The sequence below is a fragment of the Mya arenaria genome, chromosome 7, assembly GCF_026914265.1.
Source record: "Mya arenaria isolate MELC-2E11 chromosome 7, ASM2691426v1".
NCBI classification, from domain to species: domain Eukaryota; kingdom Metazoa; phylum Mollusca; class Bivalvia; order Myida; family Myidae; genus Mya; species Mya arenaria.
In genome coordinates this window covers 55370473-55514651 of record NC_069128.1, presented here as the reverse complement: position 1 = coordinate 55514651, position 144179 = coordinate 55370473, and the positions used below count along the sequence as shown (strand labels likewise).

The window sequence follows — 144179 nt, the reverse complement described above, 5'->3', positions numbered from 1 at the left end:
TGCAGTTCTTGGGTTGACCTCATTGGAACAATAAACTGCATAATAATTCTATAAAAAAGACACTTTCGGGGAATGAATTCAGATATAAAATACATAATTAATTCAGTGCGGTTTTCGCCCTTCTGCATACACTGCTCCAACAGTGATAATAGCTAAATGGTCTTAATATACCCAATAGCATTGTATGGTAGATGGAAAGAACACATATCCTTTATCATTTTCCATTAATATATACCTCAGATTTTGCAAACATGTATTGGCTTTCATACTCTAACTTCTTGGTAAGCTGGGTCACTTTCCTCTGTATTGCTATGTATTTGTTTGAAAAAAGTTCTTCCATGCGTATGTAAGTCAAATGCTTATGAGCATTCTTATGATTCTTATTTCCATAAAGTACTGTTACGGAAAATTGTTCTTTAGTAAATAAAGTGTTATACTCTCTTCGTTCAATCTATTATCGGAATGATATACTGCAATTGTAATCACATTCTTTTCAAATCGAAGTAGATAGACATAATAGAATAACAGTTGAAGTTGAATCTGAATACCACCTTTTCGTATGATGTACGTTTTATTCTGCTGCTCAATACACCGAATCAATATGAGTTATGAAATTGGGTGGTGAGTGAGTGAGTGGGCGGGTGGATGTGTTGGCAGGTTGAGTATGTGGATGGGCAGATGTGAGAGCGAGCGGTCGAGAGCCATCATTTATAAGATCATTTTTTATATCACATGGAAGGAATCATCGCTAAAGACGTTCAGCACTATCAGTGCTTTGATTGTAACATCTTATCAAGATTCATTGTGATATATAAGGCATCCAGCCCATACACATATAACAGAAACATGAATTTACACTATACAATCATATACATAGGATCAACTTTGACAAATCATATAATAGATGGCACTAATTTGTCTAAATTGACAAATTTGTACCGTTGAACAATAAAGTGTTTAGTCGAAAAATGGTATAATGGTAAAGAGAGATATTTCCAATAGTAATCACTAATATAATCAGATCGTAGAGGACATATAAAAACAAAATGAAATTCAGTTTTAACACACACTCCCAGTAAGGACAATATCTAACCTCTCTTTCCAAATTATCATCAAACTATGAGATGACGAGCGAAAGTTCGCTAAAATACTTCTCTATATCTTAACATCAATACAAAATAAATATTATCCAGCTGTATTATGTATTTTAAAGTCTGTATAATCTATTAGTTTTGCATTTAATGAACATTGTGAGATCCAATCCTATTTATACTGATCCCTTAGACGTTCAAAATATTCATATAAACAACATTTTGTCTGTTAACACATTGCAATTCCCAAACATATTCAATATATTCTGATATAAATGGGTTCTAACTTAAGTGATCCAATTTTTATGGCCTACACTGTCAAAATCAATCAACCTATCATTAAATTCTTTAACATATCTGTTATTCGTCATTTTCAAAATACGAATTCAAATAATAATAATTATTTTATATGCAGATATCATCTAACATGCATAAAGTAACATAGGACAAACCTTAGAATCAAATATTTTCAAAAATGTCTTGTAAAATTTAATACAATTTAAATGGCCTAATGAGCTAAATAAATGATTTATGACTTTTTTACCACATATTTTTTAATTTTTAAGCACATAATCTTTCTGTAAAATATAGGCCGACATATGTAAACCCGTTAACAACTTCTAATCTATTATTTCTGTATTTCCATTACTCTTTTCCAGACAAACGGCATCCCTGTTTTACAATATCACTTTAGTCTTTGTAAAGTTAACAGTTATTTTATGGTCAACACAGAAATTGCCTTAAAATTTTAGTTGTTTTTGTAGACCCACTATTGTATCTGATATCAAAGCTCCATCGTCTGCGAACATAAGCATAAACATTTCAACAATATCTGGAAATAGCTGATTTCCTCTGATACCTTTAACACACATTAATGAATATATATCACTGACAAATAAACAAAATATAATTGGGCTTAAAGCACAACCTTGACGTTAACCAACAGGACAAGTAAATGTATCCGAGAAACCCTACTGTGCCTTAACACATGTTTTTACAGAGTTATTAAGCGACATATTGGCATTATATAGTATTCCTTGAATACTATGATTTCGTAGAATACTGTACAAAATATCGTGATTGACAGAATCAAATGCTTTCTGAAAATCAACAAAAACAACATAGACTTGCTTTTGTTTCATATTCAAATATTTATTTATGAAAGAGTGCAGTATAAATGCGTTATCTTTTGCTAAGTACCCAGATCGAAATCCGGCCTGAGACTCAGTAATAAGGTTATATGCCTCAACATTAAACGTTATTCTTTTTGTATTTTAAGGTGCCAACTACGAATTTATTCATGTCATGCTTCTTTACAGCAAATAGTATTTCAGGTGATTTTTTTTCTGAGTCAAACACAATGTGTTCAATATCATCCAGATGAATATCATGATGTTGGTGGATATGCTCTTCCTTCATAGGTACTGTGTCTGTCGTAGAGAATAATCTACTAAAATTTTCATACCAATCAGACAATGATATATCAGGTTCAATTGTACGACTACCAGTTCTCCTTTCAAATTCCACCAGAACATCTTTGAATTGTTTACAGGCTTCTTGGTAAGCTGAGTCACTTTCCTCTGTATTGCTATGTATTTGTTTGAAAAAAGTTCTTCCATGCGTATGTAAGTCAAATGCTTATGAGCATTCTTATGATTCTTATTTCCATAAAGTACTGTTACGGAAAATTGTTCTTTAGTAAATAAAGTGTTATACTCTCTTCGTTCAATCTATTATCGGAATGATATACTGCAATTGTAATCACATTCTTTTCAAATCGAAGTAGATAGACATAATAGAATAACAGTTGAAGTTGAATCTGAATACCACCTTTTCGTATGATGTACGTTTTATTCTGCTGCTCAATACACCGAATCAATATGAGTTATGAAATTGGGTGGTGAGTGAGTGAGTGGGCGGGTGGATGTGTTGGCAGGTTGAGTATGTGGATGGGCAGATGTGAGAGCGAGCGGTCGAGAGCCATCATTTATAAGATCATTTTTTATATCACATGGAAGGAATCATCGCTAAAGACGTTCAGCACTATCAGTGCTTTGATTGTAACATCTTATCAAGATTCATTGTGATATATAAGGCATCCAGCCCATACACATATAACAGAAACATGAATTTACACTATACAATCATATACATAGGATCAACTTTGACAAATCATATAATAGATTGCACTAATTTGTCTAAATTGACAAATTTGTACCGTTGAACAATAAAGTGTTTAGTCGAAAAATGGTATAATGGTAAAGAGAGATATTTCCAATAGTAATCACTAATATAATCAGATCGTAGAGGACATATAAAAACAAAATGAAATTCAGTTTTAACACACACTCCCAGTAAGGACAATATCTAACCTCTCTTTCCAAATTATCATCAAACTATGAGATGACGAGCGAAAGTTCGCTAAAATACTTCTCTATATCTTAACATCAATACAAAATAAATATTTTCCAGCTGTATTATGTATTTTAAAGTCTGTATAATCTATTAGTTTTGCATTTAATGAACATTGTGAGATCCAATCCTATTTATACTGATCCCTTAGACGTTCAAAATATTCATATAAACAACATTTTGTCTGTTAACACATTGCAATTCCCAAACATATTCAATATATTCTGATATAAATGGGTTCTAACTTAAGTGATCCAATTTTTATGGCCTACACTGTCAAAATCAATCAACCTATCATTAAATTCTTTAACATATCTGTTATTCGTCATTTTCAAAATACGAATTCAAATAATAATAATTATTTTATATGCAGATATCATCTAACATGCATAAAGTAACATAGGACAAACCTTAGAATCAAATATTTTCAAAAATGTCTTGTAAAATTTAATACAATTTAAATGGCCTAATGAGCTAAATAAATGATTTATGACTTTTTTACCACATATTTTTTAATTTTTAAGCACATAATCTTTCTGTAAAATATAGGCCGACATATGTAAACCCGTTAACAACTTCTAATCTATTATTTCTGTATTTCCATTACTCTTTTCCAGACAAACGGCATCCCTGTTTTACAATATCACTTTAGTCTTTGTAAAGTTAACAGTTATTTTATGGTCAACACAGAAATTGCCTTAAAATTTTAGTTGTTTTTGTAGACCCACTATTGTATCTGATATCAAAGCTCCATCGTCTGCGAACATAAGCATAAACATTTCAACAATATCTGGAAATAGCTGATTTCCTCTGATACCTTTAACACACATTAATGAATATATATCACTGACAAATAAACAAAATATAATTGGGCTTAAAGCACAACCTTGACGTTAACCAACAGGACAAGTAAATGTATCCGAGAAACCCTACTGTGCCTTAACACATGTTTTTACAGAGTTATTAAGCGACATATTGGCATTATATAGTATTCCTTGAATACTATGATTTCGTAGAATACTGTACAAAATATCGTGATTGACAGAATCAAATGCTTTCTGAAAATCAACAAAAACAACATAGACTTGCTTTTGTTTCATATTCAAATATTTATTTATGAAAGAGTGCAGTATAAATGCGTTATCTTTTGCTAAGTACCCAGATCGAAATCCGGCCTGAGACTCAGTAATAAGGTTATATGCCTCAACATTAAACGTTATTCTTTTTGTATTTTAAGGTGCCAACTACGAATTTATTCATGTCATGCTTCTTTACAGCAAATAGTATTTCAGGTGATTTTTTTTCTGAGTCAAACACAATGTGTTCAATATCATCCAGATGAATATCATGATGTTGGTGGATATGCTCTTCCTTCATAGGTACTGTGTCTGTCGTAGAGAATAATCTACTAAAATTTTCATACCAATCAGACAATGATATATCAGGTTCAATTGTACGACTACCAGTTCTCCTTTCAAATTCCACCAGAACATCTTTGAATTGTTTACAGGCTTCTTGGTAAGCTGAGTCACTTTCCTCTGTATTGCTATGTATTTGTTTGAAAAAAGTTCTTCCATGCGTATGTAAGTCAAATGCTTATGAGCATTCTTATGATTCTTATTTCCATAAAGTACTGTTACGGAAAATTGTTCTTTAGTAAATAAAGTGTTATACTCTCTTCGTTCAATCTATTATCGGAATGATATACTGCAATTGTAATCACATTCTTTTCAAATCGAAGTAGATAGACATAATAGAATAACAGTTGAAGTTGAATCTGAATACCACCTTTTCGTATGATGTACGTTTTATTCTGCTGCTCAATACACCGAATCAATATGAGTTATGAAATTGGGTGGTGAGTGAGTGAGTGGGCGGGTGGATGTGTTGGCAGGTTGAGTATGTGGATGGGCAGATGTGAGAGCGAGCGGTCGAGAGCCATCATTTATAAGATCATTTTTTATATCACATGGAAGGAATCATCGCTAAAGACGTTCAGCACTATCAGTGCTTTGATTGTAACATCTTATCAAGATTCATTGTGATATATAAGGCATCCAGCCCATACACATATAACAGAAACATGAATTTACACTATACAATCATATACATAGGATCAACTTTGACAAATCATATAATAGATTGCACTAATTTGTCTAAATTGACAAATTTGTACCGTTGAACAATAAAGTGTTTAGTCGAAAAATGGTATAATGGTAAAGAGAGATATTTCCAATAGTAATCACTAATATAATCAGATCGTAGAGGACATATAAAAACAAAATGAAATTCAGTTTTAACACACACTCCCAGTAAGGACAATATCTAACCTCTCTTTCCAAATTATCATCAAACTATGAGATGACGAGCGAAAGTTCGCTAAAATACTTCTCTATATCTTAACATCAATACAAAATAAATATTATCCAGCTGTATTATGTATTTTAAAGTCTGTATAATCTATTAGTTTTGCATTTAATGAACATTGTGAGATCCAATCCTATTTATACTGATCCCTTAGACGTTCAAAATATTCATATAAACAACATTTTGTCTGTTAACACATTGCAATTCCCAAACATATTCAATATATTCTGATATAAATGGGTTCTAACTTAAGTGATCCAATTTTTATGGCCTACACTGTCAAAATCAATCAACCTATCATTAAATTCTTTAACATATCTGTTATTCGTCATTTTCAAAATACGAATTCAAATAATAATAATTATTTTATATGCAGATATCATCTAACATGCATAAAGTAACATAGGACAAACCTTAGAATCAAATATTTTCAAAAATGTCTTGTAAAATTTAATACAATTTAAATGGCCTAATGAGCTAAATAAATGATTTATGACTTTTTTACCACATATTTTTTAATTTTTAAGCACATAATCTTTCTGTAAAATATAGGCCGACATATGTAAACCCGTTAACAACTTCTAATCTATTATTTCTGTATTTCCATTACTCTTTTCCAGACAAACGGCATCCCTGTTTTACAATATCACTTTAGTCTTTGTAAAGTTAACAGTTATTTTATGGTCAACACAGAAATTGCCTTAAAATTTTAGTTGTTTTTGTAGACCCACTATTGTATCTGATATCAAAGCTCCATCGTCTGCGAACATAAGCATAAACATTTCAACAATATCTGGAAATAGCTGATTTCCTCTGATACCTTTAACACACATTAATGAATATATATCACTGACAAATAAACAAAATATAATTGGGCTTAAAGCACAACCTTGACGTTAACCAACAGGACAAGTAAATGTATCCGAGAAACCCTACTGTGCCTTAACACATGTTTTTACAGAGTTATTAAGCGACATATTGGCATTATATAGTATTCCTTGAATACTATGATTTCGTAGAATACTGTACAAAATATCGTGATTGACAGAATCAAATGCTTTCTGAAAATCAACAAAAACAACATAGACTTGCTTTTGTTTCATATTCAAATATTTATTTATGAAAGAGTGCAGTATAAATGCGTTATCTTTTGCTAAGTACCCAGATCGAAATCCGGCCTGAGACTCAGTAATAAGGTTATATGCCTCAACATTAAACGTTATTCTTTTTGTATTTTAAGGTGCCAACTACGAATTTATTCATGTCATGCTTCTTTACAGCAAATAGTATTTCAGGTGATTTTTTTTCTGAGTCAAACACAATGTGTTCAATATCATCCAGATGAATATCATGATGTTGGTGGATATGCTCTTCCTTCATAGGTACTGTGTCTGTCGTAGAGAATAATCTACTAAAATTTTCATACCAATCAGACAATGATATATCAGGTTCAATTGTACGACTACCAGTTCTCCTTTCAAATTCCACCAGAACATCTTTGAATTGTTTACAGGCTTTTCAAGCTTTGCTAAATAGTAATATTAATTTATTATAATTAAGTCGCTTGGTTTTATATACATTTTTATAATTCGACTTCGCAGCAATATACGTCCTTAATTTATGATCAGAGCGATCATTCCGAAACTGCTTCAATGTCATTCGTGTATTTCGTTTTGCAATTCTACAACAACCATCAAACTATAGTTATTTGTATTGCGCCTATGATGAGATTAAATTAACTTAAAGGAGCTACTGCTTTCAACAATCGCTTCCTCGAATTTATTGATAACTATATATATGTCTGTAGTATTATCACCTAAATCTTCATTAAATAAATCAAATTTAACTCTGATAATATCCTCAGACATTTGCTTTAGAAAATCCGCATGATTATCTCCATTTAGAAAGTTCAGGTACATTTTTATCACCTATTAAAAGGTCTGGTTCGCTTCTGGTTCGAGCGCTTAAATGAACAGATAGCAAAAAACGGCAATTTCTGTTATGATATTTTCTAAGAGTTGGAGCACGGGGTACGATTTATCTTCATATACTGGGGACTATACAAAGAAATATACAGAACATTCTATATCCAAACTTTCCTTTAGGCCAATTATGTCGGAGTAAGATATAAATTCATATATATTATAGAGACTGAGCTTAGTTTTCAATCTTTCAATAAACTTTAATGAAGACGAGCTTTGGCCTGTTTCCTATAGTACAGGGTAAGATTCATCACCTACATCACTGACTTCGCGTTTCCATATGTGCTATACCGTCGGTTTGAGATCGACTTGATGGTCGCTAAACTCTACCGTTTATCTCATCAATTCTAGCACGCCTTATTATTTTTTTTTCCATTTTTGGAATAACAAGACCAGCCTTTCACGTAAAGTTTTTTCAATTGTTGCCTTTGGAAATAGCTTAATTCGTTTGATATTCTAATGTTCCGTTTACGAAGATCATCGCGGAAGTTAAACAATTGGGTCTTATCATCCGGGTCCTAATTTGCGCAGTGACCATCCTTGGTTGGTTACCGTTTATTCTTCCCTGTATGCCCTGTATCCATCTTTCGATATCATATAACATCAGCTGTTTATACTAAGTGAAGTTAATGTTGCATAACAAGTTCCACGACACAACGCCGGCTGATCAAATTTCAGCATAGTTCCAAGTGAAATAAGAGTAATTTTATCGTAATAATTGTGCGGTGAAATGTATGTACGCACTTTGTGACTATGAAAGTTGGCTTATAATATTCTGTTAAATGTTGATTAAGCAATAAAAACGCTATTAAAACGTTCCTGCTCTTGATCTGCATGTGGTTCTTAATCATATGTGTATCTGTTGTTTTCGGAGACATGTGCAGGGTGATGGAAGAACCAACGGCTTTTCCTGAAAATCAGGGGAAACAGTTAATTAACCACGTCTTCAACTCATCCGTGATAAAATCATTGCAAGTTTGTGGCAGGAAATGTCTTTTACGGCGGAGATGTAAGTCAGTTAACTTCGATGTTGACCTCAAAGTGTGTGAACTCAACAAAGAGTCTCATTTAACAGCGCCTGCGAGTGATTTCATTGATGCTGCGACGTCAAAATATTACACAAATGATCAGTTTTCACAGGTACAATTTTGATAACCATTAAAATATATCTCAATTCGAAAAATCGACTGTAAGATAAGTTATATGATGATATGAACCCAAAATTTTAACAAACATGCTAACTTTGCCCTTCTATTTTAATGAACGGAAAGACTGTAGGAATAATCCATTTCATACACAATTCTGTAACGCTGCGAAATGCTGAGAGACAGATTTTAGTACGGTTCACGCTTTGATAAGATTACGAAAGAGATTTTAACAGCATTGATAACTTAGCCCATCTATTTAAAAAAAAAATGTAGGAATATCCATTGGTTAAACAATAACGCATTGAATGGGTTTGACAGACCGTTTTTTATTTGTGTTAACAACAAGACATTTTTATGCCACACCATATTGCTATTTCGTTCGTCGGATTCACCGCAACTGTTTTCCAGAGGACGCAATAAACAATTGACAGTTGATACTGGAATAGAAGACATTATTGTAAAAAGCGATTTTAATCTAAATGCTCGCACGCAATCAATCGTCTGCGTCAAAAATATAAATATTTGCGAACAGTTCTCTTAAGATGTCACAAGTAATCGATTCCCCTACTAATTTCCCCGAATCAAATGAGTCTATTTTTTCCCTTATATTTACTTCTAAAGAAACTATGATTCATATAAGTGAAGTTGCCGATCCATGTTTCGATCAAATTGTGAGGTATCAGTATCATCTATGGTGCCCTCGGTTTCCAAAAACTAAAACATGCCTCATTCTATCGTCACATATGACTTTTCGATAAGGGAGATTTTAATAAACTTTTAATATGCATACCTAACAGACGTGTCCTTATCAAATTTGCAAAGCACAAATATAGTTTTCCCTTAGCCAACAAACTTAAAACTCAAAATAATTCTTCAAAAAACTGGTGGTCCTGTAGGAAGAGTTTATCAAGTCCAGTGCATCCCAACAACTATTTTCGAGACCAAACACTAATCGACTAATCTTCTGCTTCAGTATTAAATGATGTTATGCCCGCTGAATATCCAGGTTTCAGTTCTTTAATTGTTTCACCCCTCGAAGTCTCCTCTATACTTAAGTGTCTACCGCTAGGCAAAGCTTGTGATCCAGATGGCATTAACAATCGAATTCTACGGGAACTTTCAAATAAAATATCTGAACCATCATCATTATTTAATTTATCCATATCAAAGGGTATATTTCCGTCGATTTGGAAAGAGGCTCAAGTAACACCAATCTTCAAATCAGGTGACCTGTCTCTTGTGACCCATCCCACTACTGTCTTCCTATTTCACTCATTAGTATCGTCAGCAACGTGTTTGAAGTAGTTATTTTCAAACATACTTATTACAACAGTCATGGTTATAATATTCTGAGTTCTCTTCAATCAGATTTTACCCGAGGCGACTCGACGATTAACCAACTAACTTTTCTTCTCGTTACGTTCTCTGAAGCATTCCACCTGGAGAAAGAAATTAGGGCAATATTCTGTGATATAAGCAAGGCGTTTGACCGAGTATGGCATGCTGGACATATTCATAAACTAGAATCGATCCGTGTATCCGGAAATCTGCTAACTTGGTTCGAGTCTTACCTTTCCGATCGAAATCAAAGCATTGTTCTCTCAGGTACACAATCGCAGTGTAATCGTATTAGTGCCGGTGTTCCCTACGGTTCTATTCTCGGCCCCTTGTTATTCTTGATATATCTTAATGATATTGTCTCTGATATCAATGTACACATTCGGCTTTTTGCTGATGATACAGGCCTTTTATAATTGTTGATGATCCAGCTGAGGCAGCAACAATACTCAATAATGACTTGAATAAGATAACTATCTGTGCATCCCATTGACTTGTGAAGTTCAATCCGAACAAAACAGAAACATAAACAAGTTTCATAAGTTGTTTATTTTCTTCCAGCCCAATCCTTATATTGATTTTTTGTATACTATTACTATCTGACAAATTCTTGAATATAGAAACAGTAGAAAGTTAATACTTCGTATTTGGTAATTGTTTAAACCCGTAAAATTATAATTGTTCAGAATTATCATTCTTTTGTGTTCTCATTTATCGTTCGCATAGACTATTTATATCAACACATACATAGTCATTTATAAATAAGGCATAGCAAATATTATCATCCTCAATATCAAAAATATAAGAAGAAATGGTATTGCATTCGCCAACTTCTGCTTTTAAACGGATTTGAAAAATGGTATTATTATTTCTGTTTGCCCCATTTGTTTCAAATTCTCTTTGCCAAAATCAAAATACTTCAAAGCAAAATCGATGTTTGTTTTTCGTCTTGGTAATCAAATGTTTATAATAGAACTCATATTTTCTACTAGTTCATGACCTTCTCGATACCAAAATGGCTGGAGAAGGCCAAGAATTAAAACGTTTCACAATTTCACTATAGTGTACTTTTGAGGTACAATTATCTTCAAGCGTAAAAATAAGTAGTACTGCAATATGGTGAACAATTGTGCAAAAAATGGGAAAAGCATAAAACTTTGCAGATTGGTTCTATTTACCATATATAAATCAGAAAGTATGAGACCCCGAAAGTACCGGACAATATGGCCGCCGTGGCCGTGTGATAAAGTCGTACGACGTCTTTGATTTTTTTGGTCTGTATAGTATTTTATTTCTTTTTTTGCAATTGTTTTGTACAGAAGATTACGAGTTTCTTATATGTACGCGTAGAAATTGTTTGCTTTTGTATTTTTTGCTATAAATATGAGCCTACAGTTCAAATGGCCACCAGAAACACGTGTACTATGTAATATACATATTACCTTTGATTTTACTCTAAAGTCGAAGTCAAATACTTCGATTATAATTCATAAACTCTTTTATCTTATAAGCACAAATGTTGACATATAAATGATTAATGCTTAGAATTACACTAAAAATATTAATTCTATTTGCTGGATAACGAAGAAAAGAGGGGCTGGTCCTTCGTTTACATTCATCAAATTAATGGGAAATATTGTAACAAGGGAACGTAAGCCAATACAAATGCTTATTTATCCATAAGCATCAAAGTGACCTTACAAATTACCTTTTAGCACCAAAGTTACCTTACAATGTGAAAAATTGAAGATCCAATAAAAAAAATGAATAAGAAAATGTTTTGTATTGTATTAAAGTAAAACTAGTAAAAAGTTTTGTATTTAGTAAAATATCCCTCTTGTTTTACATATTTCTATCCGATTGAAATAAACTGACCGCTTGAAATGGTCAAATAACTTGAAGATCATAGAGAACAAAGTATTCATGTTCTAACTAAACAAAATATATTTGAAAACGAGTTAAAATGAAACCTATACACGATGATGTCTATAACAGTTGAGTACTTGAGAAAACAAATCTGAACAAGTCTTCACTTCATTCAATGTCCAGCATAAAGGTCAAGCGGGTCATTTTTGTCCGGGGTCTCGTAATTTTCAAATACCTTATAGTATATAGATCATCTCTGCCAAATTTCATGTTTTTCTCATTTTTGCACAATTCTAGTTATATTTGCACCAAAGTGCAGGACTAAAGGTGTTGATCAAATATAACGCCGGTATACTTTTTCATATAATAGTTGAAGATATGTTTGCACTTTTTAGGAAAAGTCTTCCGGTAGTATGAATATGTTTATGTGTCAAAATGGTTCAAACTATCCAACCGACAAGGTCATGTGGCTTCTAGTAATATCTTTTAAATTAAGAAATATATTAAATCAGATATTGAAAAACTCTCAAAATGCAAATATCTTTCTTAAAGATGCACTCTTACTTCCAAATAAGATTTACCCCAATGAATACAATTGTATTGATATACCACATAAGAAAAAATAAATGTCGAACACAATAGTTTTTATGAAGGATACCGAGTTTAATTTGAAAGAAAGGTGCAGAAATCATGGTATTTCTGCCTTATGAGACAAAAGAAGAGTCTAGTAGTAAACCTTTTAGCACTCCCCAATCATTTAATATTTTTGCGTTTTCAGCTGTTAAATACACGGTAACAATCTTGTTATCAGTTATTTATATATTCCATAAATGCATTATTTTGTAAGTAGTTAATGGTTTATCACTTAAAAGTTATGTTCGTTATACATGTGTCTGTATTGATTTGAATAAGAGTGTCACTTTAAACTTGATGCAATTTTACCACAAAGCCACAATGCATTGTTGACTGGAAAGGGTCAAACAGTTTTGCACCTGGAATCATCCTTATCTTTCAACGCCAAAATGGGATAAAAAATCGAAAAATGTGCAAAGCTCCGTTTAACACCTGGCTCCAGTATCACAAAAATACTTAAGTCAAACCTCAATCTCAACTCATTTTACCACATAAAAGCACCGTGTTGTTCCAAATTTCGCACGTAAAAAAACACATCTGAAGATATTTAGTGCCTTTGATATACAAAAAAGAAACAAGGTATGTAACTCAAACTTACTGGATTTCACGGTAGAGTTTAGTTTTATTCAAATTTCTCAACCAACATATAAACAATCCATTTTTAAATAAGTGAAATGAAAAGGGGAGTCAATTACCTTTAAAAGACAATATAGTTTTTTTAACGCATGCGCCAGAGTGTAGGCTGCATTGTTTGCGCTCTCACTGTTTTTTGGATTTTTTTATAAGTTCTAGATTGGAATATATAGTGAAAAGTGGACACGTTGGATTATATGTGAGTGTGGATGAGAATTCGGAAAAAATAATCAATTAGGAAAAGTTGTTTTCGAGAAAACTGAAATTTTATTTATCTATTGCACATATTTCATAATTTTATTTACTTGTTATTTGTGTGGTATTACTAAATCACCTAAACTTGCCCTAAGGAAATATGTGTCATGGTGAGCGAAATTCATCTAGGATTACCTATACTAGTGAAGTGTTGCGTTTCATAGAACAATCGATGGGTGCACTAACGGGACTTAATCCTTTTATAGGGAAACGATTAAAATACGTTGGGCTACGGAAATATAGAGGGAACAGAGGCGGGAAAAGCAGACCAAAAAGAGTTTGGGACTCTAACCATGGTATTAACTCCCGAAACATTCGATCCCTGCCCCAAGCTATAACAACCATTGTTCGATCGAGGGCGGTTGTGCCGATTAAAGCTGTTGTGAATCAGAGAAACTTAACACGTGTGAATATTGATAACTGTTCAAAAACGAAAGGTCAGAGAAATGTAAAAATTAGCGCTATTAATGCTCGTTCGGTGAAAAATAAAACATTATCGATATGTGATTTCATATTAACAAACAATCTTGATATGTGCGCCATTACTGAAACGTGGCTTGGAAGTTCTATTGACCGAGAATGTTCAAGCGAGCTCGTGCCAACGGGGTACGCAATGAAACATGTTCCTCGAAGCGGACGGCGCGGTGGTGGTGTGGCATTGGTATACAAAACTCCCATAAATGTACGCATTGAGTCATCAACCAAGGATAATATTTATTCTCAGTTCGAACACATGGATTGCAATGTTATGATTGGCTCACACTCATTATGTTTTGCTGTCATATACAGGCCGCCCGTTAGCAAAACAAACGGATTACAAAGCAACATCTTTCTTGAGCAAGAATGGCCTAAATTTCTCGCAAGGTATGCAACATCAGAAAAGCCAACTATTATTGTGGGCGATGTGAACTTTCACCTTGATGTAAAAGACAACACAAACACTACCAAATTCGTTAGCTCTTTGAATGCTTGTGGCATGAAACAACACGTAGAAAAACCTACACACACTGCTGGGCACACGTTAGACGTACTTATAACTCGAGATAATGAACGCTACGTCTCTAATATTGAAGTAATTGACCCCTGCTTGTCGGATTCGAATGGTAGAGTTTTGAACGACCTATACGTTTTATGCATCAGCGTCTAGACCACCCCCAATTCGCAAGACTGTGACTTACAGGAAGCTGCGTTCTATTAACATAGACAATCTCCGAGAAGACATTCGCAATACAGACTTTTTCGGAAATAAAATTATACCGTTAGATATTGACACAGCTGTTGAAGAGTACTCAAATATACTTAACGCTATCATAGATAAACATGCGCCATTGAAAACAAAAACGATCGTGCTCAGACCGTCATGTCCATGGTATACAGAAAGCCTCTACGATGCCAAGCATCAGAAGCGGAAGTTGGAACGTAAGTGGCATGACAGCAAACTGGCAGTTGACCATCAGATATACCGCCAACACTGCTCGGAGGTTAATAAACTGCTCAAGCAATCTCGTATTGACTATTATACAAGCCAAATCACGCAATGTGGCAATGATTATAAAAAATTATTCAAGGTAACAAATACTCTTCTTGGCAAATCCAATGAAGTAACCCTTCCATCACATTCATCGCCAGAGCAGATGGCACAGGATTTTAGCGATTTTTTTGTTAATAAAATTGAGAAAATACGGGATAGTATCACCTCACATCGACAATCTGTATCAAGTTCGGATTACCCAGAAGACGTTCACTCTGGTACTAAGTGCGAAGTGTTCTCTAGTGTCACGGAGGAAGAAGTTAAGTCAATTATTCAGAAGTTATCCAACAAGTCCTGCGAGTTGGACCCAATACCAACCTGGCTATTGAAAGACTGTCTCGGGGAACTCGCACCGATGATGACAATGATAATCAACGCATCTTTAGATAGTGCTTATGTACCAAAGGCGTTTAAACAGTCGCGAATCAGACCTCTCCTCAAGAAGCCGACTTTAGATGCAAATGATCTCAAGAACTACAGGCCGGTGTCCAATCTGTCTTTCTTCTCCAAAATTTTAGAGAAGGTTGTAGATGCGCGGATCGAAACCCACCTAGAAAAGAACGCTCTACATGAAATGAACCAATCTGCCTACAGAAAATACCACTCGACTGAAACTGCTCTTATAAAGGTACAAAATGACATTCTTAATTCCTTAGATAATAATGAGGTCACTATTTTTGTTATGCTAGACCTGTCTGCCGCCTTTGATACAATCGACCATGAAACATTATTTCAGCGGCTAGAAAAACATTTCGGCATTACAGACAAGTCTTTGGCCTGGATAAAGTCGTATTTCACTGACCGTCATCAGACGGTGTGTGTCAACGGAGAGCTTTCTGCGCCAGTGAACGTACAGTACAGTGTGCCCCAAGGGTTAAAGCTTAACTCTGATAAGACTGAATTAGTCGTTTTCTCATCCGATAGAAATTTGAAACAGGTTTCAGATGTTACATTGACAGTTGATTGCTCTGAGATCAAACAATCGGATTGCATCCGAAATCTTGGAGCGTACTTTGATTCAACACTTAAAATGGAAGATCATGTGAATAATTTGTGTAGAAATGCCTTCTCACAATTACGTAAAATCGGACACATCAGGAAATATATTACTACAAGTGCAACTAAAACTCTGGTCAACTCGTTGGTAACGTCGCGATTGGATTATTGTAATTCTCTTCTATACGGGGCTCCTAAGCATTTGATCAATAAACTCACAATTGTGCAAAATACAGCAGCGAGGATCATAACGAGAACATCGAAGTACGATCGTATAACCCCAGTACTGCGCGAATTGCATTGGCTACCGTTGAATCAAGGATTCAGTACAAACTGTTGACAATAACATTCAAGGCTCTAAACGGCCAAGGTCCTGGCTACTTAACGGACATGTTACAAACGTACATACCATCCAGGAATCTACGATCTAAAAATCAATCACTAACATTGGTCGTCCCATCAAGTCGAACAGTGAAATATGGCGAGAGGAGCTTCCAAGTTGCGGCCGCGAAACTGTGGAATGCCCTACCATCTGGAATAAGGGATTGTGACACTTTGTACTCTTTTAAACGGGCATTAAAAACACACTTATTCATTCAGTTCTATGAAACTTAACGTGTTAACCGCATTGTATCGGTACTTGACTTGACTGTGACATTAATCCGACGTACTCTCATCGAGTAATGTGTATTATCAGTAATTTCAACATTTTATTTCATTTTATCCTGTTTCCTTTTATATTGTGTGTACATGTACTAGGAAATATTGAATGATTTATCTTTATATTTTTATTTGTTTTTAAGTACAGGACAATTAATACAGGTTTTAGCGGGTCTGTTCATTTTATAATTTATTTCTATATGTCAATTTCCTGTTGTTTTACAGTCACCTGTGGATGGACATTTTATCTCATTTAATTCGTTTTTTATTTATAACGTATTAACTGTCTCTGTATTTATCTGTAACTTATTTTAAATTGTTTGTCATATACATGTATGTGATATATTTATTTCTTTGTAAAGCACTTTTGAACGTTCATGACGAATGAAAAGAGTGCTATATAAATACGGTATATAATAATAATAATAATAATAATAATAATAATAATAATAATAATAATAATAATAATTATACCAACATATCGCATACCATTTTAAAGGTAATTGACTTCCCTTTTCATTTCACTTATTTAAAAATGGATTGTAAGTTTGAGTTACACACCTTTTTTCATTTTTGTATATCAAAGGCACTAAATATCTTCAGATGTGTTGTTTATCTTATTATATGTACCTAGAATGGTTTTAACCAACATTTTAGTGACAAACAATGATTCAGAGGCCTGTGCTACTGGGCAACTGGGCTGGTCTCGTTAGTTTGCATTGCATTATTGAAAAAGATTGAACCTTATAACGACAAAACACTTTTAAATAGTTTATGGTTTTGTCCTTCAAACCCAATTGTGCATGGTGGTGATTCCTTAATTAAACTCAGAGTAACTGTCTGCTATTTTAAGGCACTTCTCGGAAAGTGTGCGAACCACGATTGTAACGAAAGCAGTATATGCACACCAAACCCTCCCGGCTCACAAACACGCTACAATTGCGTTAAAGGTAACTATGAATGTTTTTGTCGATTTAATTTGATCTATTATTAGATCAACTATCCTATACTGTTGTGTGAAAAAAATGAAGAAATGTCAAGCAGAAGTAATTCATTCTTTCAGTGATATTAATGAAATTGTAAACATCAATTCAGATATTAACCTAAACCAAGAGAAATTTCTAGAATGAGCTTTTCAATCTAACCATTTTCGTAGACGCTCTTCATACGGTAGCTCAGGGACTGTATTTATCGTAACATTTCCGATATGTCCAAATAAAAATAGCTTAGGGGCCGTGTAGAAACAACAGCTCATCGGCTTTATTCATTACTACGTGTCCGATGGGTCTAAATACGGCAACTCTACGGCCATATTCATTACTACGTGACCGATGCGTCTAGAAACGAAAGCTCATGGGCCATATTCATTACCACGTGTCCGATGTGTCTAGAAACGACAGCTCGTGGGCCATATTCGTTATAACGTGTCCGATGGGTCTAGAAACGATAGCTCATGGGCCATATTCATTACTACGTGTCCGATGGGTCTAGAAATGACAGCTCATGGGCCATATCCGTTATAACGTGTCCGATGGGTCTAGAAACGACAGCTCATGGGCCATATTCGTTATAACGTGTCCGATGGATCTAGAAACGATAGCTTATGGGCCATATTCATTACTACGTGTCCGATGGGTCTAGAAACGACAGCTCATGGGCCTTATTCATACTACGTGTCCGATGGGTCTAGAAACGACAGCTCATGGGCCATATTCATTACTACGTGTCCGATGGGTCTAGAAACGACAGCCCATTGGGCCATATTCATACTACGTGTCCGAGTGGTCTAGAAACGACAGCTCATTGGCCATATCCGTTATAACGTGTCCGATGGGTCTAGAAACGACAGCCCATTGGGCCATATTCATACTACGTGTCCGATGGGTCTAGAAACGACAGCTCATGGGCCTTATTCATACTACGTGTCCGATGGGTCTAGAAACGACAGCTCATGGGCAATATTCATACTACGTGTCCGAGTGGTCTAGAAACGACAGCTCATCGGCCATATTCATTACTACGTGTCCGATGGGTCTAGAAACGACAGCCCATTGGGCCATATTCATACTACGTGTCCGATGGGTCTAGAAACGACAGCTCATGGGCCTTATTCATACTACGTGTCCGATGGGTCTAGAAACGACAGCTCATGGGCCATATTCATACTACGTGTCCGATGGGTCTAGAAACGACAGCTCATGGGCCATATTCATACTTCGTGTCCGATGGGTCTAGAAACGGCAGCTCATGGGCCATATTCATTACTACGTGTCCGATGGGTCTAGAAACGACAGCTCATTGGGCCATATTCATACTACGTGTCCGATGGGTCTAGAAACGACAGCCCATTGGGCCATATTCATTACTACGTGTCCGATGGGTCTAGAAACGACAGCCCATTGGGCCATATTCATACTACGTGTCCGATGGGTCTAGAAACGGCAGCTCATGGGCCATATTCATTACTACGTGTCTGATGGGTCTGGAAACGACAGCTCATGGGCCATATTCATTACTACGTGTCCGATGGGTCTAGAAACGACAGCTCATGGGCCATATTCATACTACGTGTCCGATGGGTCTAGAAACGACAGCTCATGGGCCATATTCATACTTCGTGTCCGATGGGTCTAGAAACGGCAGCCCATTGGGCCATATTCATACTTCGTGTCCGATGGGTCTAGAAACGAAAGCTCATGTGCCATATTCATTACTACGTGTCCGATGGGCCTAGAAACGACAGCTCATTGGGCCATATTCATTACTACGTGTCCGATGGGTCTAGAAACGACAGCTCATTGGGCCATATTCATACTTCGTGTCCGATGGGTCTAGAAACGGCAGCCCATTGGGCCATATTCATACTACGTGTCCGATGGGTCTAGAAACGACAGCTCATGGGCCATATTCATTACTACGTGTCCGATGGGTCTAGAAACGACAGCTCATTGGGCCATATTCATTACTACGTGTCCGATGGGTCTAGAAACGACAGCTCATGGGCCATATTCATACTACGTGTCCGATGGGTCTAGAAACGACAGCCCATTGGGCCATATTCATTACTACGTGTCCGATGGGTCTAGAAACGACAGCCCATTGGGCCATATTCATTACTACGTGTCCGATGGGTCTAGAAACGACAGCCCATTGGTCCATATTCATTACTTCGTGTCCAATGGGTCTAGAAACGAAAGCTCATGGGCCATATTCATACTACGTGTCCGATGGGTCTAGAAACGACAGCTCATGGGCCATATTCATTACTACGTGTCCGATGGGTCTAGAAACGAATGCTCATGGGCCATATTCATACTACGTGTCCGATGGGTCTAGAAACGACAGCTCATGGGCCATATTCATACTTCGTGTCCGATGGGTCTAGAAACGGCAGCCCATTGGGCCATATTCATACTACGTGTCCGATGGGTCTAGAAACGAAAGCTCATGTGCCATATTCATTACTACGTGTCCGATGGGTCTAGAAACGACAGCTCATTGGGCCATATTCATTACTACGTGTCCGATGGGTCTAGAAACGACAGCTCATTGGGCCATATTCATACTTCGTGTCCGATGGGTCTAGAAACGGCAGCCCATTGGGCCATATTCATACTACGTGTCCGATGGGTCTAGAAACGACAGCTCATGGGCCATATTCATTACTACGTGTCCGATGGGTCTAGAAACGACAGCTCATTGGGCCATATTCATTACTACGTGTCCGATGGGTCTAGAAACGACAGCTCATGGGCCATATTCATACTACGTGTCCGATGGGTCTAGAAACGACATCCCATTGGGCCATATTCATTACTACGTGTCCGATGGGTCTAGAAACGACAGCCCATTGGGCCATATTCATTACTACGTGTCCGATGGGTCTAGAAACGACAGCCCATTGGTCCATATTCATTACTTCGTGTCCAATGGGTCTAGAAACGAAAGTTCATGGGCCATATTCATACTACGTGTCCGATGGGTCTAGAAACGACAGCTCATGGGCCATATTCATTACTACGTGTCCGATGGGTCTAGAAACGAATGCTCATGGGCCATATTCATACTACGTGTCCGATGGGTCTAGAAACGACAGCCCATTGGTCCATATTCATTACTTCGTGTCCAATGGGTCTAGAACCGAAAGCTCATGGGCCATATTCATACTTCGTGTCCGATGGGTCTAAAAACGACAGCTCATTGGGCCATATTCATACTACGTGTCCGATGGGTCTAGAAACGACAGCTCATGGGCCATATTCATACTACGTGTCCGATGGGTCTAGAAACGACAGCTCATGAACCATATTCATACTACGTGTCCGATGGGTCTAGAAACGACAGCTCATGGGCCATATTCATACTACGTGTCCGATGGGTCTAGAAACGACAGCTCATGGGCCATATTCATACTTCGTGTCCGATGGGACTAGAAACGGCAGCTCATGGGCCATATTCATTACTACGTGTCCGATGGGTCTAGAAACGACAGCTCATTGGGCCATATTCATTACTACGTGTCCGATGGGTCTAGAAACGACAGCTCATGGGCCATATTCATACTACGTGTCCGATGGGTCTAGAAACGACAGCCCATTGGGCCATATTCATTACTACGTGTCCGATGGGTCTAGAAACGACAGCCCATTGGGCCATATTCATACTTCGTGTCCGATGGGTCTAGAAACGACAGCCCATTGGGCCATATTCATACTACGTGTCCGATGGGTCTAGAAACGACAGCTCATGGGCCATATTCATACTACGTGTCCGATGGGTCTAGAAACGACAGCCCATTGGGCCATATTCATTACTACGTGTCCGATGGGTCTAGAAACGACAGCCCATTGGGCCATATTCATACTACGTGTCCGATGGGTCTAGAAACGACAGCTCATGGGCCATATTCATTACTACGTGTCCGATGGGTCTAGAAACGACAGCCCATTGGTCCATATTCATTACTTCGTGTCCAATGGGTCTAGAAACGAAAGCTCATGGGCCATATTCATTACTACGTGTCCGATGGGTCTAGAAACGGCAGCTCATGGGCCATATTCATACTACGTGTCCGATGGGTCTAGAAACGACAGCCCATTGGGCCATATTCATTACTACGTGTCCGATGGGTCTAGAAACGACAACTCATGGGCCATATTCATACTTCGTGTCCGATGGGTCTAAAAACGACAGCTCATGGGCCATATTCATACTACGTGTCCGATGGGTCTAGAAACGGCAGCTCATGGGCCATATTCATACTACGTGTCCGATGGGTCTAGAAACGAAAGCTTATGGGCCATATTCATACTACGTGTCCGATGGGTCTAGAAACAACAGCTGATGGGCCATATTCATACCTCGTGTCCGATGGGTCTAGAAACGACAGCTCATGGGCCATATTCATACTACGTGTCCGATGGGTCTAGAAACGGCAGCTCATGGGTAATATTCATACTTCGTGTCCGATGGGTCTAGAAACGACAGCTCATGGGCCATATTCATACTTCGTGTCCGATGGGTCTAGAAACGACAGCTCATGGGCCATATTCATTGCTACGTGTCCGATGGGTCTAGAAACGACAGCTCATGGGCCATATTCATACTACGTGTCCGATGGGTCTAGAAACGAAAGCTCATGTGCCATATTCATACTACTTGTCCGATGGGTCTAGAAACGACAGCCCATTGGGCCATATTCATTACTACGTGTCCGATGGGTCTAGAAACGACAGCTCATGGGCCATATTCATATTAAGTTTCCGATGGGTCTAGAAACGACAGCTCATTGGCCAATTTCATTACTACGTGTCCGGTGGGTCTATAAACGACAGCTTATAGGCCATATTCATTACTACGTGTCCGGTGGGTCTAGAAACGGTAGTTTATGTGCCATATTCATTACTACGTGTCCGATGGGACTATAAACGGCAGCTCATGGGCCATATTCATTACTACGTGTCCGATGGGTCTAGAAACGGAAGTTTATGTGCCATATTCATTACTACGTGTCCGATGGGTCTAGAAACGGCAGCTCATGGGTCATATTCATTACTACGTGTCCGATGGGTCTAGTAACGACAGCTCATGAACCATATTCATTACTATGTGCCCGGTGGGTTAAGAAACGACAGCTCATGAGTCATATACATACCTGCGTGTCCGATGGGTCTAGAAACGACAAATCATGGGCCATATTCATACTTCGTGTCCGATGGGTCTAGAAACGAAAGCTCATGGGCCATATTCATTTTTTTACGTGTCCGATGGGTCAAGTAACGACAGCTCATGGGCCATATTCATAACTACGTGTCCGATGGGTCAAGAAACGACAGCTCATGGGCCATATTCATTACTACGTGTCCGATGGGTCTAGAAAAGACAGCTCATGGGCCATATTCATTACTACGTATCCGATGGGTCTAGAAACGGCAGCTCATGGGCCTTATTCATACTACGTGTCCGATGGGTCTAGAAACGACAGCTCATGGGTCATATTCATACTACGTATCCGATGGGTCTAGAAACGACAGCCCATTGGGCCATATTCATACTACGTGTCCGATCGGTCTAGAAACGACAGCTCATGGGCCTTATTCATACTACGTGTCCGATGGGTCTAGAAACGACAGCTCATGGGCCATATTCATACTACGTGTCCGATGGGTCTAGAAACGACAGCTCATGGGCCATATTCATACTACGTGTCCGATGGGTCTAGAAACGACAGCTCGTGGGCCATATTCATTACTACGTGTCCGATGGGTCTAGAAACGACAGCTCATGGGCCATATTCATTACTACGTGTCCGATGGGTCTAAAAACGACAGCTCATGGGCCATATTCATTTCTACGTGTCCGATGGGTCTAGAAACGGCAGTTCATGGGCCATATTCATACTACGTGTCCGATGGGTCTAAAAACGACAGCTCATGGGCCATATTCATTTCTACGTGTCCGATGGGTCTAGAAACGGCAGTTCATGGGCCATATTCATTACTACGTGTCCGATGGGTCTAGTAATGGCAAATCATGGGCCATATTTATTATTACGTGTCCGATGGGTCTAGAAATAACAGTCCATGGGCCATATTCATTACTACGTGTCCGATGGGTCTAGAAATGAAAGCTCATGTGCCATTTTCATTACTTCGTGTCCGTTGGTCTAGAAACAACAGCTCATGGGCCATCTTCATTACTTCGTGTCCGGTGGGTCCAGACATGCCAGCACTTTGGTTACATTCATTACTAGGTGTCCGATGGGTCTAGAAACGACAGCTCATGGGCCATTTTCATTACTTTGTGTCCGGTGGGTCTAGACACGCCAGCACATTGGTTACATTCATTACTACGTGTCCGATGGGTCTAGAAACGACAGCTCATGTGCCATTTTCATTACTACGTGTCCGGTGGGTCTAAACACGCCAGCACATTGGTTACATTCATTACTAGGTGTCCGGTGGGTCTAGAAACGACAGCTCATGGGCCATATTCATTACTTCGTGTCCGATGGGTCTAGAAACGGTAGTTTATGGGCCATGGGCCATATTCATTACTACGTGTCCGATGGGTCTAGAAACGGCAGCTCATGGGTAATATTCATTATTATGTGTCCGATGGGACTAGAAACGGCAGCTCATGGGTAATATTCATTACTACGTGTCCGATGGGACTAGAAACGGCAGCTCATGGTTAATATTCATTACTACGTGTCCTATGGGTCTAGAAACGGCAGCTCATGGGTAATATTCATTACTACGTGTCCGATGGGACTAGAAACGGCAGCTCATGGGTAATTTTCATTACTACGTGTCCGAGGGTCTAGAAACGGCAGCTCATGGGTAATATTCATTACTACGTGTCCGATGGGACTAGAAACGGCAGCTCATGGGTAATATTCATTACTACGTGTCCGATGGGACTAGAAACGGCAGCTCATGGATATTATTCATTACTACGTGTCCGATGGGTCTAGAAACGGCCGCTCATGGGTAATATTCATTACTACGTGTCCGATGGGACTAGAAACGACAGCTCATTGATCATATTCATTACTACGTGTCCGATGGGTCTAGAAACGGCAGCTCATGGATCATATTCATTACTACGTGCCCGATGGGTCTAACACGACAGCTCATGAACCATATTCATTACTATGTGCCCGGTGGGTTAAGAAACGACAGCTCATGAGCCATATACATACCTGCGTGTCCGATGGGTCTAGAAACGGCAGCTCATGGGTAATATTCATTACTACGTGTTCGATGGGACTAGAAACGGCAGCTCATGGGTAATATTCATTACTACGTGTCCGATGGGTCTAGAAACGACAGCTCATGGGTAATATTCATTACTACGTGTCCGATGGGTCTAGAAACGGCAGCTCATGAACCATATTCATTACTATGTGCCCGGTGGGTTAAGAAACGACAGCTCATGAGCCATATACATACCTGCGTGTCCGATGGGTCTAGAAACGGCAGCTCATGGGTAATATTGATTACTACGTGTCCGATGGGACTAGAAACGGCAGCTCATGGGTAATATTCATTACTACGTGTCCGATGGGACTAGAAACGGCAGCTCATGGGTAATATTCATTACTACGTGTCCGATGGACTAGAAACGGCAGCTCATGGGTAATATTCATTACTACGTGTCCGATGGGTCTAGAAACGGCAGCTCATGAACCATATTCATTACTACGTGCCCGATGGGACTAGAAACGGCAGCTCATGGGTAATATTCGTTACTACGTGTCCGATGGGACTAGAAACGGCATGTCATGGGTAATATTCATTACTACGTGTCCGATGGGACTAGAAACGGCAGCTCATGGGTAATATTCATTACTACGTGTCCGATGGGACTAGAAACGACAGCTCATGGATCATATTCATTACTACGTGTCCGATGGGTCTAGAAACGGCAGCTCATGGATCATATTCATTACTACGTGCCCGATGGGTCTAAAACGACAGCTCATGGATCATATTCATTACTACGTGTCCGATGGGTCTAGAAACGGCAGCTCATGGATCATATTCATTACTACGTGCCCGATGGGTCTAAAACGACAGCTCATGAACCATATTCATTACTATGTGCCCGTAGGGTTAAGAAACGACAGCTCATGAGCCATATACATACCTGCGTGTCCGATGGGTCTAGAAACGGCAGCTCATGGGTAATATTCATTGCTACGTGTCCGATGGGTCTAGAAACGACAGCTCATGAACCATATTCATTACTATGTGCCCGGTGGGTTAAGAAACGACAGCTCATGAGTCATATACATACCTGCGTGTCCGATGGGTCTAGAAACGACAGCTCATGGGCCATATTCATTACTACGTGTCCGATGGGTCTAGAAACGAAAGCTCATGGGCCATATTCATTACTACGTGTCCGATGGGTCTAGAAACGACAGCTCATGGGCCATATTCATTACTCATGGGCCATATTCATTACTCTTGGGCCATATTCATTACTCATGGGCCATATTCATTACTAAGTGTCCAAGGGGTCGAAAAATAGCTCATGGGTCGTATCCAACGTGATTGTTCGGAGGGGTTGATTATACAATTCACTATAATATTCTTTTATAATGAATTTGCCACTTGATAAATTAAAAATGTTTTAAAATGATTTAATCCAAAGAAAAATCATCGTACAATCACGTCAAAAATGTAATTATAAAACATTGTATACTTCGTCAAGAAGTAACTCAATTTATATTTTGCTGGATCTCTTTTGCTGCGAAGTTCTAAATCTTGTTGTATTCAACAACGAGAAAATGTTGTTTATTCAGAAATTCATGTATGCATACTGTCCATGTGTATACATTTGAGAAAATAATATATATATATGCTAAAAGGGGTGAATAAAATCGGAAATGGTTCTTATAAAGGATATCGAGTCTAATTTGAAAAAAAATTGTTTACCATATGAGTCTTGTTATCATATACTCGAGTTTTAGTAAAGATTTTTGTATCATGTGTCTTGTAATCTTTTTAAAAAAAATCCCTTACTCCCAAATAAGATGTGCCCCATTTAATACAATTGTTTTAATTTACCGTTATGAAGGATACTGCGTTTCATTCGAAACAGAGGTGAAGCAAACACAGTATTTCTACATTATGAGACGATAGTTGATCACTGTATTTCTTTTAGGACCCACCATCATTTAATATTCTTACGTTTTCAGCCGTTAAATACACGATTACAATCTTGTTATCAATAATTAATATTTTCCATAAATGCATTATCTAATAAGTAGTTAAAGGGTTATCACTAGAAATTTATGTTTGTAATACATGCGTATGTATTGATTTTGAATAAGAGTGTCACTTTAATTATCGAAGTCAACCTGTATGCATATAAACAAAAAAGTAGTACAAAAGAATATATAAAAACACACATGAAACTGAATACGTTACAACAAGTTGGTAAATATTCGAATTCTTATTCATGACGGAAAAAAGCTCATTTAGCTAACCTTTCTTGTTATCATATACTCGATTTTAAATAAAGATTTTTGTATATTGTGTCTTGTAATCTTTTTTAAAAAAAATCTCTTACTCCCCAATTAATACAATTGTTTTGAATTACCGAAAATGATGACTAAATATCAAAAACGTTGGTTCTTATGAAAGATACTGTGTTTAATTTAAAAGAACGGTGAAGCAAGCATGGTATTTCTATCTTATGAGACGACAGTTGATCACTGCAAATATTTTAGGTCCCACCAATCATTTAAAATTTGTGCGTTTTCAGCTATTTAATACACGGTAACAAACATGTTATCAGAAATTAATATTTTCCATAAATGCATTATTTAGTAAGAAGTTAAAGGTTTATCACTCAAAATGTATGTTTGTTACACATGTGATTGTATTGATTTTGAATAAGAGTGTTTTTAGGAATCCAAATCCTGACACATTTTTTGTAAACGCTGTGAAGAAACTCTCCTTCATCTTTTTGGGGATTGTAATAAGATACAGCCTTTGCTACAACATATTTTACAAAAAGTGTATTCCATTGATCCAAATATTGTCATAGATAGTATGTTTGTTTTGCTAGGGTCTGGAAATAACAACTTTGACTTGTTGTTCGTAGAATTTAAAAAATTCACATTTTTGTGTAAAAGAAAAAAAAGGTTCCAACAGTGCCAGGGTTTATAAGTAGCTTAAGACTGTCTCTGGATATTTATAATAGCACAACATTATCAGATAAGGAAAAAGTGATTGGACAGTTGTAGAACGTTTTCTATTGTAACTACTTTTTCAATAACATTATACTAGAATAACACTTCAATATAAAGCATACGTTGACAATATGTGATATACTTGCATGTCTATTTTTTTATATTATTTTTTTTTTCTTTCATTTTTTTTCCTTACTTTGAAATCATGGATTTTTGTACAGGGTTTTTAAAATGATACAGTAGAATACGTATGTATGAATGTTACTTTGCATGTGTTGTGTATGTCGTTGTACCTACTGTTTGAATAAACGAAAATGTAAAAAAAAAAACAATCTTGTATGAAATTATATTTTAACATTTGTTTCACTAAACAATAAAAGCTCCCCTAACTCTTCGAAAATTTTGTGCCGTCTTTTTGACATCGAGAATACATCGAGAAGACGTTCACAGAATTGTAAATGAACCCGTTCAACTTGATTACCTTGAGCAAATCACCAGAATTATCCAGCATAATTTAAAATAGGCGCAAAAGTTTGTAAAAAAAGTCTATGGTTAACTGATATGCTAGTAAACATATACCGATGTGTATTCATTTGAAATACAGCTTTCAGTGCTTAACCAGCTAATGTAGTTTGAACATTAGAAAACGAGTCTTCAATGCTATAAAACACAATACCGAGGTAGGGAAACCTGTTCGTAATTTCTATTTCAACATTGTTGTAATAAAACTTCATATTCCTCTTTCATCGTCCATTTCTATTCGTATTTACTACCAGCTCTCGTCTACTACAATATTCAGTCAAAGCATCTAAACTTAATTGTATTTTATTTTAGAATTTGCAAATATAACTTCATCATCAGCATATAACATATTCTAAACATATCAACATATATGCCATAGAGGCCTTTGTATATAAAAACATATTCTTTATCAATTAAAAACATGGAACATCGGAAGGGCGTCAAACCTTCGCCTTGCCCTTTACCTAACATACGTACAGTTAAACACATTCTCCTTATTATTAACGTTCGACTTGACAGTATCAAACATTTGATTAATTATATTTAATATGTTCCCTCTCATTCCAAGTTTAATGAATTTGTACCAAATATTATCTCTAACAATATAATCAAAAGCCTTTGTGAAGTCTATAAAGGCACAAAATAAATGTTTTCCTTGGGTTACGATATGATTGATAATACCATGTAAAACAAAAATGTTGTCAACAGATCCCATATTTGACCTGAAACCCGCTTGTGTGCCTCGATATACAAATTGTACATTTATGTCCATTCAGTGAACTTATTGTTTGATATTTGAGTAAATGATTTAACAATGGTACTCAACAATGTTATTTCCATCATTAACATTTCCCTTTTTATATTAAAGTATAACAAACACCTCAGACTACGTCTTTGGGAAATACCCAATTTCAAACAACTTATTAAAAAGAGTAAAAAATGCGGTTACAACACAGACTTTCAATTAATGAACAATTTATATATATATGCATCTCGGGTCCACCACTCTTATTTTTGTTTAATTGTGGAATAGCCTATATCAAACAGTCAGACGTTATCGGTGTATTTAATTCAATGAATATGAGATTGTATTCATTTTTTCTCATTCAATGAACATAGCATTGTTTTCATTTTTCTCATATCTATCTATGAAATCAACCACATCCTCATCTCGGGTCGGGGTTATTTACAATTCAGGCGAAGGTATCTTATGATATATTGGTGGCTTTTATATCAGCATAGCCTTTTATCATATTCCTATAAAACTTTGTATTCTTAAACCGCGATTCAAATAACTTCTTTGTTTGCAACTTATCATAAGATAGCTTAATTCAATGAATGCAGAATTTATACCGAAATCTTGCATTCAACATATTTAATATGTTTTCTTCTGAGTTATCAACTCTGTAAGAATTGATAATATGCTTTAAAACAGTCTCCTATTCTCATAACAATCTTCATCGAACCAAGGTCTGTGTATCTTGGCATGAACGATTTTGCACGAAAACATCCTTTTTACTACCAAACCACACGTATTTACCTTGGACGCTGCTTCGACTACTCTCATTACATCACTGTGCTGTTAAGTTTGCATTGATTCAACAACAAAACTAGAAACATACTCAAATAAATTATGTGTTGTCAAAACATCATCTACAACACTTGACCCTCGACTGCGTGATATGCGTGAAATTGTCCACTTTATCTCTATCAAAACGACCATTTAAATACACACTAGTAATCCGGTTTGTTTACATAAATCGAATAACTTTAATCTGTAATTATTTATCCTGCCTTTATCCTTCGAACATTGCGCTATAGGTACATCGGATATACGTGTAACAAATCATATGTATGCATATAGTTGTCATCTGTGCCATAATCTGGATAATCCTACGTGTGTGCGTTCAAATCTCCACATATATCATTTCATTTTTTCCTTATATATTTAGGGTTACATCAGCCGGTCAATATTGAACTGATCGTAACAACACGGCCATCTCCGGCACGCTTGGAGATAGCTAGCCTACTGTTGGATACTGGCCGAGGTGTTTCGATTGGTATTTTATGTAAGCGGTCCGTAATAGCGGCAAATATACACCAGGCCCGGAGTCCTGTATATACATATCCTAACTTATTACAGTGTAAGGAATTTTCCAGACGCCAAAGGACTCGTATCTTGAGACTGATGACATTTCGTATAAACATCGTCCGGTAGGCATGAACAAGCTCGCAAATAAAAATGAGCTGAACTTTCAAAGCTGTACACAAACCATTGTTAAGGGCTACTCTTATAACGGCTCTTAGCCATGCTGGATTTGAGGTAGGGTATATAACGACTGTGTCGGGGCATAATAACTATGCTTCGGTAAAATGTTCTGTTAAAGGCACAACTATGTCTAAAAGAAACGTTTTCAACCATGAGTCTCCACATGAGCAAATTCTCTCCAGTGACAATATACAAAAATATGGTCTCAAATATTTTGAAAACGGCTCAACTACATGTACTAACCCTTCAACCTATACAGCAACAACACAGATCGTTGAAAACCAGCCCACAAGCTCGGCACTTCGTCCAGAACAGCAACAGCAGCCTAAATCTAGCTAAGTAACTTTCTCACAAAGTATTAAATCGTGGCCACAACTTAGTAACTTGAAGTCACAACTTAGTTTAGCCAATCAAAAAAGCCGTTTCATCTTTGCCGCTTTATTGTTTTTATTGGTGATAGTACGGTATTACGGATATCCCAAATACAAATCCCCTGTACAAACCGGCCTTATTTAGTCCTTATGGAAGCAATTGGAAGAAGAAAGAGGATAGGACGCTATCATGGCGGCCAGTCATGGTTTTGGAATGGACGATAATTGACGCATAATTCTGTAACCACGAACACGTCCAGAATGCGCGGTCGTGTTGACAAATACATCAACAACAGAACGACCGTCACTGTACACACTTAATTTTAACGTTAACGATCTCAGTACTCTGTGCAAATGACGTAAACTTATTTGAATTCCATGACTTTCCTTGAAAAAGGTTACAATATTAGCGTAAGAAAGGCCTTTCTGTATGTAATCTGATATAAGACTATCCCTGTCTTCGTTCAAATTATTCACTTTCGATGGGGTACAAATGGCGATATAGTACCAGGGGTGAAAACTGTGTAATTACCATAAAGCGGCAAAGATACGTTTGCTCAACTTAAAGTCGTGGCCACAATTAACTAAGTTGTGGCCACAAATTACTAGGTTGTGGCCACAATAAAATAAAGTGTTGCGGATGTCACCTCTGTGCCACCGTAGATTTCAATACTTACAGCATGCATATGTTGTCTAGTGTGTGTTTTTGGTTTCCCTTTCCTTTAGATTATAATTAATCACCGTTTTTGTTTTTTTTTCATTTTTCAACAATTGGTGAAAAAAATATAATGAATAATGCTGAGTCACTCTCGTTTGCACGATGTGGCACGGTGGTATTGTCTTTTTGTGGGAGAAACCGGAGTACTCGGAGAAACCCCATTTGTCTGGCTTTGTGACTACAAACCAAACTCATATGCGGGAGATCGAACCCGGGGTGTCTTAGTGTAAGACGAGAGTGCTTACTACTGCGTTAAAAGAAAAAAATAAATCGTATTGTGTTTAACCTTATTAATAATACGATTAGTTTGCCGTATTGGCAATTGTAATGCCGATTAAAAATCTGCTTCATTTGTAATGATCAAACAAAAATAATAAATAAACAAAACATTGGTAAACAATTTTAATATTACATTTAAAGGTAGCATAATCTAAATGAACTTTATAAGCGTGTGGTTTGCTGGAATACTTCACGGGACATCCGATTGTCATTTTATAATGTTTAAATTTGATATCTAGTGACTCCATATCATTTTGTTATTCTCTGAAAGGGATTTTGACTTTCCCAGGTAAAATCCCCGCCCTGCGAGGGCAAACTGCTGGTAAAATCCTCGCCAAATGACTCCGCACCCCAGGGACATCCCAGGTAAGGCCCAATACCCGCTATTTTCGGCGCGGAAACAAAACCGCCGCATTCACTCGGCACTGCGGGGCCACCTGGAAGGTAAAAACACGGCCCATTTCCCCCGCTATCCCCGGTATACCCCGGACCGGGGGGCGTGGTTACAATTGACTGGTGCATTACTAAATGATTACGTTTATGTTCAATGCATGCGAAAACTAAATTACAAATACAGTTACTGCAGTTTTTATTTCAATCTTTATTTCAACAATAATTGGACATTAGCAATGACCTTTTTTGCAAGCAAAAATAATGTGTTTGTGATATTATGTTTTTTATTTATTTTAAAAATATATAAACAGATAAAACATGTGAATGAACAGGATTATGCCGATTTGTTTCAGTGCGAAATGATAACTGGATCGAATTTGACCGATACCCACTTTGCGCAAAAGCATTGAGCGACCGTACGCATTGAAACGGGATTTATCTTTTTGTTTTGTAACGAGCGTTTCCAAAGTCCAAAGCGAGGCTGAAGCCGAAAATGGCAGCTGCTTTGCAGCATCAGTCCAGTTTGGACAGAAATGAGGCGAAAACAACGCTGGAAATAAAAACTAAATCAGTTGAACAGACTCTAATTCCCCTAGTGACACAGGTAATTTTCCTAGAGTAAATTCTTTTTGTATAAAAAACTCAATGTTTAGTAAAATATTAAAATAAACCTTGACTGGCTGAGCAAGCAGAATTTAATTTTGTGACTTGTCAAATTTACCAAAAAAAATAACAAGAAAAAGTATGGGGATGATATTCAAATGTACTGTAATATATGACATTTCTTTGTATCTTGTGTCACATGATATTTGCATTTGTTAAAGCAAGAGTATTTTGTCGTGTTTTGCAGATTATGCTTATCGCCTAGATTTTTCCATACCACAGACGTTATCTTATTATTTTAATTAACTATACTCCCTGATATAAGCATAACGCCCACCATGTTTATTTCTTTATTTTTCCTGCGTTCCAACACATTGAGTCTACACTACACGCGGCAATGCCTTGAGTGTTAATTAATGGTAATTGAAGTAATTAAGGTAGTTGTCAATTTTTCTGTAAGCTATTTCTTTGTTTGATCCCAAAAAATTATGCTTTGCATCTGTAAAAGTTTTTAGACACTATTGTCACTTTATTCGCATTTATCTAAAATTTAAATGCCCTCGTTAAACTTGTGTAAATGTGAAGAAATAATATATTGAATACAATCTAGCGTAAAATTATATGATATTAATCATTGGTGGTTAAAAATAGCAAGAAGCTAGGCCATCAGCAAAGTGCTGTGAACTTTGAACATGTGTTTGACCCCAGTCATTTCTATCAAGATTTTCTGAAAATCTTTAAATAGAAACATATATAACTGATCACATTTAAACAAACCCTGTTCACGATCAGAGTGAGGAATCACATGACTTCAAAGGCAGTGCTCGACATAAACGGTTGCCTGTCGGATTTTGGCAACCAAATTGCCGATCCTGGTAAGTGTAACCTTAATGTTGTTGTCCGAAGGGGCAAGTGCACATTTTGAAAATGGTAATATTTTGAAGGCCACCTGGGCTGAAACAACCAGGTGACTCAAGCGACTAAGTCCCGTAGACCGCAGCGACTTCGCTATTATCAAAGTAATTAACACCAAAATAACAAGTGATTATTGACCAGTAATTGTGTCGTTTAGCCGCAGTCAATTTCAATGACATAAAAAAACTCTGCCATTTATGTAAATAAACTGATACCTTAAGCAGTTTTTGCACAATCCTTATATCAAAATTGATTTTTTATTTATTTCATTTAAACATATTTTATTTATCAGCTAAAATTAATAGAATCGTTTAGTTTTTAATGCGGAACACTTATAAGCATTTTTCGCACATCGTCTTTAAAAAGCACGGGAAACAGGTGACCATTTATTTACTTGACCTGTCAATTATAATGAAAGTAAAAGGTGAACTGTTTGACATAATTAAGTTGTTGTCAGTGTATCATTCAGTTATGTTCTATTATAAACCATTTTGTAGCTTTGACAATATTTAAAAGAACAATTAAAGGAATTTTGGCAAGATGAATTTTTTGTTTACTTCCGGAACTAGGAAGTGAACTGAAAGCAAAAAGGAGAAAAATGTCATTGCACAATCGCTCATTCATATTGTATTTTGACAAGGATGCATTGGATAACAAAATGAATTTTACATACAGAATTGGTGTTTAAATCAACATTCATGAAATAAATTATTCGACTATCAGGTTCAGAAAATATTTAATATTTTTGTCCTTTTTTATACACCCATCTTACGATGGCCGTATTATGGGAACACCCATGGCGGCGGGCGGGCGGGCGGCTCCACAATGTTGTCCGCTCTCTAACTTGAACATTTCTCATCCAATTTCCACCAAACTTCATGAAAGTGTTTGTTGGTGAAATATCTAGGTCAAGTTCGATAACCAGCCAAATCGCTTTAGGCACTCCAGAGTTATGGCCCCCTGAATTTGTCAAAATGGGCCATTTTAGCTTTGTCCGCTCTCTAACTTGATCATTTCTCATCCAATTTCCACCAAACGTCATGAAAGTGTTTGTTGGTGAAATATCTCGGTCAAGTTCAATAACCAGCCAAATCGCTTTAGGCACTCCAGAGTTATGGCCCCTGAATTTGTCAAAATTGTCCATTTTAGCTTTGTCCGCTCTAAAACTTGAACATTTCTCATCCAATTTCCACCAAACTTCATGAAAGTGTTTGTTGGTGAAATATCTAGGTCAAGTTCGATAACCAGCCTAATCGCTTTAGGTACTCCAGAGTTATGGCCCCCTGAATTTATCAAAATTGGCCATTTTAGCTTTGTCTACTCTCAAACTTGAACAGTTTTTATCCGAATTTCACCAAACTTGCTACTATAAATGTTTGTTGGTATATATTCTTGGCAAAGTTCTATAACCAGCCAGGCTCTTCAGGATTATGGCCCTTGAATTGGTCAAAATTTGCCATTTTTGCTTTGTCCACTGTCTAATTTGAACAGTTATCATCTGATCTTCACCAAACTTGCTGAAAATATTTGTTGGTAAAATAAATCGGTCAAGTATGATAATCAGCCAAATGCCCCGAAGCACTTCAGGATTACTGCCCTTGCCATTTAAGCTTTGTCTACTCTCTAACTTGAACAATTCTCATCTGACCTTCACCAAACTTGCTGAAAATGTTTGTAGCTATAAAATCTTTACCAAGAATGTTTGCCGGTATAAATGCTTTGCCAAGTACATTTTAGCACCTTTTGACTCGAAACCCTCGAATTAAAATATTTTTTTTCTACTGTTAATGCCATATTGTGCCAAATCATTTGCTTCTTGAAAAGCTTGCTTCTCAAAGGGCCAATGTGACAGTAAGTTGTCTTAGAATCCAAGAAATTATTGATGGGCGTATTTTGTGAGTGTCACTCTTGTTAGCTATTGTGATTGGTCTTTGTCCATCGTCTGTCCGTCCGTCAACAATTGCTTAAAAAACATCTCCTCTGAAACTACCTGGCCAAATTCAATAAAACTTCACAGGAAGCTTCCTTGGGTGACCTTCTATGAAAATACAACAAGGGGTCATGATTAATCAAAAACAACAACAGCAACAACAACAAAATGGCTGACTTCCTGTTTTGCTTTAAAAAAACATCTCCTCTGAAACTCCCAGTCCAAATTCAATGAAACTTTACAGGGAGCTTCCTTGGGTGACCCTCTACAAAAATACAACAAGGGGTCACGATTGATCAACAACAACAACAACAACAAAATGGCCGACTTCCTGTTTTGCTTTAAAAAAAACATATCCTCTGAAACTCCCAGTCCAAATTCAATGAAACTTGTTTACTTTTGGGTTCAGACCCTGTTGAAAGCCCTGATCACTTTTCTAGACTTTGAATGACTTCACTATAATATGTATCAATACTTATAAATGTTTGAAAACTGCATCCAAATTTGTCTTCAATTTTTTTAGGGTGGGGGGTCTATATTGCCATGGTTGGACCAGATTCATCAGCTTCGGTATGACTATGAAAGTGATGTCATGCATTGTGAACCACGCAAAAAGTAACATCTTTTATTTAAACATCTTTTTTGCAAGAAACTTTCTACCAGATGATTTAGAAGTCACAGATTCTAATTATAGGGTATCATTTGTAAAACATATTTTCATTGTTATACAGACCAGTTGATTTTTTGATAAATGTTCTAAAACTGCAATTCTTATTGTTCTATCTTGGTATCTTATAAGGCAATTTGAAATTGGTCAGGGCTAGTAAAAAGCTGGGTAGGTCAAGCAGCTTTACAGGGCTTTCATTAAAGGAAGTTTGAAAGTATGTTACCTGGTAGCAGCTCATGAAGGCGGTGATATGCGCACCACCGCATTGGTTATTGCAAAATATATCCCCATGTTTCGGCGATAATGCAATCTCTCCCGGGAAGGCAACACATTTTTTTGCATTTGCTTTTTTTTTAACAGGTGACTGTTAGTGTACCTGTTTTTTTTTGACTGCAGTTTTGGCCAGTCCAGCTTTGAATCAAGCGATTTGGTCCTTAGGTTGATCTCTTGGTCTGAGAATTAAAATAAATGTGATCTTGTACTCTATGGCGCACAAAATAGACAAATAATCCATCTATATTCGTATATTTTTACATAATATTATGTAGCTCTGTGAGTTGGTAAAAAGACAGTATTCTTGCCATTGTTATTGAAGAAACTTGCAAGAAATGACTAGTTTTTGCTTTTCGAGCTTTTGCATCTTGGAGATACATTTGTTAGATGCACATACATGCTAGGTATGCAAGTGTCAAATCTGTACATGCTTGTCAGTCCAAAATATGCAAATCTTCATATTATTAGAGTTGTATGTAATTTCAAAAAATCTAACCTTGCCTCTCCCCCCGACTTAAGGTTAAAGTTTTTTGCTCTCAGTGACATTCTCAACCCTGATTATATGTCTATCTTCTTTTGGCTAGTCACCTTAAACTTGAGATGAATATGATCACTTTACAAAGCCCTGTTGTCTATGGACAATCCCTAATTTAACTTTATACAGTAGTTAACTTCATAGTTTTTAACTTAGTTTTAAGAGGCTGGGATGAATGCATTTAATTCATATTTAATTAAGCAATTTCTTCATGTTAAATGCAATATTAACCTCTAATTGAAGTGTAGATTACCATTCAATTATTTCCACATTACTTTCCTTAATTACATTCCCAGGTGCTCCGGTTTTCTCATTAAGAACAGTCTAAATAGAAATGGTCTCCCTCAATATGAAAAAATATAATCATTATTACTGATGTGATGCCATGGAATTGAATTGTAATACTACATGCATGATTAGTAAAACATACATGCTTAAGCTTTATATTAAACTGTTTCATTGAATTTAGCTCTTAAGGCCAAAAAAAAAATGGTTTGGTGAGGGTTAAAACCTTTTCAAAACCAGGTAGGGTGGGTAGGCTTTTTTATTACGGCTTTATACATGTATATAAATTTCATCATTGGAGAATGATGTTAAAGTAATCTTCTATATTTAAAGCTTTTAACATTTTATACTACATGTACATATTAAAACACACACAAAAACTGACTATAAAAATAGTAGAGTTGTCGCCTATTGCGTAAGTAGGGTTGGGTAACCTGAACAAAATGTATTATTTTCTAAGGCTTAGGTTTATGTGTATACTTCTGCATGTATTGAATTGAAGAATTGAAAAGCTTTTGAGAAGTAAAAATGATGAAATTCTACTTTCATTCCACTGGGGCCTGTTTCATTAAACGATCTTTGTCGTAAATTCAAAAAAACAAAATTTGTAAAAGTGTCACATGGCAACACCTTTATTGTTTCCTCAACTCTGTGTTTATTTTCAATACAGGTAGCGGGTTCACACAAATATGTAGCAGAATATTATGGAAATAAGATACTAAGATAATTTACGACTAAAATACAATGTACTAAAATTGATAAAGATTTTTACTGAAACCTGCCCCTGGCCTCCAATAAGTGAAACATGATGAGTTTGCCTTTCATCTGAACAGAAAATTTATATTCATTATTATTGAGACATAGGCCAGAATCAATAGGACCGTTTTCAATCTCCATACAGAGACAAATATCTGTGTTTCAGATCAGAATGCCCTGTTTATCAATGCTGCCAATTGGCCGGTCTCCTAGATGTCAAGCTTAAATAAAACAGAATTTGCAGTATAGATCCATGCATTTAAATATTAGATTGTCATTATTGGTAGGAATTAGTGTTGGGAATCGGACAGAAAAAATACTATCGATAATCGGTTAATGAAGCCGATCAATGATCGATTATTAATCGATTTAGTAATTATTTTAATACATTTGGTCATCATACTTTGTCACACAGTAACAGTTCATGCACCAGTTCAAAGCACCTGAATGTTCTCTTACAATATTGTTAGTACATTTCTTAAAAGTTGTATAAATTACCTTAGTTATTGAGAATCTTTAAGTGTTTACAAGTTACCATTACAGAACACGAGTCCACAGGCTCTAATTTTGGTCTTACATTTAGTATTGTATACATGTGTAAAATAAACACAAAGAAATATATCAATTTCTTTTTAATATTCAGTCATTAACAAGTACAACTAGCAGTTGAATATTCTATATATTTTACAAGAAATTTTTCTTTCAGAAAACTAAGAAAACTAAATCCTTATATGGTAAGAAGTAAACGGTAACATGTTTTCAAAATCACTTTAAACCACAATCATGAAAAGTTGAGAACCAATTCTTGAGCTGTTAAAACACAAAGAAAATTTGTAATATAGGATACTGTAGTGACTTACTGACCTGATAAGAATATGACTAGATACTTAACATAGTAACACCTTAACATTTCAACATTAACTAGCAATGACCAGAAAAAGAAAATAAGTTGGTAGCGGTTACGTCCCTTGTTTCTATTTCACTATCGATTGTCGCCGACGTAGGCCTTTCTGATCAATTGTCGATTATAATCGATCATCGGCACAACACTAGTAGGAATTATGAATAAAATCTATCAATTCGTTCAATGTGATGCTTAGACTAGATACACTTGTATTGTTCTTGTACTTATTGATATTACCTTAAGTCTGATTTGGCAGAGAAAAAATGGTGCTGTTGACTGGACTGACTGTAAAATCGAGGGGCCACCCAAATTAAAAAAAAATATGGTGCAATACATTAGATATAAATTCATTAAATATGGGTACGAAAGCTTGTTATGAAACTTGTACAAGACGTTTACAATTAAAAACAAAGCAAATGTACATACATGAAGTAAAGATACATAAATAAATTAATTTAACTGGTGTTCGACTTAAAAAAAGCCTCACTTACCAAACCTATTTTTATCAGTATTTTTTTTGCCTTATGACTGATAACTATGACTAGCTACTATGTTTAACAAGAGTCATGCGTCTAGTTATCATATCTCTACATAATTGGTTTTTAACATTAAGGACAATTTATATCAGGGTGATTCTGACCTTGTGTCAGTTGGAATTCCATGTCAAACTGTTTCTCATGGAAATCATCATTTGCGTTGTCAGAATGATACTTAATGCAGTGTTTTCCATCAGAACTAAATACCATTATCGCATAATTGATACATAACTGAATGAGAGTGCATAAACATATCTTAATTAGGAGGGATAGTTGTTTTTTTTTGCTTATTTTTGGTTCATAACTTCATAAGCAAGGAAAGGACAAGCAGCCCCTTATTCAGCCCTGAAATGTATATATTTCTCCAAGCCAAAATTTCCCTCCGTATTGTCATGTATAAGAAAAAAAAAGACAAAAAAATAAGACCTATAATAACCAAGAAAAGTTATTATGCTGTCACTTAAATTTAGATAATAAATAAATGTGATTTGCTATTTGTTCATGTGACAACAATTATACACTTTAAACTTCTAAAAATTATTTGTGTTAATTTGAAATTTCTTTCTTCTGGCAAAGATTCCTCTTTAAAAGGGCCTCTGCCCTGCATTTGCTTACATTGTGTATGTCAGAGAGATAAGATTGGACAGAATTTCTGTTCTTGTTGCTTTCTGTTTCGTAAATTGATGACCAATCTGGGATTCAACATGTTCCAAAATGTCGTTGTAGAAACTGCTAGATTGTGTATGTCTGTATTGATAGATTCTGGAGAGTCATTTTCACCGAGATCAATTCCATTACAGCATTGAGTGGCACAATAATGGATTGATTTTATCAACAAAGTCTCCAGGCCAGACATAGCATCATATGACTCAGGCAGTGGAAAAAAATATGTTGATATGTTGATATTTTAAACAAACCACTAGTGAACCCAGGCGGGGTTGCACCCGTCGTGCGCACCCCCTAAAATTGTCCAAGTTTACTTTTAATATCAATATAGGAGAAAACAGTAATGAAACACACCAAAGATATGATATTTTGGTCTAATAGTTGCTTTAATTTTCTTCCCATATCCCCATACCAACATTTTAAACCAAAGAAATTCAGGTTTCTGAGGGAGGGGTACAAGTCAAAAGGTTACGCCCGTAAGCTATGCCCCCTCTTACTTCAAATCCTGGAACTGCCCCTGCAAACATATTTTGTAGTGGTTTCAAAAAGTGTAATCATTGCCATATCCCTATAATGTATATTGGTGATCAATAAGATTATTTAAAACATGTTAGTATTATATTGGTAGTGTTTTCTGAAAGTGAAACAATTATTAGCATATGGTCAAGCGAAGCATTAGCATTTTATTGGTTTGGGTCAAACCATAAATATTATATTTTAGACACCAATATTAAAATGAGTTTAACCCGATTCTTTCAATTAATTTAATGCAAAAATACACATTTTTTTTATTATAGCACTTGCAGCACTTGCCAGGGAGAAAAAAATATGAAAGGAGAAAATAACAATTCTTCGCTACTTATTTAAGATGTCTGTGATATTTTATTTATCCTTTTTAAAAAAGGAGTTGACATCTTCTGTTGTGCTCCAATTCCATACATTGTAAAAATATCTGCCACCAGTATAAAGTTACTACTCATAAAGCAATTTTAGAGATGAAAGTTTGTGAGGACTTCTGGCTTCTTTAAGAGCTTGCTGTGTTAATAATGCTTTTATGATGCTTCATTGCATACAAAGTCATGCTAAATTAGGCACTCAGAACGTTTTTGAATTACAAAATGCTATGTCTAGGGGATTTTTTACTACAATTTTCCAAGTTACGTTCTGTAAATTTCCATTCTAGTTATAAATATAGGAAGACATATAATTATATAATCATACCGTCAAGATTTCTCAGCAATCTTTTTTACTGCAAACATCACAAACACACTGACATTAGATTCTGTACCATATTTGAATTGCCATTTGCCTTCCATATTATTTGTAAGTTTGAGAGAGGTCTAGTGGTATACGGTAGATATCCCCAAAACTTGTCATGGTCTCTCTGTGCAAAAATGGACCCTTTAGTGTTGTACTGATTTCTATGAACAGTCAGCTTTTATCACAATCAAGCTGAATCTTTTTCCCAAGCATTTCTTAAAATCAAATATAACTCACTGTATTTCCAGATCACGACTCTGGTTAACCATAAGGAGCGTGTGAAGATCAGTGAGCGAACGGCGCGGGCGCTGGGGAAGGTTGGAGAGGCTGTGTACCATGCGGTGGACCGGTTTGTCGTGGTGGGGTTGGCAATCGGAGATGAACACCCAGAGTTACGCTTGGAAATGTGTGAGACATGCCTTGAGGCTAGACAGGCTGGTAGGTTGATTACTAAACCTATTAGACGGCAAGGATGGGGGCCCTGAATGGCCTTAATATACCTCAGCTTCAAAGTGAAGTGGGGGCTAGGGTGGAATCACAGCGTGATCGTGTCAGTCTGTCTGTCCATCTGCTTTCGTGTCCCATCAATAATTTTGTCATTCATGGCGGTATTTTGAAAAATAATAAGAAGTGAACACTTTTTTAAGATGACAAAGTATTGTGCTCTAGACCTGGGTACCTAGCTTTAAGGTCAAGGTCACTTCGCATGACTGTCATTTTAGCTATATAAACGTTACTGATGATAGTGGTTGTGTCTGGTTCATAACTTTGTCTGTTTTGCTATATAAGCCTTTTTGATGATAGTGGTGAGTTTCCGGTGTAATGTATGGTTAAATAATTTGATATACGTGACAACCATATGAAGGCAACATCCAGGTCAAGGTCACTTGCATGACTTGGTCTGTGCACAAATTTAAGTTTGGTTCCCTTAAAAATCAGTTAAACCAGGATATATTGAATTTTCTGCTGCATATAGGAGTTGTTTTCCTTCAAAGTATCTATAAAGATATACTTGTGTTTTTTTTTCAATATTTGTCAAGAAATAGCATTCTGTGTCAAGGCGGCAATGTGGATGGTCATCATTTCGGTGATTCAACCCTTGAAACCCTTGAAAGTGTTTAAAAGTTAACATTTCCATAAGTCTTGAACCCATTTTGCTCATTTTAATAATCCTCTACTCCATGAACTTTATTTGTGCAGTTGTCAAAATAAACTCAAGCCCACCTATATAGGAATTTATATAGCAGCCTGAGGCCATCTGAATGGTAATTACGTCAAACAGTAGGGAAGGATTGGTGCGTGTTCCACCATCTGTCTTATATTGATGACTGTATATAATATGTGAAATGGTTTAAAATGATTAAGGTTTATCTAAGCAACATATGTTTTTAGGGAATGCAATACGTCAGCTGACCGCTTACAACAATGTTAGTTTGGACAGCGGGCCAAAACCATTCACCGAAAAACACCAGATGGTTCGGGCGGCCAGAAAACTGCTCTCTGCAATAACTAAAGTGCTGTTGATAGCTGACAAAGTCATTGTGAAACAGCTTATTGTGGCAAAGGATAAGGTAGGCTTGCAAATTCATTGTGAAACACCTTATTGTGCCCAGAGAAAAGGTAAGCTGACTTAGTCTTTGTGAAACACCTTATTGTGGCCAAGTATAACGTAGGCTGACAAAGTCATTGTGAAACAGCTTATATTTGTCAAGGATGTAAAGGTATATTGGTTTGAGTTCTAAAGATTTGTTCAAGTTCAAGGAAATTTATAAACTTAGAAAAACTTGAATTTTTTAAATGTTATATGCACTGTTATATGCACATTTTGTAACAACATGGTGTAGTTTAACCTACTTATATTTCAGGTATTATGTAGCCTTACAGAGATAGAGACAATGGAGAGTTTCACAGACTTTGTGAAGGCGTTCAGCACGTTTGGTAACAACATGGTGGAGCTGGCTCACATCACCGGGGACAGACAGAATGTATGTGTACAATTATGTGATATTTATAAGGTTTCATGCGAGTAATAGAGTTGGATAATCACAAATCCTACAAAATTATAAAATACACCCTAAGTACAGAAACAACAGTCTGGCTTAGATTGTGACTATGGCAGTGTTAGATCCAACGCTGTCAGGGCTTTTCCTGACTTAGGAAACCGAAGTTCCTGACATACTTTTCAAGCTAGAGACTCCCACTTGAACTAACTGGGGCCCCCAAAATAAGTTAAGTGTAAACCAATAATATAGGCACCAGAGACCACTTACTTGTCAACCATGAGGGTCACATGCCCTTCATTGTTTTCGCCCTGTTAAAGCACTGATTTTAAACTTAAACCAACCCTATTACAGGACTTGAAGAGTGACCGCCAGAAGGCCCAGATGGCCTCTGCCCGGGCTGTCCTGGAAAAATCTACCATGCTGCTGCTACCTTCATGCAAAGTGAGAGTTTAAGTAATTATACCTCTATAAGAATGGGCTACTCACAGGGGTGCAACCTGTGGAATTGCCAAATATGTAGATCCAAAATTCAATCTGTCGGTCGAAAGTGTAAAAGCTGTATTGTCATACGTACAGCAATTGAATAAATACTTCACGGCCAGAAGAGATTTTATCAGCCTTAGGCCTTTTTGTATTTTGTGCAGACTTTAATTTTTTATTATAGTAACAGGGCCCTCGATCGTCCAAAATTACCGCCGAAATTCGGCTGCCGTCCCCCCTCGAAAAAGTATCTTTTTTTCCCCCTTCAGAGCTGAAAATTCCCCCTAAAAAATTGGTTTAAAAAATGCAAAAAGATCGTCAATTTTTTTAAACTACGCGCCATTGTGCGCTAGGGGAAGTAACTCGAATAATAAGTAGCGTTGTATCAAACGGTGTTAGTTCCCTTGCCAATGCGCATGCGCACTAATTCATTCCGTTGTTTACTTCCGTTTGTGAAAAATGTCGCAGAATTCGAAATCATATCGAACAATTGAACGAAGCCATTGCCTACTTCGGTAGAAAAAAAGATAGAATGGTTAAATTCTAAGTTGACTGTTCAAGTGATTGAATTGATGTGAAGTTGTTTGCAATGTTACTCAGTGATTAAAGATTGTTTTAAATGTATAATGTTTGTTTGAAACCTTTGTTGTTAACTATTAATACAAATTCCCCTATAATACAAATTCCCCTATTCTGGGAAAACGACGCGAAAATTCCCCCTCAAAAAGGCTGTGGGCCCCTTCCCCCGAAATAGAGCGAGGGCCCTGAGTAAGTTTTATATCTTTTGGATTTCAGACATGTTTACGTCACCCTGAGTGTCACTCGTCCAGACAGAATCGTAATGGTCTGTTCATACAGATGAAGCAGGCTCTGCACCTCATACATAATGTGGCCACAGATACAGGTAAGGCAGTGTCTATCCCATGATATTCAAAAGAATACAAATCCAATTATAAAAATTCTTGAAACATGGCCTAATGATTTGTGGCTTTGTCTTAATAGAAAATACCTTGAAAAGTGTTTCCCAAATTTTAAAGCTACCTCAGGAAACTTATCTAACAGGATTTTAGCCCACTAGTTCCCAAAAATGGAAGGCTTAATATGAGCAGCACCGCGCCCCTTATCGCCTCAAAATCGTGTGTCGCTGCTCATATGTTAGTCCCTGTTTAAAGAATATCACTGGAGTTCTATCTTTTTCTATGCAGGTTACCTGGCAATCAGCAGCGGGAGTATCTCGCCGACCATGGTGAATGGAGACTCTGGTATTGTACTGGGAGGATGTGGAATCACTGCTCACAAGGCCATCAAGGATTATGAGGTGAATTGAGGGTTTTTTTATTGAATTTTTTTATATATGTTTTTTGACGATACAATAAAAGTCAATTTTCAAAAAATGTTTCCTAGCATGTAATACATGGGATGAGAGTGCACACATTGTCTGATGGATCACCCTGTATGAAATTACTTATTTTACTTATATCTAACATCAGACATTTCTGTTTGTGACGAATGGTGGAAATGATGCCAATGAATATCAATTAACATTCAATCAGTTGGTAATGTTGATAAAAGTTGTTTTACACCGTACAAATTACAAAGAGCCTAAAAAAAACAATTAATTGGGGTTACCCGACTCTACTTACGAAATGCGCCCAGACACTACTGTTCTTATAGTCAGTAAAAAAAAAAAATATGAAAAAATATGAAAATATGTGTGTTTTAATATGTAGTTATATTATATATTATAGTTTTAAACATTTAAAGCTTTATACAGAAGATTATTTTAAAACCATTTTCCAATGATGACAATAACGTTCTTACTTAAATCCTAATAACAAAAAGTATTAATATGTAAATGAAAAAAAGCCGAACTGTTATTGAAAATGATGTAACCCTAACCAAACCAATTTGTTTTTGCCTAGTCATTAACTTTATACTAAAAGGTGTCTCAATCGATGAATGATTTCCAATAAATCCCTATAAAATAATTGTTATAAAGGACCAAGTGGAGATGGTACGAGTGACGCACATCAACACTTACTTTGCTGTCAAGCTGACGAGTGCCTTGGAGAGCGTGGTGGAGACGACCCAGGACTTTACCGACTCAGCCTACACGTCACATGACCAGCGTGAACGTATCGTTGAGATTGTTGACTCACTACAGCAGGCCACGCATGTTCTAATAAAGACTGGATCGCTTCAGGTAAACTAGTACCAGAAACACAGTGGTCAAAATAAGCACAAGCCCGCCAGGCCTACTTCAGAGCTTGTTAAAAAATGTAATGCCAAGCAATAGTATATTGAAATAGTAGATATTTCTTTTCTCATTGAGGCTGTTTTTGTGTTTGGTCAGAATTGTCATAAAAAAATTTTTTCAAATATTCCTGTATACTTTTCTGCTTGAAAACACAGTTTTAGCTACCAGAAAGATATTAACATCCAGGGACAACTTTAAAAGATATAGATTTAAATGTTTATATTCAAATGTTTTAGCTTGGTAGCAAAATTGTCTAGATATGTGATATAAAAAAATCACTGCTTTAGGCTGTATGTGATAAATGGGAAATGGTTTGCTCCATGCATTATTGTAATGTTATCTGTCTCCCTGCTGTTCAAGCAATCAGAGAAATAAAAACTTATTTAAAAAGTCTTTCAAAGATCTATTTTCAAACATTTTAACTGGGTAACACAACTGTATACAATATGTGATATGAAAGTCGCTGGGCTGTTTGTGTATTTAAATGTTTATAAAGAACCATGTACTGCTCTAGTTAGCGTAGTGGTTAACACACTCATTTCTCACAAAGGCGTCTTGGGTTTGATTCCCAACACTGGGTTTTCTTCAAGTACTCTGGTTCCCTGAACAACACAAGCCCAACATTTTGCCAACAAGAGTGACTTAGCAGTGGTTAATAAAGCCTTTCTTACATTATTTGTTAAACAAATAAAGTTGAAATCAACAGTTCCCTAATGTGCAGTGGTTTTAAGTATGAATAATCGTAATGTTTTCTTTCTTGTTCTAGATGCACAAAGATGTGTTGGCCAGCCAGGAGATGGAGACTTGCATACTGAAAGCTTTGGAGGTGGCTAAAACCCTTAGAAAACAGGTTGGTGTTGACATCTTAGTTTATACTTAATTTTAATATAACCTTGATTTTGGCGAAAGCTGATAACTTATGAAATTACTCTTGGGTCTGTTTTCTGGGTATTTCCCCAGGCCCCAATATCAAGAAAATACTTAAGACTAATCTCAATGTCAACTCATCTTACCACATAACATCAAGACTTATTAAAAATCGTATGTATGTTTTGACACTTTGCATTAGAGAATTTTCTCATAGTTAAATGATTAACATAGCTTGATTAAAAACTTGAATGAAATCTCAAACAAAAGGTCAAGGTCACACTAAGTGTTTGTTTACTATGGAATGCAGCATGTAAGGACATAGAGTACAGTTGGTCGTGTCTGGGGTGTAACTCTCATGCGTATAGGTGGTTGTGTCCAGACTGTGACTTTCCCATGTATGGGCAAATCTTTAAATAACGCGTCACATGTGTTCGACATATCAATATGACAAGTCACTTGCAAGACTCTAAGGTCTGTGTGTCCTGCTCAATTCCGTTCTTTATCACACACTTCATTGCTATTTTTTTCCTTTCTAAATGACACATGAATCACACTTACAGTAACAGTTCATGTTTTGTATAAATGATTGATGGATTACCTTAAACCCAAATATTTCACCCCACAGTTACAAGAGTCAGCCATGGAGCAGGCGTCGGAGTTGTTCCGGTCCAGTGAAGACCATGTGTTGTTACGGAGTCTGCAGGCTGCAGGGATAGCAGGCGAGGTCGGCTCAGTAGATGAACTAACTGTCAAGTTTGAGGAACACACGGAGCAGCTGGAAGAGGTTTGAATATGGGCTGTTTTCTTTGTTAAATTCATTTTGATACACACATATTTATTACGAAATTTGGTAAAAATGTGTATGGGCATAATATCTCTGACAAGTTTCATACACAGCCATATACTAGTCACTCGAGAGTTGTTGCTCTTTAATTGTCAAAATTTCCTGAAATCAGTCTTGTCCAAGCAATAAATTAAGATCACCAAATTTGCTCAGGATGTGTAAGGGCATAATATCTCAGACATTTTGATATGCAGCTGTTTTTGCTCGAGTCACTCAAAGAGTTATCGCCCTTTAATTATAGAAATTACCTAAAATCAATCTTGTCCGATCAATAACTTTAGAAGCATTTGTCCAATCATCACCAAATTTGGTCAAAATGTTTATGGGCATAATATCTTGGACAGGTTTGATATACAGCCAAAGTGCTCAAGTCACTCGAGAGTTATTGCCCTTAAATTTTGGAAGTTATCTAAAATCAGTCTTGTCCGATTAATTGCTTAAAAAGCCTTTGTCCAATCATAACCAAATTTAGTCAGAATGTGTATGTGCATAATATCTTGGATGAGTTTGATAACCAGCCATTGCCCCCTCCAGTTACACGAGAGTTATCACACTTTTATTTTAGATATTACCTAAAATTGGTCTTGTCTTGTCTGATCAATGTCTTTAGTAGCCTTTGTCCAATCATCACCAAATTTGGTCAGAATGTGTAAGGGAGAATATCTTGGTCAGGTACAATAACCGGCCATATCAACTTTAATAGTCACTCCAGATTTATGACCCTTGAATTGGCAAAAAACTGTATTTACTGTATCTGCTCTTTAAATTTGGCAACTACCTATCACTAAACTTGGTGCCCTAAAAATGGGATGGGTATATTTTGCGACTGTTGCGCTTTTGTTTAAAGATAAATTTTAGTAATTTATTTGTCAGGTGTCTTTTAAATGATAAGGCTTAGAAGTTCAGTAAATAACAATTATATAATAACATGTAACTGCTTCCTGCAATAGCAAATAGTGTTTTCTTGGTTAAATAATGTACATGTATAAGTCTTTGACCATAAAGATTTACTCAATATATACCTAATGAGACAAATGAATGAAAAGATAGGCCTTATCTTTCACTTACAACATTTTCAGGTGTGTAAGTTATTCCGGCACATTGCCACCACAGAGCCACTCGTAATCACAGCTGAACACAATGAGATTATCCTACGATCCATGGGACCACTGGTACACATCATATACATCTTGTACATGTATACTTTAATGCTTGTTTCCTTTAATATTTTTATGGTTTGATGATATGACGGTACAATAAAACTGCGATTGGTCAAGTACGCCGTTGCCCGAGCTAAAACCTCGAGTGAGCCAATGTTTTGAATGACCCAAGTTTCCATTTTAGTCCGTTATGAAATGTCTTACAATATATTTTCAAAGTTTGAAGTCGCCATACTGCTTGTTTATTTCGCCATCAATTATATAGTGTTGTGGAAATCGCTCATATGTTCAAAGCCTGTCATATACCAAATGTGAAAATGTAAAAGAAAAACCAATAAATGAATAAATAGCAAAGTTTATCTTTACAAAAAAGCACATTTTCTAAACAAGCAACATTGGAATATGACATTGCATATCGTGGCATTAGTCAGATTTAAGTTCTGCAACATCAAGGATGGATAATTGGCGCATCTTGTCTGTCTCGCAGAAGTGTTGAATCATAAGAAGGAATTCTTTTCAGAGATTCTGATGTTGGATTGTAATTGAAGTGCTTTATTTTATTGCTTATTTACATTTCTCATAATAAAATTCTCATTATTTACTTCTCACAATTATCTTTTCAAATGCCCTTATCAAATTTTCTGTCATTGCACTTTTTACAACTTGCGAAAAGTTAAACACCTGGCATTTGTTTGTTTAATTTGAAACACGCTTTTGTGAAATGTGTGAAAATATGACCTCGAGGTAATCATTAGGTTTTGCACATGATTTGTGTATTTCGAATCAGCATTGGTGCTCGACTCCTGGAGGACATCATATGAAAATAGAAGAAATAATGGTCAGTACTAAGCCTCAACCTAGACTGGTCGCCAGATCGAATAATCCAAGTTTTACTGTTTTGTTTATATTTTTTTACCTGCCCACAAATCATTGAAGTCAAATGACTTAAATATAATAATGCATTAAAATTAAGATTACATGTATAAACTTTTGCATCAACCTTTATTGCGTCCATTTAAATATTCATGCTTCTACTATTTCAGATACTTCATGCTGCGAGAACCTTAGCCCAGTATCCCGGCAGTAAGATAGCCAAGGAGAACCTCGATCTGTTTGCGGACGGCTGGGAGGCTCAGATCAACGACCTGTCTGTCTTGGTGAAGGAAGTAAATGACTTCTGTCAAGGAAAGACAGACAGGCTGGTTTACCTATCCCTGCCGAGACCGGGGGTATGTTACACTGATTTATCTTATTGTTTACTTAAACGTGTATGATATTTGCTAAATAAATAACTAAGAATGGGTCATACAGACAGGCAGGTTTACCTATCGCTGCCGAGACCGGGGGTATGTTATAGTGGTTTAACCTGTTGCTTACTAATACTAAAACATGTATAATATTTACTTAATAATTAACTAAGAATTGGCTAAACAGATAGGTTGGTCGTCTAATCACTGCCGTGACCTGGGATATTTTCCTCAGTTCAACGCTACTTACCAGTTGAAACATTGTACAAACAGATTGCATCTCATAATTAAATGTTTCATACAGCTACAGTGTTTCGACTTGGTTCCTTTCATGATGTTACATAAAAAAATAAGTTTTAGCTTTAGTTTTATAAATGTGCTATTTGATAAAAAAAAGTATTGTCTGTAATGATAATGCTCAGCTGACTGAGCAGGAAGTTCATCGGTGCATTGAAAATGTTTGTCTTAAAAAATCAGAGAAACAATTATAAACAATACCTTTTTTTTAATACATGTTTTCTTCCAATTTAACTTTAAATTGTTCTGTGTAACATAAATATGTTTAAAAAGTTAATTAGATGAAACACAGTTTGATGTGAAATTTTGTTGACTTAAACAGTCATCGAAATTAGACTTATGAATGAACTAGTCGGAATTCTTACGCCAATGCATAGCATCAATTTTCTTAACAATCTCTGCTTTATAAGATCCCTTATTCTAGCAAGCTCAAAAAGCATTTGACCAGGGCAGGGTTTGCAGACTTGTGCTTATTTTCATCGCTGTTTTATATGAACTTTTATATAATTTTTACGGAAGGCTGCTAACAGTGGTTTGGGTGTAAGTTTTACAATGTATCTCCATCTGTGTAGTTCCTGTTCTCATTATCATTTAGGCCTACAAAAATAGTCATGTTTCTGGTTGCTGATCAGGGGGAGGGGGAGGCTTTTTAATAAAGATATTAGTCAATTTTAGTTGTAAATTGAAATTATCTAAGTTTCATTGTTTAATGATTTTGTTATATTTTAGTGAAATTAACTTTTAGCCAGTAGTTAAAATACCGTAATTATTGTATTCATCGACCATCCTCTAAAAATTGCCCACCCCCTAGTTTTTGGGCAAAATCATGCAAAAATATTGACTCCTTGACTATAAGAGGGGCGATTTAAATATAAAAGCCATTTAAAAGGTTTCTTTTGTTTCTTTGACAATAGAAATATATTGTTTTGATGGCATTTTTCGAAGAAGAAAACCAAAACACACACACACACACACATTCTTGGGTATACAACCAGAAACACAACTATTTTTTTGTGGCCTTGTTAAATATGTTCCTCATGAATGATTTAATTTCAGTGTTTAATTCAATCAACGGCAGGGTTTTTGTTTGATTTTTCTTAGAAGTGTTGAGATTTATTCTCAATTTGTAGCTCCATTTTTGTAGCTTTTGAACTGTGTTTTTTATGTTGGAGGATTCCTCGCTCTTGACCTTTCTGTGTAATTATTTAACTTTTTACTCCAGTTTAAGTTGATCCTATGATTAGTTTAAACATATTTTTATTCAATTAATAAAATGTGTTTAATATAAATGAATAATGTACAAGCCATGAGCTTGATAAATACAGAATATTATGTTTGGTCTGTTGATCTGTGGGATTTTATCACTTTGAGTTGCTAGTGTTGGAGTTCATATCGCACCAAAACAAAGGTTAAGTGTGATGATTTTTATGCCAGCAACAAGAAGATAATTTATACAAACCAATAAAACAAGCAACTAACATAGTTTTTCTTTTATTTCATATCTTTAAAGTATTTGAAAAAAATAGAAAAGTGTTGACGACAAACATTATATATCATTAGCCTAGTATTGCATTACGCCTAGGCTACGGAGTGATACAGATTCAGGAAACTGTGTTGTATTTAAAATAAATCCAGTTTCCATGTTTTATTTTTAATCATGCAATATTTTAGACAAAAATTTAAAGTATTAAATAAATGAAGATTCATTTAAGTGCATGATATTATTATAGTCAGTTTGAACAGAATAATATTGAACCAAATAATTATTCAGTTTTTAACTATTCACAAACAGTTCTTATTTCCTTGTAATATTTAAATGCACTATAATAAGCCTTAAGTGGATAGTGGAAAATCTTATTAACTATTTCGCATGCATGTCAAATTACATTGTATGTTACACAGGTTTCGTATACCGGTATGTTGATATATTTAGTTTTCAGTGTCAATTCATTTATTTTGCAGAAACATGGAACAACGTCAAAACTTGCGCGGCCAGGAAAATTAGATGCAGAGGTTTGCGTTTTATTTTGCTCATTTATTTTCGCTAAGTTATTTATTAGCTGTTCGTTATCAGATTTTAAAGTAATTCAGTTCCTTTTGGATATACATGTAGATAAAGTTCAGTTGCTCTGCTTAGCATTAAGAAAATATTAGCATGCAAAATGAAGATTGATTATTTTATAGGGGATTAAAAAGAATGTCAACAGCAAATAATGTTATAATTATTTTCACAATTACCGGGACAGTTTTTGAGTCCAACTGACTTTTTGTTCCATTTACTTCCCTTGGAAATTCTTGCATTGTGAAAAAAGATAGCTTTCTATTATGATGTCCTGGACAGGCCCCATTTTCTCGAAACATCTTAAGTTTGTGTTATTACAGGATCAAGCTCAGCACACTATTTTTGATTTGGTATAAATTATGTTATTTTCCCTTTTAGAGATTTGTGGCTTGTAAAGGATGTACTATTTGAATTAAATAAGATTTAAACTACTTCTTGTTTCATATAATTTTATTTAAGGAAGTAATTTTGCAAAATGAAATAAGATACTGAAGTGAGTTAAGCCTGCATATTTTTAGAAATTGGGGTCAGGTTGAGATCACAAAGTATTGCCCATTTTCCCACTTTATTACATGTTAGTTTAAGACCTTTGAAGGGAATAGGTATTCTGGGAAAAGACCCTGCAAATTCCATCAAATAAAAATGACTTAAACCAATGTTTGCTACCCCGTCTACAGGAGCAGGCAAAGATAGCAAAGCTAGGGCTTGAGATGAAGTTGATCACATCGGAGATGGACGCCGAGACCGACAAGTGGGAGGAGCCTGATAATGACATCGTCAAACGTGCCAAAAACATGTCAAGGTGGGTCGGTTGTATTAGAAAGGTAAATATCTCTAATGACTTAAAAGCTTGTTGATGATTATCAAACAAACTAAGATATGTCCAGCTTTTTATGGGTTGGAATCTTTTTTGAAATTTTACATGTACATATAAATATTATTGGAGATGTTTTAAAATCAGTCTGAATTTAAAAGAAAAATAATACAACTTATGCACTCAGGACCTTTTGTTTCTGGGGGTATTCATATCTCCTGTGATAGTTCTAACTGTTTCTGTATATTACAGTATGGCATTCTCAATGTACCTGTTCACACGAGGCGAGGGTCCCCTAAAGACCACTCAGGACCTGTTTGTCCAGGCTGAGTACTTTGCTGAGGAGGGGAAGAAACTTTATAGGACTGTCAGAGACTTTGCCAATAAGGTGAGAATCGTGAAGTTCAGCACGGATCTGGGGCATGAAATATTTCAAGGTTTATGACAATGATGTTAACAACGTCATTAACTCTAGCGAAGTTCTGAACAATCATCCCTTTTTTTAGTCCAAATAATCCTATATAGTGACAGTTGGAACAAGATTTTGAGTTGTTGCATGTTACAAATGAGGTTTAGGTTTCAATGACAGCAGTAAATATAAATTACTTTGTGACAATCTTACATTGCAGGTCCCAGCCTGTCCACATAAAGATGAACTGCTGGCTCACGTTGACAGGATTCCAGGCTGCTGTCACTCACTGCTGTCCACACTTAAAGCCTCCACATTTGGCAAGTCTGCTACATTCAACAAGGTGAGGCTGGCTCCGGCCATTAAACCAAGGGTTCAACACATTTAGGATTACTTCTGAAATCAGGCTTTGGGGCTTTCCATTTCAATGTATCATACATTTGTAAAGTATGTTTTATGCTGGACATTTGCATTAATTACAAATAGTAAGAAGACCCTCGAGTTGTGAAAGCTGTATTTAAGGCAGTTGTAAGCCTCTTATTCCTGCTTTGGACCCAAATCCCTCATCCTGGGATATGGATTTTTTCATGCCTGCAATGTCAGTCTGCAAAATATTCATTAGTCTGAGAGCCAAGAAAGTGCGAGAGTCGTAATGAATCCTAATAAGAAATAGGCTGTCTTCAGGTTAAACCAAATGAAATAACAAGTCTGGTTTATGTGACATGTCTGAAAAAAATAATAGGGTACTAGGTCAGATGATTTTTTTCAGTTAATTTTTCATTTGACACTTCTTATATTTATTTTTAAAAGAAATAATTTTTAATTAGGAATAGCTCCTAAATTTCAGGTTCTGGGTTTAGGAAACCAGACTTATTTTTGTTTTGGCCTGACTTGTGGGTAAATTATTGTGATGAGATTTCTGTCTTACCACTAAGTTCTACAACTTTTTGGTATTAATGTATTTTTCATTTCAATGATATACTCAAAGGTTTTAAAAGAATACATTTATACATAGTATGTTTATGTTGACACAATTTACCTAAATATTACAAACTGTGTTCCAGGTTGATGGAACCATACAAGAAACCAAGAACCTGATGAACGCCATCGCTAAAGTGGTCACCGTCTGCTTTGTGTGTGCAACCAAGGTTAGTGGGTGTTATTAAGAATTTTGCTTTTAATTTTTATTCCATGGCATAAATTCAATTTTATCCCGTTGTTATGAAACTTTGTCAGAAGACTTGTCTGTTTGTTGTCTTGAACAATTATGAATATGAGTCACCTCTTATGTTTGCTTTTCAGTTCAATATAGACTATAGAAGATCACCAAGTGGTACAATGTCATGGAGAGGTCAGAGGTCATTTGAAGGTCAGCCAAGGTCTTCCGAATCAAGGTCATATGATACACAGAGGTCATATGATACACAGAGGTCTTTTGAGCAACAGAGATCGTATGAAGGTCAAAGGGTGTACGAGGAGAAGACAAGGTCATTGGATGGACATACTAGACCATATGATACACAGAGATCATTTGAAGGACAGAATAGATCCTATGACTCCTCAAGATCGTTTGAAACATCAAGGTCGTATGAAGGTCAAAGTCCAAGAGTATTTGAAGGTCGAGGACATTTAAGTGATAGTGATTCCATGTATAGTTCCCAGTCTGACTACTACATGAGATCGTCCTCAGATAGAATGGTCAGCAGTGGTACCAGCTATGAGGCCTAAGCATTTCATTTTGTTGCCTTGATATTAATATAACTATGCTTAATATATAACACACTTGTTCGTTGTTTTTAATACTATTTGTAAAGGATGTTGTTCAGTAGATCTGGTTTTAAATAAGCTATCTGTACAATTGTGCATGTGCACCATGTTTTTTGTATGAATAAGTATTGAATGTTGTACATATCATACTTAGAAGATTTTTCTACATTTCCATGTGCAATATCAATGTTTTTAGTCTTTGACTTGAATTAATTGTCTTTGTAATAAGGAACTGTTTCCTTTGTATTTTGTTAGACTTAACTTTAGCTTGATATCTTTAGAATAAAAGATTAACTTCTCTGGTGTGAGAAATCAACTTTTACAATGCTGTAGCAAATTGGGCTACAGGCTTTACTGTAAACAACACTATCAGTAAATGAAACCTGTGTCAGTGTACCGGTAGATAATGAAATGTAGTTTAAATGATTGAGAAATACCAAAAGTTAATGATAGTTTTTTTGATAGCCGATAAGACTGTTGGAAATGATTGTTCAATAGCCTCATGCCCATTCTTGTCGTCATTGGTGATCAGGCTACTGTTAGTGTTGTACGCTGTTTTATTATTGGTTCCTATGTATCTTTCAATCCCCATTGAATAAGCTTGGTGTTTAAGACTTGATGTATCCTTGACATTATTAACAACAGAGACTGAGAATATAGAGAAGATGTCATCCATAGCTTGAGATAACTCACTGGATTTTTGATAACTTACTTTAAGGGCTTGGTTCACAAAAGGTCAAATTGGCTCAGTCTTTGTCCTATTCAACTCTTGTTTATTTTGGAAGAACAACCAATATTATTTACCAAATTAAATTTTATTTTTATATCATTATTCGGTTGCTATGGCAACAAGTTTTTCAACGGGTATTTTTTTTTGTTATCCCGAATAATTGACAAGAAATTAAACATTGATGACAATATATTTTTATTTATCTAGCATAACCGCAATACAAGCTGACTCATTTCTTGATAACTCTTGAAAAAAAATTATAACTCTATTGAAATTGTACTCAGTTTTTTTTACCTCAATTATTTTTCCGCACCATGTATTTTTATGTTCCACCCATAATTCCAATACACCATGGCTTTGTAAATAAACCACCTCATCTGTTATTTATCAGTTAGTGCAATATGAACATTATGTTTTAGATTCTGTTGTATTTGACTGTATTGTGCCAGTAATTCGTTGTTGAAGTCAGAAAGCCATTGTTTATTTATAAGTTCGCTAGAATTGTGATATTAGTTTCCATTTACATAGATAGTCTGTGCTGATATTTTATACTGCGGGTACTTTATGTTTTTTTGCGTCAGTTTTTGTTGAATTTTGGTCGATTTTTTTTTAGTTTTTGTTTGTAGTGTTTTCAAACTAATTTAGGAATGGTAAATGGCAGTGTTTAAATAATTTTCGTTATACAAAGTTAAATGTATTAAAAAATTGTTGTATATTTTGTACCAAGTTGACCAGTAATAATGAAAAATATTGGATTGTAAAATGGCATTTGTTTACCGTAGATGTCCTATTAGACGAGCCAGGTGCACGTCTTTTCTGAAAACCCTGCTCGCTAAATAAGAAACTGTTTTCTCCATTCAATCAACTGTTAAATATCCACTTATGTGATGAATAGTCTTGCATTGAGTTGTTTATATGAAATAACGACAGCACATGTCACAAACACCTAGACGGTAGTTGTAGTCCAAAGCTTGCAACTAAACAATCAGCCATCAGTATCCAGTCACTATCCACTACAGCATGGCTGCATACGCCCCCTTGTGTGTTAATCAATAAAATGGTCTGCTGAACATGTTGAATTAATATATGAATACAGAACTTTGGGAAGAACAGTTATGTTTTCCCCTGTTTTAAATGTAGGTTGTGTTTAACCTAAATTAAACAATTATAGGGTATGGGTTTATGCATGTTGTCAGCAGTTTAAGCAGGTTTCTTATGCGCTGTAAACAAATGTTGCCATTGTTATGCTTTTAGCGGTAAGGTAAGCCTTGTTCCAAGTTGCAGAGTAAGAAAATAGACCCATTAATAGATCCCTAACGCATCTTTTAAGGCATGTGCGTCTAATAGGACATTTACGGTTTGTATATTTTGACCCATTATGTCTTAATTAAGTTAGGGCTGTAATTTTTTGTTTTGTCCTGCTCTTGCCACTCGAGCTCAGTTTGTCCTTGTTTTTGTGTGCATTTAAATATTTATTTATTTATTGAGAGATAAAAGCGATGTAGAGTTCTAAATGACATTGTAATTACAAGCAGATAGAACTCATCACTTTCATCGTCAGGGTCTGTAATACAGAATTATTTTTTTTACGTATTCCTCATAAGCAACAAATTCTGAATTGTTTTGTACATGGAGATTACAACATCTGAAATATTACCTCAGTTAATGAAATATTAATACATATTATTCTTAGCTTGCTTCTGTAATACGGCCCCTGTATTCAAGTTTACCACATTCCCCCATAAATATATACGTAATACGTGGCTACTGTTATCATATCTGATTTGACTTATCTTAATCTGATTTACAGACGAAAGGTATTTTTAGTTTTATTCTCAGGCTCACAGTTTCAGACAAAAAAATATTTAGGGCAAAAAATTGTTTTAAAAATATTTCAGCTGTGAGTTTGATTATTTACCTCAAAGGTTTGTATTTAAAAACAATTGACAACAGATGTACTTAATGAGAAATATCTTGTCAAATGGAAAGCGAAAATATATTATTGTGGATGTTGTTTTTAACTTGAACAAAGTTCTGGACAATTGACCGTATATGTGAATTCATTGCTTTTCCCTGCCTTTCCATTTTCGGTGGGGTCAAGGTCAGTGTTACTTATATAGAAAAATAGTTTCTGTTTCAAATCAATGGAAAGCGAAATCATGCTATTGTAGGTGTTGTTTTTCAATTATAGGTTGTTATATTATTCAATGTAATAGTTCCATTTACATAAATTTGACTGATTTACATGTTAAATTCCTTCATTATAGTTTTGTTCATACCTTAAGCTTTTGTTTAATTTTCCGTTGAATTTGTTTTTTTCTATATTGTGCATTTACTTCAGTCAATGTGTTTGATATTCTCACATGTTCCATGTATTTAATCACCTGGCCCCGATTTCTCAAAATTTCTTAAAGCTGCACTCTCACAGATTGACCACTTTAACAACTTTTTTTATCTTGGAAAGAATAAATTTTTGCGTAAATATCTGCAAACCAACGATATAAGATTGTTGACAAAAAATCAGATTGTACATTGTCATATTTCCGTTCGAAAATTAATGGTTTATGGCTTAAACTGTTACTAACGGTTTAAGAAATGAAATATAAAAATCTGCTATCTGATTTTTTGTCAGCAGTCTTATATTACTGGTTTCCATGCATTTTCCCAAAAATTAGCTCGTTCCAAGACAAAAAATAAAAAAGTAAGAACGTTCAATCTGTGAGATGCAGCTTTAAGTCCCTTTTAACAGGATTAAGTTAAGCTCACTATTTATGGTTTACAATAAATTGCGTAATATTAAGTTCTTAAAGAGATTTTATACTTTGGATAGGATGTATCATTAGGAAAAGCACATTAAACCATTTTTTATTTATCAAGATTCAATTTAAGTATGTATTTTGGCAAATTGAAATAAGCTACTAAGTGATTGGGATTTTTTCCCTCGCCGGGTGATATGGCATGTATGCTACTTAAGCCTGTTAAACTTAAGAAGTTTCGAGAAATTGGGGCCAGCAGGTTAAAATAATTAGAATGTATACCAGTATATATACATGTAATAAACAGGGGTTCTCACTGCTGGTAAATGAATCCCCTCTTAACAAAGTGAAGTCTGAATATAAATCACACGTGACACAGCATTGTTAGGTATATAAAACAAAAATGAAAATTAAATCTGAAATTGCAGAATAAAAGCAATTGTCTGAAATGGCCAGACAAGAAATTGAGCAAAATGTTTTTTCAATATAATAATGTAGAAGGATTTGCCTTTCAGACTAATGAAGTGTTCCAGTCATATTATCTGTTTTAATGTATTGTACTTGTGTATTGTGATATATTTCTAAATAAATTCATGAAAACGCTGATAGAATGAATTGTTTGATTATTAACTCCATTGACAGATTTTTCAACAATGGACTGATTGTTCAGAACTCTGTTGAAATTGACAAGGGCACAGCTTCATAGTTAACTTTTAAAAGTTTAACTATTTTAAATTATGATATAATTAACATTGAAACAAAACAGGTTCAACTGAAACAAATGTCTTAAACCTTTTCAGAAATGCTTTAGATCACAAATGTACATGTACACTTAAAAGTTCTAGAGCAGTAGGATTCAACAGTAAATGTTACCAAAGTTCAGAACACATTGACCCAATGTGTGTTTTCATTGCTTTATTGCTTTTCCCTGCCTTTCCACTTTCGGTTGGGTCAAGGTCAGTGTTACTAAAATAGAAACATTGCTCCTGTTTTGATTAAATTAGTTTATAGTACCTTATGAATCCTGGTAAGTAACGTAACAAGTTCATGTCAAGATGTTCCCATCGGATTGCATCTATTTAGTTTGAGATTGGTAGGTCAATGTCATTGAAACGTTAAAAAGAAAGAGCTGTCACTGTATGTGATGAATGCCCCTGAGTGTGACATTGACCTATGAACAAGGTCAGTACATGAAAAGTTAAGATCAAACACTGACCTTTGATGTATGCATGTGGATCATGCATACGACACACAATCTCTATATGCCAAACACATGTGCCAAGTTTTTGTTGTAAATCTGTTCTATACATGACAAAATTACAGCCCGGTTACGACATCTATGTGCATATATGCAGCATTTCATAATAATATAAAGCAAGGAATGCTTATAAACAAGTGGAATAATTATAAAAACACTATTTACCTCTCATTGACGTTGTGAAACACCACATTACACCCATGCATGGTCACTGTAATATGTCAGTGTTGTTGTTGGTCTTTTGCTAACTAACCCAGAGATACAGATATGGTCAAGACAAGAACCTAATACATGGGTCGGTGTGTGAGAATACTGGCGGAATCCTTTTTCTATGAGCGTCTGGCATATTCGAGGCATTGGACGAGCTATCGCATTTTGGTTGAAATCACCAGTTATAACAATTGGCGGTTGACTTTCTTTGATCTGTATCTGGTTTATTTGATCTAGCAGGACAGTTTCCAGGTGCACATTTGTATTTCCTGATGTGGGCGAGTTGTACAGTCTACTATCACATAAATTGTGTCCTTTGATATCATTACAAGTTGACAGGCACGGGTTTGTAGTAAATGGTCTGAATAAGAAGCTGACTTGGTTGAGTAAATGCAGTTTTCTTAATAAGTACAGCAACTCCACCTCCTCTTCCTTCACTTACACTGAGCTTGTCAGATCCGCAAATGTATAAATGAGCTTCAAAGTCAGTGAAATCAATGTTGTTTTCACTGAGTCATGTTTCTGTTTAAACAATTATATCAGTGCCCAAAGCAACGGATAATTAATGAGGTCTTGTTTATGACATGGAAATGACCTGATGTTGAGAATGGACACAACAGAAGCATTCTCCCACATGCTGAAGAAATCATAGTACTGAGGCATATTTCTGTTGTTTCTGAGACGGTCCATTTCCTTCTGCACAAGTTTGTTTATCGTAAGTTTTGTAATGTCAAGGTTGGTGAAATACAATCCTGCGAGAGTCCTAGCTCTACAAAGTGCTACATAAGCTTGCTCATCACCGAAGTGACCATCAAAAGAGTCAACAATATTGTCCTTGGTAAGTCCTTGTACCTTATGGATTGAACGTGCCCATGCTAACTTTAAGGGGAACTGATACCTTTTTATACCCGCCTTGAAAAGGCGAGGCGATATAGTAATGGTAGGCGCGATTCCGTGCGTGTGTGCGTGCGTGCGTGCGTCCGTCCGTCCGTCCGTCCCACATTCATTTATTTACATCTCCTCTTACATTTCTCATGCGATTTCTACCAAACTTTCACAGATTGATGATCATAAAGTGAAGCAGCGCATATTGTCGGGCTTTCCTGATTTGACCATTTTTGAAAGAGTTATTGCCCTTTGCTTATTTTACATTTAAAATTGGTTTCTTTGCAACTACTCTTACGTTTTTCATGCAATTTCTACCAAACTTTCACAGATTGATGATCATAAAGTGAAGCAGCGCATATTGTCAGGCTTTTGCGATTCAACCATTTTTAAAAGAGTTATAGCCCTTTGTTTATTTTACATTTAAAATTGGTTTCTTAGCAACTGCTCTTACGTTTTTCATGCGATTTGTACCAAACTTTCACAGATTGATAATTATAATGTGAAGAAGCGCATTTTGTCGGGCTTTCCTGATTTGACCATTTTTGAAAGAGTTATTGCCCTTTGCTTATTTTACATTTAAAATTGGTTTCTTCGCAACTGCTCTTACGTTTTTCATGCGATTTCTACTAACTTTTCACAGATTGATGATCATTAAGTGAAGCAGCGCATATTGACGGGTTTTCCCGATTCGACCATTTTTGAAAGAGTTATTGCCCTTGGCTTTTTTACATTTAAAATTGGTTTCTTTGCAACTCCTCTTACGTTTTTAATGCAATTTCTACCAAACTTTCACAGATTGATGATCATAAAGTGAAGCAGCGCATATTGTCGGGCTTTCCTGATTTGACCATTTTTGAAAGAGTGATTGCCCTTTGCGTATTTTACATTTAAAATTGGTTTCTTCGCAACTCCTCTTACGTTTTTCATGCAATTTCTACCAAACTTTCACAGGTTGATAATCATAAAGTGAAGCAGCGCATATTGTCGGGCTTTCCTGATTTGACCATTTTTGAAAGAGTTATTGCCCTTTGTTTTTTTATATTTAAAATTGGTTTCTTGCAACTCCTCGTTCGTTTTTCATGCGATTTCTACCAAACTTTAACAGATTGAAGAACATAAAGTGAAGCAGCGCATATTGTCAGGCTTTCCTGATTTGACCATTTTTGAAAGAGTTATTGCCCTTTGCTTATTTTACATTTAAAATTGGTTTCTTCGCAACTCCTAGCTCTTACGTTTATCATGCAATTTCTACCAAACTTTCACAGATTGATGATCATAAAGTGAAGTAGCGCATATTGACAGGCTTTCCCGATTCGACCATTTTTGAAAGAGTTATTGCCCTTTGCTTATTTTACATTTAAAATTGTTTTCTTCGCAACTCCTCTTACGTTTATCATGCGATTTCTACCAAACATTCACAGATTGATGATCATAAAGTGAAGCAGCGCATATTGTCTGGCTTTTGCGATTTGACCATTTTTGAAAGAGTAATTGCCCTTTGCTTATTTTACGTTTAAAAAATTGGTTTGTTCGCAAATCCTCTTACGTTTTTCATTCGATTTCAACCAAACTTTCACAGATTGATAATCATAAAGTGACGCAGCGCATATTGTCGGGCTTTTGCGATTCGGTCATTTTTGAAAGAGTAATTGCCCTTTTTTTACATTTTAAATTGGTTTCACTCCTCTTACGTTTGTCATGCAATTTCTACCAAACTTTCACAGATTGATGACTATATAGTGACGCAGCGCATATTGTCAGGTTTTTGCAATTTGACCTTTTTTGAAAGAGTTATTGCCCTTTCTTCATTTTACGCATATCTTATGTTCCTGAGAAACTACCCTTACCATTGATTGGCTTTCGTTACAAAAAATGTCCCCATGAGGCGGGGGATATAGATGTCTGTGACCGCTCTTGTTACAGTTAGGTTTGCATTTTTTCATATGAAAGAAGTTTCTGATCTCAATTTAGGTGTTGAATTAGGGTGGGTTTAAAGCTGTAACATATATGGTGAATTTTGTCTTGCATCATGACTCACACTTGGATTATCAAATTTAACAGCAATAGCAACCATAACTTCTCTGCACGATGTAATGAGAGCAACAATTTGCCCTTGGGCTCCATTTACTAAACCATCTGCAACATCAAGGTATTTGATAAGCATTACTCTTGCTCCAAGAGCTAGCATGACTTCTGAAGGCAATCCTCCAGTAAATTTTGAATCATAGGCATTTAAATCTTCATTTTCAGGAAATTCTCTGGACTTCAGTACTTCTGTGTCATCTACATTGTGAGCACCAATGCGTACATGATTAAGTAACTCGGCCAAGTTGATGTCCTCCTTCTGTCTCATATTTCGAGGGCTCAACGCAATAGTGTCGTTACTCCATTTTTTTCACAAAATGATGTTTTTGCATTTTTCACATGCTTTAACAGTTTTCCATCTGTCATAAAAATAATTTTGAAAAATATTGATTTTTAAGTACTTTAAATAAAAAGTTGTCCAAAAGTCGTATCTTAATTTGACTATTTTCATTTATGCAACACTGTCGTAACTTGAGTTACATACAGTGTTGCACTGAAAACTATGCTAAGTTTGATTTAAAAAAATATATGCAACACTGTAGAAACTCAATGAATTTCAACAAAATGATGTCATACTTATGATGTTATAGTTCTTATCAAACTGATAGGATATTTATGGTAGCATTTTGATTAATAAATGAGTCTTACTAATACTTCTTTATCATTGTAGTTAAATTAGCTTGCATTTTTAATGTGGTATTGGAAATAATAATATTTGTAGAAAAAAAATACTTAAGGGAAAATATTGTGATTTGGATAAGAATTTTTGCTCCCTGAACTTGAAAAGTCAAAATGGTTGGGAATCAAATAATGCTAATTCAAATAAGTTATTGTCATGTTTTTGTTATCAATCTTTAGATTTCACATCATGTTCCAAGCAAAAGCTACTAGGCATCAAGGAAGCAAAGTGTTTTGTGGCAGAGGGAGACAATTTGGAGCAAATCTGGTGTGCGCATTAGTAACATCCTATACAATTCAACCAACAAACTGGAATGAGATAACAATGGATGAAATTTTATTTAGGTGTGACAAAATTTATAGCGATGTCAATTTGAAAAGGCAATACTGGTCAACAGATGACATTCCTGATGTTCTGGACTTGTTAACATTGTAAATGAACATCCACTGCATGGAACTTTAGGTAGAAAAAGTACCCGAAGTTCCATTTTGGACTCTTCAAGATGCCCTAGCAGAAACATCAGAATTACATTTTTCCAAATGAATATTCACCATGGGGTGTTCCAGTCCGGTATACACAGCGCAATCATAAAAAGCAGACAAAGCATCTTCTTTTTTGATCCCCAAAGTAGATCCAATAAAGGAATGACAGTACGTGATGGGTCAGCTGTCCTGATAGGCCAAGAAGATATTGAGAGCATGACATAGTTTATTGACCAGTTAGCCAAGTTTCTTGAGCCTGGGACAAGTAGAAATATACCGTTTGAAGTACTCAAAGTCAAAATGAAATGAATACTGAAGAAGATACTGATTCAGATTGGTCGGGGTTTAGTGTGATGAGGGAGGGAGAAATAACTTGCAAACCATATTTAGCAAATAAGCATGTTTGCTTAGGCATGACTCAGGATAGTCAGATGTATCTGACGTCAGCAGTGAAGAATGAGGTTTTATAGATGATGAGGACACAGACAGCTACATTTTAGATGATTTGTTTCTAAATGAGGTAATGACAGACTTAAATAACAGTTCAGAATTCTTTCAAACATTTGATTTGATTAGAGATGCTTGTGAAAATAATGTAAATGTTTGTGAGAGCTGGTACAATGATGATGTTACAGTTCACATTATGTATGACAGCATTGATGGGCATGATATTGAGGGAGCAGTTGATGGTTATGATGTTGATAGTTATGATGGTGATGTTGATTGGGGCAATGTTGAGAGTTGTTATGTTGAAGGAAGTGGTATGGATAGTAATGTTATTGATGAGAATAATGTTGGTGGGAATGCTGTTGATGGGGTTGATGGCAATGAAGATGATATGGGAGGTGGTAATGGTAATGCTGCTGATGTGGTTTATGGACCTGCTGTTGATGGGGTTGATGTTAGTGGTTATGATGATGATGTGGTTGATGGCAATAATGTTGATGGTGGAGATGTTAATCGTTATGATGATGATGTGGTTGATGGCAATAATGTTGATGGGGGAGATGTTAGTGGTTATGATGATGATGTGGTTGATGGCAATAATGTTGACGAGGGAGGTGTTAATGGTTATGAAGCTGATGTGGTTCATGGCAATGATGTTGACGAGGAAGGTGTTTATTGTTATGATGCTGATGTGGTTGATGGAAATGATGTTGATGGGGGAGATGTTAATAGTTATGATGCAGATGTGGTTGATGGAAATGATGTTGACGAGGGAGGTGTTAATGGTTATGATGCTGATGTGGTTGATGGAAATGATGTTGAAGGGGGAGATGTTAATGGTTACTAGTATGATGTTGATGTGGTTGATGGAAATGATGTTGACGAGGGAGGTGTTAATGGTTATGATGCTGATGTGGTTGATGGAAATGATGTTGACGAGGGAGGTGTTAATGGTTATGATGCTGATGTGGTTGATGGAAATAATGTTGATGGGGGAGGTGTTAATGGTTATGATGCTGATGTGGTTGATGGAAATGATGTTGACGAGGGAGGTGTTAATGGTTATGATGCTGATGTGGTTGATGTTAATGGTTATGATGCTGATGTGGTTGATGGTAATTATGTTGACGAGGGAGGTGTTAATGGTTATGATGCTGATGTGGTTGATGGAAATGATGTTGATGGGGGAGATGTTAATGGTTATGATGCTGATGTGGTTGATAGAAATGATGTTGACGAGGGAGGTGTTAATGGTTATGATGCTGATGTGGTTGATGGAAATGATGTTGATGGGGGAGGTGTTTATGGCTATGATGCTGATGTGGTTGATGGAAATGATGTTGATGGGGGAGGTGATAATGGTTATGATGCTGATGTGGTTGATGGAAAGGATGTTGATGGGGGAGGTGTTTATGGTTATGATGCTGATGTGGTTGATGGCAATGATGCTGATGGAGGAGATGTTCATGGTTATGATGCTGGTGTGGTTGGTGGGAATGCTGTTGATGTGGTTGATGGCATCGATGATGATGATGGGGGACGTGTTAATCGTTATGATGCTGATGTGGTTGATGGAAATGATGTTTATGGGAGAGATGTTAATGGTTATGATGCTGATATGGTTGATGGAAATGATGTTTATGGGAGAGATGTTAATGGTTATGATGCTGATGCGGTTGATGGAAATGATGTTTATGGGAGAGATGTTAATGGTTATGATGCTGATGTGGTTGATGGCAATGCTGTTGATGGGGTTGGTGTTAATGGTTATGATGTGGTTGATGGGGGAGATGTTAATGGTTATGACTCTGATGTTGTTGATGGCAATGATGTTGATGGGGTTGGTGTTAATGGTTATGATGTTGTTGATGGTTATGATGTTGATGGGGTTGGTGTTAATGGTTATGATGCTGATGTGGTTGAAGGCAATGATGTAAATGGTTATGACACTGATGTCGTTGATGGCAATGATGTTTATGGGGTTGGTGTTAATGGTTATCATGTGGTTGATGGGGGAGATGTTAATGGTAACATGATGCTGATTTGGTTGGAGGCAATGATGTTGATGGTGGAGATATTAATGGTTATGATGCTGATGTGGTTGGTGGCACTGCTGTTGATGTGGGTAATGTTACTGATTATGATGCTGATTGGGGTGATGGCAATGATGCTGAGTTGCTGATTATGATGGTGTTTTTAGGAAGATGATGATCTACCATTAATTCATCTTGTTGACAAAGGTGAAATTTCATTAGCTAATGAAAGTCAAATCCAAATTTAAAAACCGACCAATGTAATAAACAGATTTGTTAAGCTTGTGCATAAAGTAAATCATTCCAGATGTACACCTTTTTCCTCCGACTCCCGCATGACACTGCAGTGTCAAAGTCCAGGGTAGTCATCGCAAATAAGAAAACGTGATTGTTTCGTATTGATGCTTGAAACACATGCATTCCACATATTTTATAGCCTGAAAATAGTTTTTCAAAGTCATCTGTTAAAAAAATAGTTAATTTGTTCTTCTTGTTTTACTTGGTGTAATGCTGTTTTGGCTAAAACATATTTTCTGGTAATGACCTGAAGTGTTTTTGAACCAGTTGAGTAGAGCTATTAGGACAAGTGAACTTGTGTATATTAATAACAACTTCCCCTTTATGGTAACAAACCAAATATTCGAAAACATTGGTCAATATTGCCATTATTAGATTCCGTTGAAAGTCATTTTTTCTGATATTTTCAAAAATATTTTTGCTGATTTTTTTTTTAAATAAAATTTAATTGGGCAGTCAGATGGAATTATCAAGAAATTTGCCAATTTTTGTCAGTTATATGGGAATGACTGTTATAAAGTAAAGAATATTAAATGAATGTACATTATTTTAAAATTGAATGATAATATTGAATGTGTGCCTTAAAGTTTTGCAAAAATAATGTTAATTATAGCTGTTTTGAATTTATGCTTAAATCATGAATCTATGCTTTGTTAAAGCTTAAACCGTCTCCGTGGGCTAGTGGTTAAGGCGTCTGGTAAGTTACGTTTTTCATGCAATTTCTACCAAACTTTCACAGATTGATGACTATATAATATAGTGACGCAGCGTATATTGTCGGGTTTTCGCAATTCGACCATTTTTGAAAGAGTTATTGCCCTTCCTTTATTTTACATTTAAAATTGGTCTCTTCGCAACTGCTCTTACGTTTATGACTATATAGTGACACAGCGCATATTTTCAGGTTTTTGCAATTTGACCTTTTTTGAAAGAGTTATTGCCCTTAATTTTACGCATATCTTATGTTCCTGAGAAACTACCCTTACCATTGATTGGCTTTCGTTACAAAAAATGTCCCCATAAGGCTGTGGATATAGATATCTGTGACCGCTCTTGTTACAGTTAGGTTTGCATTTTTTCATATGAAAGAAGTTTCTGATCTTAATTTAGGTGTTGAATTAGGGTGGGTTTTTAGCTGTAACATATATGATGAATTTTGTCTTGCATCATGACTCACACTTGGATTATCAAATTTAACAGCAATAGCAACCATGACTTCTCTGCACGATGTAATGAGAGCAACATTTTGCCCTTGGGCTCCATTAACTAAACCATCTGCAACATCAAGGTATCTGATAAGCATTACTCTTGCTCAAAGAGCTAGCATGACTTCTGAAGGCAAAAAGTAAATTTTGAATCATTTTTTCAAGCTCTGGTTTTTTGTCAATAGCTGCAATTATTTCAATAGGTTGCTCAAGCCTTTCCAATTTCTAATTTGAAATCATTGACATCACAATTTCTTACATATACATGTAGATGGGCATTTAATTCTTCATTTTCAGGAAATTCTCTGGACTTCGGTACTTCTGTGGCATCTACAGTGTGAGCACCAATGCGTACATGATTAAGTAACTCGGCCAAGTTGAGGTACTCCTTCTGTCTCATATTTCTAGTTGGCTCTGTAGACATGAAGGTTACACACCACCATTGTCATTTCCTCTATAATTCAATGTGAAATGATTATTTTTAGACAACATTTAATGGCATTTCGAGCGAATGCAGACTGTGATAAAACATATATATTCTTAAAGTACAAGCTTTAAATTACCTTTTAAGCCAATAAAAAAGGGGGGTCAAATTATTCCTAAGAAAAATCTCTACACTTATGAAACAAACTAAAAATTGCACCGTCCGCCAAGACAGTTCTTCCAAAATGACCTTTCAACTGCAGGGCAGCAGTTTTTGCTTATATCTCTTTTCTAAATGATAATTCAAGCAATAATAGATACTCAAGGTATAAAAGTTTCAGGAATAATGATATTTTTTATTTGCAGTGTATTGAGCATGTGAAAACATGTCTATCAGTCATAAAAACATTATTTTATTGAGAATTTTCCATACAACGGAAGTACATATGTACGTACACAATGGTGACGTCATACCTGAAGCAGTTACAAAGAGATCCATGCAATCTTGCTAGTTGATCTGATACTGGCATGAACACAAACTGCTGTCTTACAGGCTGTAAAACCTATACTCTATGTCCTTATATGCAGCATTCCATTGTGAAGAAACACCTCAAGTGTGACCTTGACCTTAGAGGTAGGGACACGGATCTTACACGCGACACGTCGTCTTGGGGGGGGGGACATTAAAATAGCTTTGGAATGATAAATGGATGAAATTTGGTGTAAATATTATCAAGCTCATGGGGTAACCATGTCGGCTTTTTATTACTCAATAACAAACACCGCACAGCCACAACAAAACCACGGTTTCATTGAACGACAGAACTTCAGCCTTCGTGTTTCGGTTTCAACTTTTCTTCTATTTATAGTAACTGTCCTTGACCATAGGGGCCCTAAATTCAGTTTCATGAAAGTCCTCCACAAACTCTTCCTACATACCAAGTTTGATAACAACATGTCTACCCTAACTAAAGTTATTCATTTTCAACTGTTTTTCAATTTTTATTCAGTGATCTAGACCCTTTGGACGCCAAACGCAATCCAATTAAAGGTCTCCATAAACCAAAAGTGGTCACAATAAATTATCATGTCAACCCTAACTAAAGATATTCCTTTTTTTAGTAACTTTTTACCTTGACCCTAGGAGTCCCGAACAATTTTCCTGAAAAGTCTATTTAAACTCTTCTTTTATACCAACTTTGGTCACTTTATGTTAAACCAAACAAAGAATTCCATACCATAGGAGAGTTTGAAGCTGCCCTCTGCTGTTATCAACAGTCAGCATACTAGCACCTTGATGCAGCTGTTGGACATATGATAGTGCTATGCTTTATTACCTTGCTGCTGTTACCACAATTCAGAAGGTATTGAATATCCACTGTAGTTTCTGGTTTATATTTTTTATTCATTTTTCCATTAAGATAAAAATAAGGCATATTATCCTTTCATCTTTTACTATATAAGTTTTATTGTAACAATTCATTAGTCAGACTCTATCAACACTAATAAATCTTAACAGATGACTTCTAGAGTCATGTTTCAACTCACTGGGCTTGCGGTTTTTTCTATACAATAATACCAATGCAATTTTTGAACGAGAGGTTTCAGAATTAACATCTAATACCTCTCGAAATTATGTTTTTAACAGGTACAACTGTCAATTTTTTGCCAACTAAAATACAATGCAATTTCGAACAGAAAGACACATATCCAAAATATGAACAAAATGCACATGTATATCAATAAAAGCATATAAAATCATTGATAAAAGAATCCAAATTAAACATAAAATGGTTTTCTGAACACATTTAGACTGCTTGTGTACAAGCTACATTAGCTGTACCAGCGTATGAACAATAATAATGCCATCATTTACAACCATGAAAATGAAACAAGATGAAAAGGGGCCGTTCATCAAAGTTCTCGGAGTGATTTCGTGGTTATATAGATACCTGTAGGAAGAGATGTTTTACTGTAGTACTGCACTGTTAAATACACTCCAGGATCACTGGTGAAACAGCCCCATGGCCCGTATCAGTCCAGCATGTAATGTTTACATTTTCAGATACATGCACAGGAGCTGGGACATAAAAATCAACAATACATCGATTTTCAACACAATCTTTGGACCAAATTCACATGAATGAAGAATTTAATGATGGAAGATAGAGAACTGTTTAATCGTCCTCCTGCTTGATTTTCTTCTTTTTCTTTTTCTTCTTCTCAGATGAAGGAGCATCACCCGACGCCGTCACCTCCATGGAGACTGGAAAAGATTCAAGATGCAAGTTAGGATTGTACATGAGCGGGAAAATAATAGATATTTTTTTCAGACAGTGTACATGTAGACAACAATTTCTAAATGTGTAACAAAATTAACACCAATAAATAACAGTAATGATAGACCTATAAGGTGTTTTTTCCTCAACAATAATTTGGAAAGATCAAAAACATATTGTAAGACTTGAATAATTACTACACATTAATGAACAAGAGAACATGGCTTTTCAAGGCCAATAGCATCATAGGAAGTCAAGACCCCGTATTTACATACCATCTGTCTCCTGTGTGGTGTTGAGGCTTTCCCTCTTCTTCTTTTTCTTCTTTTTAGCTGAGGAGTGATCTCCATTTTCTACTAGAAAGAGAATGAGAATGATAACCATATATTATGCACGATTTTAGGGATGTAGCAAACCAGTTTTACTTTTTACAGTCATAAAATAAAAGTTGAATCAGGGGCACAAGTCAATATATACTCGAATCAGATGGGACGTGAATTAGTGACAACAAGTATTCAGTTTATATGAGCATAATCTTGAATGGTTTTGGTTCTTGGGTAAGGGCAAAGTTTATGTTTGTACTGCTGAGAACAGGTTACATTTCCAAAGATTTTTTCCGTTCTGAAAAACAGACATTCTATAAAAATGATCTCTTCCCAAGACTTTTTGACCTACCAGGAGACTGTTGTTCGGTGACGTCGGCATTCGCTTCAACCTTCATGACCTTGGGTTTAACATCCTCCTCATCATCATCGTCATCAAACTTTCGTTTCTTGGGGACAACAGGGATCGTGGAGTCTGCTGTGTCGTTATATGTCCGCACTTGGCTGTAATACACAAAGTTGGAAAGATTATATATAAAGTCCAAAACACAATCAAGACTTAACAGTAATTTTCCAGTTATTAGAGCTTGTGCTCATTCCGACCACTTAGTTTGTCCACTCAGCAAAATTCAGCTTTGAATGACCAGGCCTTTATTCTTGCACTTAATGCATTGCATCAAATTAATGAGCAAAATCTGAAGTACAAGACAATTAAATCCTCAATACAACATTGGTCTACAGTAGCTACTAACAAATTGCATTAGGTTGATTTTTTTTGTATGTACAGAATCTCTGGTTATATCCATTATAGAACTAGTTTATAATTATAGCAAACCAATTTTACCATAGCAGATTGCTTTTCAATCAATATTCATCAATGAAGTCACATCAGAGAGATAGTTTGAGATCACAGTGTATTTCATTTGTCCCTATCTATCTCAGTAATCATCATTGCGACTTCCAAGAAGTTTCCAAGATCTTTTTAACAATAACAGATGTTTCCCCCACCCCTTTCCATTAAAGAATGCCCAGAATTTACATTGTCCTTCTCAAGTCAAAATGATAGCGGCGTATTCAGCCCACTACTCAAGTGGAAATGTATACTCATCTATCACCAAAGCAGAGTTAGCTTCACGTCTTCCATTTAAGTTAACACAAGCCAATTGTATAGAACTTGAGAAGTTGTCCACATAGTATCTTTGGGCTAATTTGAACATTTAAATTTCTTGATTGGTTATTTTTTTTTTTATATAAATACTGACCAATCGATCAACAGTTTGGCTAGCTTTGACTGAACCAAAGAATTAACCAGTTATATATATTTGACTGCTGTATGCCTAATGGTGAAGGTTGTATCACAAGGTTTTTACATATTGATCAACAGTGTTTTAACGACATCCCCGTCTTTGAGGGCTTCACCACAACCACAAAAATTCCCAAAAACAAACAAACATTAACTGTTCATGTCACATCAGTGAGATAGTGTGAAATCACGAAGTATTTCATTTGTCCCTATCTATCTCAGTATTCATCATTGTGACTTAAAATTCACCCAGTGCTTAGTATATATTAGTAATCCTCAGTCATAAAAGGTGAACTCAGACCAACCAATCATCATAATGATACCAATGCAAGACCATTTCCAAAATCCCTACATCAGTTTCCATCATAGACAAAAAGGCCTCCAAATTTTAAAAACTTAAGATCATACAACATCTCAGAATAGCGTATAATGTGAAGACATGGTCTGACTTCCTTCAAAACATTTATCATCATGGATGTGTAAGTAACAACAGTGTGATGGAACATATGTTGTCAAAATAAAAATAATGTGGTTCCGGTTGACCGACTGACTCTTCTTTGTAGTTCGTAAGACTGGGTTCCACAATGTATTACTTTATAATTTATTTTATTTTTATAGTTTGTTTTTTTCGGTTATTCAGAAAGTGTTTTATAAAACTTATACACACTTAAACACAAAATTTCCATTGTTGACAGAGATCAGCCATTAATTTAATGATTTTGGTCAGTTAATCCTCAGTTCGGCGAGTGAAATAATGTCATCAAAGATACACTCAGACCAACCAATCATCATACGGATAACTGACACAATTTTATCCTACCACGATTCTTATCCTACCACGATTTTAATCTTACACATCAGAGCACATAGCTTGAACTGCAGCCATTTTCATGCAGATAGAAGATGAACATTCAAAATAGCACATCCTCAATTTGGTGAGTGTAACCATTGTCATCAACATACACTCGGCAAGGTTTGTTGAAAGTTTTGATACTAGTGTAACAATTCAGGCTTGGTCATCGAAGAGTCAAATTCTGCTAGCTGACATTGCAGAGGTCACACCCATTGTAGCTAATACATGTTCTTTATTACTTGATAATTGCAAAGGACCTCTTGCATACCAAAATTCCTACTTCTATTGCTAAAATTGTCAGATCTTGTAACAAACACACCAATTGACCAGATGTTTTTATTTGCTTATTGAATTGTAACCAGTGCATGAAAACAGTCCATTTCAAGAAAAGACAGACTGGGATTAAACTGGTTATTTCATCTCGCCAGCCTAGATTAAGGTCTCAAGCAGGTAAACTTGCCCTTTGCCCAGAAAAGAACTGGCTTCTAATGGTTCAAAGCAAAATTGAACGGAAATTTCTAAAGTAAGACTTGGTTAACAACCCAACAACTGCCCTGTTAAAACATTAGCTTGCTATTTTCAAGTCAGTATATGCTTTCAGTTCGCCAGTGAAATAATATGTAACTTCATCAGCACATAGCTAAGAAACTGTTTTACAAATCATCATAAAGCTACCGACATACTTGTAGATTTAACTATTGAATTTTGCTTGTTTGAATTTAGATGTAAAGGATTTCAACGAGAAATAAAATCAGTACCAGTTGTTCCTCATCACCAGAAAAATCTAACCACGAAAGCTAGACAACAAATGCCAAACTTTTTCTTTTAATGTTTATTATAAGCAGCATTAAATAGTTAGAAACATTAAGTGTTTTAGTTTTAATCTGACATTAACAAATTTGATTGCCATGACACCTATTTAATGTTAAAAAAAACAATAATTCACATCTCAGAGCGTATAATTTGTAGACATGGTCTGATTCCTTTCAAATATTTATCATCATTGATGTGTTAGGCGCAATATCAAATTAGCACAAGCTCACGCCCTTAAGTCTTGGGCTGGTAAATTTCTTTTCAGGCTGGCTCAAATTCATGTTTTTTTATGTCTGAAAATATTTTTTTGATGCCAATAGTATTAGAATCCAAAAGTCTAATTTCAATGACTAGATGCAGTGCCGACACCAAGCACAAGCCAAGGCGTTTAAAAAAAAAAAATCATTCTGTAGAGTAGGGCATGTCCCCAAATCAAAATGGAAGTAAAAGGTCTGATTTCTACAACTGAACTGGTCACAAGATTTGTGATAGATATTGTCTGAGTGTCCTATGCATTAAAGTGTTACACTCAATACTAGACCATTGCTGTTATTTTGATGGCGCACACAACCATGATTTTTTGGGGTCAGTTAATCCTCAGTTCGGCGAGTGAAATAATGTCATCAAAGATACACTCAGACCAACCAATCATCATACGGATTTCCAACAAATTTTCCTTTTCCTGCCACAAATTCTGACAATCTTGCACATTAGAGAACATACCTTAAACTGCAACATTGCAGCAATCTTATAGCAGACCTTGACAGTAGCAATCATTATTAGGTCAGTAAATCCTCAGTTCGGCGAGTGAAATAATGTCATCAAAGATACACTCAGACCAACCAATCATCATACAGATTACCAACAAATTTTCCTGCCACGAATTCGGACAATCTTACACATATAGAGAACATAGCTTAAATTGCAACATTGCAGCAATCTTATAGCAGACCTAGGAAGTAGCAATAATTATTAGGTCAGTAAGTCTTCAGTTCGGCGAGTGATATAATGTCATCAAAGATACACTCAGACCAACCAATCATCATATGAATTACTGACACAAATGTATGCTCACAATTGTATTTAAAAGTCAAAGACAAACCAAATTACATAAATATTGTCAATTACATAAATATTGTTAACATTAAGATGGTTGACAGGATGTTAAATAGTTTTGACTCCAAATCGTCACTTAAACACATTCAGTGAAATGATGACATCAAAGACACACTCGAGACTCTCTGATCATCGTACAGACAAGGACAATCATTTCCAGAATGTTAAACAAAAGTCTTAAAAACTTGGGACATTGTGCTCTGCACATCTGTCATACCCACATTCCTACTTATATTGCTCAGATTCTGAGATCTTGTCATGAACACTCGAACATGAACACACTTTTTTTATTGAATGTAACCAGTGCATGAAACAGTCCATTTCAAGTTAAGACAGACTGGGATTAAACTGATTATTTTATCTCGCCAGCCTAGATTAAGGTCTCAAGCAGGATAACTTGCCCTTTGCCCAGAAAAGAACTGGCTTCTCAGTTTTCAAAGCAAAACTGAACAAAACACAATAAATTTAGACTTGGTTCCCAATAACTTCCCTGTTTGTACAATAGGTCAATACATTTCAAGTCTTTATACTTTCAGTTCACCAGTGAAATAACTGACAAATTAATAGATTACAACAGCCATATAAATATGTTTCCCATTTCTTACAGATTCCAGTTGCCATGACACCCATTTTATGTAAACAAAACAATAATTCACATCTCAGAGCGTATAATTTGTAGACATCGTCTGACTTCCTTTAAAAAATTTATCATCATTGATGTGCAAGGTGTCACGACAATATCAACACAAGTTTGCAAGCCCTGCGCTGGTCAATTTCTTTCCCGCTTGGCTCAAATTCTGGGTTATATAAAGCAAGTTGTATTATTTGTTGTCAGTAAGTCCTCAGTTCGGCGAGTGAAATAATGTCATCAAAGATACACTCAGAAAAACCAATCATCATACGGATACTGACATAAATCTACCCTATGACCACTTCTGAAAATCTTTTACACCAGACATTATTTGCTTATCTAATGTAACCAGTGCATGAAACAGTCCATTTCAAGTTAAAGACAGACTGGGATTAAACTGGTTATTTTATCTCGCCAGTCTAGATTAAGGTTCAAGCTCATTAACTTGCCCTTTGCCCAGAAAAGAACTGGCTTCTCAAAAGGTCAAAGCAAAACTGAATAGAACAGTATAGTACTATATAAGATTGGTTTTCTGCCAAGGTTGTCTGTTTATGCAATAGCTTATTACATTAAAGTGGGTTTGCTTTCAATTTGCCAGTTAGGTCATTCCAGGTATTTGTTTGTGTGGCTTTGACATTAATTTAATTTCAAAAGATTTACTCACATCTCAGAATAGCGTATAATTTGAAGACATGGTCCGACTTCCTTTAAAATATTTATCCTCATAGATGTGTGAGATTGAAATACAACCGTGTGATGCAGGGTCCAATAAGCACAAGCCCTGCTACAACAAGGGTACAAGTTTAATCCTATACAGCAGGGCTCATTAATTTGTAAAGCCAAGTAGTGAAGAAAGATTGGGGGCTTGTTCATAACAAATCTGATTTAATATCTGGTCACAGGTTTACACATTTTTTTTCTGAATGTCCTGTACATAAGGGCTTCATTTCCCACTGGGGACATTGTGATGGCACACAGAACTATGATTTTAAGGGTCAGGAAGTCCTCAGTTCGGCGAGTGAAATAATGTCATCAAAGATACACTGGGACCAACCAATCATCATACCGACACCGATATAAATGTATCTTTTAAATTTATGACCTGCTCCTAAGGTTGTAACATCTGTTCAAACTCGTTCAAAATAATCTCTGCTTTTGGCAGTAAAACCAACAACAAAAACAGTGCCTGCGACCAATTTCTCAACTGAATTAATTTATATAAATATTACCTAACTTTATTCATGTTATTCAGCAAGTGTTTTTGAATAAACACTGGAGTCTTTATTTTGCATGTAACAGTTATAATATAAATAGCACATCCATTTTCATAGCTGACAAAGGATAAAACACTCAATTTAATTCTTTTGATCAGCAAATCCTCAGTTCGGCGAGTGAAATAATGTCATCAAAGATACACTCAGACCAACCAATCATCATACGGATTACTGACACTATCCTATCATGATTTCTGAACAGTTGTGAAATGAAGATGGTACCAATTGTTCTATTCAACATTCATTTTTTTTCTTTTAACATTAATTACAACAAGTATTTGTTATAGTTGAGAACTTGATTGCCTTTGTTTTGATTTGAAACTTGATAAAAATCAAACATGATACAAATTTATCTACAACAGCAATATAAATATTTTTATCTTTTGCCATTTCATACTGATTCCAGTTGCCATGACACCAATTAATTGTAAACAGAACAATAATTCACATCTCAGAGCGTATAATTTGTAGACATCGTCTGAATTCCTTTGAAATATTTATCATCATTGATGTGTGTGGTTTCATATCGAAAAAAGCACAAGCTCTCGTTCCCTGCACTGGTCAATTTCTTTTCTAGGCTGACTCAATTTTTGGACTTTATTAAGCAGGGCTTTGACGACTGAATACAGGGGTCAAGACTAGCTAAAGCACACAAGAATGTCTGCTAAGCCTGTTTAAAGTTTTAGTCATATATTGCCGGGCTTGTTTCAATTTCTAAAGCCATGTCAGATAATATCTGAAAATCCTCTTCATTAGTGTTCCACTAAGAACACTTATCAAACTTGACATAGACATTTTGATGGCACACAGAACAATAATTTTTGGGACAGTTAATCCTCAGTTCGGCGAGTGAAATAATGTCATCAAAGATACACTCAGATCAACCAATCATCATATGGAATTCCAACAATTTTCCTGCCACAAATTCTGACAATCTTGCACATTAGAGAACATACCTTAAACTGCAACATTGCAGCAATCTTATAGCAGACCTTGACAGTAGCAATCATTATTAGGTCAGTAAGTCCTCAGTTCGGCGAGTGAAATAATGTCATCAAAGATACACTCAGACCAACCAATCATCATACGGATTACCAACAAATTTTCCTGCCACGAATTCGGACAATCTTACACATATAGAGAACATAGCTTAAATTGCAACATTGCAGCAATCTTATAGCAGACCTAGGAAGTAGCAATAATTATTAGGTCAGTAAGTCTTCAGTTCGGCGAGTGAAATAATGTCATCAAAGATACACTCAGACCAACCAATCATCATGCGGATTACCAACACAAATTTAGCCCACTACAATTTCCAAAAATCTTTACCATACATCAGTTTCCCCCATAGACAAAAAGGCCTCCAATTTTAAACACATAAGATCATACAACATCTCAGAATAGCGTATAATTTGAAGACATGGTACGACTTCCTTCAGAACATTTATCCTCATGGATGCGGAAGTAACAATAGGGTGATGAAATATATGTTGTCTAAATAAATATAATGTGATCCGGTTGACCAACTGACTCTTTGCTTGCTGGCTACAGTAGTAGCAACTGTGTGTACCAAGGTTATGATGATATAATACCTAGATCGATTTCTTTCCAAAAAACAGACTTGATAATAAACACCAACAGTTCCTTAATTTTACATAGAAGTCACCTCAGTGAGATAGTGTGAAATCACAAAGTATTTCATTTGTCCCTATCTATCTCAATAATCATCACTATGACTTTTAATTCCTGAAGTTTCGATACGTTTTTACAATCAAAGAAGCTCTAGTCATGACTTTTCCATAACATAATGCTTCACCTTTCTGGTCAACCACAAAGGATTACAGGAGGATAAGAAAAATTGTCTTTTCTTTTTTCATTCAATCCAGAGGTTTCATTTGACAACAATTCTAACAAGGAGTTTCACAACTCTGAACAGAGTTCACTTTTAAGATGTGTTTTATTTCTAGCTACAGTGACAACATTAAAGTTATGATAATAAGTGGATATATTTTCTTAGAAAACTACCAACAACAAACAGACACACAAATAAACGACCAACAAACTTGCATATAAATTGAGTCACATCAGTGAGATAGTGTGAAATCACGAATATTTCATTTGTCCCTATCTATCTCAGTAATCATCATTGTGACTTGCAATTCAAATCATTTTTACAAGCAAGGAAGCCATTTCCAAACTCTTTCAATACTGTTTGTGCCTTGGATTTTAGCCTATCTAGTATTTACAATCTTGTCAGTTCAAACTCAATGAAGTCAACATGAGGGTAGAAAGTTTTCCTATTCACATCCATGGCTCTAACATGTACATACTTGAATCTCCGGGCTTCTGCTAAAGAAGTTGGGGAGAAAAACTGCTCCCTTTAACGGGTTAAAATTCCAATACAAGCAGTCTGCGAAATAACCCATGTGCCCGATGCCCGGGGCAAGTAAAAATCCCGCCGGGCAAGTAAAAAATCGTATTTGCTTGCCCGATCGGGCAAGTGAAAAAAGAGAACGAAATCGTTTATCCGAAAATCAACAAAGTAAATACGCTAAATTTGATGACGTATTACTCGACTTAAAAGTCGCTAAATTTGATGACGTTTTACGCGGTCTGTATCGACTGGTACACTTACTCCGCAGTCCGAATCAATAGACGCTTATAACTATGCGTATAAAATTGAAAGCCGATTGGACGCTTGATTTAAACCAGTCCGATGCAAGCGTTTCAAAGACGAAGGTCATAGTAGGCGACTGAATGCCACAAAGAGGATTCAATCGACAACTTCCAAGACAGTTGTCATTTCTGATACAGATGAGGAGCCGGAGGACCTAGTAGGGATAGATGATGATGATGATGATATTGCACAGCAGGTACTTAAATATCTAAAACTTGTGTTGTTGCTGAGAGGTAATTGCATGAAATTTCATTTCAGAAAATTATAATACCGTAACATGAGTAAATATGTGCCTTGTAATTTTTCAGGAAACGAGTGTCATGAAAGACTTCTTTGGTGAAAAAGACAAAAAAGACGACGATGATGATGATGATGATGATGATGATGATGATGATGTCGAGATGACAGAAGATACTGTTTTCTCTCTTCTTTTGTCATTTAAAGAATGAATAAAACAACTCTGATGTGATCTTTGCTTTATATTTTATTTGAAATTTATTCGGGCAAGTGAAAATTGGTCCGGGCAAGTTAAAATTGCCAGGGAGATGCCCGAAAGGGCAAGTTCATCTGAAAAGTTATTTCGCAGACTGTACAAGTCCTTGGAAGTACAAATGAAGAAGAATCCCCTTTTAATAAATCTAGAAGTAATATGAATTATTTGGATACAAATAAGTCAAGTCAGAACATAAGAAATACAAATTAATATTTTTTCAACATGAAAGTTGGACAATAGCGAAAAATCTTCAACACTTCTGTGAATTGAAAAGAAGTTCATACTTCCAATTTCAAATTCCTAATTGCAGCAAGTCTTTATATTATTATCATTTTAACAGCCATTCCTTCAATTTTATTAGATACTTAATATTATTTACAGAAAACTATTTTTTAAAGTTTTGTAAGATTTTACCAACAGTGTTTCAACTTAACTCCATAGTTCAATAGGAGGGGTGAATGCAAAAAAGTTCAAAGTGAAGAAGATAGAACCTTTTCGCTTTCACCCCTCGAATATCTATTTTACTATTTCCAAAATTCAACAGTTACATCAATTTCAACATACATTAAGCATACATTTCATGTCACATCAGTGAGATAGTGTGAAATCACGAGTATTCATTTGTCCCTATCTATCTCAGTAATCATCATTGTGACGAAGGTATTTCATAATTTGTGCATTTTTGAAAGACAAAATAAATAACATTTTTTCAACCTAATTTAATTTCAACTTTCAAGTCAGCTCAGTAAGAAATATATAATCATCATTTCATATATTCTCAATAAATCATCATAACTGACAACTAGAAAAGAGGATACTCGTTGTCCAGTCATAATGCGCTCATGACAACCACCAAGCAAAACATGAAAAGGCACCAACTCTAGGGCAGAATGCCGTCATATACTCGTAATATCGTGTTAAACCCTGGTCTTGGTGACTTTGCCATCTGTTTTGGGGCACTTTTAGGAGAAGGAACTAAAACCTGCAAATCATGTTTTCACACTGACTATTGCAGAAATCAACACTTTACTTTTGAAATCAACATGCCCAAATTCTGACATAAAAAGCTTGGCTGCAGAAATGGCCACAAACCTTCCCGTATACATTTCAGATATTTAGCAATTTTGGCAAACAATTGACCTGCGCAGGGAGGGAATGTGTTAATTTCCACAACTGTCATTGTGAAAAAAAAATGTGTTTTCAATTTCAGAAGACAAGAATAAATCTCATTTGTTCAACAAGTTTAGACTTACAGGTCAGGCCTAAAAAAAAACACATTTGGTTCGGGTTACCCGACCCTACCTACGGAATAGGCGCCGACCCTAACGTTTTAATAGTCAGTTTGAACAAAAAGAATGAAAAAAAAAAAAAAAAAAAAATTTCTTTTTTTTTTTGCTTTTCAATATGTAGTTCAAAATAGTTAATTGCTTATATAGAAGATAACTTTAACACCATTTTCCAATGATGAAAATGACATTCTTATATAAAGCCTAAAAAAAATAAAAAATAAAAAAAAGCCTACCTACCCTACCTATTTTTGAAAAGGATGTAACCCTAACCAAACAATTTTTTTTTAGGCCTCAGCTCAGTGAGATAATATAATCACCATTTCATATATTCTCAATAAATCATCATACTGACATTATCAGACAACTGGTATAGAAGACACTCCAGACATAATTTTACATTACTAAAAGTAAGCACAAGATCTTGCCCCAGCTTGCTTAATATCAATATCTAACTTGGAATACCACCTACATTCTCAGCCAATAAAATTGCAGATAGACATTCAATAAGTACTATGGTTCATCAGTAAGAATTTAAACTTTTGCGGGTGTTTAAAGGTCCATCCGATACACACTCCCCGAGTCATATTTTGCGTTTATAATGTGTCAGCCAATGAAGTTGTATTCGCTACGCTCACTCTGCCCATTCTTAATCATTAAAATTTTACTTCATGTCATCTAACTATTACATAGCATCTGTTGCTCATTGAAATTGAAGCACATATAGTTTTGTTTTCCAGCAGTTCTATCATAGTACCAAATTAGTGTTCAAATTATTTTTAAACAAATAAAATATATTCATTTCATTCAGTAAAGAGGTCCGTCTCAGGCCTATCATTGTGCATATCATAGCAACTCAGATATTAAGGCTCTGATAAATCATCATTGACAGAAACAATTAGATGTACTGGGTCTTATTGATTGAATGGTCTTTTTTTTTAAAATCATGAAATCAGTTATGTGGCTACATGGATTATTAGGCTGAAGATTTTTCAAGAAAGAGGGCCCTGCTGAAGTTTAATGAAGACTATCTCACCTTTTGTTCTCGTAATTATCCCATTTGGACATGGCCTTTCCAGCACCACTTATTCTTCGTGACTGAAAACAGAGAAAAACAACATTTTGCTATATCAGGTAAATATGAAGATTTTTCAAAAAGCTGTGAGCCCACTGTCTTTTTATAGGCGTGCTATTAAAACTTACAACATAATACCAAGTTTCTCAGACCAGTCTTTCTAATCACAGATGCATTATTTGTCAAACAACGTTGTAAAAAATTTACTGTAAAATACATCTTAACTAGTCACATCAGAGAGATAGTGTGAAATCACTGAATTTCATTTGTCCCTATCTATCTCAGTAATCATCATTGTGACAAACCACAGAGCTGCTGTACAGATTTTATATCTAAACTTTTGCAATCTGACCCCTATTTCTTCCTTTTGATTATGCAATGGCAGACAATGCGAATGTCCGTCGGACAGTCGGACATGTCCGGTATATTTCCATTTTGACCGACGAAACTTTTGTTTTGGTCGGTCACAATGTCCGGTGAAAAATTACAGTCAGCACCGGCGGAAAATTTACTTTCAGTTTCTAAATAAATGTTATTTTTAACTATTATATCATGATTATTCAGCGTATTAATCCGTGTATCACTATTTGTAAACCCCGTTTCCACATGTTCCCGTAAAAGCCGATAAAACGCGTAAGGTTCCGATTTCAGCTCGTACTGTACTCTAATACTTTTATTTTACGGAAATGTTCGGAAATTACAAAATTCCGTATGTATTTATTTTCGGCGAAGTGGTTCCCGGCAATCGTGTTAATTTAAATATGATGATTAATATACCGAGCTGACTTTCTTTCCGTTCTGTTTAACATTGCCAATAACAAGAACTCTACTTTCGTTTTTGCATAAATGTTGTGCCTGAGTTTGACTTGTAGTACAATTCGTTACGTTTTATAACCGTACTGTATCCTTAATCTAAAGATGAATTAAAAGAGTAAGATCTAGCTGTACCACGGGTAGACGAACCAGATATGAGTTTTTTCTGGGAGGCAAGGGAAGAAAAAAATATGACATAAGATCCGAATATTGATTTTTTTTTACATGATGTTTAGCTTTTTTTGTAATTTATTATAGTACTGTAGGACAAATCGAACCAAAAAGATCTAAACCTGTTATAATGGGAATTACAAAACTTATTTAAACAAGAGGGCCATGATGGCCCTGTATCGCTCACCTGTAGCTTTGCTAAATAAAGTGAACATTCTGACCTATTATCATAAAGATCCAATGAAAAGTATGGCCCCTAGAGGCCACTCTTTTATTTGTCCCACTGACCTAGTTTTTTACCCCACATGACCGCGAATGACCCAATATCGAACTTGACCTATATTTTTCTAGAGATGATCATTCTGACCAAGTTGAATTGAGTTAAGCCTAAAATTGTGACCTCTATTGTGTTCACAAGGTTTTTCTACTAATTGACCTAGTGACCTAGTTTTTGACCTGGGTTGACCCAATATGGAACTTGACCTAGCTTATGTTAAGATGATCATTCTGACCAAGTTTCATTAAGATAAGGCTAAAATTGTGACCTCTATTTTGTTCACAAGGTTTTTCTAATAATTGACCTAGTGACCTAGTTATTGACTGCGGATGACCCAATATCGAACTTGACCCAGATTTTATAGAGATGATCATTCTGACCAAGTTGCATTAAGATTAGCCTAAAATTGTGAACTCTATTGTGTTCACAAGGTTTTTGTACTAATTGACCTAGTGACCTAGTTATTGACCGCAGATGACCCAATATCGAACTTGACCTAGATTTTATAGAGATGATCATTCTGACCAAGTTGCATTGAGATTAGGCTAAAATTGTGACCTCTATTGTGTTCACAAGGTTTTTGTACTAATTGACCTAGTGACCTAGTTATTGACCGTGAATGACCCAATATCAAACTTGACCTACATTTTATAGAGATGACCATTCTGACCAAGTTGCATTGAGATTAGGCTAAAATTGTGACCTCTATTGTGTTCACAAGGTTTTTCTACTAATTGACCTACTGACCTAGTTTTTGACCCCAGATGACCCAATATCGAACTTGACCTAGATTTTATAGAGATGATCAGTCTGACCAAGTTTCATAAAGATTAGGTCAAAATTGTGACCTCTATTGTGTTCACAAGCAATTGTGAATGGACGGACGGATGGACGAAGAGTGATCACAAAAGCTCACCTTGTCACTTCGTGACAGGTGAGCTAAAAAGAGGCTTAAAATCAAGGTTTAGGCTGATGTAACTGCATAAATACTGTTTGTAACATTGCGACAGGTAAAAATTTGGTGTGACAGGTAAACTTTCAGTGTTTACCTGTCGCAATGTCCTGTGAAGAAGAAAAAGTTTTCGCGTTGTCTGCAATGGGCCTTACAAAATAACAGCCTCTTTATGGCACTTACGTCAGATAATCCCACTATCAACATGCTTACAACACATCCTCCTCTGCAGTTTCAAAAGCGAGTATTTGTCCAAAATCTAACGATCAAACAATGTACAAACAATGCACACGTCAATCCCCAGAAGATTGTCCAAGAACAAGATCGCGAGGCAAAACAGCCAATGAAATGAGGCGTTACAAACCTTTCCCTCCTCCAGTTCTCGCATCCTTCTATCCAGCTTGGCGCGATGTTCCAATCCCATCTCGGCGTTTGTGTCCTCTCCCAGGGCGTCAACACGGATCGCCAGGGATGCCTTAGCTGCCAACATCCGAGACATCTGAAAATGTTTATTAATATGAGCAAGATTCAAAATTTTAAGTTTATCTTAAAAAAATCTGAAGTTGCCTTACTGGAAAATTTATATCACTATTAACAAGATTCAAATATTAAAGTTTGTCTTAAAATTTTGAAGTTGCCTTCTTAGAAAAAATATTGCCTCATGACAGTTTTGAAATTCAAGTTTGACTGAGGCAACATTTCACACCAAGACAGTTACAATTCATACACCTACACAAGGTTCACTACCAGTTTAGTACAGTTCTACAAACATGGTAAATGTAGTTGTTAATAAATGCGAAAATATTGGATTTTTTTTTCAGTCACATCAGAGAGATAGTTTCTAATCACAGAATACATCATCTGTCCCTATCTATCTCAATCCTCATCACTGTGACTTCATTCCTATTAAACATAATGTCAAACTGCTACTAGATGAACTGAATCATTACTATGCTGCTAATCACAATTACATTTAATGCTACCTAGACACAAATCTTGTAAGCCCGTCATTTGATGGGTCATGGTCAACCAAAAAACAACCTTAGACATTCACTCATCCAAAACGTCATCTTCGAGCCCCAAATAAGGCCACATTCTCTTCCTCTCAGAACAGCACTTGTACTAGTTCTTCCCAGAGAATGGAATTTGTATAATTCATATCAGCTCATAGTTTTCACAATAGAACTATAAAAATCAAGTATTTATACAGCTTAACATCCTCTCACCTTGCCCTTGAGTTTGGTGTTAGCCTGACCAACAAGCGAGGCGTGGTATATAAGACCATATTTGGGCGTGTCATGTTTGGTCTTCAGGGCTCGGAATAGGGCTTTCTCCGCACCGAGAATCTGTACAGTACTGGCAGGGTGCTTGGCCAGGTTGAGCAGGGATCCTGAAGGAGGTTAAACATGGTTTTAAACCAAATATTCAAGATCTTCATTTAATGTCAACCAGCAGCCAATTTAATAAAACTGGTCAATTGTCCACAGGTAATATTTTTGTATTTTTGCTAATTTTTTTTTTTTATTGGTCAGTAGTTAATACTGGATAAATTGTGACCAATAGATGAACATTTTGGATTAGTTTGACTAAAGCAAAAAAAAACAACCCCAGTTTTATATAATAGGCAACTGATGATATACATCAAAATAAGTGTGTGTGTGGAGGGGGGGGGGGGGGGGTATGGATGGCAACAAGAAGTAAAATCAGATATCGAATACTCGGAAAAACCTGAACTGGTGTTTGGAAAAGAAGTAAAATCAGTTATCGAATACTGGGAAAAACCTGAACTGGTGTTTGGAACAGACCTGTGTATGTTCAAAAATAAATGATTTTTATTTTAATTCATTCTGAAAAGAAGTCCGTCTCAGGCCTATCATTGTGCATATCATAGCAACTCAGATATAAAGGCTCTGATAAATCATCATTGACAGATACAATAATTTTCTGTGTTAACATCAAAGCGGCATTTTTCAGGTTTAGAAGCCTTACAGTGGTCAGGCTTAGAACAAGCTCCCTAAGCCATGTATGGCACAGTCAAAACCCGATGGCTCCATATCGCTTAGCTTGATTTCCTCATTGACTCTAACTGGATGCTAAGAACTGATTTAGTTCTACTCTTTGTAAGATTCCCACTTGGCTAGATATTACCCACTTAGCTAGATATTACCGAGTCTGGAAAGTGCTGTAGGCGGTCCCTGGGATATCGAGCCAACAGGTTTTGACGGTACAATGCTTTTAAGGCTTGCTCGAATTCTGGACTATTTAGCAGGACTTCAACATATTAAATGCCAAGCACTAGAGCAAGAATTTAAGCTTGTTCATTTAAGAATATAATTTCTAGTCATGACATTCAGCCCTTTTGAAGGGGGCAGTGTGTAACGCAAATAAATATTAAGGCTTGTTGATAAAACATTAATTACAATGACTGTAAGCATTCATGAAGGTAGATCATATTTAAAAGAATATAATAATTTGCTTGGTTTAATTCTGTCTCAGGCCTATCATTGTGCATATCACAGTCACTCAGATATTAAGGCTCTGATAAATCATCATTGACAGATACAATATTTTTGCCATATAATTTCAACACAATATGCTGTTATGAAGTAAACGAATACTATCCGCATTATTTACATTTTTCCAAAATTGTTCATTGACAATTACATCATTTAAAATGGCTAAGACAGCTGATGAACAATGTTCGACAAATCAGACTTTTGTTTAGATAAGAGATTGCATGATTAATATGATATTTGTTTTAAAATGTAATTAAATGTTACGCCCAACATTTTGTGAGGTTTTGTTTCTTAACCAATCTTTCTTTCTTTTTTTTTTAAATAATTGAGGTTTGAACATGAAAAAGTCACTCGATAAAAATGTCGAGTGCGCATAAAATTCTACTCGCACTTCTCTCGCATTCATCAAGTTAGCAACAGCTAAATTTAAACCATGCACTAGTGCAAAATTTGGGCTCATTCATTGGAGAATATAATTTCAATTCATGGCCTAATGGCCCTTGTAAAAGGCAGTGTATAGACATGCAAATGAACATTTGACTTGTTGATAAAAGTTTAATTTCATTGACTGTTGCAGTGGTCGAAATTAACACAAGCCCACTGGCCCTGCAGTAGTAAAATGTCTGCCCGACTTGCTCAGTTTCTGAGAAATTATATAGTAGGGTTTGTTAAAAAATTTGATACCAAGCAATAATGTAAGAATTTGGCTTCTTCATCCAAAAGCCTAATTTCGATGACTGCCGTCTTATAATAATTTTCTTGGTTTAATTCCGTCTCAGGCCTATCATTGTGCATATCATAGCAACTCAGATATAAAGGCTCTGATAAATCATCATTGACAGATACAATAAAATATCTGCCTGGTAATTTCAACACAATGTGCTGTTATGAAGTAAACGAAAATGATCGGAGTAATTTACATTTTTCCTTACACATTTGCATCATTTCAAATTGCTAAGACAGCCGATGAACAATGTTCGACAAATCAGACTATGTTGTTCAGATAAGAGTATGTGTAATTTATATAACTTTTAAAAAGAAATTGAATATTACAAAAGTCTGTCTCAGGCCTATCATTGTGCATATCACAGTCACTCAGATATTAAGGCTCTGATAAGTCATCATTGACAGACATAATAAGACACGGTTCAGTCACACAAACTTTACCTGGACAAAAATACAAGTTATTAAAAAAAAAGTTCATAACAACTCTGAAGCAATTTTAATAGTGAACTTCAGTTTCCTTACCAGCATGTGAAATAAGTCTGGCGCCAACCAGTTCTCCAACTAACACGGTCAAATTGGGTGCTATGGCAACCATTCTGTTTTTAATATAGTCATACAGCTGGGCTCGGTATTCTGTTATCTCTATCACCTGAAGTAAAAGGTTTTAACTTTGAAATGTTTACAGAGTCATTTTGTATCATTAAAATTTGACTAAGAATTAAAGATCTGTTGTTTATTTAGTTAAAATCTAGCCAAATCATAAATCAACATTGAGTTATTGTCATCAGAAGTCTTGTAAATCCTACTGATCAATGGCCTTCATTTCATTTTTAAAGCACTAATCTTTTTCTCCCTACCTGATCACAGAGGTATGTAACATTGAGAATATCCTCGTCTGAGATTTCCGTTCCCATGGAGATTTCTGCAGCATCCTTAACATCCTTCTCCACTTCCTCGGGTAAGATCTTGGAAAAATCTGTATTCACAGCATTCGTCCGGAAACCTGGGGGTATTTATTAATTATCAGTTATGGTTAAAATTTGCTTATGAAAATCATTGTTAAAATTCCAATGTGATAGGAAGTCCTATTGTAGGTGAAGTTTTAGCTTCTTTTCATTTTTGCTAATACTCAAATATTTTTGCAGCCACCTCAGAGGTAGTGACGAAACAACCATTTCAACAAGATTTGTTTCTGATCAACGGTAGAGTATACATCATTGGTGGCTCACTTTTTTTATTATCAGGGGAAAGTTAACGATTAAGAAGCAAAAACGAAACAAAAAATCAAACATATTATACCCCGTTAATATGACATTATTATTTATATCACTTATTTCTTGTTCCATACTTCTATACTTGCAAGATTATCAAGCAGTTAGTAAATAAGCAGTACCATTTGACTGTTATTCATGTTCTTTTATTTATGCATGGGTAAGAGGGAATGAAAGGCTTTTTTCGCAATGAAAATAGCAGTACATTACTTTAAAAATTCCACCTCAGGCCAAATAAAAAAAATGTCTTGTTTCTGGTCACCCGACCGACCCTACTTTTTACCCCCCGACCGTTTTTTTTTTTTAATAGCGTAAAGACCGTTTTTTATAATTAGCGTAAAGTGAGCCGGGATTCCCGGTCCCGAAGAGTAAACCGTGCTATCCGACAGTAATATTATATTCGTGACGTGTTTTTTATACGGCCGTGTCGAAGATGGCTGGCCCTGCGCAGACGACGTCTGTTAAGCATTTGATAGCCATAAAAATAGACAAATGTTCGCACTTCGACGGTTGTAGTGTCATTAAAGTTGCCCATTCGCAAACAACAATAAAAAGTCTTTTCATCGATTTACATGGCGAGCGAGAAAATGTCCGACTTGAAGCTAAATGTTCGGTAAGTTGTATGGTTGTTTAGATATCGTAAAAGGGCCATCGTAAAACAAATAATGCCTCGACCGAGAATGACAGTTTTGGCACCGATATTTTCGTAATTCAAAAGACTACACTCCACGCGGAACTAGCACTTTCCTCGGTGACGTTTTTAATTTATCGCGGATTTCCGCCGAGTACGCAACCTTTTTCCTCGCTAAATTTCGCCGAGTTGCACCGAGTTAATCGTTTTCTATGGAGGGTTTTATTGCCGGTAGCGCCGGTGATCGTATCGATTTATTGACCTAATCGCGGAACTCCGCGTTTTGTGCATAGCTACTACAGTACATTGCTTCTGTTAAAACAGTATTAAATAATGAGACATTTAATTTTTCAAAGTACAGTAAGTTTCTTTTTAAAAACAATTATTGTAAATTTTCATCAGCATCGTCAAACAACTGTTGTTTTTCACATTATGTAATTAAAAGATATACCATAGCGTGCGTTTGTGTTTGTTATTGTCATCTTTCTCTTACTATATTAAGGTGTTGAGAACTTAATTAGATTGGAGTAATGAAGGTGTTGAGAACTTTGTAAGTGTGAATATTTTTCGGTCATTATTTCTTAATTTGCATTTTACCACTTATTAACACTTATTAATGTATCCGTAGTTATCAATGGTTCTAAACTTATTTATTACGCATATAAGTGTAAATCCTTCATCAAGTTAATTAAAATCCCATTAAACACCATTTTATAAATGCATTGAAATGAATAACACATTCTATCGGCTTCAGATCAAACAGTCTCACTGTGTGACGTCACATAACTCACAGTTTTACCCACGAGGATCTCATGGAGAGCATGTATATTGTTATGCAGGATTAATGTGTCTGAGTGGTGTTTTCGAATGTAACTTAAGTTTTGCATTTTCAACTTTAATTCATCACATTAATTAGTTACCTATATCATTGAATGTGTTGACTTTTATTGAGGATTCAATAAGTATAACTGTACATAATTGCTTCTTACAGTCTATAAGTGTGGTAAAGTTTTATTATTGGCAGATCGTTTTACAAAAATGTCATGTCTTTGTTTTCTTAATCCCTTGATTGCCCTTGTTGTTTATTTAATCCTACAATAAATATTTCACACTTCCTCTTTCTACATGCAATACATCGTTTAGGATGGGTATTTACTAATTGACTTGTCAACAGTGGTGTATACGGTTAGGTAAGGTTGAAACTTGGTAAGTGTGAAAGTTACGATTGATGTCCTTTGGATGTCCGAAAATTAGGTACGCGAAATAAATTATTTTTATAAATAATTAGGGGTGTAGCAAAAAATATCAAATAAATTGAACAAAATTAGATACAGTGGGAGATTCTTATCGGTTTTCCTCCGAATTTCGCGGTGTTTTTACCTCCGAGTAACGCGGCGATTGTAATTATACGGTCCACTGATCAGCCTCGGTGGGTGAACGAGTAAAAACGCCGAGGAAAGAGGATTATGATCAATTGGATGTCGTGTCTGCGATGACCAAAATCCGCCGAGGAAAACGGAAAGTGGTAGTTCCGCGTGGAGTGTACTGTATCTATACACATATACAAGGTTTATTTGAATCGGACGAATTAAGGCAAAATAATGCCGACGAAGCGTGAATCATTATGCTGAGTGAATGGATTTAAATACTTCGTCTCTCTCAAATACCGAACGTCATATTAAAACGTTTCATTTTTGGACCTTCGTTTTTAATGTTTTAAAGGATTAAAATTAATTTTCTGTATGAAGAACCATTGACATTACACTTAGTTAGATTTTGTCTCTGTGATGTTTAAATACCCAGTATTACGGTTTCTTCCATCCATGTTTATATTTGTTTTCTGACAAAGAATGACAATTGTTTCTTGAGATTATTTCAAATTCTAGTCTTGGACTTGTTGCTTCTTGTCATGTAATAGTGCTGTTGTTCTGTTAAACTAATAAATACATAAATATGGTTATAAACTTGTGTCCAGTTTCCTTTAAGCCATATTTGATGGTGTTGTATTGGCAGACAATATTTCATCATTTTTCAAACGCTATACTATTTCATTCCAAAGGTTTGAATAAAAAAAAAAAAAAAAAAAAAAAAAAAAACCTACCTACCGACCCTGTTTTTTTTGGGGCATGTGACCAGAAACAAGACATTTTTTTTTTTTGGCCTCAGAGGTAGTGACGAAAAAACCATTTCAACATGATTTGTTCTGATCAATGGTAAGGTTATACATCATTGGTGGGCAACAAGACTTGTTTCAATTTGTTAACCAATTATTCAATCATACAGAATTGTGTGCATGGTTTTCAAGAACTTAAAATTCGGAATTTTTAATCCACAAGAGCCTAGGTCAACCCTACTTCCCACTTAAATACCTTATTCTTCCACACCTTAATGAAACATACCCATTTGTTTGACGACCTTGGCAAAAGCAAGGTTATCCTGAACAATCTTGCCAAGCTCTGGGAAATGCCATCCGTACCATTCGCGAGCTCTCATTACATAGTTGTTCAACTCCTTGTCCAAGTCATCAAGTAATGCTGGAAGAAAAACCAGTCAATATCAATCAATAGTACCAGGTTATTTTTATTTTTAAATAACTCAGAAATAGGCATCAGACTTATTACCATTCAAGATCAACGAAATTTTTACATAAACATACATTAACATGTTCGACATCAATTTTGTTATTTTTATCAGATAATTATTAAAAATCTAATTAATCATCAATCAAGTGTAACTTTACTTTAACAGATCTGAATATATACTTACATATAGCTTGAACTATCATTGTGTCTACTTTGTCTGGACTGAACTTGAGTTTGTATCGTGAAAGACTGAAAAACAAGATCAACATGACTTGCTTGCCGCATTTTACTGTTGAGAGCAATAAAATCAAATATGATCAGAAGGCTTTGCATCAGTCCTATCATTTCACATCATATGTTCTCGGACATAAAAAGGCTCTATGATGTTTCATCATGTACAAAGCAAGATTAAGTGAGTTATTTTTTTTTATATCAAACTTTCAATTAATAACCTTGCTCGTGTTAAGAGCAAGGTTATAAGTATAAAGCCAACAAATCAAGAAGTACATGGAAACAGTTATAAATTTATTAAATGTTATAAAGAAAACAGAAACAGATAAAAACAAGCCTATGCTTTTGTACGTCGAATTTTCAACATGTCCACCAACCTGTGAGCAAGACCAAGGGCCATAGCAGACATCTCCTTCGTTGGGAGAGTGATAAGGCTGTCCATCTGGTTTCTGATCCCTCGCATCAACTCTTGTACAGACGAGTTTGCTACACAGCTTAGATTGAATTTCTCCTGTAACACAAGGGGTTTATACCATGCATTTTTGATAATATAAATTTAACCATCATGGATACCAATTTTTAACAGGATTGCCACAAAGTGACCAGCCTCATGATTTTTTTTTCATGTCAAAAAAGGGGCACAACTAAATAATTACTAAAAGCAGAATTATGGAACTTGCACACAGAAAATGACAACCAACACTTCTTGCACTATGACAATCACTAGAGAAAGACCCTTTTAAAAAAAAAAACAGTAGAGCTTACAGTGAATTTTCCAAGACACCATCTACTCACATCCTTAGTTAAATTTCCCTATTAAATCCTGCTACCACTAATTCTCCCACCTCACAATCACATTCTTTTCTCATCCAAATAATGTTAAGAAGGAATTAGTGCAAGATTCCTTTTCACGTAAAGTTACAAACACAAGAGTCAAAAATATTGTTCGACTGTTACCGTCGGACTGTTACTGTCGAGCGCAAAAAAACTAAAAATAATAACATGGAAACAAATATCATTTCAATATTATGAAAGATCTAACTAAAAGAATAGAAAGTAGATCTCACCTGAACTTCCAACAATACCCACTAGTACTCTCATATTACAGGGAACATAACAGTCCGACACATACATTATGGTATGTGTCCAGACCTTCAGTTCCTCATACATAGATTTATGACATTGTTAAAATCACCGAGCATAGTGAGTAAAGAGATGTTGCCACACCTTAATCACGTTCCCAAGTTTTGCATCAGCAACAGCAAGTTCATCATGGGCGTCAGAGGCTACAACTTTCTTCATGAGAGACTTTAATGACTTGCTCATCTTTCCTTCAACCAGGGCTGTGGCAGCTAGTAACAGAATGACAAACATGGCTTAAGTTGCTGTAAAAAAATATTTTAAATGTGTTTGTTTCATTTTAACCGAGATGTATTTCAGCTCAGGTGCCACCTTTTTCATTGGAGAACTATATAGAACATTTAGCTGTTTAGATGAGCATTCCTGTTCCACAGTTTAGAACGATTGAATTGATATCTGATGATCCATTTCCAGGCAACAAGCTATCAGAAAAATAAACAAACCTGCTAGAGCTTCTGTTGTGTCTTTGAATTTCTTGAAATGCTTCAACTTTAACCTGCAAAAAATGGGGCATTGAAATTCCAAGCTAGAAATGATGAGCTTTTTCAACGCAAAATAAGGAAAAGGCCTGGGCTGATATCCATAAAGCATCTTAAGTCATTTCATAACCAATCTTTGCCTTAAAAATTGTTACCACTTGTACTTTTGGGCAAGTAATTGAAGAAAACCACTTCCCCAAAAACAGTTTTACTTGCCCAAAATGATTTTAAAGAACCCCAACAAAAATCAAATTGTAGTGTTCATTTATTCCCTAAAGGATAACAGCAAATTTAAAACAAGGTCTTCAGTCATCCCTAAGGGATAACAGCAAATTTAAAGCAAGGTCTTCAGTCATCCCTAAGTCATCATTATGCACCAGTCAATTGTAACCACGCCCCCCCCCCAGGTCCGGGGGTATACCGGGGAAATGGGCCGTGTTTTTAACTTTCAGGTGGCCCCACAGTGCCAGGTGAATGCGGTGGTTTTGTCTTCGCTTTAAATATAGCGGGGAATGGGCTTTACCTAGGGTCCCTGGGGAGCGGGGCATTTGGCGGGGATTTAACCATCTGTTCATCCCCACAGGGGATTTTAGCCGGGGTTGGCTGGACCGAAAGTCCCCGCTATTCCCCGGACCTGGGGTCGGGGGGGGGGGTTACAATTGACTGGTCACCATCCTCAAACACGAATGAGAGATGTATCTAATTAATAAGCGTCCAAGTGTCAGGCAAATGCTGAGCACACGGAATGCTGTGAAGTCACCAATTCATGGTTCAAGAAACCCAATATCTAGAATGTTCATTCAGGATTTGTGAATTGTTGCTGAAGAAATTATGAAAACTGAGGGATTTAAATTTCGGAAAAATGCACATGCTCGTTCGGACAACGACCGGACAAGTCACTTTCCTTATTCAAGAAGCTCATTCGTCATATGACATCACAACTTCATAATTTCTTAAATACATCATTTGCATTCACCTTTTCCAAAAAACATACTTAAATGTTAAAACACACATCTTCTCTTTAAACTGACTATGCAAATTTAAAACAATTGAATTAAGGTAAGAAATGACAGAAGTTTTATGGATATGGCCCCTTTTGTCAAAAATCCTAGGAAAAACCTGTATGACATCGCTCCTAGTGTTCATGATTTAGTTTAAGTAGTTAAAATGTGAAAACACTACAAATTGGAAAAATATAATGCGTTAATGGTTCCATCTTATTGATCTAAAATAAGATTGAGATCAAATAATAGGTTTTATTTACTTAGTTTTAAAAACAAAATTTACACTTCACTAGCTGCTTCGGGAGTCTCGAAATCCAGGTAAAGATTTTCACTCTCCTTCAGTTTCTTCTCGTTCAATAACTGAAAACAAAAAAGGGCCTTATTTTACTTAAGAAAATAAATACAATTGAAAAATCAGATTTTTGTTTCTGTCCAATCATTTGATGAATGAGCGGGGAAATAGATGCATCTAGCCCTGCAAACTAACATTCATGTTGAATGCGATCGGATTTAAGTAAACTACGTCATCAACTGTACACGCCACTTTGTGACTGAAACTTTCCAACACCCGACCACTACACAAAGCGCCACGTGGGAATAAAAATGATGCCTCTATATCTGTAAGCTGATGTTCATGTCGTATGCGATCATATGTACATAAATATGTCATCAAACAAGTAACATAATGTAACTGAAACTTAGCAACTCCCCACCCACTACAGCATGGGGACCACGTGGGGACATCTTTTTTCTTATAAACGCAAGAAAACAGGGAAAATGTAGTGAAAAGTTGCTGTATGTGTATTTATTATACGATTGCAATATAATAAACAACATGACAAACCTTGAAAACGGCATAACCCGCCGCTGTTTCAAATAGCACCAGCATCTTGCTTTGCTTCCTTTCGTCCACGAGGTTTTGTTGTGACTAATGCGCATGCGCCGGTCTTTTAATGGTATAACTTAAAACCCGTACAATTTCGTACATTACAAAATTGATTCGTAAAGAGAACCCGTTATTTTTATTTAATCCCAACATGTTAAATCATCCGGAAATTAATACAATGTTAAAACAAGCAAGTACCTTACTTACAATGTAGTTACACATTTCTCAACAACCAGGATTAAAATTACATAACTGCGATTAATTTAACATTTATATTAAAGCTGCACTCTCACAGATTGAACGTTTTGACAACTTTTTTTGTCGTGGAACGACCCAATTTGTGCGAAAATGCATGTTAACCAGTCATTTAAGACTGCTGACAAAAATCAAAACGCAAATTTTTAAATTGAAGCTCAAACAATGTGTTATTCATTTTTCTTAAACCGTTAGTAGCATTAAAACATTAATTTTGGAACGGAACTATGAAACTCTACGATCTGATGTTTGGTCAGCATTCTTTCATCACTGGTTTGCAGATATTTACGAAAAAAAATGCTCATTTCCAGACATTTTTTTTTTAAAGTTGTAAAAATGGTAAATCCGTGAGATCGCAGCTTTTAACCTCAAGGATCAACGGTAGAACGAGTGCCATGTAAGGGTGTAACTTTAAACCTGACCGCCCCTTCCCAGGAACCTCAACATAAAGGCTCGAAAAAAATATGCGAGTTAAGGAGTTCTCTTCCATGAAAAGTGGCTATTTTAGTCTAAAATTGTCTATTTGCGTAATGAAATAATTTTTGCATATTCTTGTGTTTTCAACATCATTTTACTCCCTTATATTTTTGTACAAAACAGCTGCTGCAGGAGAGTAACTAGATGTGTTATTTCGTGCCTTTCGTTGCGTGTAAGTAAGGCCTTGAAACTTGTGGCTCTAAACAGGGCAATTATTGTAGTTCCTTTATTATGAAGGGGGGGGGGGGGGGGATAATACACATACATCAATGTAAATGATTACAAAACGAAGAAGACTCAACAAAAAGTTCATAATTAATTTGCACTGATAAGCTCAGTAACAACACTGTAGTAAAAACAGCTCCACGAAACACCGAATGTAAGGAAATAATTTATTTGCGGTATGTGCGTTTGTATCATGACGTCACCGGATTATAAATGAGTGTCGATTGTGAGTAACCGTCAAGTTAGGTTGTATTAATGCATAGTGCACAGACACATCGGACTCCCGTCCATAGGTTGTTGTTTTTTTTATAAGGCGAGTTATCGAATCCGCGACCTCTGGGTTGACAGTGAAGTCACGGTGTTGACACTAAACCACGGACCTGAAACAGACAGAAGGCATATATCACCTTCTTCCATAATTGTTGTAAACATGTCGTCTGACAACGTCGTATTGTCTTTGTATCAACCTATACCCGGCATGGAGCAAGTTTTCAGTATCGCCATCTTTCTACACCTGATTATTTACATAACTTCCATTCAGTTCACATTTCCCTGAAAGTGTGACGATTTTCTCTCTTTCCATTTTTGAGACATTAAGCGTCTTGCGGCTTTATCTCTTATTTTAATTCGCTTTAACACCATATTTTCGTTGTGCCTATCTACCCTCAGATTCGCTGTTTTTTTTAACATTTACCGCAATAATTTAATTAGCTAATGCCTAATGATTTAGCATATGAGTCAGTCATAAAGTTAGTCAGTCCAAAAGTCTATCTACACAACCTTTGGTCGAAAAGTTCCCAAATCATGTGCACCATTTACGAAGTTAGTTACTACTCTCCAAACTGTCGTGTCGTTAAATCAGTCTCTCTGTTCAGTCCGTGTACTTCATGTTTCCCACTCTGGTTTATCTCCCTTTCACCATGCAGACAAGAAATATGAGGCCCCAGTAGGTTTTTAAGTGTATCTTTATCATTAGCATGTCTTGATGAAAAAAAGAAATATTGTTTAGTTAAAAATATATTTTCCAAGTGGTGTAATATAACTTATGTTAGCATTTTTGCAACGTATAGTACTCAATGTGGCAAAACGTCATGAATAGCCAGGGTTAAACGAGCTTAAATGTAGTATGTGACCCATCTTTAAAATAAGAAAAATCTGTATTGTCCAGAAACTTCTATGGAACTGGCAAGTTCGAACACTAGTGGCATGACCACAGTTTAACTTTGGTATACTTTGGGTCTACTTTGGTATACTTTGGGTCTATCATTTTCGGCTGTGTATTTCCTACTGCGCCAATTAAATCTGCTCTCCTGCTTATAGACTCCTGTCATAATAGATAGATGAGGACACTCTTTGGAATATTTGAGTTAACCTCCTTTCGCTTAGGACGATAACTTCTTCTTTTTAGAACAAAGCAGCCCGGGATTGGACATGCGGCGACAGGCTTTGACGAAATACCATTGGGATGACCATTCATGTGGAACATTTGGACCAATCTGATATTGGGTTTACACACTCTTGTGTTGACATATGGAAAGAAGACATCTAACAGTTGAATTTGCGAAGATAAAACAACATTTAATCTGGGTATTTACTATGATAATTGGGTATTTGTTATGATATTTGGGTATTTACTATGATATTTGAAAACCCCATTTTGGCTTGATCCGGCGTGTTTGGATGCGAAACTATATTGGTTCAATATGAATGGTTACCAGCTAATATAACCATACTACTATATTGTAAAGACGTCTGCATTGTTTAAAGAGACATCACTAGTAATCGCAGTAATTCAGGAGGCCCAATCAGCGCTATTGTTCATTATCCCTTTAGTGGTATAGGCGTACGCAGTAATTCAGGAGGCCCAACCAGGGCAATTGTTCATAATCCCTTTAGTGGTATAGGCGTACGCAGTAATTCAGAAGACCCAATCAGGGCCATTGTTCATTATCCCTTTAGTGGTATAGGCGTATGCAGTAATTCAGGAGACCCAACCAGCGCCATTGTTCACCATCCCTTCAGTGGTATAGGCGTACGCAGTAATTCAGGAGACCCAACCAGCGCCATTGTTCACCATCCCTTTAGTGGTATAGGCGTACGCAGTAATTCAGGAGACCCAACAAGCGCTATTGTTTACCATCCCTTTAGTGGTATAGGCGTACGCAGTAATTCAGGAGACCCAACAAGCGCTATTGTTCACCATCCCTTTAGTGGTATAGGCGTACGCAGTAATTCAGGAGGCCCAACCAGGGCAACTGTTCATAATCCCTTTAGTGGTATAGACGTACGCAGTAATACAGGAGACCCAACCAGCGCCATTGTTCATCATCCCTTTAGTGGTATAGACGTACGCAGTAATTCAGGAGACCCAACAAGCGCTATTGTTCACCACCCCTTTAGTGGTATAGACGTACGCAGTAATACAGGAGACCCAACCAGCGCCATTGTTCATCATCCCTTTAGTGGTATAGATGTACGCAGTAATTCAGGAGACCCAACCAGCGCTATTGTTCACCATCCCTTTAGTGGTATAGACGTCCGCAGTAATACAGGAGACCCAACCAGCGCCATTGTTCATCATCCCTTTAGGGGTATAGACGTACGCAGTAATTCAGGAGACCCAACCAGCGCCATTGTTCACCATCCCTTTAGTGGTATAGACGTACACAGTAATACAGGAGACCCAACCAGCGCCATTGTTCATCATCCCTTCAGTGGTATAGACGTACGCAGTAATTCAGGAGACCCAACCAGCGCCATTGTTCACCATCCCTTTAGTGGTAAAGGGGTACGCAGTAATACAGGAGACCCAACAAGCACCATTGTTCATCATCCCTTTAGTGGTATAGACGTACGCAGTAATTCAGGAGACCCTATCAGCGCTATTGTTCACCATCCCTTTAGTGGTATAGACGTCCGCAGTAATACAGGAGACCCAACCAGCGCCATTGTTCACCATCCCTTTACTGGTATAGACGTACGCAGTAATTCAGGAGACCCAACCAGCGCTATTGTTCACCATCCCTTTAGTGGTATAGGCGTACGCAGTAATTCAGGAGGCCCAAACAGCGCCATTGTTCACCATCCCTTTAGTGGTAAAGACGTACGCAGTAATTCAGGAGACCCAACCAGCGCCATTGTTCATCATCACTTTAGTGGTATAGGCTTATGAAGTAATTCAGGAGGCCCAACCAGCGCCATTGTTCACCATCCCTTTAGTGGTATAGACGTACGCAGTAATTCGGGAGACCCAACCAGCGCCATTGTTCATCATCCCTTTCGTGGTATAGGCGTACGCAGAAATTCAGGAGACCCAACCAGCGCCATTGTTCATCATCCCTTTAGTGGTATAGACGTACGCAGTAATTCAGGAGACCCAACCAGCGCTATTGTTCACCATCCCTTTAGTGGTATAGGCGTACGCAGTAATTCAGGAGGCCCAAACAGCGCCATTGTTCACCATCCCTTTAGTGGTATAGACGTACGCAGTAATTCAGGAGACCCAACCAGCGCCATTGTTCATCATCCCTTTAGTGGTATAGGCGTATGAAGTAATTCAGGAGGCCCAACCAGCGCCATTGTTCACCATCCCTTTAGTGGTATAGACGTACGCAGTAATTCAGGAGACCCAACCAGCGCCATTGTTCATCATCCCTTTAGTGGTATAGGCGTACGCAGTAATTCAGGAGACCCAACCAGCGCCATTGTTCACCATCCCTTTAGTGGTATAGACGTACGCAGTAATTCAGGAGACCCAACCAGCGCTATTGTTAACCATCCCTTTAGTGGTATAGGCGTACGCAGTAATTCAGGAGGCCCAAACAGCGCCATTGTTCACCATCCCTTTAGTGGTATAGACGTACGCAGTAATTCAGGAGACCCAACCAGCGCCATTGTTCATCATCACTTTAGTGGTATAGGCGTATGAAGTAATTCAGGAGACCCAACCAGCGCCATTGTTCATCATCCCTTTAGTGGTATAGACGTATGCAGTAATTCAGGAGACCCAACCAGCGCCATTGTTCACCATCCCTTTAGTGGTATAGGCGTATGCAGTAATTCAGGAGACCCAACCAGGGCCATTGTTCACCATCCCTTTAGTGGTATAGGCGTATGCAGTAATTCAGGAGACCCAACCAGGGCCATTGTTCACCATCCCTTTAGTGGTATAGGCGTATGCAGTAATTCAGGAGACCCAACCAGGGCCATTGTTCACCATCCCTTTAGTGGTATAGGCGTATGCAGTAATTCAGGAGACCCAACCAGCGCCATTGTTCACCATCCCTTTAGTGGTATAGGCGTACGCAGTAATTCAGGAGACCCAACCAGCGCCATTGTTCACCATCCATTTAGTGGTATAGGCGTATGCAGTAATTCAGGAGACCCACCCAGCGCTATTGTTCATCATCCCTTTAATGGTATAGGCGTAAGCAGTAATTCAGGAGAAACAACCAGCGCTATTGTTCATCATCCCTTTAGCGGTATAGGGGTATGAAGTAATTCAGGAGACCCAACCAGCGCTATTGTTCATCATCCCTTTAGTGATATAGGCGTATGCAGTAATTCAGGAGACCCAACCAGCGCTATTGTTCATCATCCCTTTAATGGTATAGACGTATGCAGTAATTCAGGAGGCCCAACCAGGGCCATTGTTCATCATCCCTTTAGTGGTATAGGCGTATGCAGTAATTCAGGAGGCCCAACCAGCGCCATTGTTTATCATCCCTTTAGTGGTATAGGCGTATGCAATAATTTAGGAGGCCCAACCAGCGCTATTGTTCAACATCCCTTTAGTGGTATAGACGTATGCAGTAATTCAGGAGACCCAACCAGGGCCATTGTTCATCATCCTTTTAGTGGTATAGTCGTATGCAGTAATTCAGGAGACCCAACCAGCGCTATTGTTCATCATCTCTTTTGTGGTATAGGCGTATGAAGTAATTCAGGAGACCCAACCAGCGCTATTGTTCATCATCCCTTTAGTGGTATAGGCGTATGCAGAAATTCAGGAGGCCCAACCAGCGCCATTGTTCATCATCCCTTTAGTGGTATAGGCGTATGCAGTAATTCAGGAGGCCCAACCAGCGCTATTGTTCATCATCCCTTTATAGGTATAGGCGTATGCAGTAATTCAGGAGACCCAACCAGCGCTATTGTTCATCATCCCTTTAGTGGTATAGGCGTATGAAGTAATACAGGAGACCCAACCAGCGCTATTGTTCACCATCCCTTTAGTGGTATAGGCGTATGAAGTCATTCAGGAGACCCAACCAGCGCTATTGTTTATTATCCCTTTAGTGGTATAGCCGTAGGCAGTAATTCAGGAGGCCCAACCAGCGCCATTGTTCATCATCCCTTTAGTGGTATAGGCGTATGCAGTAATTCAGGAGGCCCAACCAGCGCCATTGTTCATCATCCCTTTATAGGTATAGGCGTATGAAGTAATTCAGGAGACCCAACCAGCGCTATTGTTCATCATCCCTTCAGTGGTATAGGCGTATGAAGTAATTCAGGAGACCCAATCAGCGCTATTGTTCACCATCCCTTTAGTGGTATAGGCGTATGAAGTAATTCAGGAGACCCAACCAGCGCCATTGTTCACCATCCCTTTAGTGGTATAGGCGTATGCAGTAATTCAGGAGACCCAACCAGGGCCATTGTTCACCATCCCTTTAGTGGTTTAGGCGTACGCAGTAATTCAGGAGACCCAACCAGCGCTATTGTTCACCATCCCTTTAGTGGTATAGGCGTACGCAGTAATTCAGGAGACCCAACCAGCGCTATTGTTCACCATCCCTTTAGTGGTATAGGCGTATGCAGTAATTCAGGAGACCCAACCAGGGCCATTGTTCACCACCCCTTTAGTGGTATAGGCGTATGCAGTAATTCAGGAGACCCAACCAGCGCCATTGTTCACCATCCCTTTAGTGGTATAGGCGTATGCAGTAATTCAGGAGACCCAACCAGCGCCATTGTTCATCATCCCTTTAGTGGTATAGGCGTATGCAGTAATTCAGGAGACCCAACCAGCGCCATTGTTCATCATCCCTTTAGTGGTATAGGCGTATGCAGTAATTCAGGAGACCCAACCAGCGCTATTGTTCACCATCCCTTTAGTGGTATAGACGTACGCAGTAATTCATGAGACCCAACCAGCGCCATTGTTCACCATCCCTTTAGTGGTATAGACGTACACAGTAATACAGGAGACCCAACCAGCGCCATTGTTCATCATCCCTTCAGTGGTATAGGCGTACGCAGTAATTCAGGAGACCCAACCAGCGCCATTGTTCACCATCCCTTTAGTGGTATAATCGTACGCAGTAATACAGGAGACCCAACCAGCGCCATTGTTCATCATCCCTTTAGTGGTATAGACGTACGCAGTAATTCAGGAGACCCAACAAGCGCTATTGTTCACCATCCCTTTAGTGGTATAGACGTACGCAGTAATACAGGAGACCCAACCAGCGCCATTGTTCATCATCCCTTTAGTGGTATAGACGTACGCAGTAATACAGGAGACCCAACCAGCGCCATTGTTCATCATCCCTTTAGTGGTATAGGCGTACGCAGTAATTCAGGAGACCCAACCAGCGCCATTGTTCATCATCCCTTTAGTGGTATAGACGTACGCAGTAATTCAGGAGACCCAACCAGCGCCATTGTTCACCATCCCTTTAGCGGTATAGGCGTATGCAGTAATTCAGGAGACCCAACCAGGGCCATTGTTCATCATCCCTTTAGTGGTATAGACGTACGCAGTAATTCAGGAGACCCAACCAGGGCCATTGTTCACCATCCCTTTAGTGGTATAGACGTACGCAGTAATTCAGGAGACCCAAACAGCGCCATTGTTCACCATCCCTTTGGTGGTATAGACGTACGCAGTAATTCAGGAGACCCAACCAGCGCTATTGTTCACCATCCCTTTAGTGGTATAGGCGTATGTAGTAATTCAGGAGGCCCAACCAGCGCCATTGTTCACCATCCCTTTAGTGGTATAGACGTACGCAGTAATTCAGGAGACCCAACCAGCGCCATTGTTCATCATCCCTTTAGTGGTATAGGGGTATGAAGTAATTCAGGAGACCCAACCAGCGCTATTGTTCATCATCCCTTTAGTGATATAGGCGTATGCAGTAATTTAGGAGACCCAACCAGCGCTATTGTTCATCATCCCTTTAATGGTATAGACGTATGCAGTAATTCAGGAGACCCAACCAGGGCCATTGTTCATCATCCCTTTAGTGGTATAGGCGTACGCAGTAATTCAGCAGACCCAACCAGCGCCATTGTTTACCATCCCTTTAGTGGTATAGACGTACGCAGTAATTCAGGAGACCCACCCAGCGCTATTGTTCATCATCCCTTTAGTGGTATAGACGTATGCAGTAATTCAGGAGACCCACCCAGCGCTATTGTTCATCATCCCTTTAGTGGTATAGGGGTATGAAGTAATTCAGGAGACCCAACCAGCGCTATTGTTCATCATCCCTTTAGTTATATAGGCGTATGCAGTAATTCAGAAGACCCAACCAGCGCTATTGTTCATCATCCCTTTAATGGTATAGACGTATGCAGTAATTCAGGAGGCCCAACCAGGGCCATTGTTCATCATCCCTTTAGTGGTATAGACGTATGCAGTAATTCAGGAGACCCAACCAGGGCCATTGCTCATCATCCCTTTAGTGGTATAGGCGTATGCAATAATTCAGGAGGCCCAACCAGTGCCATTGTTCACCATCCCTTTAGTGGTATAGACGTATGCAGTAATTCAGGAGACCCAACCAGCGCTATTGTTCATCATCTCTTTAGTGGTATAGGCTTATTAAGTAATTCAGGAGACCCAACCAGCGCTATTGTTCATCATCCCTTTAGTGGTATAGACGTATGCAGAAATTCAGGAGGCCCAACCAGCGCCATTGTTCATCATCCCTTTATAGGTATAGGCGTATGCAGTAATTCAGGAGACCCAACCAGTGCGATTGTTCATCATCCCTTTATTGGTATAGGCGTATGCAGTAATTCAGGAGACCCAACCAGCGCTATTGTTCACCATCCCTTTAGTGGTATAGGCGTATGAAGTCATTCAGGAGACCCAACCAGCGCTATTGTTTATCATCCCTTTAGTGGTATAGGCGTACGCAGTAATTCGGGAGACTCAAACCAGGGCCATTGTTCACCATCCCTTTAGTGGTATAGGCGTATGCAGTAATTCAGGAGACCCAACCAGCGCCATTGTTCATCATCCCTTTAGTGGTATAGGCGTATGCAGTAATTCAGGAGACCCAACCAGCGCTATTGTTCACCATCCCTTTAGTGGTATAGACGTACGCAGTAATTCAGGAGACCCAACCAGCGCCATTGTTCACCATCCCTTTAGTGGTATAGACGTACACAGTAATACAGGAGACCCAACCAGCGCCATTGTTCATTATCCCTTCAGTGGTATAGGCGTACGCAGTAATTCAGGAGACCCAACCAGCGCCATTGTTCACCATCCCTTTAGTGGTATAGGCGTACGCAGTAATACAGGAGACCCAACCAGCGCCATTGTTCATCATCCCTTTAGTGGTATAGACGTACGCAGTAATTCAGGAGATCCAACAAGCGCTATTGTTCACCATCCCTTTAGTGGTATAGACGTACGCAGTAATACAGGAGACCCAACCAGCGCCATTGTTCATCATCCCTTTAGTGGTCTAGACGTACGCAGTAATACAGGAGACCCAACCAGCGCTATTGTTCATCATCCCTTTAGTGGTATAGACGTACGCAGTAATTCAGGAGACCCAACCAGCGCCATTGTTCATCATCCCTTTAGTGGTATAGACGTACGCAGTAATTCAGGAGACCCAACCAGCGCCATTGTTCACCATCCCTTTAGTGGTATAGGCGTATGCAGTAATTCAGGAGACCCAACCAGGGCCATTGTTCATCATCCCTTTAGTGGTATAGACGTACGCAGTAATTCAGGAGACCCAACCAGGGCCATTGTTCACCATCCCTTTAGTGGTATAGACGTACGCAGTAATTCAGGAGACCCAACCAGCGCCATTGTTCACCATCCCTTTGGTGGTATAGACGTACGCAGTAATTCAGGAGACCCAACCAGCGCTATTGTTCACCATCCCTTTAGTGGTATAGGCGTATGTAGTAATTCAGGAGGCCCAACCAGCGCCATTGTTCACCATCCCTTTAGTGGTATAGACGTACGCAGTAATTCAGGAGACCCAACCAGCGCCATTGTTCATCATCCCTTTAGTGGTATAGGGGTATGAAGTAATTCATGAGACCCAACCAGCGCTATTGTTCATCATCCCTTTAGTGATATAGGCGTATGCAGTAATTCAGGAGACCCAACCAGCGCTATTGTTCATCATCCCTTTAATGGTATAGACGTATGCAGTAATTCAGGAGACCCAACCAGGGCCATTGTTCATCATCCCTTTAGTGGTATAGGCGTACGCAGTAATTCAGGAGACCTAACCAGCGCCATTGTTTACCATCCCTTTAGTGGTATAGACGTACGCAGTAATTCAGGAGACCCACCCAGCGCTATTGTTCATCATCCCTTTAGTGGTATAGACGTATGCAGTAATTCAGGAGACCCACCCAGCGCTATTGTTCATCATCCCTTTAGTGGTATAGGGGTATGAAGTAATTCAGGAGACCCAACCAGCGCTATTGTTCATCATCCCTTTAGTGATATAGGCGTATGCAGTAATTCAGAAGACCCAACCAGCGCTATTGTTCATCATCCCTTTAATGGTATAGACGTATGCAGTAATTCAGGAGGCCCAACCAGGGCCATTGTTCATTATCCCTTTAGTGGTATAGACGTATGCAGTAATTCAGGAGGCCCAACCAGGGCCATTGCTCATCATCCCTTTAGTGGTATAGGCGTATGCAATAATTCAGGAGGCCCAACCAGTGCTATTGTTCACCATCCCTCTAGTGGTATAGACGTATGCAGTAATTCATGAGACCCAACCAGGGCCATTGTTCATCATCCTTTTAGTGGTATAGGCGTATGCAGTAATTCAGGAGACCCAACCATCGCTATTGTTTATCATCTCTTTAGTGGTATAGGCGTATTAAGTAATTCAGGAGACCCAACCAGCGCTATTGTTCATCATCCCTTTAGTGGTATAGACGTATGCAGAAATTCAGGAGGCCCAACCAGCGCCATTGTTCATCATCCCTTTATAGGTATAAGCGTATGCAGTAATTCAGGAGACCCAACCAGCGCGATTGTTCATCATCCCTTTATTGGTATAGGCGTATGCAGTAATTCAGGAGACCCAACCAGCGCTATTGTTCACCATCCCTTTAGTGGTATAGGCGTATTCAGTAATTCAGGAGACCCAACCAGCGCTATTGTTTATCATCCCTTTAGTGGTATAGGCGTATGCAGTAATTCAGGAGGCCCAACCAGCGCCATTGTTCATCATCCCTTTAGTGGTATAGGCGTATGCAGTAATTCAGGAGACCCAACCAGCGCCATTGTTCATCATTCCTTTATAGGTATAGGCGTATGAAGTAATTCAGGAGACCCAACCAGCGCCATTGTTCATCATCCTTTCAGTGGTATAGGCGTATGAAGTAATTCAGGAGACCCAATCAGCGCTATTGTTCACCATCCCTTTAGTGGTATAGACGTACGCAGTAATTCAGGAGACCCAACCAGCGCCATTGTTCACCATCCCTTTAGTGGTATAGACGTACACAGTAATACAGGAGACCCAACCAGCGCCATTGTTCATCATCCCTTCAGTGGTATAGACGTACGCAGTAATTCAGGAGACCCAACCAGCGCCATTGTTCACCATCCCTTTAGTGGTAAAGGGGTACGCAGTAATACAGGAGACCCAACAAGCACCATTGTTCATCATCCCTTTAGTGGTATAGACGTACGCAGTAATTCAGGAGACCCTATCAGCGCTATTGTTCACCATCCCTTTAGTGGTATAGACGTCCGCAGTAATACAGGAGACCCAACCAGCGCCATTGTTCACCATCCCTTTACTGGTATAGACGTACGCAGTAATTCAGGAGACCCAACCAGCGCTATTGTTCACCATCCCTTTATTGGTATAGGCGTACGCAGTAATTCAGGAGGCCCAACCAGCGCCATTGTTCACCATCCCTTTAGTGGTAAAGACGTACGCAGTAATTCAGGAGACCCAACCAGCGCCATTGTTCATCATCACTTTAGTGGTATAGGCGTATGAAGTAATTCAGGAGGCCCAACCAGCGCCATTGTTCACCATCCCTTTAGTGGTATAGACGTACGCAGTAATTCGGGAGACCCAACCAGCGCCATTGTTCATCATCCCTTTAGTGGTATAGGCGTACGCAGAAATTCAGGAGACCCAACCAGCGCCATTGTTAACCATCCCTTTAGTGGTATAGACGTACGCAGTAATTCAGGAGACCCAACCAGCGCTATTGTTCACCATCCCTTTAGTGGTATAGGCGTACGCAGTAATTCAGGAGGCCCAAACAGCGCCATTGTTCACCATCCCTTTAGTGGTATAGACGTACGCAGTAATTCAGGAGACCCAACCAGCGCCATTGTTCATCATCCCTTTAGTGGTATAGGCGTATGAAGTAATTCAGGAGGCCCAACCAGCGCCATTGTTCACCATCCCTTTAGTGGTATAGACGTACGCAGTAATTCAGGAGACCCAACCAGCGCCATTGTTCATCATCCCTTTAGTGGTATAGGCGTACGCAGTAATTCAGGAGACCCAACCAGCGCCATTGTTCACCATCCCTTTAGTGGTATAGACGTACGCAGTAATTCAGGAGACCCAACCAGCGCTATTGTTAACCATCCCTTTAGTGGTATAGGCGTACGCAGTAATTCAGGAGGCCCAAACAGCGCCATTGTTCACCATCCCTTTAGTGGTATAGACGTACGCAGTAATTCAGGAGACCCAACCAGCGCCATTGTTCATCATCACTTTAGTGGTATAGGCGTATGAAGTAATTCAGGAGGCCCAACCAGCGCCATTGTTCATCATCCCTTTAGTGGTATAGACGTATGCAGTAATTCAGGAGACCCAACCAGCGCCATTGTTCACCATCCCTTTAGTGGTATAGGCGTATGCAGTAATTCAGGAGACCCAACCAGGGCCATTGTTCACCATCCCTTTAGTGGTATAGGCGTATGCAGTAATTCAGGAGACCCAACCAGGGCCATTGTTCACCATCCCTTTATTGGTATAGGCGTATGCAGTAATTCAGGAGACCCAACCAGCGCCATTGTTCACCATCCCTTCAGTGGTATAGGCGTATGCAGTAATTCAGGAGACTCAACCAGGGCCATTGTTCACCATCCCTTTAGTGGTATAGGCGTATGCAGTAATTCAGGAGACCCAACCAGCGCCATTGTTCACCATCCCTTTAGTGGTATAGGCGTACGCAGTAATTCAGGAGACCCAACCAGCGCCATTGTTCACCATCCCTTTAGTGGTATAGGCGTATGCAGTAATTCAGGAGACCCACCCAGCGCTATTGTTCATCATCCCTTTAGTGGTATAGGCGTAAGCAGTAATTCAGGAGAAACAACCAGCGCTATTGTTCATCATCCCTTTAGCGGTATAGGGGTATGAAGTAATTCAGGAGACCCAACCAGCGCTATTGTTCATCATTCCTTTATAGGTATAGGCGTATGAAGTAATTCAGGAGACCCAACCAGCGCTATTGTTCATCATCCTTTCAGTGGTATAGGCGTATGAAGTAATTCAGGAGACCCAATCAGCGCTAGTGTTCACCATCCCTTTAGTGGTATAGGCGTATGAAGTAATTCAGGAGACCCAACCAGGGCCATTGTTCACCATCCCTTTAGTGGTATAGGCGTACGCAGTAATTCAGGAGACCCAACCAGCGTTATTGTTTACCATCCCTTTAGTGGTATAGGCGTACGCAGTAATTCAGGAGACCAAACCAGCGCTATTGTTTACCATCCCTTTAGTGGTATAGGCGTACGCAGTAATTCAGGAGACCCAACCAGCGCTATTGTTCACCATCCCTTTAGTGGTATAGGCGTATGCAGTAATTCAGGAGACCCAACCAGGGCCATTGTTCATCATCCCTTTAGTGGTATAGGCGCTTGCAGTAATTCAGAAACCCAACCAGCGCCATTGTTCACCATCCCTTTAGTGGTATAGACGTACGCAGTAATTCAGGAGACCCAACCAGCGCTATTGTTAACCATCCCTTTAGTGGTATAGGCGTACGCAGTAATTCAGGAGACCCAACCAGCGCTATTGTTCGTCGTCCCTTTAGTGGTAAAGGCTTATGCAGTAATTCAGGAGACCAAACTAGCGCTATTGTTCGTCGTCCCTTTAGTGGTATAGGCGTATGCAGTAATTCAGGAGACCCAACCAGCGCCATTGTTCATCATCCCTTTAGTGGTATAGGCGTACGCAGTAATTCAGGAGACTGAACCAGGGCCATTGTTCATAATCCCTTTAGTGGTATAGGCGTACGCAATAATACATGAGACCAAACTAGCGCTATTATTCGTCGTCCCTTTAGTGGTATAGGCGTATGCAGTAATTCAGGAAACTCAAACCAGGGCCATTGTTCATCATCCCTTTAGTGGTATAGGCGTATGCAGTAATTCAGGAGACCAAACCAGGGCCATTGTTCATCATCCCTTTAGTGGTATAGGCGTATGCAGTAATTCAGGAGACCCAACAAGGGCCATTGTTCATAATCCCTTTAGTGGTATAGGCGTACGCAGTAATTCGGGAGACTCAAACCAGGGCCATTGTTCATAATCCCTTTAGTGGAATAGGCGTATGCAGTAATTCAGGAGACTCAAACCAGGGCCATTGTTCATAATCCCTTTAGTGGTATAGGCGTATGCAGTAATTTAGGAGACTCAAACCAGGGCCATTGTTCATAATCCCTTTGGTGGTATAGGCGTACGCAGTAATTCAGGAGACTGAACCAGCGCTATTGTTCGTCGTCCCTTTAGTGGTATAGGCGTATGCAGTAATTCGGGAGACTCATCCAGCGCTATTATTTATCATCCCTTTTGTGGTATAGACGTATGCAGTAATGCAGGAGACTGAACCAGCGCTATCGTTTATCATCCCTTTTGTGGTATAGGCGTATGCAGTAATGCAGGAGACTGAACCAGCGCTATCGTTTATCATCCCTTTAGTGGTATAGACGTATGCAGTAATGCAGGAGACTGAACCAGCGCTATCGTTTATCATCCCTTTAGTGGTATAGGCGTATGCAGTAAATCGGGCGACTCAACCAGCGCTTGTGTTCATCACCCCGTTTGTGGTATTACGCCTGGCTACGTTGGCTGGAACTCGCTTGGCTCGAACTTAATGGTAAAGACTGATTTCTTTATACTGAACGTAAGCATTCTCGCTTGGCTCGATTTCGAGCCTCGATGTATTTTCGCCGGTCCCTATGCGTTCGAGCCAACAGGGTTCGACTGTATATTAATGAACATGTCGGTAACGTCGAGCTAGGATACATATACACCAAGAGACAGGTAAGGGAACGAATAAATAAGAAATGTAAAAATCGTTTCATAACATTTATTTTGTTACATCAAAAATGAGAAAGGGACCTCCAAGCTCCCTGGGCATAGTATTATTACATATATTAGAACTATGGGTGAAACAAACTCTACATCACAAGCATGAACAAGAAACATAACTCTTTATCTCTATAACTGCTATCAGTTGCACACCTCAACATGGAACTTGTATATCACTGGACTGTGTTTCACAAACACAACATGGTAGCACATTTCTTTTTACTTTTTTTCCAAACAGCTGAGCCGATGTACACGACACCCTGAGTCTGTATTTGCTACTTAAAAGACTATACAGCAACATTTCGATGATGCAATTGTTGTCTATGTTATATATTTTAATAAAGCCATTGTGTTTTTAACTCTCTTTTTTCTAAAATAATTGTATGAATGTTTTTTGTTTTGTTTAATTGAAGACAATTATTTCTTTCGCGACTTTGGGCCTTGAACTTCTGGCTCAGGTATATAGGTCTCCCCTTTAGTAAAAGTAGAATGACTTCACCGTTTTAACCGGTCAATTATTTTTATAAAACAATAACAGGTAACATGCAACATTTGTATCTAATTATCAACCACTGTCATAAAATAAAACACAGTCGCAATACGACTACCGAAATAATATTAGTAAAACATTGCCAACATCGCCAGAACACACGCTACACATATCGTTGACACTACACATATACACATACAGTTGACACTACACACGCTACACATACCGTTGACACAAAACATATACACAGTGTCACACACTAAACCTAGCACAATTATAAAGCACACACACACGTGCATGTAGACACACAACACACAATAATATGCACTAAACATCCAAGCACAATAATGTGGAATTCTTCCAAAGCATTCAACAGTCTTATTAAAGATCCTTTGAATGGAGAATAAAAAGAGGGGAAAAAAACATAAAACTGGATAAAAAATGCCCTAAGTGAATAAAAAAGCCCTCGTCAATCGCTAAAAATAAGTTTAATTAAAAACGTATTAAAAATTAAACAATAAAAGACAAAAATAATTTTAAAATTTATGTGAGTAAGGTTAAGTGAGAATTTTCTTCGTGGTAAAATATGTTTAGAATAGTTTTACTTATTCGTTATGCAAAAATAAGTGAATATTTAATCGTTCAAGCTTTTTAATAGAACAGCTGGAAGATAAAATAAGCACCACGACAAGATCGCAGCTTACTTAATGGATCTCTCTAAACGATTAAAACGAATGAAAAATTCCACGGCCGTTGTAAGCCAATTTTGTGAGTAGATTTCTATAAGACATTTTATCCGAATTTTATAACAATTTCTAGAATTGAAATATAAAATCCCGTATTAAAATACAATATTTTCCGTATTTAATTACAGTTTCCAGTCTGTACAAGCACTAAGGTTGCTGGGTTACCAATCCATCATTGACAAAATATTAGACAAACGCTCCAGATTTTCACGTTTAAAAAGTGAACAACCATTGACCTTGTATAAAATTCAAACAACTTAGTTTAAAAACGTGTTATATACTTAACTTACACTTGAAATAGTTATTTTACAAATCTCTATACTGAATTGAAATCGTTTGCAAAAAAAACACACACTAAAACTGATCAAAATGAAACGTTGTCTTGAAAATGTCTTGTATAGTACTGGTAAGCACTAAATGCTGTACTTAAAGCTGTACATTTGAGGTAAGGAATAATTACAGATACATAAAGGATTAACCAAAGCAAATATAATTGTCCAAAAAAAGCTTTTCAATAACCTATGAAAAACTGAACCCCTTAAATACGCTACCCGTATTCAGGAGGATGCATTTCGCGGAATGGAAGCAACAAAGCTCTAAGTGAAATTAAATGAATAAGCAGATAGAGCCATTTCGCTCTCATCCATCGATGATTATTAAAGATGATTTAAGCACTAAACTGTGCATGGGATGATAGCCAGAAACGATTGGCTCATAGACGAATGCTTTCTTGGATTGCTACAATATTTACAGAACGATGGCATGAATTTGATGTGAGTGTGGTATGATTGCGTTCTGTTTGTATTAATTGTACGCGGTGTTTATACGATTGTGTCCGTAGTACATTGTCATCACGGCCCTGACATTGTGCCCCTAAACAGGGTTTATTTTTGAATTTTTGACTACTGGGTTTGTCCCTGTAATTTTCATTGTATTGTTGCTGTTACACTGTAGTAAATACTTACAGTATATCAGATATATATGAAAATAGATGGAATAATGGTCGCCCAGTTCTAATGTCTTTAGGAAGCCCATAAATATTTAGCAATCCAAAGATGGCATTGTCCATGTTTCAATCTGTTTCAATGGCTTATCAATTACACAACAATACAATTAGCACATTTGTCGCAAATATACAATACACATGCATACGGATTCAGTCATAAAATGCTAAAATATCTATACAAAGCATGTTTCATGCATAAAATTAAACTAGCGTATAGCTTTAAAAACAAAAAATGTATGTCAACAACATATACACAAAAACAAAACAAAGAACTTCAAACAAAATACTCTAACCACAATAATTTTATATAAAATCCTATTATCATGTACATGTCTAAAATAAATAACTCCTACATTTCTGATGACTTTCATAACAAAATATGACTATACATTTCCAGTCTTAGTAACGTAGCTGACATCTACACTAGCATGTAGTCCAGAATTGCCAGTTACTATTGGCAGTCCTTAATTGGCAAACAATTATGAAAAGAGTTTAAGATAATCACCGTCCATAATAATTATACAAGGTCACATGCAACTATATATTGCGTTCGAATAATATATCATTTAAATATATGGATAAATCTAACAACAAATATTCATTAAAATGACACAAATGTGCTTGAGTACCCAGAGCTACGCAACTCACTCATATAGTTCATATATACACAGTACTGATACACCAGACAACGTCTTCATATAATACAAATTTGAGGTAGATTTGTATAGCTCCACTCTACTTCCGGTTTCACAGAGTGCAAGTATATGCCTCGGGTAGCATTTGGACTTAAATATTTCGATGGTTGTGCAATGTGTGTCTTGTAGCGTTGTGTGTTTTGTTTCGTGTTTGTTCGGTAATGATTCGTGATTTTTTAACAGCCCTGAGTTCACTAAAGGCTGACTAAAGGTGCTTGCCGAAAACTTTTGTTGAGTTGGTTCCCCGCTTGCAGCGTATGAGCTGTGATGCAGCAGGAATACAAAAACAGGCTGAAACGCGAGCCACTGTGAGTCATAACTGAATTCAGGGCATGTCCTGTTTTAAATTTTAGGCTACTGGGCTTGTCCCTGTAGTTATCGATGTTTTATATAAAATTATATCAATCATGTGTTTGTCACAATGTTGTTGTTATTTCAAGTTGCAAATATGTTAGCCACACCATCAACGCTTTGTATATCTCGCTTACTACACGTTAAGTCGGAATGTTTGGATAGCACCCGAAACATATACTACACTCTGATAAAACAGTTGTGGACAATGTATTTCTTTCCTATGAACTATTTCAAAAATAACATATTTTATACAAAACAAATTATGTCAACGACATGTTTTGGAGTTGCTTTTGAAATCACACTTTTGATGTTATATCAAATTACCAAGCGAGTCAAACAATGGATTAATACTAATACGTCTCTTAACAACGGTTCAATATTTATTATTATACATTTAAACACTGTTAATCCGAACACCGTTTATCCGAAATTATCAAAAATATTTTTACGATTCGAATTATGATCAAATTAATTTTTGTTAATCCAAAATATCGTAAATCCGAATTTTTCATCTGGGTCCCAACGACTTCGGATTAACGGTGTTTAAATGTATATATTACCATCAATTTTAAAAAGAATTTGAACATACATAAAAAAGCCTGAATTTCGTTTAACAATATACCATTCAAAGGATTATTCCATAGCCGAGAGCTAACAGCAGTACAGGTATATATTATCCAAAACATATTCACCTACAATACTTTCGTAATACTTCATAAGATGTTTATGCTCCTGAGGCTACAAGATAGATATGTTACAATACTGATTTATAACTTTGAACACATGGATTTGTTAGTGATATACTGCGATGTTACTATTGACAACAATAATTTTGATTATCATTTTAAGAGCAGGCCCCAAATTTATCCAAACATCTTAAGTCCCTTTAACGAGATTAAGCTAAGCTCACTATTTTTGTTTTGTCTATTCTTTGCGTTATATTTACTTTTTAAGAGTTTTTTTTACACTCTAAATAGAAATTATGTTTATGATAATCACAAACAGCCATTTATCAAAATCAAATTTAAGTTTGTATTTTTGCAAATTTGAATAGCTTCTTAAGACTGGTAAGTCTAAGACGTTTCAAGAAATGTTACGAACAAAAACATCGTATATCATGATCATATTTAAAATCAGTTCTTTTAAAAATCTCAAAACTCTTGGAAAGAAAAAAAGTTACACACTTGATTCCGAAACTTAAATAGTGAGCTTAGCTTGGTCATCTCATAAGGAATTTTAGATATTAGGAGAAATTGAAGACACAACTTCAGAAATTTGAGGCCGCTTTGAATAACACTGTATAACTACGTTAAACTTCAGATAACATTAAGCACCATTACACATTTAAATAAAAAATAGTTAAATACTGTGCACTTTGGACCGGGTGCCTTTGTTTAAAACATGAGTTTAGTTGAGTTGAGTTGCGGTAATAACATTAGATGAGTGAATGTTAGAAAATACTAAAATTTACTGAAATTATACTGAAATATGGTTTAAATCATTTAAGTGCCTTATTAATAACACAGTAGATAGTTCAATATTAATACTGAAAATATTCTAACATGAACGTGTCAATGACGTGATATAATTGAGTTTGACTTATAATAGTTTCAAAGCAAAACCTACATATATAACAACAGTAAGTGTTTTAGCTTTCGAATGTTGCAAATTCTTTGAAAGATTCAAAAACACCGAGGTGACATTCACAAAACCACTAGCATGAACGACATCTATCATGATGAAACCATTTTCCAAATCAGCAAGCTCTTTTCAATACAATCATGCTGATTTTAAAGTAAATGTCACATTTGAATTAAAATAACTTTGTAAGTTATACAAGTAACATAGAACGACATGTCCGAAAGTAGACCCCAACTATGCTAAAGCGGCGGTCAAGATGTGTGACCCTCATTGAAGACCTCCAACAGTAGAGGCGGGATCTCCCCTGAATTATCCAGCTGACTGTATAATACCCGTTCTGCATGCCGGGTACTGATAGTCCGCAGGTCTGTGACCTTCATAAGGATTTTCGCCCAGTGCACGGGTTGATGGGGTCGGTTTTCAGAGACATATCGCTTGAAAGCACCCAGGATGGCATCTTGAATCTTCTCCACGTTTTCTGACTCTTTGAGACCGGTTCGATCTGGAAAGGAAATATAAATAATCAGACTCAACATACAAACTGTACATTCATAACATATTCTTCTGACATTCATTCATAAATTGATTGTCAAAATCTAATGGTTGGCAAACGATTCTAAAAAAAATTAAATAGCCAACAGCAAAGTGCCACATTCACGTACGTTTGTTATGTTTCTGTAATGAAGGGCACCACTCAACTCTGTGTTGCCCTTCATGACACATTACAGCAGTATTGTAGAAGTAACCTTGGAAGATTGGTTTTAGCACATTGTTTAAGGTGTTTTTTTTCTGAGGATGAAATTAGTGGTAAACCGACAATCGAGGACCTTGATCATGAACCTATATATACTTTATACTACCTAATCTTATATGTCAACAATCAACAACAACCACATCATTTCTGGCAGCTTTAACTTTCATAGAAGCTTCAACTCATACAACATTATTCCTAGAAGCTTTAACTGTCATAGAAGCTTCAACTGTCATAGAAGCTTCAACTCATACAACTACTTTATTCATAGAAGCTTTAACTGTCATAGAAGCTTTAACTGTCATAGATGCTTCAACTCATACAACTACATTATTCCTAGAAGCTTTAACTGGCATAGCAGCTTCAACTGGCAAAGAAGCTTCAACTCATACAACTACTTTATTCATAGAAGCTTTAACTGTCATAGAAGCTTTAACTGTCATAGAAGCTTCAACTCATACAACTACATTATTCCTAGAAGCTTTAACTGGCATAGCAGCTTCAACTGGCAAAGAAGCTTCAACTCATACAACTACATTATTCCTAGAAGCTTTAACTGTCATAAGAGCTTCAACTGTCATAGAAGCCTCATCTCATATAACTGCATTACTCCTAGAAGCTTTAACTATCATAGCAGCTTCAACTGTCATAGAAGCTTCAACTCATACAACTACATTACTCCTAGAAGCTTTAACTGTCATAGCAGCTTCAACTGTCATAGAAGCTTCAACTCATACAACTACATTATTCCTAGAAGCTTTAACTGTCATAGAAGCTTTAACTGTCATAGAAGCTTCAACTCATACAACTACATTATTCCTAGAAGCTTAAACTGTCATAGAAGCTTTAACTGTCATAGATGCTTCAACTCATACAGCTACATCATTTCTAGATGCTTTAACTGCCATAGCAGCTTCAACTGTCATAGAAGCTTCAACTCATACAACTACATTATTTCTAGCAGCTTCAACTGCAATAGCAGCTTCAGCTGTCATTGAAGCTTAAACTCATACAACTACATTATTCCTAGCAGCTTCAACTGTCATAGCAGCTTCTACTGCCATAGCAGCTTCAACTGTCATTGAAGCTTCAACTCATACAACTTAATTATTCCTAGCAGCTTCAACTGCGGTATGTCTATGTCACAGTCTAAATGAGAATGGTCACTTCTTATAAAGCATCAGACCGATACTTAGTCAGCTTTTAAAGGCCAACTGTCAACTATGTGATCAGGTATTTTTTCACATAAATATTACATGGAAAAAAGTTCTTTGCCTATCAACCTACTCAACTCGAATGCATCGGATAGATATAAATTAAAAACCTCACCTACAATCTCGAATGTAGGCTTAAAGACGTCCACATGGTAATCAGTCTGATTTTTGGTAAAGATGAAAACGTGTCAAACAGACTTACCAGATTGCATTAGAAGTACAGCAGCCAGAAGGGCGATCTCCGCCTTGTCCAGCTTCAACTTTGAAAGACCCATGGCAAACTCGAATATAGGCTCAATGAGAACGGCAACTCCCCGCTGGTTGATCTCTGACTTGTGTAGCTTTGTGCCGTTATGGAGGTAGAGGATGTCTGTGTCGGGGTCAAACCTACAGGCGGCTCGGAGACACATTACCTCCATACAGCACGCCTTCAACAGCAGGATCTGGTCATCCACGTTCAACTGGAAATAGAAGAAGGGGATACATGGATATATAATGGAATGTAACATACAGAGTTTCAGCAAGAAAAATAAACTGCAGCCAATGGTACATGTATAGCACTTGAATCAGATGTATTCTGCATAGTTTGCACATTTAAATGATATTGTCGGTTGGTAGTAATTATTATACCAATCAAATAACAATTTAGTGAAATCTGACCAACCATGTAGCAAACCAAATTGGTACAGTTGGCTGATTGAGGGTCTTGACTTATTTAGTAAATGGCAAAAGGAGCATCGATCAATCTGAACAACACAAGAAACACAAAAAGTTTACATAAATGTCAATACATCGTTGTTGATTCCATGGTTCCCCTGTAGAAGGTATCCATGTTGTTAACTTTAAGTTAGTTTGGAAAGGGAGATATGGATATTAGACCTGTCTGAATGGATATTACTGATGTCTGGTCCAATTGTAGTACGAATATACATAAATATAATTCACAGAGGTGACCATGGGATGGAAACACATCATCGTAACTTATAACAACAGCTGTATTGTTGTGTAAGGCTGATTGTTTTTCTATTTATTGTTTCTTTGGTGTCTCTGTCTCTATCTTATGTGTGTTTGCCATGCACTGAACGGAAGAGACTTGTTAGTTATTTACTCATATTGTGAATTAAATGTGGTTTTTAAATGAGTTCACTTAAATTGGATATAAATTGAATATAATAATACATAAAAATTACAAATTTGATTGCATGACAATTGTATGTTATACAAAAGTTTTAAATGAAGCCTTTAATAAACTATGAAATATATCTACATTTTACGGAAAAAATAACAAGTCATAGGATACAATTTTGATACATGAAATGACAGGCATAACATTATTGATAATGGTAAAACAGAATCATGGTGACCACATACACGCCGTCTAGATAGAAATAACATGTAACTGTAATGTGAAAAGTAAAATAAATATTATATTACTACTAATATATGTAGGTCCAATAAAGAATTTAGTAGTTTGGCCAACGTGTAGCATGAGCTGTTTAATCATCGCTTTAATATTGAAACATCTGGAAAGGTCTCTCTCCCACGATGGTAAGAGGATCGGTCACCATTCACGGTTTGTTTCGTCACTTTTTTATATTCAAACCTGATTGTTAACATATATAGTCAACAACAGTGTTTAGTTAGAAACAAGCAACTAAATTTGGTACCACCAACACACGATTTTCAGCCGTTCCTTCCCCGTGTAAGTATTTATGTTTACCGCACATTGCATATCATTACACACACAGCTTTCCACAATACACGCCTCTGTACTCGCTCAGAACAAGGCAGTAAATATCAACTGGGTAATATCCTTCAACACATACCTATATTATACTTCCACAACATCCATAACATATATATAAGCCCTAGTTTTGGCCATAGTTAAACTGCCACACATCGCACGCGAAATCTACTTCTTTGCCGCCATTTCAGCTGGTAAAGCAGTTCTATTTTTAGTAACAACAATGCTACTGGCTATTCATGACTGTCGGTGATCGCAAATTCGCATTGGGCTTGATAAGAACGAAATATTTCGTCACATAAGTAAAGTAATAGTAATGTTTGTCAGACAAATGCGTTAAGTAATTAAAGATTTCAATATAATAACTTGGATTACCTTGTCTGCTCACAGTTTGTACTTCCTAGATTGTCCATAATGATATCCACATCATAAAATATCTCCTTCCAACATTGTCCATAATAATGATATTCACATCTTAAAATATCTCCTTCCAGGATTGTCCATAACGATATCCATGTATCGAATAGTATGTGATTTCTAGACTGTCCATAAATATATTCACATCTTAAATATCTCCGTCCTGGATAATCTTAAAGTATGCACTTCCTAGATTGTCATTACTGATATTCACATCTTAAAGGAAGTACGTCCTAGAGTGTCCATAATGATATCCACGTGACCATATACACGTCCTGCCAAAAGTCTCTACTGAAGTGAAAGTTTGTGCCATGAAAATCTTCTCAAAACGAGAAAACTAAAATAACTTCCTGAGTTTTATATCCTTTGTTGGAAAACAAATGGCAAAAAGAACCAGTTTCCTGACGTCGTTTAACCTACTTTGTTTAGGCCGCCATGTCAGAGGTAATGTCCTGTCAGAAGGATAGTGACCCGCTACACCATGTGCCCGCTATATTCCCACCGTGGCCAGACTGTTTGCTTTTATTTACATGCTAATGAAGTTTGGTGCATCACGTCGCCTGGTGTCAACTAGCGGTTATGTATAATAGCACTGGTCTTGTGGAAATCTGGTTTACCACAGCCTTTTACATAAAAGTTTATTTTATTTTATATCCATTTATTTCATTTTTTCAATGAACCTTGGGGTTTCAATCTCTACCCCAACTTAAATGGCACCGAATAGGATGGAATGTTGACTAAAGCATTGGTCGAACAGCTGGACTTAAGATGAGGACTTGGCTTTAATAAAGTTCGGAATTTAATTGCAGGTTTCGCTCTTATGATGAAAAAGTTCAAGGACAAAGGCCATTCACCTTCTTCAAAAACACGCTAGCTATAATTATAACCCTTCGATAAACAAAACTAAGGACATCTCCATTCGACACATCTGTGTTTGTATTTTATTCTACAATGAGTGTAACTACTGGTTCATGAAATATCTTCTATAAAACACCTGGTCACTAGTTTGGACTGGTCGCCAAGATTCACCAATAGTTTTTAACAACAGTAACATATAAGCCATTACCAATAGAGCAATGAAGAAATGATATTTGATCAGTCACAATACCACTAAGGTCAAGGGCTTCCGGTCCAACAGTCCACAAACACGGACATATCATACACACCGTAAACACAATTATGTACATGCACCGTTTACTGCTTTCGAATTCAAAAACACATTGGTAGAATGAATGGTGCAATGTGTTGCCAAGGTATTTTGTTCAGCGCAGCAGTTTAATTCTAAGCTGAGCAACCTAACATAATGCATAAAATGTACATGTATAGATATTTCTCATTTCTGAACACATAAACTATCTTTTGGTTACCAGTCTAAACGCCATATCAGCAGTATTTTACGGAGAACAATGGACATGGAGATAGTTGTCAAACACAGGGCATGTGGGTGGAAGATGGATGGAGTTTTATTGGTCGTGAACATTGTAGCCAAAATAAATTACAAGGTTTTGGAGAACAACAAACGGTGTTTAATAATCCCAGCTGGTCTGTACACAAATTCACAGGGTCACAATCTGGGACGGTTAAAAAGGGTATGACTTTGTGTATACGCATTTCCAATGGCGATCTATGCACGATAATAAAGCTTAAGATTGCCTTTCAAATTGCGAAATACAGCAAACAACAACACTTGCCAAGTGAACTGATTGGACATGGTTTAATAAAAAATCAAATGTATTATCATGAAAATGCAACCAAATGGATAGTTGCACTGTGTAATCAATTAATGTGAAAACACACAGTATTGTCACATTCAGGCATACATTGTTGTCTTGGCGGTTCTCGATCATAAAGCATAACATTTTACTTGAAAATAAAATAAACCTTTGATTAAAGCGGGCATAGTATTCGTGAATAGAAGTTAAACTTTGGTTTCAAGTTTGAACTATATTCGTGAAAAGAAGTTTTAAAAGTAAGAGGTTTTAAATACTATACGGATGCATTAATAGATAAAGCTATAACATAGGCGCCATATTGAACGTAGGTCAAATCTGTAACCAGAGGCAGTGGCCAAGCGTACTATCGGGCATTATTTCATGACTCTGTTTAATAGATGTCATTCAAATAAATCATTTACAAGTCGCCGATTTCACTTCAATAAATATGCAGTTAAAGTAAGTCTCCCCTGAGTGACTGGTTAAAGGGTTTTTATGTACAGTATTAAAAACTTTAAACAGATCGGATAGTTTTACAAGACTATATTATGATTCAATTTCTGACGGCTGTCTCTTAATGCTGCACTCTCACAGATTGGACGTTTTGACAACTTTTTTATTTTTTGTCTTGGAACGAGCCAATTTTTGCGAAAATCCATGGACACGAGTTATATAAGACTGCTGACAAAATATCAGATCGCAGATTTTTATATTTAAGTTCAAAAATTGATGTTTTATGCATTTCCTTAAACCGTTAGTAACGGTTTAAGCCATAAAACATTAATTTTCGAACAGAAATATGAAAGTCTGCGATCTGATTTTTTGTCAGCAATCTTATATCACTGGTTTGCAGATATTTACGCAAAAATTTGCTCATTCCAAGACAAAAAATTAAAAATTTGTCAAAACAGTTAATCTGTGAGAGTGCAGCTTTAACATGGGGCGTCTATGAAGAGGGAAAAGATTGTAAGAGCAATAGTAATAAACTTTGGGCCGATTGATCGGAACTTTGTTTAGGATAACAGGTTGTTAACGTCACTGTTGTTAAGTTTTCTTTACTGCTCTAGAAGTTCCATGGACACTCTTGTGATCTGAAATATTTCTAGCAAAATTTGAGACAACGGTTTCAGATGAGCTCGTTTTATTAAAATATATGAGTACATGATAAACAAGTTCACCTTCGAAAGTTAACACCGATGCAGTTAACAACGTTGTTAACTTAAATAATTTTCAGAATAATCGGCCCAATGTATTTCTGTTAAAAATCCAATGCTAGGAAATCGATTGCAGTATGGCGTTCTGTTGCGTTAAAATGTCGACCACTAGACTACGCTGATTATATTCGTAAATTATGTATATCTACACTACGAATATTCACCTTAAATGTCACCGAGCAGTAATGAATGAATAAATAGCCATGACTTGGCCCAGTTTTGACCACTGTCCAGTTATCTCACTATACAATTATAAACCGAACCATTAGGCAAATACAAGCCGTATAAAGTGTAAGCTCATTTGGTTTCAGTTATAAATCTATACCATAAGCGGTCTGAACACCTTATCTAGCGGTCAGAAACGGACCAGATAGTTGATTCTACAAACGCCTGGTTAAAAGAATGTACTCTTGTCAGCCCTCATAGTTCACCTCGTAAGGTGAAATATGTGTACATATACATGTATATACTTCCACTTAAGTATTGGGCATGTACTTATAAAACTGATAAACATATCGATGTATCCGGGGTAATCCGTTGGATATACGTTGATTAGTTTTATAAGTTAAGCAACGGTGTCCGCATACAGAACGATAGGTCGTGGGTTCGAACCCCGACCGGTGCACATAGCAATTTTTGCAGTCTGTTACAAAGAGAACATGTAAGACATGCTGTTTCACGACCAACAATCATCAATCTATGTAATACCCAATCAATGCAGAACCAAAAAAACAAACAGATTTTAATACAATGGCAGTCATAAGAAAAAAAACCCCGCTTAATTTGCTTAAATAACACGGACCTATGAACGTTAAAGGTAAACATAACTGACAAAAATAATAAACCTCATGTTATTTTTTAATAGGGCTATGGTTTCCATGTCCATTATTTCATGTGGTCTTGAGTCTCAAGTTGTTGTGCTTTTACCTATACACTTGAAAGAACGGCGTTTTCTGTATTTTGTGGTATAAATATCTCGTTCAGAAAGATGATTTGTGGTATGCGTAGACTGACCATTAGTTTGATGGTTCACTAAAGAACAGGTGTAAACTGTTATTGCTAGGATATCTGCCAACTCTGATTTCCTGTGTTGGTCAAGATTCTCATAAAAAGTTAACATACTACCGCCATCTAGCTTATTCCTGCTTCTGCCATGAATGTTCTTATCGCGTTTTTGAAACGGGCTATTTTTAGTTGTTATTATTCCAGTTCATCTTGTTCAATTCAGACTCAAACTAGTTCAGCGAGTGTCTGGTATTGACATTGCTGCCTGAATGTTACAGTCATAAACAAATCAAAGAAATAAAAATAATAAAAATTGCACGCTTATTTTAATGAGTTTTTTTATCAAAAAGAAGCCACTGAGTGTGCGAGTGCTGTTCCGCCACCAACGGGCACGAGAGGTTTATCAACGGCATTTTCTCATGACCTCGCACGACCTTTCAAAACGATTGCTCATATCATATCACATTGCTGGTTACATTGTTGATCATATCATAGCACATCCTATCATGTTGCCACTGAACAGTCTTAATCATACTGAGACTGCTGGTTACATTGTTGATCATATCATAGCACATCCTATCATGTTGCCACTGAACAGTCTTAATCATACTGAGACTGCTGGTTACATTGTTGATCATATCATAGCACATCCTATCATGTTGCCACTGAACAGTCTTAATCATACTGAGACTGCTGGTTACATTGTTGATCATATCATAGCACATCCTATCATGTTACCACTGAACAGTCTTAATCATACTGAGACTGCTGGTTACATTGTTGATCATATCATAGCACATCCTATCATGTTGCCACTGAACAGTCTTAATCATACTGAGACTGCTGGTTACATTGTTGATCATATCATAGCACATCCTATCATGTTGCCACTGAACAGTCTTAATCATACTGAGACTGCTGATTACATTGTTGATCATATCATAGCACACCCTATCATGTTGCCACTGAACAGTCTTAATCATACTGAGACTGCTGGTTACATTGTTGATCATATCATAGCACATCCTATCATGTTACCACTGAACAGTCTTGATCATACTGAGACTGCTGGTTACATTGTTGATCATATCATAGCACATCCTATCATGTTACCACTGAACAGTCTTAATCATACTGAGACTGCTGGTTCCATGGTTGATCATATCATATCACATCCTATCATGTTGCCACTGAACAGTCTTAATCATACTGAGACTGCTGGTTACATTGTTGATCATATCATAGCACATCCTATCATGTTACCACTGAACAGTCTTAATCATACTGAGACTGCTGGTTACATGGTTGATCATATCATATCACATCCTATCATGTTACCACTGAACAGTCTTAATCATACTGAGACTGCTAGTTACATGGTTGATCATATCATATCACATCCTATCATGTTACCACTGAACAGTCTTAATCATACTGAGACTGCTGTTTTCATAATTTTGATATATTTCAGATTGATATCCTTTCCTGAATAAATTTCCAATTTGTCTACTCCAAAATCATGAATAACAATACGAACTAAGTCATTTACTTACCTCAGTGAATCCAGGGACACCCTTGGCAAACTCAACGACCTTCACAATAGATGGCGCCATGGCCTCGGCCAGCTGTATGGGATCCTGGGGCTGAATTTCCGACCGCACATCGGCCAGGCTCTCCTTTAGAAGGGGAAACATACGTGGTTTAATTTTACAAATACATTTCAAAAGAAGATAAGAAAATACAAGTATTTAGCCAATTCCGTCCGAATTCTCCAAGAGTAAGGGAAGAAAATATATTGTTGATTTCGTATTAACCTTTCCAACGAACAAATGTGCTAATTATGTCTGAAACGGCGTTACTGTTACTATGGTGATTTAACGATTTTACTTTTAAAACGGTATTTTTGTTACGTTTTGGATTCCACTCATATTTTAACATTCAAAGGTGATAATTACAGCGCGCCTGGAACGTTCAGTTTACGATTATTTTTTGATATCAAAAATTAATAATGTATTCATACGCGGTGACTACATCACATATATAACCTTATGAGTACCATTCTTAATATTCCCTGAGGTGTATTCATACACGGTGTCAACATCGCCTATGTAACCTAACGCGTTGCATTCAGAATCTTCCTTCAAGTGTATTCATACGCGGTGACTACATCACATATGTAACCTTATGAGTTGCATTATGAATGTTCCCTGACGTGTATTCAAACGCTGTGCCTACATCACCTATAGCACGTTATTAGAAGCCTTCTGAATCTTCCCTGAAATGATTTCATTCTCGGTTACAACATCACATGTATTACCTTATTAGAAGAATTCTGAATCTTCCCAGATGTGTATTCATATGCGGTGACCACTTCACAAATAAGTCCTCTGTCCTGGTCAGTAAGCGCGTCGTTTGAGGGCGAGGTCTCTCGAACCTTGGGCACATCTTGTTCCTCTTTTCGTCTCTCTCTGTTTTCTTCTATCAATCTCCGCTTGGCAGTGCGCTGTTTCTCGTTTAAAACAACTGTAATATAAGGGCAAAATATGAATTTCAATTCCTTCCTTAAAATCAATACAAAATCATCAATCAAGGTCAAGACCCCGTTCATCAACATTCATTACAGGTCTGTGCTTTGCTTGCAAATGAATAAGATTTTCAGTTCTGAGCATTGACTGTCAAAAAGAGCATTTATTAACGAGGCGGTCTTGATTCGTGACTGACAAAACTAGAATTCTAGATGCCTACTTCATACACTTGAAATCTAACGCATAGAAGTAAATTTTGTACATAAACATATATACATGTACTTAACCAATTTTTAAGTTTAAATGCGGAAATATCTTATCAAATGAAAACGGATATGTTGTTATTGCTTTGACCAGAACATTATCTTTTCCTTTTTCCATTTTCTATCTGTTCCATTTTCTATCTGGATAATAAGTTTGGGTTTTGACCGAAATGCCAGAATTATTATGCATTATAGTTTACATTTTACAAATTCATCTGAATAGTTGGTCAGGTTTTGCCCCGAAACAAATGCCAGAATTATAATTCCAATATCTCTGACATGGTCCACTTTTCTCCGGACAGTTCAGGTCAGTATTCATGGCATTGATTTACGGTGAGTTTGATTGAAATGCGATACAGGCGCTGATAAGCCCAGCTCTTTCTGTCAGCTCTAATAGGTCACTTTTGAGTGATATTCTCCTTATCATATTAACTGCTATGCAAATCAGCATTTAGGAGAGTTGGAAACATGTGCAGACTTTGTTAATGCATTCGCATACTGAACAAAGCAAACATTCGAATATTCAGTATGAAATGTTTTCCCTGCGTATTGTATGTTGTTTATTGAACAATTAATAATTAAATATATTTGACTTGTGTGCCGAAACCTTTATTAAACATACTGTGTACGAAATTATGTGTTTGGACCCATGTTCTAAACGAATGTGTCAAAGGGTCGCTTTTCTAAAATGTAATGTAACTTGCTTTGAAAAATAGTTTTGCGCTGGTCTTTTATGGCGCTTTTAGGTTAACTTAGAATATCAATACTAGTTTTTGCAACAATATCTTAATATTTAATTATGGTTTGATTTAACGACAGAGGGTTGAATTCCAGTTTAATAAATAGTCCAAGTTATTGTTATTTAAAGATAAACCTTTGCAAAATCGAGAATATACAATGTACACATTTCTATATTTGAGTAAATATTTCTTATTTCAAGGTCAGGGAAAAAACATTCAGATCCTAGATGCTGTAATAATCAGGTTAATGACTTCTCCGGGCCATGCATTGAATAACAGAAATAAGATAGGGGGAAAATGAGCCCCTTGATTAACACCTGCTTGGAAAAATCAAAATCGTAACCATTGACATTAAGGACGCTTGAGGTTATGTAGAAGAATAGCAGGGTACTTTTATAGGAGAGGTTTTAATAAATGAATCTAAGTTACGTTGAATTTAATCAAAATGACCACAGGACACAAGCGGAAAACGGGATAAAAAGCAGCGGGAAAATCAAGAAAGGCTGTGATCAAAGCGTGAAATTAAACGAGAAAACGAGGCTTGAGTGACCTACAAAATGACGCACCTTATGTTCGAATTAATTGAGGTAACATATGTTTCATTCAGAACATAGAACAGGCTAATATTATACGTGGACATATTCAAAACGTGGCGGTGTCTTTTTTGGTTGTTTATATCCAATGGCGATGGCGGGTTCTTATTCTGTCACAAGAACCGGAATTATTTTTTCATTTGCAAATGTACAACTTGACTGTCACTGTATGTATTAAATATTAAAGTAATTTATAGGAGAGAAACATTTATTTTAAGCCATTCCGCGCTGCGTTTGCAAGATAGACTAAAATAGAAAAATGAATAACCTATTTCTGGACAGAATTGACGATCTACACCTTTTTCTGCTTCACTTAGTGCTCTCCTAATGAAGTATTGCCTTTATTTAGAATGGATCACGTATACTATCGAAGTACTGCTTAATGTTAATCAGTAAAGGATATCAATGCTTACGTATCAGCCAAAGTAGCTTACGTCACCAACACGCGCCAAACGTAAGTTTCGTCCGGATGTGTATCACATCGCATGCACATTGTAAATTACTCATATATGTTTCTAAACGTTTATCAATGCAGCCCATGATGACTTTTAAATAGAATTTGATAAAGGGAACCAACGCCTCGATACAGGCAAAGTGAGGTGAATATATAAATAATAAAAATATATAAATAATAAACTCAAGAATCATAACAGACCGAAAATCCGTATCCTTAAAATCCTTCAAATTGAGTTTCGAGCCAATAGTCTTGTAAAGAGGCAAAGACGCCTTTTGAAATTGTTTCTAAAGCCAGTGATATAAATTTCAAGGTAATTTTTACTATTATACATGTAAATGTACTGTTAACAACTGAGCAATAGCCTGAGAAATGCTCTTAATCCCGATATCAGGAATAATCCTGATTTGTATCAGCCCTGGAAACTGAACTACATGAACTAGCAAAGTGAGGCTGAACTAATCAAACGCACCGCAATGACCTTCATTACGTTGGTCAGTGTTTCCTCGTACATGCCATTAGGCCGGAATGCGGTGAACATGTACACTCAATGAATGGCAACAGGTGAGTAGTGAGTGGTCAAGCAGGTAGAACATTTATCTGTATGTATTAAGTGGGGTAAAGTGGAAAGGTTTCAACTGCGATCAAACAAAGCAGCTGACTGAACCATTTCGCTTTTCCCCAAAATTACTGTGATACATGCATTAAAACATTCTATTTGAGATTTGCTGTCACGTGTGAAAGTGCTTCTCGCCCTGTAATGTCCATTGTGATGTTTATATAATATATATGCTCTGCACAATGGTAATATAATGTATGGTGTTCGTTCTCAATATATATTTATTATTTGGTGTATACTTATATGCATATAATATATATGTAACCAACGATTGATTGATTTACTGATTGATTGCTCGGTTATATATAACAATGAACTTATGTATATCATTGACGTGTGCTCATGTGCATAATGCCTTTAGGTTTTTCTGTTATATCATTACGCATTAGTAAGACGAGCTTGATATTTATCTTTCATAGAGGTAAACTAATTCTAAAAACAATGTACTGAGTGTCGCTGTGTTCAAAAGCCAATGCAAAGGTTGTTATTTGGTCATGAAACCTTCATGTATAACCCTAAAATATAAAGGATAAATATCGATCAACGGCAATGATATTTCTAAAATCATAGGATGAGTGTTCCCATGGTAACGTGTTCATATCTTAAATATCAGATACTTTGACGCAGACGCATTGTCGGCTTTGTCCAGCTGTGTCTTAATGGACATGCCTTGATGACTGGCGAGCCATGGTGAGTCAGATACTGACCATTGTATGCAAATGGACAGTGGCTATCGATCGACATTGTCCGAACGTGACCTTCTTGGGATGCAAACACAGCGGTACAGAATTTTACCTCGTTATAGCTCTCAGGGATATTCAAGGAAATGTTGTTTAATAAGTTGTCAATGAACACAATAGAAATGAATTTCAGTCATTTTCCCATGGGTCATGTTTGAAATCATAATTGTATTTATCATATATTCATTCTGTAGTTCACAATACATGGGTACCCTTTCAAATGATACATAAACTGTACGGGGTCACATGGCATCGAAATTAAACACTATTGCGAATGATTAATGAAATAACAAGGTTATTTGTACAAGGGCTACATTAAAATATTATGCACGGTAGTGTTCGCCAGTCTTAGGGGGGACTTGGGCCCCTTTTAATGTTGAAAATACGCATTAAAATATGCAATAATGTAAGTGATATATTTTCGAAGCTTTGCTACATATTTCTGAGTATTGGACAATAACCAGAATTAAAACTATACACAGACTTGAGGGGGAAATAAACGTGTTGCCATTTGTGATGTTTACGGCTTTAAGGCGATTGACGGTTCGACTAAGATCTTGTAGTGAAACTGGCCCTTGCACGACGGGTAATCATTGGAGACATAACATTTTGTTATGTGTTGAAAATGCTCAAACGCGTCTTCCGTTATAGTGCCAATGAGTGGAATATGGATGTAAACAGTGAGTATGGTTTCTTATTTTCCATTTTTAGAGATTTATACGATAAATTAAAAAAAAATGGAGAATGTTGTTCCACGTAGGAATGGCCATGAGTTGTTCTAAATGCAAAAGTTCTGAATTAAATTTAATATCTGATCGTCTAGAACTTGCATAACTTGCTAGACGTTAGTGTTGACAACGTACAAATCTGGAATTTCGTGAAAATTGTTCTCTTATCTTAGGTTTACGCATTTTCTTTACATGTGTGTGGCTTTTTTATTGACAAAAGGCTGCCGCGTTACAATTTTTAGATATTTATTTGTTATACTTGCTGCACTACGCTCGATTTTCTGAACGTTGTGGTGCCGATGAATAGGTTGTGGTGCTCATGAAAAGTAATTTAATAGGAAACGAATTGTGAAAAAACTTTAGCAATTTCATAACATGAAAATTAACAATTAACTGAATTAATATCATTTCCGATCTTTTTAAAGTATGACCAACTACCACACTGCTTCGCGAACTTTAAGGTTCATTTTGTGTCTAATAAATTAATACTTAAAAGCAAATGATCGTCGTTATTCCAATTCTGTATTTCTAGGTATTTCTGTATTTCTTTTGTCAATAAAAAAGCCACACACATGTAAAGAAAATGCTTAAACCTAAGATACGAGAACAATTCTCATGAATATCCAGATTTGTACGTTGTCAACGTCAAGCAAGTTATGCAAGTTCTAGACGATCAGATATTAAATTTTATTCAGAACTTTTACATTTAGAACAACTCATGGCCATTCCTACGTGGAACTACATTCTCCATTTTTTTAAATTTACTCGTATAAACCTCTAAAAATGAAAAATAAGAAACCATACTCACTGTTTACATCCATATTCCACTCATTGGCACTATAACGGAAGACGCGTTGGAGCATTTTCAACACATAACAAAATGTTATGGCTCCAATGATTACCCGCCATGCCTTGGCTTTAGCCAGTCGTTAACCAACTGGCTTAGAGGGATATATTCACAAATTACAATTCAAAACACGTATAAAATATTTAGTAATACTTACGATCTGTTGCCATGCCAACGTTCAGACATTTAAGAAATCTACACTCTTGACACTGATTTCGAGTTGTTTTATCTATGACACAGTTTTTATTCCATTTACAATGGTATTGGAGGTTCTTCTGGATGGTGCGACGAAAAAAGCCCTGGAACATAAAGAAGGCTGTTAAAACATTGTGTGTGGCAATCGTATATAAACGAGTTATTTTACTTACCTTTACTTAACAAACACCAAACAGTAACTGGCATTTTTTAGTAAAATCTCAGCATAAAATGAATAAATCTTCAATAGCGTTAGGCCTAAAAAAAAATTGTTTGGTTAGGGTTACATCCTTAAAAAAAATAGGTAAGGTAGGTAGGCTTTTTATTTTTATTTTTTTATTTTTTTTTATTAGGTTTTATATAAGAATATAATTTTCATCATTGAAGAATGGTGTTAAAGCTATCTTCTGTACAAGCATTTAAGGTTTAAACTTAATATTAAAAAGCAATTAAAAAAAAAACGATTCAAACTGACTATAAAAACGGTAGGGTCGGCGCCTATTCCGTAGGTAGGGTCGGGTAACCCGAACCAAATGTATTTTTTTTAGGCCTTACTAGCGCTTTTCAGCACAATATATTATTTTCTATCGAATTTAAGAGTAACATCAACATGTTTAAAGGCACCAAGATAATTGGCCCAGGTCAGGTTTAAAACACTGATATGACCCAAATGATTAGTTATGTATTGTCAAATTATTGCATTATTCGAAACATCAATATATGTACTCTTATGAAAAGTCACACAGATGCCCATAATCATATGGTAGATAAATTTATCTACAAACAAGGCCAATATGCTTTTTTTAAATAATTTAAATTTACTTATGAGGCACCTTGTATCTAAATAGATATAACAGGATAGATATACAGGCCCATAGCAAACTTAAATAGAATAAACCGAATCTTGACTTGCTTACAGTCAAAATGTTCTACTGTGATATAAAACTAGCTCTGGGATATGTTTTGTTCTGCCTGTGTAGGCTATGTTGAGCATACAAGACGCATAATTATCAGTAAATGACATCAGAGCTATCTATGAGACCGTGACTATTGTAGATCACAGCAGAAATAATCGAAGTCCAAATTAAACTACATATCCGGGCATACCGTACACAATTTGAATCAGTCCATTCGGATTTTTGTCACTAAAGAGGTTACATGAAAAGCCGGGAACCAACCTTGCATCCTTCACAAGTCATACAGCGGTAGTGGTACCCGGTCGCCGCATCGCTACACACTACGCAGGGCTCAGGGCCGTTCGTTAAATCCATGTAACTGGGGATATATGGCACTCCTGAAATTATAAGAAGGGATATTGTAGATGCCAGCAGTTTCAGCCATATGCAACATCAGTCTTGATACTCAAAGTTCAACTTCACACAAAAATTGTACAAGTGAACTTTATGTCAATATAATATAACAAAAATGCATACAAAAGAGAAACGTGCACCACTTTATACTAAAATTAATCATCATATTATGGCACCCAATCACCCTGACCATAATAAATGCCACTTTATTGTTGTTGTTTTTCTACGGAGGGGGTATAAGGATGGGGGCGTTCACGCCAAGGTGCGCTATAAGCCCCATCTAACGTAAAAAATCCTGGACCCATCTAACGCATGTATCAAGGTGTATTAGCTTGAATACATATTGATGAATACTCTAGTACAGACCGGTTGCTAGATATTACAGGAAGATAACATTTCACAGGCCTTAATTACCCACCCAATCCATATGCAGGTTTATCATGTAAATGTGATATCAATGCAGGTCAAGTTCGGACACTGGTCAGGTAATAAAGCTATAATGTAGATCAAGTTTGCACATTTGCGCTTGGCAAATGATTTCGTACAGTCAGACCACAGGACCCGCACCCCATCCCACTCCTCCCGTCCCCATCGGTTGTTGTTTTGTGACGGCAAGTGTCTTTTGTGTATACGTGCCTTTAAAGATAACTCTTAGTCTTAATACTTGATTAGTGTGCCTCAAACAAGCTCTGACTTTGTCCATATATGTTATTGTTTTGACTCATTATGTTTATAAATCGAGGGGTGAATGCCAAAAGGTTCTAAGTGACATTGAATAAAGAAGAAGATAGAACCTTTTCGCTTTTATCCCTCAAAATATGTAGGGTGTTTATGTTCCAAATAAATAAATAGGAACTGATAGACTTCATGCAAATCAAACAGATAGTTTAGCCATTCGTGTGTCGTTGATATTTCTCAATTAATGTATTCAACACGTCGTTGAATTATTTTGCCACAGGACACTGATACCCACCCGTATTTAGATCAAATAAAACCATACACAACTTTGATAAAAACAGTACAGATGTCTACACAAGATATAAATAGAAGCGGCAGTGAAACAATTATCGTTCTCAGGTCAGATGTCACTAAAATATGTAAATTATAAAATAAACGATCAGTAACATTTCACCTTAGGTAAAATTAGGCGAGCACACACACGCTGACAACTTTTTATATCGTTACCAAGGTAACTGTTGTTTACATAGACTCATGTACATGGTGAATTAATTAAGCGATCTGACAAGCATGTATATAAACACTTATACAAACTGCTTCGTACGTATTTCGGTAATGTGGTTCAAAATAATTACTACTAATTGGTCACGTGGCCATATATACCTGCGAGGTATTTTTGAGGTCAGCCAAGGATCGTAATTATATGTAAGGTCATCAGAGGCTAATGAGAAAATATTTATCCTCAACCGATGATGAGTAGTTAATTAACCACCTCATACTAGCGATATTTCTTATTAGCATAATTATATCGAACACTGGAGGGAAAAATTCGTTTAGCGTGCATATTTATGGACGGCTAGAACCAGTCGCGAGATATGTATCGTTATGTCGCAAATTATAAAGTCCAAACGAATTTTCACTTTAAAACGGTATACAATATATGTTCATAAACACAGTTTCTATATGTGCCTTGTTGAATATAAATAACAATAATTCACTGAACGTGAAAACGAATGAAATAATACAAAATGCAATTATGCATTATGATTATGTGAACTATGAAATTGTAACAATATCAATATAAAATATATCAAGGACGTTAAACAGCGAAAAAGCTAGTTTATGCTACGGTATCCCTTACATGTTACACATGTTTCATACTCGTCTTGAATTGAATTGAATTGGTCATATTTAACGTAAAGTAGACAGTTCCTTCATCATAACATCAAACAATATATTTAAATTTGAAAGCTCATATACGTTATATTTGCATGTGACTAGCATTTTATTTGTCATAAGTTGAATTTCATTTCACTTATCATATATTTAAAAGATATTTTTTTTCATTTCTAAAGGAAAAGAAGTATTTATTCTAATGTAGAAAAAGTCTTAATTGTGTAGGAGAAATGTCTTTGTGCTAACGGAGAAGTCTCCATTCTAAAGGAGAAAATGTCTCATTTCCAGGAGAAAGTTTTAATTAAAAGGAAGAAAAAGTCTAATTCTAAAGGAGAAAAAGTCTCAATTCTAAAGGAGAAAAAGTCTCAATTCTTTCGTCGAGAAGTCTTACTTCTACAGCAGAAAATGTCCTAATTCTTTAAGAGAAAATGTTTAATTCTAAAGGAGAACAGCTGTAGTCCTAAAGCAGAAAAAGTCTCAATTCAAACGGAAAAAAACAGTTCATTTCCTTTGACGTATACTAGTAATTAGTTTACGACAGACCAAATGTTGAATTCGAATGTATAAGAAAGAGGATAGCCAAATGCAACTGATCAATTGAAAGAACGTATATGGACAAAGTAAATATTAAACAAATATTTCTCGGAATATAGCTTTAACACACCATTAATGGTTCAGATATGTACTTTCAGTTTTTCGATCGGTCAATGACCCTTGGTTCAATGTCCGAAACTGACCAGTAGCTGACCCCGAGTATATAAATTCATATAATTCCCTTGGACAAAGCCACGTCTTCTTCGGATTCTTGCATTTAACATGGACCGAGTTAAACTAAAAAAAGATTCACTTTATTAAACGTGAGGACATTCAACCAACGCCGGTGCAATGGAAAATAAAAAAAAATTGATGTGTCAGGAACTGTTATGTTTAAATCAAAACTAAGGATGTACTTGGCGTCTTTTGTGAGTTTTCATTTGCGTAAATTTGGAACAACCCTCGCGCAGGTGCTTGATTATTTCGGCTGTATATAGGCGGCGCTGTGATGTAACATTATGCATTGTGGGATCCTCACGAAGCTGGACGGTGTTTTTAAATGGTGAGTAAATTCTTTCAACATTTAAACGTCATTCTATTGTTTAATTGATTTTTTTTCATAGAAAGCTTGATTTTAGGGAAATTCAGGTTTATTCTTTTTGACCCTTTATAATGAAAATAACATAAACATTATTTAAATCACGTGGTTCCAGTATGAACATATTTTTAATTTGTCACCGTATACAGTTGTATGCTTATTATTAAGACGGAGTTACTTATGTTTATTATAAACACCCGTATTTATTGCAAAGTTAAGCATGATTATAATTTAGGCATTGCCTCATTTATCTGTGCGTTTGTTTGTTTTTTTAACATTCAGTTACATAAAATTTGTTTTAACTTTTATTTCCATTCGAATCTTGATCTATGATTTACTAAATTATATTCATTTTATTCTAAATTCTTTGTTGGTATAACACATGTCATGATTGAAATTTGTTGAATTTAGCTTATTTTTCATTTTTCATAAAAAATAAAATTTTATATATACGTTTCACGTGAGCAGTACTCTTAGGCATACAATTCATTGATTTAATAAAAGTTTAACTTGTGTACAATGTCCGCTAATAAGACCTAAAGATTACCAGGGTCACTTCGGGACTTTGGCCGACGTATCTTGAAAAGTAAACATTGCGTATTCAATCGGGATTTGGCATGGACGATATTGTTCAATGTCTAAATAGCGGGATTAGCTGGGTCGAAGGAAGTATACTAACGAAAATTTGTAATCTTATAAGTACGAACTGATATACTGGTCGACTAAATAGTTGTATACAAAATAGTCATATCGCAGTTTATAGTTATAATCGTTTATAAGTGTATTCTATTAATGGAGGTTTGGAATGGAATAATGTAACTTTTTTCCAAACACTTTTTGAATATATATAACTCGAAAATCGGCCTATATCAGGTATCTTCGCTGTCAAATCGTTCCATTTTCTATTCAAACAATTATTTCATTTTTGATAATTTATGAAAAGTTGCCACATTGTATGCTAGTTTTCTGTCAAAGTAAAGAATTCTCAGAGAAAACATATCTGACTCATAAATTATGGAATACGGTATCATTATTTCTCAGGCGCGTAGCATATACGCGAGTACGCGGCTGCATTCGAAAGATTCTTACAGAAAAATCAGCCAAAGTTGTAGAATGAGTACTTGACTACATAATCTAAAACTATCCATTTTCCAGTACTAAATAGCACACATCAGAACGCCCAGAATGCACCGGATTGCACCATGGTTTTCATTTTTTCGAGGGGGCATGCCCCGGACCCCCCTAGCAAAATTATGAATCCACATCGAGGGCTAGCTACGTCCCTGTTTACATTCGGCATTTGAATGTTATACTCTTAGAGGAAGACGCGAACAGCTGAACATATTTTGATATTGTTAATTTACACATTTTTTTACAACCCGTTGTTTTTAATATTTCGAAATGCGTGTAGTACGTCATATATGTTGCTTAGAAACAGATGTGTAAATTAATGTTTTCAATAACAATCGAGGTTGTTCAGGCACCGCTGTGTACACCATCGAGGACAATATTTAGGAGCGGTCTGAAGTATGAATACAGCTGCATATCCCCAGTTTATTGTTATTGTAGCTGATGTAGTTCTTTAGCCACTAAGTTCATAAATACATCAAAAACATCAATTAAGAGGATCGGTAGGTAAACGAATCGTCTGTCAAATATTTAACTATGAATATTTATACATATTGTGTTAAAACATATTATGTCAAAATCAAGTAAAATATGGCTGTTGAATGATTTGGGTAAGAATATTTATTCAGTATTTAGTGCAAGCGCGTGCGTTTGAACACAGTATTCGGATTCCCCACCATGCCCGCATTGCATCTGTAACCACAGGTCACCATTGTTTGAAGATATCACCCATAAAATCGGTCAAAAACAAAGAACAATCATTCTTGAATTTAGGAAATGATCGGTGTGCACGTAAAAGGCTTGTTATTCTTTCTAACCTAGAGGGTGGCTATCTTATCACATTGATTTTGCCTGACGTTTGTACTTGGTTAATGAAATTGTGACAGATTAATAAATGAGCATGCTTACTAAAGCGCCAGGCGTCTTTGATCAACGTTCAATGTCAGCATGGGCTTTGTGTATTATAAAACTGTTTGACGGTACTAAGAAGATCGTTTATATCGAGAGCTTTTGGTATTTTTACATTATCCGCGGTAAAAAATAGTCCCGGCGTCCTTCACCTTTTCATGCGTCATTAAAATACCTCCGCGGGCAAGAAGAACGCTTTGACCTAGAGTGAATCTTTTTGAGTTCACGCATCCTTGAGTTTTATGAAAGAAATAAACATGTTGACGCTGAAAAATAACTGCTTGACTTTTAAGTGGTTTAAGGTGAAAAATAATGAATTCCGACGAGCAGTGTCCGAAGTTAATTATCCGAAACATACACTTGTTCGTTGACAAAAGTAAAAACCAACGGAATGTACAACAAGTACGTATTTGTATTCTGAAGGAAAATGGTAGACTTTGTTACCTTGATTCAAATTGTTAACTTGTTGAGTGTCCACTTTTGTAAAGAACATATTTCCAAATCAGAAATGGGCACAAACTCCCAGAAATAACTAGCACATCTTCATGAAATATCATCAATTTTTACATTTCCGTAAAATTGTGAGAAATACCTTAATAAAATATATAGTGTGTAAGAGAATAATTCACGTAGATGAAATGCCTTAATTATTTCTTGACTTAATCTGGTATTAAGCCAGTTGTATTAAACCATTTTATAACGTAGGTGTTCACACTTAATTCATACTGGCCCCAGTTTCTGAAGCCAACTTGTGCACTTTGTCAAAGGATTAACCTAAACTCATTTTCTTTGAGATAATGTATTTTTTTTTTTACAAAAATCAGGTTTAGTAAAAAAAATTGCTTAACTAACTAATCTACTTAATTTTGCGAGTAATTGTGATTTACGATTGTATGCTGTCTATATGTTTTCAGGTTCTTATAATGGTTAAAGCAACTAAATTTGATCTAAAGGCAGTAATGAATCACTCCACAATGTATTAACTTATTCTTGAGTCGTATTTAAATGTACAATATATGCAAGCGCGACCTTATTCTGTATTTTAAGGTAAGCCATCCATCATTAGGAAGCCAGGATGTGTTTTGTGCATGTTATATATTAACATCGAAAAACGCAGTTTAATGTACAGGGGTGATTAAACATCGGTCAATGATAGTAACAGGAGGAATGGTCATACACAAAAGCATGTTTTTCTTTTTGAAGGCCACTTTCCCCACTTTCTATACTGTCCGCACTCCGTCCAGCATATGTTTCCCTTTGCCGACGATCATAAAACTCCAAAACGGCGCGTTTTTTCAGCTTAGTACATCCAATTAACCTACAAAGTTCATGTACGCATGTAAGGTCAGCTGTGACTACGGCATTAATGATGCCCTCGGGCGCATTTCGACCAAGTACTAAAACTTTCATTAAGTCCGCTCATAAAAATAGAATGTTTTATTTATACGTACATATAAATCGTACATATACATATATGAATATATTTATAACGATTATTTGCGATGTGTGTTTTCTTTTCCAGATATATGTGGAGAACTTGAAAATGATATACGTCAACATTTTCGCAGGTGCATTTAACTGTTCTCTGAATAGATTAATGAAGGTTTACCCATATGCACGACTCGAAAACTATACACAAAATACACTGAATATGTTATGATCTTAAAAAGCGTAAAAATGCTCGGCAAAATTATTCCTTTTCATGTTTTTCTTCAAATTTCGATCGTAATCTACGGATTAATACTCTTTTCCATATGTGCGCACTGTTCCAACCCAATACTATATGTTTAATGGTATTGATAAGCTTAATGTCCTAAAGTGAAAACTGTTGTATATTTATAAAGAAATATGGCTAAATAAATACGATAAATTATATGTATTTAAATGCATTTTGCTCATTTGTATACATTTATCTTACCAATCAGTTTGTTCCAACATTATATTTAAGCTACGAGTTTTCTTCGAAGCTTCTGGAAAAACTGCGTCCGAAGTGATAATATGTGATTAGTTGGTATTCATATGTGACATCTCCTGCGAAAATGTGTCCTGCAGAGGTAAAAGTGTCATGCTCATTTTTGCAAAATATTGTACCTCATAAGCAGGCAATCAGTGCTATTTTGACCCTTTTCGAAAGTTCATAATTTCTCATAGTTTTATTTCATTATCCAATCACTTGTTTTTACTTTTTGCTGATAATGTGAATGCCCAAAAAGATTGGTTTTCGCAGAAGATGTCACATACATATATGTAATTAAACCTAAAAAAATATAACGTAAGTGGCGTTGATGATGTATTTTGCGATGCTAACCTTTTCTCTTTCTGTCTTTCGCAGCATCCTTCGCCTCGTTCGAGTTTCCCGGATGTGAGTCGTCAGAGGACCGTGAGGAAGTGGATCCGCCGTCCCCGCTATTATTATCCCGCGGAGGGCTGATGATGCCTTCCGTGCCGCTGCTACTTCCGCTGCTCTCCAGACTTCCGCTATCTTGAGTATAAACGTCGCCGGCGTTGACTATGTGGGATTGCACTGAGGGAGATATAGAATGGTTAGAGCTCGTCACAGATATCACCGCCGGATGTGTATACGACGGTTGGCCGAACGTTGGGATAATCACCGGAAGAGGATGCATAGGTTGAGCGAGTGAGCTCACGGAAGCAAACGACGTCATTTGATGGCTGCGTTGCGGCACCCCAAAAGTTCCAAGAGGTAACATCGGTGCCAAATTCGGCAAAGTTTGTTCACCGAACATTGTTATTGCGAAATACCTCAAATACTGTAAGCCTAGGATAGAAAACAGCAGTGTTTATTCATATCACCCTTGAATCTGTATTTTCCACTTATAATTCATACTTTAGGAGAAGCTTTTTCGTATTTCTTATAATTTCTAGCAACAAACAGTTCCTTCACTATTTTCCATTAAAACATGTGAACTATGCGCTTAAACTAAACACGAAATCCAGCCCTTCATAAACACACAGCCTCTGCCTGACCACGCGAAATATATAAGCCAAATCACCTTCGGTCACCCTGTCATTGCTGTATATCCATGTTTAATTTCACTTATACTGTAAGCAGTTTATATGCAATTAAAGTTTAATGTCTAATGAATTTAGATCTTCAAAACTTTTTAACATTTTCTAAGTTTATACTCCAACATTTACAATTAGACTGACCAAAGTAGTGGTCAGTCTGCCCACTATCATCGGCCATTGCTAACTGACCGGGAGAGTTCATTCCTCATTGGTCAGCGAGTGGCCAGTGTGACCTTTGAAAGCTAGGTCACGTAGAAACAGGTAGAGTCAGTCAGCATGTAAATATATTTGCAGACACATGTGCGAATTATCAATATAGAAGTTGGCAAGCTTTAGGTTTTGAACGCATACATATAAAAAATACGCTAAAACAGTATTTATGAATGTAATTTGCAAATATCGACGGAAAATGTAAAGAAGTAACGGAAACTACAAGTTGTTAACTAGTATGATTCATCATACGTTTACACCCCAGTTTTATATAGTAATGCTATGCTATTTTATTAAGAAGATTTATCCTTAAATTTGTGAGGGATTGACAATTTGTTGGTTCTTTCTTACATTTGTATTGTGCGTTACCTGTCTCTTACGAACTTTGTCTTTTTCGTTACAGGGCTTCCCCAAAAAATACGTAAACATAAACTCAACCCAGTGTGAGGTGAGGACATTCACAAACAGGTATCCTCGTCTCGATACGCTATCCCTCTCCGATTGGCTCACCATATAGAAAGGCGGGACTTCAGCCAGCTGACTGACATCTGTTGACTAGCGATGGCGTCATATTGCATAACGCCACTAAAGCCGACCGAACAATAATAGCGCATTGATTCATATCATCTCAGAGCGTGTAACGTTACGTAACGAAGCTAGTAGTTGTATTGGGTTTATATCGAACGGAGTACTATCCACTGGGTCGTTTGGTATACAGTAACGATTACATAGACCACTACAGTGTAACTATGGGTAAATATTACATCCAAGTCGTCTGGCCCGGAGTTAATTATCAGACGAAATGTTCCATAACAGACGATAATGCTATTTGTCGTCTGAATAGGGGGAACAAAAGAAGTCTGACACGGGATA

At 36.7% G+C, this 144179-nt stretch overlaps 4 protein-coding genes across 6 annotated transcripts; 2 read left to right on the top strand and 2 right to left on the bottom strand.

Annotated features, from left to right (window-relative positions):
* Nucleotides 1-33157: 33157 nt before the first annotated feature.
* Nucleotides 33158-60100, top strand: LOC128241433 (alpha-catulin-like). 2 transcript variants are annotated; one of them, XM_052958351.1, is made up of 19 exons: nucleotides 33158-33274; nucleotides 42249-42438; nucleotides 43393-43571; nucleotides 43866-43985; nucleotides 44355-44444; nucleotides 45279-45387; nucleotides 45689-45801; nucleotides 46483-46686; nucleotides 47507-47590; nucleotides 48236-48394; nucleotides 49534-49626; nucleotides 50658-50843; nucleotides 51678-51698; nucleotides 53121-53171; nucleotides 53898-54022; nucleotides 54287-54422; nucleotides 54664-54786; nucleotides 55508-55591; nucleotides 55746-60100. In XM_052958351.1, exons 1-19 carry the CDS (start codon nucleotides 33164-33166, stop codon nucleotides 56169-56171), a joined length of 2604 nt encoding a protein of 867 aa, XP_052814311.1. In that variant the 5' UTR covers nucleotides 33158-33163; the 3' UTR covers nucleotides 56172-60100. The 2 variants fall into 2 exon arrangements, with proteins under 2 accessions (XP_052814311.1, XP_052814313.1); XM_052958353.1 differs by lacking the exon at nucleotides 51678-51698.
* Nucleotides 60101-65941: 5841 nt separating this feature from the next.
* Nucleotides 65942-66592, top strand: LOC128241267 (aspartate and glycine-rich protein-like). Its single transcript, XM_052958211.1, has one exon. The coding sequence runs from the start codon at nucleotides 65942-65944 to the stop codon at nucleotides 66590-66592; it is 651 nt and encodes a 216-aa protein (XP_052814171.1).
* Nucleotides 66593-71082: 4490 nt separating this feature from the next.
* On the bottom strand, nucleotides 71083-97561 carry LOC128240870 (nucleolar protein 58-like). Of its 2 annotated transcripts, none has more exons than XM_052957837.1 (15): nucleotides 97464-97561; nucleotides 96903-96979; nucleotides 95580-95632; nucleotides 95224-95348; nucleotides 94374-94507; nucleotides 93950-94014; nucleotides 93583-93717; nucleotides 90139-90284; nucleotides 89804-89930; nucleotides 87266-87429; nucleotides 86404-86538; nucleotides 83788-83849; nucleotides 72658-72809; nucleotides 72258-72338; nucleotides 71083-71969 (listed from the first exon to the last, which is right to left on the bottom strand). In XM_052957837.1, exons 1-15 carry the CDS (start codon nucleotides 97506-97508, stop codon nucleotides 71881-71883), a joined length of 1590 nt encoding a protein of 529 aa, XP_052813797.1. In that variant the 5' UTR covers nucleotides 97509-97561; the 3' UTR covers nucleotides 71083-71880. The 2 variants fall into 2 exon arrangements, with proteins under 2 accessions (XP_052813797.1, XP_052813798.1); XM_052957838.1 differs by having other exon boundaries at nucleotides 72258-72335.
* Nucleotides 97562-118223: 20662 nt separating this feature from the next.
* LOC128241266 (thyroid hormone receptor beta-like) lies at nucleotides 118224-142777 on the bottom strand. The gene is made up of 7 exons (XM_052958210.1): nucleotides 142375-142777; nucleotides 134912-135027; nucleotides 133696-133837; nucleotides 128347-128552; nucleotides 127583-127705; nucleotides 120140-120398; nucleotides 118224-118474 (listed from the first exon to the last, which is right to left on the bottom strand). Exons 1-7 carry the CDS (start codon nucleotides 142775-142777, stop codon nucleotides 118224-118226), a joined length of 1500 nt encoding a protein of 499 aa, XP_052814170.1.
* Between the last annotated feature and the right edge of the window lie 1402 nt (nucleotides 142778-144179).

Bases quoted from the DNA above. Each gene is read 5' to 3' on its own strand.
- LOC128241433 (XM_052958351.1), top strand. From the start codon at position 33,164: ATGGCAGCTGCTTTGCAGCATCAGTCCAGTTTGGACAGAAATGAGGCG. The intron at 50,844-51,677 runs GTATGTTACACT...TTTTTACGGAAG, and splicing joins TATCCCTGCCGAGACCGGGG to GCTGCTAACAGTGGTTTGGG. The intron at 55,592-55,745 runs GTTAGTGGGTGT...TTTGCTTTTCAG, and splicing joins GCTTTGTGTGTGCAACCAAG to TTCAATATAGACTATAGAAG.
- LOC128241267 (XM_052958211.1), top strand. From the start codon at position 65,942: ATGTATGACAGCATTGATGGGCATGATATTGAGGGAGCAGTTGATGGT.
- LOC128240870 (XM_052957837.1), bottom strand. From the start codon at position 97,508: ATGCTGGTGCTATTTGAAACAGCGGCGGGTTATGCCGTTTTCAAG. The intron at 89,931-90,138 runs GTAGGGAGAAAA...CTTTTACTTCAG, and splicing joins TTACATACCTCTGTGATCAG to GTGATAGAGATAACAGAATA. The intron at 71,970-72,257 runs GTATGTAAATAC...AATCTTTTCCAG, and splicing joins CACCACACAGGAGACAGATG to TCTCCATGGAGGTGACGGCG.
- LOC128241266 (XM_052958210.1), bottom strand. From the start codon at position 142,777: ATGTTACCTCTTGGAACTTTTGGGGTGCCGCAACGCAGCCATCAAATG. The intron at 133,838-134,911 runs GTTGGTTCCCGG...TTTATGTTCCAG, and splicing joins TGACTTGTGAAGGATGCAAG to GGCTTTTTTCGTCGCACCAT. The intron at 118,475-120,139 runs GTAAGTCTGTTT...TTTCCTTTCCAG, and splicing joins TGTACTTCTAATGCAATCTG to ATCGAACCGGTCTCAAAGAG.